Source organism: Bubalus kerabau, chromosome 6 (assembly GCF_029407905.1).
Source record: "Bubalus kerabau isolate K-KA32 ecotype Philippines breed swamp buffalo chromosome 6, PCC_UOA_SB_1v2, whole genome shotgun sequence".
In the NCBI taxonomy this organism is placed as follows: Eukaryota; Metazoa; Chordata; class Mammalia; order Artiodactyla; family Bovidae; genus Bubalus; species Bubalus kerabau.
In genome coordinates, this window is record NC_073629.1 from 3,823,111 (window position 1) to 3,945,650 (window position 122,540).

The 122,540-nt window shown below is 42.7% G+C and overlaps 1 protein-coding gene, 1 long non-coding RNA gene and 2 pseudogenes across 3 annotated transcripts; 2 read left to right on the forward strand and 2 right to left on the reverse strand.

Annotated features, from left to right (window-relative positions):
- The first annotated feature begins 10,232 nt into the window (after window positions 1-10,232).
- On the forward strand, window positions 10,233-80,946 carry LOC129656572 (uncharacterized). Of its 2 annotated transcripts, XR_008716393.1 has the most exons (4): window positions 10,233-11,058; window positions 29,420-29,540; window positions 33,299-33,381; window positions 80,375-80,946. It is a non-coding gene; the product is annotated as an uncharacterized LOC129656572 (long non-coding RNA). The 2 variants fall into 2 exon arrangements; XR_008716394.1 differs by lacking the exon at window positions 33,299-33,381 and having other exon boundaries at window positions 10,234-11,058.
- LOC129656569 (heterogeneous nuclear ribonucleoprotein A1-like) lies at window positions 51,493-54,365 on the forward strand (annotated as a pseudogene).
- Window positions 70,849-92,558, reverse strand: LRRC52 (leucine rich repeat containing 52). The gene is made up of 2 exons (XM_055587208.1): window positions 91,937-92,558; window positions 70,849-71,305 (listed from the first exon to the last, which is right to left on the reverse strand). Exons 1-2 carry the CDS (start codon window positions 92,556-92,558, stop codon window positions 70,965-70,967), a joined length of 963 nt encoding a protein of 320 aa, XP_055443183.1. The 3' UTR covers window positions 70,849-70,964.
- Window positions 92,559-110,047: 17,489 nt separating this feature from the next.
- LOC129655854 (protein BEX2-like) lies at window positions 110,048-110,502 on the reverse strand (annotated as a pseudogene).
- Window positions 110,503-122,540: the final 12,038 nt, after the last annotated feature.

The following is a 122,540-nucleotide window of genomic DNA, read 5'->3' on the forward strand; positions in this document are numbered from 1 at the left end:
GATAGATCACATGCTAGGCTACAAATCAAGCTTTGGTAAGTTTAAGAAAATTGCAATCATAGCAAACATCTTTTGTGATCACAATGCCATAAGATTGGAAATAAACTACAATAAAAAGCTGCAAAAAACACAAACATGTGGAGGCTGGACAATATGCTATTAAACAACCAATAGATCACTGAAGAAATCAAAGAATAAATATATGGTAGTAAAATGGACAATCTAGAAGAAATGGACAAATTCCCAGAAAGGTAAAATCTCCCAAGACTGAACTAGGAATAAATAGAAAGCATAAAGAGACTGATCATAAGTACTGAAATTGAATCCATAATTTGAAAACTCTCAACAGACAAGAGTCCAGGACCAGATGACTTCACAGGCAAATCCCACCAAACATTTAAAGAAGAGTTAATACCTCTCCTTCTGAAACTATTCCAAAAATTGCAGAGGAAAGGACACTTCTAAACTCATTCTATGAAGCTACAATTACCATGACACCAAAACCAGACTAAAGATACCAAAATACAGGTCACTATCACTAACAAAATTACAGGTCAATATTACTAATAAATGTAGATGCAAAGATCCTAAAAGAAATACTAGTGAACCAATCCAACAATACATTAAAAGGATTATACATTGTGATCAAGTGGGACTTAATCCCATGGATCTAAGGATTTTTCAGTATATGCAAATCAATCCATGTGATATACCACATTAACAAACTGAAGAATAAAAGAATGCAGAAAAAGCTTTTGATAAAATCCAATATCCATTTATGATAAAAATTCTCCAGAAAGTGGGCATAGAGGAAACACCTCAACATAATAAAGGCCACATATGTCAAACCCACAGCTAACCTCATACTCAATGGTGAAAAGCTGAAAGCATTCCCTCTAAGATCAGCAACAAGACAAGGATGCCCATTCTCACCACTTTTCTTCAACAGTTTTAGAAGTCCTAGCTATAGAAATCAGAGAAAAAGGAAAAATAAAAGGAATCCAAATTGGAAAAGTGACAGTAAAACTGTCACTATTTGCAGATGACATGATACTATACATAAAACATCTTAAAAGACGCTACCAGAAAACTACTAGACCTTATCAATGAATTCAGTAAAGTTGCAGAACACTAATAACAGAAATGCTATTTACATACACTAACATTGCTTTATTTACATACACTAACAATGAGAAATCAGAGAGAGAAATTAAAGAAACAATTCCCTTTATCATCACATCAAAAAAAAAAAAAAAAAAACCTAAGAATAAACCACCCTAATGAGACAAAAGACATACTGCAAAAGCTACAAGATGCTGATGAATGAAGTCGAAGCTCACACAGATGAAAAGATACACCATGTTCTTGTATTGGAAGAATCAATATTGTGAAAATGACCATAATACCCAAAGCAATCTACAGATTCAATGCAATCTCTATCAAAGGACCAATGGCATTTTTGGCAGAACTGGAACAAATAATTTAAAAACTTGTGTGAAAACACAATGTGATGTGATGACCCTAAATAGCCAAAGTATCTTGAGAAAGAAGAACAGGGCCAAAGGAATCAGGTTCCCTGACTTCAGACTGTACTACAGATCTACAGTCATCAAAACTGCATGGTACTTGCACAAAAACAAAGATGTAGATCAGTGGAACTGTATAGAAATCCAAGAAATAAATCCATGTACTTATGGGTAATTAATCTATAACAAGGGAAGCAAGACTATACAGTGGAGAAAAGAGTCTCTTCAATAGGTGGAGTTGGGAAAAGTAGACAATTACATATAACAGAATAAAATTAGAACATTCTATAGCACCGTATACAAAAAACTCCAAGTGAATTACAGATCAAAATGTAAGACTCTTCAACTCCTAGAGAAAATCATAGCCAGAACACCTTTTGACTTAAATCATTGCAATATTTTTTGGAAACATTTCCTAGAGTAATATGAATAAAAGCAAAAATAAACAAATGGCATCTAATTAAACTTAAAAGCCTTTGCGTAGCAAAGGAAACCACAAGCAAAATGAAAAGACAACCTGCATAATGGGAGAAAATATTTGCAGAAGATGTGACCAAAAAGGGATTAATTTCCAAAACATATAAACAGCCCCACAGCTCAATATCAAAAAAAACAAACAACCCAATCAAAAAATAGGCAGAAGATCTAGATAGACATTTCCCTAAAGAAGATGTCCATTTGGCCAATAGCAACATGAAAAAATGTTCAACATTGCTAATTATTAGAAAAATTCAAATCAAAACTACAATGAGGTATTACCTCACACTGGTTAGAATAGCCATTATCAAGAAGCGTACAAATTATAAATGCTGGAGAGGCTATGGAGAAATGGGAACCCTCCTATACTGTTAGTGGAAATGTAAATTTGTGCAACCAGTATGGAGAACAGAATGGAGGTTCCTTCACAAACTGAAAACAGAGTTACCATATGATCCAGCAATCCCACTCTTAGGCATATATCTGGAGAAAAGTATAATTCAAAGAGATACATGCACCTCAATGTTCATTGCAGCACTATTTACAATAGACAAGACATGGAAGTAACCTAAATGTCCATTGAGAGATGAATAGATAAAGAAGATGTGACCATATACATATATATGTGTGTGTATATATATATATATATATATATATATACACACACAAGTATATAGCAACTATATGCTGGGAAAGATTGAAAGCAGGAGGAGAAGGGGACGACAGAGGATGAGATGGTTGGATGTCGTCACTGACTCAATGGACATGAGTTTGAGTAAACTCCAGGAGTTGGTGATGGACAGGGAAGCCTGGTGTGCTGCAATCTATGGGGTCGCAAAGAGTCAGACATGACTGAGTGACTGAACTGAACTGGTGACTATATATAGATGTGACATATATATGTATAGATGTGACATATATGCATATATACATATATATAATGAACTACTACTCAGTTGTAAAAAAGAATGGAAGAATGTCATTTGCAGCAACATGGATGGACCTAGAGATTATTATTCTAAGTGAAGTGACTCAGGTAGAAAGACAAATACCATATGATATTACTTATATGTGGAATCTAAAATATGTTACACACAAGTTTATGTGAAAAATAGAAACAGACTCACAGACTTATGGTTACCACAGGGGAAAGGGGATTGAGGAAGGATAAAGAGGAAGTTTGTGATTAGCAGATACAAAGTTCTATAGATAAACAACAAGATTCTACTATATAATACAAGGAACTATATTCAATACCTTACACAAAACCATCATGGAAAAGAAAGTGTGTGTGTGTGTGTATCTGAAATACATATATCTAAATCACTTTTTGGTATACTTGAAACACATTTTTTAAAAAATTTTATTTTATTTTTAAACTTTACATAACTGTATTAGATTTGCCAAATATCAAAATGAATCCGCCACAGGTATACATGTGTTCCCCATCCTGAACCCTCCTCCCTCCTCCCTCCCCATTCCATCCCTCTGGGTCGTCCCAGTGCACCAGCCCCAAGCATCCAGTATTGTGCATCGAACCTGGACTGGCAACTCGTTTCATACATGATATTTTACATGTTTCAATGCCATTCTCCCAAATCTTCCCACCCTCTCCCTCTCCAACAGAGTCCATAAGACTGTTCTATACATCAGTGTCTCTTTTGCTGTCTCGTACACAGGGTTATTGTTACCATCTTTCTAAATTCCATATATATGCGTTAGTATACTGTATTGGTGTTTTTCTTACTGGCTTACTTCACTCTGTATAATAGGTTCCAGTTTCATCCACCTCATTAGAACTGATTCAAATGTATTATTTTAATGGCTGAGTAATACTCCATTGTGTATATGTACCACAGCTTGCTTATCCATTCATCTGCTGATGGACATCTAGGTTGCTTCCATGTCCTGGCTATTATAAACAGTGCTGCGATGAACATTGGGGTACACGTGTCTCTTTCCCTTCTGGTTTCCTCAGTGTGTATGCCCAGCAGTGGGATTGTGAAACACATTTTTAAAAGAATTTTATGAATTTACAGCTGTGCTGGGTCTCTGTTGCTGCACGTCTTTTCTCTAGTGGTGGGGAGCAGGGGCTCCTCTCCAGCTGCAGTGTGTGGGCTTCTCCTTGTGGCGGCTTCTCTTGTTGCAGAGCACGGGCTCTAGGGCACACTGGCTTTGGCAGTTGCCACTCTCGGGCTCCAGAGTGCAGGCTCAGTAGTTGTGGCTCACGGATTCAGTTTCTCCATGGCACGTGGGATCTTCCTGGATCAGGGATTGAACCTGTGTCTCCTGCATTGGTAGGCAGATTCTTTATCACTGAGCCACCAGGAAAGCCCAATATTGTATTTTAAATCACTTATACTTCAAAAAAATCTAAAGGAAGCTAGAGTTATCTCATTCTTTTCTTTGATGAGGGTATTGTAATCATCTAAGGATATCCCAATAGTAGATTTAGAATTACCTTTGCTCTTATTTTACTGTTGCATATAAAATATATAATGTGTACACATGCATGTACACACACTCATATACAAATACACCATTTAGATATGACTCAGGTCAAGAAATAGAGCACTGCTACCACCTAAAGATGCCCAGTGGACTCCTACTCAATTACAGCATTATTTCTATCTATTAGAACTAGAACTCAAACTATTTTGATTTTTGTGATAATTTGTTTGCATTTAAAAAATTTTTACCTTCAGGGATGCATTTCTTAATAGTACAGTTTATTTTTCTGTTTATAAACTGTATTTAGATGGAACCACATTTTATGAATTTTGCTTCTTGCTTCTTTTTTTCTGCATTGTATTTATGAGAGTCATGGCATGCGCATGCATGTGTCCTAAGTCATTCAGTCGTGTTCAACTCTTTGCAACTCCACGGACTGTGGCCTACCAGGCTCCTCTGTCCATGAATTCTCCAGGAAAGAATACTGGAGTGGATTGCCATGATCTCCTCCAGGCGATCTTCCCAACCCAGGGATGAACCCACATCTCCTGCACTGGCAGGCAGGTTCTTTACCACTAGCGCCACTTAGGAAGCCCTGGTGGCCTGTAGCTGAGTTGATTTATTTTATTACTGAATGATAGTTGTTGTTGTTCAGTTGCTAAGTCCTGTGTGATTCTTTGTGACTCCATGAACTGAAGCATGCCAGGCTTCCCTTGCCTTCACTATCTCCCTGAGTTTGCTCAAACTCATGTCCATTGAGTCAGTGATGCCATCCAACCATCTCAACCTTTGTTGTCCTCTTATCCTCTTGCCCTCAATCTTTCCTAGTATCAGGGTCTTTTCCAGAGTTGGTTCTTTGTATCAGGTGGCCAAAGTATTGGAGCTTCAGCATTAGTCCTTCCAGTGAATATTCAGGGTTGATCTCCTTCAGAATGGACTGGTTTGATCTCCTTGCTATCCAAGGGACTCTCAAGAGTCTTCTTCAGCACCACAGTTTGGAAACATCAATTCTTCAACACTCAGCCTTCCTTATGGTTCAACTCTCACATGACTATTGGAAAAACCATTGCTTTGACTATATGGATCTTCGTTGGCAAAGTGATGTCTCTGCTTTTCAATACACTGTCTAGGTCTGTCATAGTTTTTCTTCCAAGGAGCAAGCATCTTTTAATTTCATGGCTGCAGTAACCGTCTGCAGTTATCTTGGAGCCTGAGAAAATAAAATCTGTCACTGTTTCCATTTTTTCCCCATCTATTTGCCATGATGTGATAGGGCCAGATTCCATGATCTTCATTTTTTGAATGTTGAGTTATTCCATTGTATAACTAAATCTCACTAAAAAAATCAGTTCTAATATTTATGGATATATGGATTGTTTCCAGTTTGTGCTTATTGTAGAAAATGTTTTTATGAACATATAGATGTATTTTGATTCTCATATGCATCAATTTTTAAAGATTATATTTCTAGGACTGGAATTTCTAGGTCACAGTATCTCAGTTTCACCAGGAAATGCCAAACTGTCTCTATGTAGCACCCATCCCTCCCCACATCCCTGAACAGAAGAAACCATTTCTCGGAAAACTTGCTAACACCTGGTGCTGCCAGACTATTAAATTATAATTTTTTTCACTAATTTCCTGCTGATAATTTATTTGTAGCTCTTTCTCTTTCCCTCCTTTAAATTTTTTTTTTTGCTATTACAAATATTCTAAGGAACCTAATCTCATAGACTATCTTCATAAGATATCTGTAGTATCTTTATCTATAGTAGTATAACTATATCTGTAGTATATTTCCTCATTAGTGGAAATGTTAAGTCAAAGTACTGTGAATATTGATTGTTACAGCCAAATTTTCCTCCCTGAGTCCATCAGTTTATAGTCTCACAGCAGTAATCTGAGACTATATATCTATATTTCAACAACAGTGGCTATCACTGAATGTTTGTCAACCCCATAGGTATTTCATTTTTACTTGTAGTTAGTTAACAATTAGTAAGTTTTATTATTTATTCATTTGTATTGAATGGATGAAGCTGTTTTATTTGAAAATTGCCAATTCTCATCTTTTGCCTATTATCATATTAAATTTGTAATTTTCTTATGAACTGTTACACGCTTTTTATAAATTAAGGAAATTAGACCTTTTTTGCCATATATGTTGCTGCAATTGGGCTTCCCAGGTGGCGCTTGTGGTAAAGAACCCACCTTCCAATGCAGGAGAATTAATAGACTCGGGTTTGATGCCTGGGTTGGGAAGATCCCCTGGAGGAGGGCATGGCAACACACTCCAGTATTCTTTCCTGGAGAATCCTATGGACAGAGGAGCTTGAGGGGCACGGTTCCCCTGGGGGGCAAAGAGTCGGACATGACTGAAGCAACTTAGCATGTATGCATGTTGTAACTATATTAGCTTATATTAAAATAAAATATATTATTTTAATTTGACACTGATCTTTGGACTTTGTTTACACTAGTTTAATTCCATACAGAACAATTTATTGGTATTGAAATATACCAATTTAAAAATTTTATGAACTCTAGGTTTTAATTCCTTTTTATTTTTTTTAAATTTATTATTATTATTTTTTACTTTACAATATTGTATTGGTTTTGCCATACATCAACATGCATCCGCCACGGGTGTACACATGTTCCCCATCCTGAACCCCCCTCCCACCTCCCTCATATACAGATGGTTAATTCCTTTTTTAGAAAGGCCTTTCCCATGGTCACTCATGCTTTCTCTTTGAAGTTTTATTGCTTACTTTATGTTCAACTCCTGATGCATAAATTGTTGATAATTAGGTTTGAAACCTTTGAGGCACCAAAATATAGGGACGTGGCTTCCCCCTGCTAATGATTTTTTTGTGGGTCTATGATTTTGTGACTTGTTCGAAATGCCAGTGTTACCAAAAAATAAAGTGCCATATGTGTTTGGGTCTATTTTTGGATTCTCCATTTTGTTTCATTGGTACCGGTTTTTTCTCCAGCATAAAAAACATTTTTAAATTTTGGACCATGCCTAGGTTTCAGTAAGCATAACATTTAGAAAGCAAAACATTTTCTTTTTCTTTAACGAAAAAATCAAAGCCATACATAGATATACAAGCACAAAGAATATGGACACTTCGAGCACACTTGAGCAGGGTTCTGTGGGTGCAGGAAGAAGGATTAATATGCGGCTATCTTGCACAGAGGTTAAGGGCTTAGGTGCCAAGGGTACAAAGGTTTAATGTTTGTGTGGATTTTTGATTGCGGAGAAATGCTCTGTACACACATAAAATTGCAAGCTAGGCAAACAATAGATATTAGGGCCAATATCTGGGGGCAAAGTCTGATTTCATAGCAAATCATAAGGTACCTAGTGACTTGTTGAGTGGCTATTCTTTTTCTTTTAATTAAAGTATAGTTGATTTACAATATTGTGTGAATTTCAGGTACACAGCGTGGTGATTTGGTGTCTTTACTGATTGTATTATAGGTTATTAAAAGATAACGAACATAATTTCCTGTGCTATACAGTACGTCTCTGCTGTCTATCTATTTTTGTATATAGCAGTTCGTATCTGTTAACCCTGTGCCCCTAATCCCTGCCCACGCTGTGGTAACCATAAGGTCATTTTCTGTATCAGTGGGCTCTGCTTCTGTTTTGTATATGCACTAAATTGTATTATTTTTTTGATTCCACATGTAAGTGATATCTAGTTACCCTTTATTTATGTACAGTGCAAGATGCAGGCATCTAGTTTGCAGTGGTTGTAGGGAGGAGGTGGACATGGCCTCCTTCAGATAGAAATGGGAACTGGTGTAGTAAAACTGGCTACCTTACACCCTCAAGAAATGGCTCCGTTTTCTGGAAATACAAAGGCCCCTAAATAACACAATATATTTCATTTTTACTGTTTTGAATGGATAACTCTCTCAAATGTATAACAACTTGCCTCTCTTATTTTTAAAAATTTCACTAATACAGATTATGCACAGTTGCTAAATAAATCAGGTATTATAAAAAAGCAACATTTTCTGGCCCACCCAATCTTGCTATCCTGGAACAACTACTTTTGAACTCTTTTTACATTTGAATTTTTTCTGGGAGTTGCCTCCTTACCTCTATATATTAATATATCCATTGTAAACATTGCTTCTTGACTGTATGCTGTTAAAGTTGACTTTCATCGCCCTGTCCTCACTCTGCACATTATATACCTTCCTCTCTGCTTCCACCGTCACCTGCATACTGTTAAATGACCCACTAAGGTCTATTGCTAGATGTAGTATCTTGTGACCTCTCCCACCTCTGACCTTTGCACTTTCACTTTGCCCTCCCCACTGCTTCCATCTTCTACTTCTCTACATCTTTCAGCTATGCTTTTACTTTTACCTAATCAAGATGGATAGGGCTTCCCAGGTGGCGCTCGTGGTAATGAACCCATCTGCTAATGCAGGAGACATAAGAGATGCGGGTTTGATCCCTAGGTCAGGAAGATCCCCTGGAGGAGGGGATGGCAACCCACTCCAGTATTCTTGCCTGGAGAAACCCATGGACAGAGGAGCCTGGCGGGCTACAGGACATAGGGTGGCAAAGAGTTGGACACGACTGAAGCGACTTAGCATGCACGCAATCAAGATGGATGACATTCACCTACTGTTCTATGGTTAACTCTCCAATGACTTGTTAATTGTTTGAGACTGAAGGTTGAAAGCCAAATAATCAGTGTTAACATTAGGATGGCTCTGTAGATATTGCTCATCACGTAACAAAGTGTTTGTGTTGTTTTTCCTTTCCCTTATTTGGTGTATTAGTAAATGGAGAATATTGTGGATGGTCAATTACAATGGGATTGACCCCTTCTTAAACACAGCATAATGAACATGACATGTTTCCTTAGTGTGAAAGAGACTGTAAGTAAGCTATATGTAACTATACACCAAAACTCATTCTTTACTTCTTTTGTTACCCCACATCTTAGTTCAGGCTGCTAAAGCAAAATACCATAGATTGGATGGAGTAAACAACAGACATTTATTTCTCACAGTTCTGGAGGCTAGAAGTCAGAGGTCAAGGTGTCAGCAGATGTAGCGTTTGCTGAGGGTTCTTTTCCTGGCTGCCTTCTCATTGTCTTCTCAAGGCAGAGGGATGGGGGGAGTTGGGAGGGAGAGGGAGGGAAGAGAGAGCACACACTCTGGTCTCTTTCTCTTCATATAAAGACTTTAAGTCCCTACAGATCCTAATCCCCATCATGGGTGCTCTGCCCTTATGACCTGAAGTACACCTGATTCCAATAGCTCTTCTTCTAAATCCAGTTGCACTGGGGATTATACATTTTGTAGGGGACACAAACATTCAGTCTGTAACTCTCCATTAGCCTACATTTCCCATCTTTCCTTGTAGGTGGTGTGTCTTTGTGACTGAGTTACATCTTTGCTGAAAGAGTCCATGCAAGCTTCCCTGCATGTCTTTGGTGCGTGTGCTGGACTGGTCCATATTGTAGGTCAAGGTGACCAGCTCTTTTCATCCCCATTACTGTGATGATCCCTCACACAGGCTCAGAGAACTCTTCCACCCACTCCAATGTGTTAGGATGATATTAGGACTGAAAACACTTACCCAGATACTCTATTGTCTCACACTCCAAATCTACTGGGATCACACATGGGAATTCTAGGATGTTATGGTTGCTTGTCAAGCCTTCTGCCAGCCTGAGCATCATGGGCACCAACACTGAAGCTTCAGGATATACCAGGTAATACTTCTCCCCCAGGTGCAGGAAGTCTCCCCACCCCCACCCTGCACTGAACATGCAGTTCTCAGCAAGTAGCTCTGTGTCTGCCTCCCACACCCTTGGCTGGGACTTCTTGGACCCTTTGCTGTCATGCCATTTCACGAATCCTAGCTTTCCATGACATTCCTCCCAGGGCTTAGCAGTGCTGGTCCTAGAGCATTCCTGCAAATTCAGCTATGGTGAGCTTGCAGGCCGTCCTGCCTCCTGGACGCTCTGTTGGGTGCTCCACAGCTCTGAAGCCTCCTCTGGCTCCTGCTTCTCCCTCTGCCCTTGCTTCGTCAGCGAGCCTCCTTCCACAGCAGCCACGTGCTCAGGCTTTGGACCACAGCTATTCTTCTAACCTCTGTCGCCAAGGCTCTGCACTCGGCCTGAAGATCCATTTTGGACATGTGCAGTTCCTTGCGGTGCTCAGAGCCTGGGTAGTGATCACATCATGCCCATGAGTGCCAGGTGTGGTCGGGGGCAGAACCCCAGGTGAGCCTGGTGATACTGCACTGGCCGTCAATCTCGAGGGAACACCTGTGGAAAGGAGGGAGGTGGATTGTGAGAAAGCAGCCTAATGGGCAGATAACTGATTGAACCTATGGAGTTGCTGCTCCTCAGAGAGTGAATGTGGTGTGAGATACTAAGTTGAAAGAAGAAGGGGCACTGAGAGGTGGGCACAAGGGAGCTCCCAGGGCACACCTCCTTTCTAGGGACCAGCTGGTCCATGATAAGGCATGGTGATTCATTCCCAGGGGCACGGAAGGATCAGAAGAAGGTGGTGCCGTCATAGAGCCAGAGGTGGGCCAACATCACCTCCAAGGGGCTTGCAGGTACGAGATGCTAGCGGCTCTTTCCTAATCTGTGACTCTCCAACTCTCTCTCCAAACGTTTTCGTGCCTCAGGAGCCCAGGGTTGCAAAACCGGTTTCCAGGAACCTCCTTCCCAGCCCAACTTGAAAATGTGGGAGTGGTTGCTACTCAGGGGGGTGGAGAGAGGGGGAACCTAGTAACATTTACTGCCTCATTATTGTTAACAGATTTTTTGATGTTGGCCATTCTAACTGCTGTGAGGTGATACCTCATTGTAGTTTTGATGTGCATTTCTCTAACGAGTGATGCTGAGCATGTTTTCAGGTATTTATTTCATGTATTCATTTCTTTGGAGAAATGTCTGTTTAGATCCTCTGCTCCTTTTTGGAATGAGTTGTTTATTTTTCAGATATTGAGCTGTATGAGCTGCTTGTATATTTTGGAGATTAATTAACCCTTTGTCAGTTGCTTCATTTGCAATTATTTTCTCTCATTCTGAGAGTTGTCTTTTCATCTTGTTTATAGTTTCCTTTGCTGTGCAAAAGCTTTTAAGTTTTATTAGGTCCCATTTTTATTTATTTTTTATTTCCATTAATCTAGGAGATAGGTCAAAGAGGATCTTGCTGTGATTTATATCAAAGACCTTTATTGCCTATGTTTTCCTCTAAGAGCTTTATGGTTTTTGGCCTTACATTTAAGTCTTTAATCCATTTTGAGTTTATTTTTGTGTATGGTGTTAGGAAGTGTTCTAATTTCATTCTTTTACATGTAGCTGTTCAGTTTTCCTAGCACCATTTATTGAAGAGGCTGTTGTTTTCCATTGTATATTCTTGCCTTCTTTGTCAAAGAAAAGGTGCCTATACTTGCAGGACATGGAGAAAAGGGAACACTTTTGCACTGTTGGTGGGAATGCAAACTGATATAGCCTATGGAAAATGGTATAGAGATTCCTTAAAAATTGGGAATAAATTTACCGTATGACCCAGCAATCCCACTACTGGGCATATACCCTGATAAATTCACAATTCTAAAAGACACGTGTACCCCACTGTTCATTGCAATGGGGTATTTACTATTTACAATAATTCACTATTTTTACACTATTTATGATATATTACACTATTTACAATATATTACACTATTTACAATACATTCACTATTTACAGGACATGAAGGCAACTTAGATGTCCATCAACAGATGAATGGATAAGGAATTTGTGGTATATTTATACAATGGAATATTAGTCATAAAAAGGAATGAATTTGAGTCAGTTGTAGTGAGGTGGATGAATCTAGAGCCTTTTATACAGAGTGAAGTAAATCAGAAAGAGAAAAACAAACATCATATGTTAATGAACATATATGGAATCTAGAAAAATGTTATTGATGAACCTAGTAGAGAATGCACTGTGGGCACAGCAGGGGAAGGTGAGGGTGGGGCGAACTGAGTAAGTAGCATTGACATACACACACTTCATGTGTAAAAAAAGTTGGTGGGAAGTTGCTAAACAACACGGGAAGCCCAGCATAGTGCTTTGGGATGGCCTAGAGGGGTGGGACAGAGAAGGTGATGGCACCCCACTCCAGTACTCTTGCCTGGAAAATCCCATGGGCGGAGGAGCCTGGTAGGCTGCAGTCCATGGGGTCGCTAACAGTCGGACACAACTGAGTGACTTCACTTTCACTTTTCACTTTCACGCATTGGAGAAGGAAATGGCAACCCACTCCAGTGTTCTTGCCTGGAGAATCCCAGGGACGGGGGAGTCTGGTGGGCTGCTGTCTATGGGGTTGCACAGAGTCGGACACGACTGAAGTGACTTAGCAGCAGCAGAGGGGTAGGATGGGGGAGGTGAGGGGGGTTCAAGAGGGAGGGCACACGTACATATAATTATAACTGACTCATGTCCTTGTATGGCAGAAACCAACACAACATTGTAAACCAATTTTCCACCAATTAAAAAATTAAAAAAATTAAAAAACATTTTCTGGGGAGGAAAGTGGTTGGCCAGAGGACAGGAAAAGGAGAGGCTTTACACTCGTGAACTTGAGTTCTACACTTCTATTACTTATCCATAAATAGAAATTTACTTAAAAATATAGCAACAAATTACCAAAAGCATTTTTTCAAATGTCAGTTGGATGGCCTCAAAAGGAGAGGTGGTATTGCATAAGGGAAGAGAGAAAATGAAAGACACAAGAGTCAGAGTTGGGTGCTCTGCATGAATATCAAGAGAAACCGGTTTCTGCAGGCACACACGTGTCCTGGGGTGAAAACCGACCTAATGAGGAAGAAACTCATGCACTTTTCACATGGAAGCTGCGGGTCCATGGGACTCCTCCTCTGAGAGCAGACTTTCAGACTGGAAACCCTTCTCACCCAGTGGCAGCTCCTATAGGAGGCTTCATCACTGAAAACTTTCATACCAATGTAGATGATTATTGGCTATGTTTTAAGATAAATAGCCTGCAGCCATGCAGGTCCACACTGCTCTAAAGGCAATCTGGGGGCTTCCCTGATGGTCCAGTGGTTAGAAATCTGCCCGCCGATGCAGGGGACATGGGTTTGATCCCCGGTTGGGGAAGATTTCACGTGCCATGTGGTAACCAAGTCCCTGCCACACAACTACTGAGCCTATGCACCGCAGCTACTGAGGCCCTAGAGCCCATGCCTGCAACGAAAGGAGCCGCTGTGAGGAGGAGCCCACACACCACAATAGAGAGCAGCCCTGCTCCCTGCAACTGGAGAAAACCTTGTGTGGAGCAATGAAGACCCTGCACAGTTTAAAATACATTAACAAATACGTATATCTTAAAAAATGTAGGCAACAACCCAGGCTCTCTTATCTGCACTTCTGGTCCTGATCTCAATTGAGCAATCACATGAGTCATCAAGACTATTGAAGGCCAAACCATTGAAAACAACCGGGGCTGTCTTTTCCAGTCTTTTCTGACCACTTTCTCACAGTGGGAAACACATTTTTACATTGAAGCCTAGTACAGTGTTCATGCAAATTCACACACACACACACACACACATATGAAACAAATCTTTGTAAAAAAATATTTCAATTAACGTGGGATGGATTCAGTTTTCTATAGTACTCTTTACTGTTTGGTATTTTTGTTTTTTGTTTTTTTTTTTTTGATTAAGCAGTAATAAATCACCCAGTTTAACTTTTAGATACACATTAGTGAATTCAGTTTTTTTCAGGTGAAACTAGCACATGGGGACTATACCACTCAAAGCATGAAAACCTCCTGAGTTTCAATGATTTTGTGAATATCCTCCACGGTGAATATTATTACAACTGTATTTTAACTACATGCAATTTCTTCAGAGTATGTCATCCAGTGAAATAAGTCCTTAAAAAGTCAGATAAAAGTGCATCCCTTTTGAAATTACAAAGTACTAATAAGTGGAATGATTTGGGGATGGCATTTGGCCATGGAAATATGATAGTACTTTTTTTTATTATAAGCTACAGTTTTAAACTAGTAGTGGAAACAATGAGTGGTTTGAAAATGAATATGCTTTAGAAATACATAAAGTAACTTCACAAAATAAATGTTAACAATTAATAAGAATTTTTGTAGCACCCATTACCAGATAATGATGCGAAGAGGATTGTGATAAAAATAAGTCATTGGTTCACTTCATAAAAATGCAATACCACAAATAAGGCAGGATACACTTCAGCTGTTATTTCTAAATGGAAAATGATTTAATCTTTAGTTGGTCACATTTTTTTTTTTTTCTGATATACACCTTTATGATCCAAACCATGTCTATTTATCTTTGCATCCTCACCTTGGCATGCACCTTGATTGCTAAACAAAAAAGCAATAAATTAATATCCATTATATCAAGGTGAAGTGTCTCAGATATTCAAAATATTTTCTAAGATTTAGCTTTAAACCATTCAATTCCTTTTTCTTTTCCCAACATTTTTATTTTAGGATTAGTTCAACCCTTATATACCTCTAAGTTAGCACTTAAAAATTTGGTACCCACAACCCACTCCAGTGTTCTTGCCTGGAGAATCCCAGGGATGGAGGAGCCTGGTGGGCGGCCATCTATGGGGTCGCACAGAGTCGGACACGACTGAAGTGACTTAGCAGCAGCAGCAGCATCTATGATAATACTTCTTAATCCTATAATTTTGTAGGCTAGGTTCTACTTTTAGCTAAATAACTGAAAGGAAATGAGCAAGTATGGATGAAGTCCATAATTTAAACTGATAGAGTAAAAATAAATAAATAATAGAAAAGTCAATCAAACAATCAATAATCAATCTCATGTATTTATTTGGGTGTCTCTCATACATCTACTCTAACTTAGTGCACTGATTCTTTCATTCAACACATAACTGAGTGCCTATGCTGCAGCGTATATTTTGTCATGCAAATTTAGGGGTGTGGAGTGGAGTGTGTTTATACATCTTTGTGAAATGGTCTGTCCCCATCCACACAGATGTGGGGAAGGGAGCCAAGGTAGATCCTGTGGGACGCGATGTTGGGAAAAAGGGAAGACTGTCCAGGTTGCCTCCTCTCAGAGGACATTAGTACTGAAGGCCTTGGAGAGAAGGCCATACCTGTAGGTCAGATTAATAGCATGCATGCCCCATGGTTGATTGATTACTACCCCTCTTCTAAAATAACCAACTTGATTGATGTATAACTTACATACATTAAAATGCCCCCATTCAAAGCATGTATCTCCACGAGTTTTGACAAATTCATACTCTTGTGTAGCCCTCACCCAGTGACGGTATAGAACTTTTCGATCATTCAAAAAATTTCCTTGTGCTCCTTTGCAGAGATGGGCCCACCCCCACCACACTGCTGGCCCTGGGCAACCAGTGATCTGCTTCTGCTTTCCTTTTGTTATCTCTGTGAAATGTGAGACTTCGTCCCCAACAAATCAAGAGAGAGCTGTTGGGTCAGGGTGGAAAAGGAGAGCTGTGTGTTGATGCGGCTGGTGTGTGGGAGGCAGTACTGACTTGTGAGAGATGATCAGGAACAGTGAATCCGGAGGGGTTGCAGTGGACGGGTCTAGCTGGGCCTTCCTAGGTGGAGACATGCCTTCCTTTGGAAGCTTTGGAGAATTGGTTCAAATTGCTGAAATCTTTGGTCTTTTCAGGTTATGGACATTTGGGTGAAGGTAGGAGGACTGACCCTGATGGAGTGGATAGATATTTTGGAGGTACTCCTTTGGGAAAGCCTAGTTTGGGATAGGTAAAGGATTAGTGTTAGAAATTTGACTAGAAATTCTGAATCCTGCTGAGGCCCCAGTGGGCCTTAGGCCTGAGCTTTTTAAAGTTCTTCTTTAAGACTTAAGCTCTTCTTTAAGAATTAAGTTCTTCTTTAAGACTGTATTGGAACTTACACCATGTTAATGAACCAAATCTAGGTCAGGGTCAACAGTTGGAGTTCAAGAAAGGGTATAGAGCTGAAACGAGCAAACAAGCATGCAAGAAGGACTGGGAAGGTACAGACTGCCAGAGTATTTAAGAGAGTGGCTGGTAAAGGCTGGACAGGATCATGGAAGCCAATGGAACATGGAAGAATGGGCACAGTAGTTTTTAATCAAGTCACCTTAACAGGAAAGGGGGGGAGTTAGGAGTCATGCTAATCAGTCAAAACAAATTTGTAGTAGTGTGGGGGGGAGGAAACAATACCCCCTTCTTACAACAAATGTGTGGTCAATATAGCAGATGCTGTAGGTGGCCACTCATATCCTTCTCAGCATTTATTTTCATGAACTAAGAGTTGCAATTACCAGCAGCAATTACTCTCTGCCTGAGTGCAGTCCATGGTTGGTGAAGCGTAGCCTACATGGACATGATATACACTTGATGTTAGCCACAAGATGGAGAAGCAGTGAGTATGCTACAGATACTGGAGAATTACCTGATGTTTCCTTCTGACACTACTCCCCTCGCAGCCTTGTATCTTCCAGTGGATAGATAACTATATTTCCTACCCAACATGCTCTTCTTACAGTGTGAAGTTGACATTCCTCCCATTGAGGAGTGAGGTCTAAGTCCTCTTCCCTTGAAATTGGGCAGGCTTTTGGGATTATTTCAACCAATAGAGCATGGCAGAAGTGATGCTGTATAACATCTGAGGCTAGGTCATAAAAGGCAGAGAAGTTTATACCTTGCTTACTGGACTACTGTCTTTTGCCCTCTTCCAGCTACCAGGTAAGCAGTCTGACTGCTTCAAGGACACCATATTCTGAGGAAGCCCAAACTAGCCCATGGCAAATGATCAGTGGAGAGCCATGAGACTATGGAGAAACAGAGATGCTGGCCCATCCCCTAGCTGACTTGGTTCCCCTTGCTGTTCCATTTCTAGCCACCATTTGACAATAACTACAGGAGAGATCCTGAGCTAGAATAGCCCAACCATGTCTTTCTTAAGTTCCTAACCAGTGGAAACTGTGAGAGATGATTATTGCTGTTCAGAGCCCCTAAGTGCGGGGTGATTTGTTCTATAGCAACAGATAACCAGGGGCTTCCCTGGTGGCTCAGATGGCAAAGAATCTGCCTGCAATGCAGGAGACCTAGGTTTGATCCCTGGGTCAAGAAAATCCCCTGGACAAGGGAATGGCTACCTACTCCAGTGTTTCTTGCCTGGAGAATTCCATGGACAGAGGAGCCTGGAGGGCTACAGTCCACGGGGTTACAAAGAGTTGGACACAATGGAGAGACTAACATTTTCACATTCTAACAGATGTTAGAACATTGTTCTGGTTAGAACATTCCCATCCCCTTAACCAATGGCCATCAGGACTTGGTGTCTGAATTTTCCATCCCCTTCCCCACTGAGTGGGGTAACATTGAAGAATGTGTTTTTCTCTGTAGTTACCACAGTGATAACTTTTTAGTTGCTGTCCCTTTTCTGCTTCATTTTCCCCTTCTCTTCTGGTGTTTCCCAGAATAGTCTCCCCAAGAAGCTGTGCTGCACTGTGCTTATTCGCTCTTTGTAATGTCCAGCTGTTTGTAATCCCATGGACTGTAGCCCGCCGGGCTCCTCTGTCCATGGGATTCTCCAGGCAAGAATACTGGAGTGGGTTGCCATGCCCTTCTGCAGGGGGTCTTCCCAACCCAGGGATCAAACCCAGGTCTCCCGAATTGCAGGTGGATTCTTTACCATCTGAGCCACCAGGGAAGCTCCTCCTCCCCAACCCCAGAAACTAGTGAGGTCTCTCAGTCATGTCCGACCCTTTGTGACCCAATGGACTGTAGTCTGTCCGGTTCCTCCATCCACAGGATTTTCCAGGCAAGAATACTGGAGTGGGTTGCCATTTCCTTCACCAGAAACTACTTGTAGTTAAATCCCTAGTCAGGGTCTGGTTTTAAGGGAACACAAAGTATGATAATTTCCAATGTTAAGCATTTCTCATTTGATTCTGAATACTTCGTGACTTCTTCACCCATCCCCTGAAATGTGTTTAAAACATATACCATCATTCAGGCCCTTTTCTCCCCAGCTCTCCTCTCACACCATCTGGAAGACCTTCCCACTACTTCCCTGAGAAAATGAAGACTGCCTGCAAAGAGTTCCTCCAACTTTTATCCTCTTTTTTCCTGCTCAATTTTTCTCCTTCACAAGAGGAAATAGGGGAAAAAAGGGACTTCTCTGGTGGTCCAGTGGTTAAGACTGCCCTCCCAATATAGGGGGCATGGGATCAATCCCTGGTCTGGGAACTAAGACCCCATATGCTGCAGGGCATGGTCAATTTTTTTCTCCTTCAAGCATCCCAACACTAGGTTCTCTACTTCTGTTATTGGCAGAAGGGATATCCCTCTGCCTGACTAGGTCTGATTGTTCCATGTCCACTCTGGGTTCCCTCCTCTCTTGTCTCCTCAGAGACATAAGCCTCTGACCATAACTGCACACACTCTTGGACCTTACCTTCTTTACTGGCCCATCTTCCACAGCTCTCCTTCACTTTGACCTTACCTTTCCTCTAGCTGGTGGCTCAGATGGTAAAAGCATCTGCCTACAATGTGGGAGACCCAGGTTCGATCCCTGGGTTGGGAAGATCCTCTGGAGAAGGAAATGGCAACCCACTCCAGTACTCTTGCTTGGAAAATCCCATGGACCGAGGAGCGTGGTAGGCTACAGTCCAAGGGGTTGCAAAGAGTCGGACACGACTGAGCGACTTCACTTCACTTCACTTTCCTCCAGCTACTGCCCTCTCCTTCCTTTCTCAGTATAATTTGTAAAAAAAATTGTATTCAAGTTTGTTGAGTCTCTACTTCCTCATCTTTAATTCACCCCACGCTTTCCTGAAGGTGAATGTTCCAGAGACAGTATTCAAGTCCTACCAAAGCTAGTCTGTTCGGATCCCTCAGCTTAGTGCACGAAACCTCAGTGTTTGGGGACTTCCCTGGTGGTCCAGTGGTAAAGAATCTGCCTGCCGATGCAGGGGACACTGGGTCGATTTCTGGTCCAGGAAGACTGCACATGCCACAGGACAGCTGAGCTTGCAGGCCACAACTACTGAGCCTGTGTACCCAGAGCCCAGGCTTTACAACAAGAGAGGCTGCTGCAATGAGAAGCCTGCACAGCACAGCTGGAGAGTAGCCCATACTTGCCACAATGCAGAAAGCCTGCGGACAGCAACAGACCCAGAACAGCCAAAAAAACAGACCCTGGTGTTTGACTTCCTGCCTGTCCCTATGCCACAGGTCACACGGACTCTTCACTTCTGTCATTGAGGATTACTTCTATTCCTTCAACATGTTACTCTTCCACATCTTTGTATATTTGTACAAGCTGTTTTCTCTGCTTGAATTCTCTTATCCCCACCCAACCTTCTCTAACAATTCCCATTCTGACAACTGCTACTGAGTCTTTCAAGTTGTCTAAATTACCATCTTTTCAGGAAAGATTTCTTCTCTAGCCTTAGATGATTTTTCTCTATGTTCCCATGGCCCTGCTTCTGCTAAGTCACTTCAGTCATGTCCGACTCTGTGCGACCCCATAGACGGCAGCCCACCAGGCTCCCCTGTCCCTGGGATTCTCCAGGCAAGAACACTGGAGTGGGTTGCCATTTCCTTCTCCAATGCATGAAAGTGAAAAGTGAAAGTGAAGTCGCTCAGTCATGTCTGACTCTTCGCAACCCCATGGACTGCAGCCTACCAGGCTCCTCTGTCCATGGGAGTCTCCAGGCAAGAGTACTGGAGTGGGGTGCCATTGCCTTCTCCCTAGGACATGATAAATGTTCAGTAAGTATCTTAATTAAGTATTAGGCAGCAGTAAGTAGGGTCTACCCACTCCAGTGTTCTTGCCTGGAGACTCCGAGGGACGGGGAAGCCTGGTGGACCGCTGTCTCTGGGGTCGCACAGAGTCGGACACGACTGAAGTGACTTAGCAGCAGCAGCAGCAGCAGCAAGTAGGGTCTTAAGTACCAACACTCATACAGGTTTGATTCTGAGTGTCCTGACCCCATAAGCAAACCAGGAAAGATCCAGTCTTAATAACTGGCCATTCCAGGCTGCCAAGTAGATGAAGGTAAGCATCTGGTAGGAGGCATTAGGAAAGGGCAGAAATAAGGGACATGTCTTGATAATGCTCCTGGTGTTAGTTTGCTGGGACCCATGCCAAAGCACACAGGCTGGGTGACTAAATGTGAATTTATTTTCTCACATTTCTGGACACTAGAAGTCCCAGGTCAAGATACCAACAGGGTCAGTTTCTTCTAAGAGCTCTCCTTTGGTTTGCAGACGGCCATACTCTTTCATCGTCTTCATGTGACTTCCTTCTGTATGTATTTGTGTCCTAATTTCTGCTTCTTTTAAAGACATTGAAAAAGTGAAAATGTTAGTTACTCAGTCATGTCTGATTCTTTGCAATCTCATGGACTCTAGCCTGTCAGCCTCCTCTGTCCATGGAATTCTCCAGGCAAGAATCCTGGAGTGGGTAGCCATTCCCTTCTTCATGGAATCTTCCTGACGCGGGGATCAAAGCCAGGTCTCCTGCGCTGCTGGCAGATTCTTTACCATCTGAGCCACTAGGGAAATCCCATATAAAGACACTGGTGACATTGAATTGGAGTCCACTCAGATGACTTCTTTTTACTTTAACTACCTTTTTAAAGGTCCTATCTCCAAATACGGTCACATTCTAAGGTAGTGGGGTTTAGGATTTTTTTCTTTTTGCTGTGCTGGGTCTCTGTTGCTGCTCAGGGTTTTCTCTAGTTGTGGCAAGCAGGGTGCATGTGGCTCCTATGGCTTCTCATTGCAGAGCACTAGCCAGGCCTCCTGCACCGCAGGCAGATTCTTTATCACGGAGCCACCAAGGAAGCCTGGTTTAGGACTTTAACATGTGAATTTTGAGAGGACACAGTTCAGCCCATAACACTCCGCCAATCTAGAGAACACATGCTTCTTAATGTTAAATTCTGAAAACACCAGGTCAGATATCAGATTCTTTTCCATTATAGGTTATTACAAAATATTGAATTTGGTTCCCTGTGCTATACAATAGGTCCTACACCGTTGGTGGAAATGTAAATTAGTGCAGCCATTATGGAGAATTGTATGGGGGTTCCTTTAAAAAACTGAACATATAGTTGCCATATGATCTAGCAACGCCACTCCTGGGCATATATCCAAAGAAAAATCTATTTCAAAAAAATGCATGAATCCTAATGTTCATAAAAGCACTATTTATAATAGTCAAGCCATGGAAGCAACCTAAATGTCCATCTACAGATGAGTGGACAAAGACGATATGATCCATCTATCTGTGTATATACAGTGGAATATTACTCAGCCATAGAGAATGAAATAATGCCATTTGCAGCAACATAAATGGACATAGCTACAGGAAGAAAGGCAAAGACAAATATCAGATATCACTTATATGTGAAATCCAAGAAAAAAGATACAGATAAATTTATCTATAAAACAGAAAGAGATTCACAGACATAGAAAACAAACTTATGGTTACCAAAGGGGAAAGGAGAGGGGAGGGATAAATTAGGAAGCTGGTATATAATATACACTATTATATATAAAATAAATAATCAACAAGGACCTATTTCATAGCACAGGGAACCAAATTCAATATTTTGTAATAACCTATAATGGAAAAGAATCTGGAAAAGAATATATGGGAGTCACTGTGCTTGTACACTTGAAACTAACATAACATTGTAAATCAATTTCAATTAGGAAAAAAAAGAAAATATGACTTAGAGATATGCTGGAGGAGCCCACCTTCCAGAAGTGGAGAGTTGCTGAGTACAGGACCTGCCACCAGAGTCTTGGTTTGGTTAATTAGTACCTGAGACACCATGTATGACCTCTGTTAGAGACTCATGGTGGCAAACTGCTGTGGGTTGGAGATTATGGCTTTATAGTAACAGTAGTTAATACCTACTTAGCACTTCCAAAGACCAGGTCCTATTCCAAACAATTCATATAATTAACCCACTAATCTTCACAACAGCCCTGTGAGGCTGGAACCATTCTACCTCCCTTTTACAGGTAAGGAGACTGAGGCTGAGCGACTTGTTTAGGGTCACCCAGATAGTAGATGCCAGAGCTAGGATGTGAACCCAGATGCTTGCACTCACGACCCCCAGCTTGCACCATCTCCCTCATACCTACATTCCACTTAGCATGCTGAATTCAGATCTGCTTATGAACTCTGGTTCTTCCTCTGTGTACTCTACTACTTATAGAAGAGTCTGTCCTCCGGAGCTATTTCTCCTGAGCTCTTGAGAGAAGTCTTTCACTTCAGCATTTTTTCACTCATCTTTTCATCTCCTCCTAACACTTATTTTCCAAACACTCAGATTATGCTGATTCAGGAATAAATGGGTATGTCTCAAATATTTGACATTTAAAAAATAATGGAACAACAGCAGTTGGGGGAGGTGATTCCTACTCAATTCTTTCCTTCCTATGGCTTAGCATGCAGAAGTCCAATTAGGTGGATACAAAGTGAAATCAAAGAACAATATACACCATCTGCCCATATGGGGGTGGGGGAGTGATACTGAGAACCTCAAGCCAACAGATCTAAGATATAGATGTTAACGGTCTTGCTTGTACTCTCAGAGGACTTGAAAGCCTATGATACAATTTTTCTAAATACTAGTGGATAGAATGGCTTAAAACATCATTAAGCTGGATCAGCTGTCTGGAAAGGAAAAGAGTCAGGAAACAGTAGAAAGTAAACAACTGCCACTGAAGTTGTTGGAAAATTACACCCTTCACTCTGCTATAGAATTTCAGAGCTCTGTGAGGAACAAGGCACTCGACTCCAAATAAGTATAGATCCCAGCTCTCAAAACGCAAAGATGAAACAGGAGAAACTCTTGAGGGGCAAATGGAGAACTGACTAGCAGAGCTTCTCAAGAGAGTGAAAAGTAATTACAGTGAAGCTAGTTTCATAATACAGAGGGAAAAGACGGTCAACACACGAGGTAAGAAGCACTGATATATATCCATGATGGAAAAGAGAGACCGTTCCTTGCATTAATAATGTTCCTGGAAAAGGAACTCTTTATGTAGTAAGTTAAGAATTAACAACATCTTCTCCAGAAACAAGTTTGAAAAAGAAATAAAAAGTAGTGTAACGATGAGAGCTGCAGGAAGTCACTACTGTGAGCCACTGTGAGAACAAGGGTGATTGCATCAGGCACATTGTAGGAAGGGGAGGGAAGGGCATAAGACAATGATTTGAAAAGTACAAAGAGGTCGTGCATATAGGACTTTAAAAATCATTATTATTATTCCTCTTGGAGCAGGTACACTTTCAGAAAAAGGACAAGGTCAGCACAGTTTCAAGAGAAGCACAAGTCCATGCTTTATGTGCATTTGATGAAAAAATAAAAGTGAATCTAAAATAATTCTGATAAAGGACTGACCATATTCTGAGACTTCCTGAGGACTACACCCTACCCACTCTGAGTGCTGATAGATGAGAATTCTCCAGACATTTAGACTTTCAGTATCCTCACTCCACTGGGGCAGGCTTATGGGTCTATGTCTTTAATCAACCCCAGGGTGGACAAACATACATCCTGGATTTTCAGGGGCAGGACGAATTCAAATCAGCCTTAATTTCCTCCACAAGTACAGTGGCTTTTGTTCATATATCCTGAAGTTGGGTTGGAAAATACAGTCATTCTACTGCAGAGCAGAAGCTTTTCTTTTTCTTCTATTGTTTTCCATTGGCTCAGCTGTTTCCTTTCTTCTTCCAGACTTTTCAAATATTTCCCTCTTCTTTTTTCCTTGTTATCTTCCATCAACTTTGTCTTTCTTTTCTCCCCAAAACCCTGGTCCCTGCTAGGAGGCCTCACTGGTCTGTAGAATGGGGCTGGCAGAATACCAGTCACCTCATTGCATTCGCTTTGACAGTATTCTCTTTGTTTGAAAAACAAATCAAAACATTCTCTTCTTCAACTTAGAATCTTACTAATACTTCCCTTACATGTTCAGATCTTCCATGAACTTTCAATTACAGATGTCAACTAAAAAATATAATCACAAACGGAAAGTAGAGATTTGGTGGGAATGTTTAGGACTCAGAGCATGGGAAACAGCACTTCAGTAGCTCTGAGAAAATTGCTCCAAGGAGGCAGGAGTCAGGCCGTATACACGTTTGCAACAAAGGGAACAGGATGTCTGAACGTCAAAGATTAGGTTTCAAGTTAAGGAATTTAGCATTCTTTGTATGCGAGCATGCAAGCCTCTGGGCTCACTGAATCCATTCCTTTCTTTTGCACCTCAGCTATCTGAGGCCAAAGCTGTTCTCCTAGCTTCTTGCATTCCCCCAGCTCCTCAGCAACCACAGTGGTGGAGGGGCAGCATCTGCTGGATCACAGTTTTGGGAGCTCTCATTCACATTTGGAGGCCAGAAATCGCTGATGGCTCTGACATTTCTTATTTATTAATATGGCGGGAGATATTTTCATTTCACACAGATTTTCATATGGCCTGCAGCTTACTGTTCCCTCCCAAGGGCAACAATAACAGTTTTGTTTTTCTATATAAAGGAGCAAACCCTCAGGTTGGTGATACAGTCACTTCCCCCGGGGTTAATCAGATGCTGGCAGAAGGAACTGCCAGGACCTAACAGGACCTCAGACAGGAGTGGGCTCCAAGGAGGTCTCTCTCTCCCACATCCCAGTAGGAGTCCAGGGGACTCTCGCTCCCGGGGGCAACCCTGCTTTCCTAGCGCCACAGGAACCCCCACTGAAGATCCCGTCCTCTGCCCTAAATGGAACACCGGGTATCAGTGACTAACAGCCATTTTACAAAGCCCCCGAAAAGCAGCACCTATTCCCGTACAGCTACTGTTTTCCCAACCCCGCCCTCCCTGGGAACTGACCATTCAGCTTCGGGCTTTATCGGCAGCACTTGATTCGTGGATCACAGAGGGCCCGTTAGAGAGGGCCGATCTCATTGGGCAGTCTCTCGGCTGCGTTGTAGTCGCTGGAAACTGGGTGGAAATGAAAGCCCCAGGCCGGGACCGGTGGGTCAGAGGCAGCGGCTCCGAGGCGGCCTGTTGCCTTAGCAACCGTGGACGTTCAAGCTCCCGCCTGCAGTTTGGACGAGCGTGGAGCCTGGTGGAACCCGGTCATGCCAAGGACACTAACCTTAGTTTCTTCAAGCAAGCCTTTCCAGATTGACAGGAGAGATGGAATGGCCTCCATCGCCCCATTTCTCTCATTTTTATTCTTTCAGTTTAGTCGCTCAGTTATGTCTGACTCTGCGACCGCAAAGACCCCAGGCTTCCCTGTCCATCGCCAACTCCTGGAGCTTGGTCAAATTCATGTCCATCCAGTCAGTGATACCATCCAACCATCTCATCCTCTGTCGTCCCCTTCTCCTCCTGCCTTCAATCTTTCCCAGCATCAGGGTCTTTTCTAGTGAGTCAGTTCTTCACATCAGGTGAAGTTTCAGCTTCAACATCAGTTCTTCCAATGAATATTCAGGACTGATTTCCTTTAGGATTGACTGGTTTGATCCCCTTGCAGCCCAAGGGACTCTGAAGTGTCTTCTCCAACACTAGAGTTCAAAAGCATCAGTTCTTCAGTCCTCAGCCTTCTTTATGGTACAGCTCTCACATCAATACATGACTATTGGAAAAAACATAGCTTTGACTCTACAGACCTTTGTCGGTAAAGTAATATCTCTCTGCTTTTTAATATACTGTCTAGGTTTGTCATAGTTTTTCTTCCACAGAACAAGCATCTCCACAGAGATTTTGGAGCCCAAGAAAATAAAGTCTTTCACTGTTTCCATTGTTTCCCCATCCATTTGTCATGAAGTGATGGGACCGGATGCTATGATCTTAGTTTTTTGACTGTTGAGTTTAAGCCAGCTTTTTCACTCTCCCCTTTCACTGTCATCAAAAGACTCTTTAGTTCCTCTTCACTTTCTGCCATAAGGGTGGTGTCATCTGCATATCTGAGGTTATTGATATTTCTCCTGGCAATCTTGATTCCAGCTTGTGCTTCACCCAGCCCAGCATTTCACATCACGTACTCTGCATATAAGTTAAATAAGCAAGGTGACAACATACAGCCTTGATGTACTCCTTTCCCAATTTGGAGCCAGTCCGCTGTTCCATGTCCAGTTCTTTCATTCTTTATTTCCAAAGTATTTTTATTTGTCAACCTCAGAGTAAAAACCCACTTACTTTCGGATGGGCATAAGAAATACTTTTATTTTATGGGTCAATGTAATTTTTAAAATAAGTAAACTGTGAAAACTTTGGCAGTCGGATCTCCCTACATTTTCTATGAGAAAAACACTCCCCTGCTTGTCATTTATCTGCTTGCTCGACATTTGTATTTCTTCTTATGTAGAGAGAGACTACGTGACAAATCCTTGCCATATTCTGAAATCTCTACCACATTCATACACGTCAACAGGTACAAAGAAGAGTAAAGGAACATTCTGAAGTCACTCGGAGTGGGATAGGAGTTGGCCACTGTTCGGGACGTTTTTCCCACCATCTCATTCCTGATTACCTTGGTTTAAAGATAACAGTGGGGAAGGAAATGGCAAATCACTCCAGTATTCTTGCCTGGGAAATCCGTGGACAGAGGAGCCTGGCAGGCTACAGTCCATGGGGTCACAAAGAGTCAGATATGACCTAGCAACTAAACAACAGCAAAGATAGCGGACTGCTTTTTTCTTCTCAGAGGTGGAGGGAACTAATGGAGATGAGGAGGGCTAAGCAGGCAAAAATGGAAATGGGATCATTCTTGGACAACCTCAGTGTAGACAAATTTCCCTCTCCCACATAGTTTTAATTATATATATATTTTTTATTTTCCTTAAAAATTTTTTTGAATTTTTATTTATTGAATTTTGTTTTCCCTGGGTTCTTCTTGCTTGTGTGGGTTTTCCATACTTGCGATGAGCAGGCTTTACTCTACTTTGCTGTGCTTGAGCTGCTCATTGCTGTGGCTTCTGCTGTTGCAGGGCACGGCTCAAGTCGTGCAGGCTTCAGTAGTGCGGCATGCAGGCTCAGTAGCTGTGGCATACGGGATCAGTTGCTCCGATACATGTGGAGTCCTCCCCGACCAGGAATTGAACCCATGACCCCTGCACTGGCAGGCAGATTCTTATCCACTGTGCCACCAGGAAAATCTTTTCCTTTTTTTTAAACTAAGAATTTATTTTTAATGAGCAGTTTCAGGTTTACAGCAAAGTTGAGGAGCAGAGATTTCCCATATACCTCCTCAGCCCTCACATGCATAGCTTCCTCCATTATCAACATCTTTATTACACTTATTATCTACATTGAGGAACCTGCACCGACACATCATCGTCACCCTAAGTCCACGGTTTACCTTAGGGTTCACTCTTTGTGTTGTCCATTCTATGAGTTTGGACAAATTGTACATGTATTTCAGCAAATATTATAACCCCAAAGCATTTGGATCTAAGTTTGTGAAATAGCAGGTTAGTAGCTGGCTGATCCTAGTTTGAATTTTAAAAGCAAGAAGAAGGATAGAAGAAATACGACTATTAAGCATTGTACTGTTTTTCTTATATAGCTTTGAAGGCAGTTCCAAGAGGAATTCCACAGACATTTTGAGCTATGTGGTCATATCACCTGTAGACATATAGCTTCCTATGGTGACTCCTTTGAAAGGCAAACTTTGTTTAGATGTATAAATTCTAATAATCAAAATTAGTTTATCTTTCCCTTTTTTTCTCCCTCTCTTCCATCTTTGTCTCATTTTCACAAAGGATTTGGGGGCATGACTTAATTGATTTATTTCAATTAAAGCTACTTTGAAATGTGAAAAATATAAATATGAAGTTAATACAGTTATTTTAGACATTACCAAATTATTATCAAAATTCTTAGTCATCAATGATTATATCAAGTGGTACTCAAACAGGCTATATTGTGCAACTGAAAGATTTTGTAGATCAAAATTGAAAATGTTAACATACTTTTCTGTTGATTTTGAATTATTATTTGAGAAGCTTTAAAAGAATTTTTGTTACTACCATTTTGGAGTTAGTAGACATTCCTAATTCCCTCTTTAAAATTTTGTAGCCTCTTTGTTGTTAATGAAATGTATATATTGAACCATATGGGATCAACAGGATTTTGTTTTATATTTGGTCAAAATAGTCAAGTATTGATAATTTAATGTGATTCAACCTAATACCTGAATAAGAAAAATTTCACTTAAAATATTTTGAAGTTATACTGTTTTGATATAAATGACCACTTTCTAATGTATTGATTTTTACCAGATTTTATATATTGGGTTTACTTACAGCAGGTCCCATTTAAACCAGACTTTTCTCCTTTGCACATGTGCGGTATGATAGCCTGACTAGAAATTCAGGAATTTAAGGGCAACTAGAAACCTTTCAGCACATGTCTTTCGCAGCATTAACCACAATCCTCCCTGACAAGTTGGAGGTTACTGACTGTGAAATGTAGCCAGTTGCTGAGAACTCAGGGTGTATTCTTTTCTTGACCCCTAAAAACTGGCCTGTTTCCAATTAATGGTTTTTTGTTTTTCTGAGGCATGTTATGATCCAGTTTCCTGGTTAATTTCCAGATCTTCTGCCATTCTTCTTGTACAATTCATTTTCTTTGTGGTGGGTCTTAACGAAAGACACTGAGTACAGAAAAGGGGCTTCTGGAAATTATCATGTTTCAGCAACAAAATTGTTTAAACATCTGTCTATCATTTACAACCAACATCTCTGGTCTCATCCATGGAAAATATCACACATAGCAGAGAAAATTGAGAAGAGCTGGCAGAAGATAGCTGTTGAGTTTGCATCCTGCAATGGGTTCCTAGGAGACCTCAGACCAAGGTTGTTTTTTTTACTTCAGTTTAACTTTTTGGGTGTGTTCCTTTCTGCAGAGAGCTGAAGGTCAGAGTCTGGTTTTGAAGGTGAACCTGAGGAATCAATCAGTGCATCCTCCTCCTGACTGGAAACTCAACATCATTATGGACAGAGAGCCTGTCTCCAAGGCAAAGGGAGGTAGAGGCTCTTTAACATTCTTGGGCAGGCAGGAGGTATTTCTGCTGGCTCTCATCCTTGCTGACATGTTCTAGTCTCAGGTCACTGTTGTCCTGAGGGTCCTGCAGAGGGTAACCGCCACGTAATTTGCACTAATGTTTTGTCACCCTGGGGAGCCATTGACTAAACTTGTTCTTTAGGTCTCTGGTTAGGAACTTTGAATATATGCTATCTTTAGGAGTTCATGGGCTTGTATATTTCTTTAAGGGTGTTTTTCCAGGGTTGTTTTTTTATGAGATAAGAAAAACCTGTCAAGAAAGCTGGTTAGCCTGAAATTGAGCTTTGGAGGTTGAACTGCTTTAATCTTAGGGTGCAATGAGCTTTCCACCAATTTAAAGGCACTGAACTAATTAGGGATGAGAAGATGATACAGCATTAGTAACACACCTCTGAGTAGAACAGCAATGGTTCTATCTTCTTTAATGTAAGAATGTGAAGTTCTTTAAGTCTGATAGGCTACATGCTTCTAGTATATAAATTACACTATTATTAATGTGATCTGTAAGATACAAACTTTGGGACGATTAGTGAACTCTTCAGTCACTTGTAAGATGCAATCTGAGAAAATCAGACTTCATTAGTTTCCTCACAATGTGAAGCTCCTGTCTTATAATTACAACTGTCTTAACTGAACCTCAGGCGACAGTTTTCTGTCTATCAATTAAGGAAGAAATAGATTTCATTTCACATGATCATGTACTAATTAATGTAGGGAATGCCTTAATGAAAGCATGTTTGCATGATTTCACCACAGTGCTCTCCAGTGGAAATATAGTGCTGTCCTCATATGTAATTAATTTTTTCTAGTAGTTCCATTAAAAAGTAAAAAGAAATGGGTGAAATTAATTTTAACAATATACTTTATTTAATCTAATATATTCAAAATAGTATCATGTCACTATGTAATCAAAATAAAATAATTAGTGAAGTATTTTTACGTTTTAATTTATGTATGATGTCTTAGAAATCTGATATTTTACACATACAGTGTATGTCAACTTGGACAAGCCACATTTCAAGTGCTCAGCATCCACCTGTAGTTAGTGGCTGTTGAACTGGGAGCATGGCTTTAAACTGTTACTGTATCTATAGTTAAGCAGAAGATTTCAGAGGGGAGAGAGAAATGGGGCAGGTAAGAGGAGAAAAAAGCCCTTGCTGGATATGGAGCATCACTGGCACCAGATTTCCAAGGGTATGCATTCTTCTGTTCAACATTTCAACTTTAAACTCAAAGCAACTTCCTTTATCTGACACCCCAGTAGGACATTGTGATCAAAACAAGAAAATTGTCTTATAGACTCAACGTCTGCCCTACAAATTTGGGGCTTCCCAGGTGGAGCTAGTGGTAAAGAACCTGCCTGCAAATGCAGGAGACATTAGAGACCTGTGTTCAATCCCTGGGCCAGGAAATCCCCTGGAGGAGGACATGACAACCCACTCTGGTGTTATTGCCTGAAGAATCCCATGGACAGAGGAGCCTGGTAGGCTACAGTCCATAGGGTCGCAAAGAGTCAGACATGACTGAGGTGACTTAGAATGCATGCACACAAATTTGAGAAGTGAGAACAGGTGCTTTGGACAGTAACATGACAATGGACTTTGGGAACAGCACAGATAGACTTGAGTTCAAACTGGCCCTGCTGTTGCTGAGCTGTGAGCTTATGCAATGACACCACCCTTATAGAAGAAAGTTAGGAAGAATTGAAGAGCCTCTTGAAGAAAGTGGAAAAAAAAAGATTGAAAAAGCTGGCTTAAAACTCAACATTCAAAAAATGAAGATCATGGTTTTGGGAACCATTACCTCATGGCAAATAGATGGGTAAACAATGGAAACAGTGACAGACTTTATTTTCTTGGGCTCCATAATCACTGGGATGGTGACTGCAGCCATGAAATTAAAAGATGCTTGCTCTTTGGAAGAAAAGCTATGACAAATCTAACCAGCATATTAAAAAGCAGAGACATTACTTTGCCAACAAAAGTCCATCTAGTCAAAGCTATGGTTTTTCCAGTAGTCATACATGGATGTGAGAGTTGGACCATAAAGAGAGCTGAGCGCCGAGGAATTGATGCTTTGGAATTGTGGTGTTGGAGAAGATTCTTGGGAGTCTGTTGGACTGCAAGAAGATCAAATCAATCAATCCTAAAGAAAATCAGTCCTGAATATTCATTGGAAGGCCTGATGCTGAAGCTGAAGCTCCAATACATTGGTCACCTGTTGTGAAGAACTGACTCATTGAAAGAGACCCTGATGCTGGGAAAGATTGAGGGCAGGAGGAGAAGGAGATGACAGAGGATGAGATGGTTGGATGGTATCACTGACTCAATGGACGTGAGTTTGAACAAGCTCTGGGAGCTGGTGATGGACAGGGAAGCCTGGCTCATTACAGTCCATGGGCTCGCAAAGAGTCAGACGCAACTGAGCAACTGAACTGAATGACTGATTGAGCTTATGCAAATCTGTCACCTCTTTGACTCCTTCCACTGTAGTCAAGGGCATGGAAGTATCCAGTCTGGTGGGGTTTTCAGTTCAGTTCAGTTCAGTTCATTCGCTTAGTCGTGTCTGACTCTTTGCGACCCCATGAATTGCAGCATGCCAGGCTTCCTTGTCCATCACCAACTCCCGGAGTTCACTCAAACTCACGTCCATTGAGTTGGTGATGCCATCCAGCCATCTCATCCTCTGTCGTCCCCTTCTCCTCCTGCCCCCAATCTCTCCCAGCATCAGGGTCTTTTCCAATGAGTCAACTCTTCGCATGAGGTGGCCAAAGTACTGGAGTTTCAGCTTTAGCATCATTCCTTCTAAAGAACACCCGGGCTGATCTCCTTCAGAATGGACTGGTTGGATCTCCTTGCAGTCCAAGGGACTCTCAAGAGTCTTCTCCAACACCACAGTTCAAAAGCATCAATTCTTCGGCACTCAGCTTTCTTCACAGTCCAACTCTCACATCCATACATGACCACTGGAAAAACCATAACCTTGACTAGACGGACCTTTGTTGGCAAAGTAATGTCTCTGCTTTTCAATATGCTATCTAGGTTGGTCATAACTTTCCTTCCAAGAAATAAGCGTCTTTTAATTTCATGGCTGCAGTCACCATCTGCAGTGATTTTGGAGCCCCCAAAAATAAAGTCTGACACTGTTTCCACTGTTTCCCCATCTATTTCCCATGAAGTGATGGGACCAGATGCCAGGATCTTTGTTTTCTGAATGTTGAGCTTTAAGCCAACTTTTTCACTCTCCTCTTTCACTTTCATCAAAAGGCTCTTTAGTTCCTTTTCACTTTCTGCCATAAGGGTGGTGTCATCTGCATATCTGAGGTTATTGATATTTCTCCCGGCAATCTTGATTCCAGCTTGTGCTTCTTCCAGCCCAGCGTTTCTCATGATGTACTCTGCATATAGGTTAAATAAGCAGGGTGACTATATACAGCCTTGACATACTCCTTTTCCTATTTGGAACCAGTCTGTTGTTCCATGTCCAGTGGTAACTGTTGCTTCCTGACCTGCATACAGGTTTCTCAAGAGGCAGATCAGGTGGTCTGATATTTCCATCTCTTTCAGAATTTTCCAGAGTTTATTGTGATCCACACAGTCAAAGGCTTTGGCATAGTCAATAAAGCAGAAATAGATGATTTTCTGGAACTCTCTTGCTTTTTCGATGATCCAGTGGATGTTGTCCGTTTGATCTCTGGATCCTCTGCCTTTTCTTAAACCAGCTTGAACATCTGGAAGTTCACGGTTCACGTATTGCTGAAGCCTGGCTTGGAGAATTTTGAGCATTACTTTACTAACGTGTGAGGTAAGTGCAATTGTGCGGTAGTTTGAGCATTGTTTGGCATTGCCTTTCTTTGGAATTGGAATGAAAACTGACCTTTTCCAGTCCTGTGGCCACTGCTGAGTTTTCCCAATTTGCTGACATATTGAGTGCAGCACTTTCACAGCATCATCTTTCAGGATTTGAAACAGCTCAACTGGAATTCCATCACCTCCACTAGCTTTGTTCATAGTGATGCTATCTAAGGCCCACTTGACTTCACATTCCAGGGTGTCTGGCTCTAGGTGAGTGATCACACCATCATGATTATCTTGGTCGTGAAGATCTTTTTTGTACAGTTCTTCTGTGTATTCTTGCCACCTCTTCTTAATACCTTCTGCATCTGTTAGGTCCATACCATTTCTGTCCTTTATCGAGCCCATCTTTGCATGAAATGTTCCCTTAGTAGTGGGGTTTTAGTGGGGGTTAAATTACATTCCTCATGTGAAGTTACTTAGGCCAGTTGTTTTGTGGTGTATGGGAGGCACTCAGTCTACCAAGACTGCTATTTTCTGGTTTTTCCATCTATTTTTCATCACTGGGGCACTTTGCCCAAACTTTCTTGCCCTTTACTCTCTTTTAGGTTCCAAACTATTTCCTCCTCCAATTCCCAGAACCTCAATTTCTGCCACAGCCCTTGTTCATTGGCCTGCTGTAATTGTGATTATATTATAAAAGGCTTATTGTCAAAGCACCAGTAATAATGGTAATAAAAATTCAGCTATTGCCCATTCCAAATCTATGTGAAATATTCCATTGTGCTAAGTCTATGTGCTAAGTTGCTTCAGTCATGTCCGACTCTTTGAGACCCCATGGACTGTAGCCCACCAGGCTCCTCTGCCCATGGGGATTCTCCAGGCAAGAATACTGGAGTGGGTTGCCATTTCCTTCTCCAGGGGAACTTCCTGACCCAGGGATTGAACCCAGGTCTCCAGCATCAGCAGGTGGATTCTTTACTGTCTGAGCCACCAGGGAAGCCGAAATCTTCCATTAGATCACTCCAAATTTGGTGAGAAGACCAGATATACTTTTATTTTTGACCGACGGGTGGCAGTATTGTCTAAGTCACTGATCTCTGGGCAGGCTGGTCCCTCAGAGTTTCCTTTCTTTATGCCTTTCATTATCTGAGGTTCATTCTCTCAACCTGCAAGAGAGCTTTTTATTGAAAAGTTCAGGACTGGAGAATAGCATTAACCCCCAAAGTGCTAAAGGCAGCCCAGAACCCAGAGCTGCTATCTATTCAGACACTTGGGGAGACGGCTCAGGCTCAGAGTCAAGGTTCCCAGGAAGTGGGTTTGGGCAGGGGCCTGGTAGATTAATGGCAGGAATGGCACCCCACTCCAGTACTTTTGCCTGGAAAATCCCATGGATGGAGGAGCCTGGTGGGCTGCAGTCCATGGGGTCGCTAGAGTCGGACACGACTGAGCGACTTCCCTTTCACTTTTCACTTTCATGCATTGGAGAAGGAAATGGCAACCCACTCTAGTGTTCTTGCCTGGAGAATCCCAGGGATGGGGGAGCCTGGTGGGCTGCCGTCTATGGGCTCGCACAGAGTCAGACACGACTGAAGTGACTTAGCAGCAGCAGCGGCAAGATGCTTTCCAGCATCCTTGATCACCAAGGATCTAGGTATGGGGAAGAAGGGGTAGTGAGGCTGACCCCAAGAAATTGCATGAAAATAGACAGAGCCTCCATGAAAAGAGACGTTTGATAGGTATCAAGCACTGATCTTATAAGCTCACTGGGGATTAATTTTCTTATCCTCATCCCCGATTAGTAGGACCTATTGTCTTTGAATTAGAGGGATGTGTTTAAAAATTATTATTATCTTTTTCTTGTTATGTGGCAGCCTGTATGGGAGGGGAGTTAGAGGGAGAATGCATACATATATACGTATGGCTGAGTCCCTTCACTTTTCACCTGAAACTATCAAAACATTGTTAATCGGCTAGACCCCAATACAAAATAGTGAAAGTCACTCAGTTGTGTCTGACTCTCTGAGACCCCATGGACTATACAGTCCATGAGTTCTCCAGGCAAGAATACTGGTGTGGGTAGCTATTCCCTTCTCCAGGGGATCTTCCCAACTCACAGACTGAACCCAGGTCTTCTGCATTGCAAGCGGATTCTTTATCAGATGAGCCACAAGGGAAGCCCAGAAATACTGGAGTGGGTAGCCAAACCCATGAATACTGGAGTGGGTAGCCTATCCCTTCTCTAGTGGATCTTCCAGATGCAGGAATTTAACCGGGGTCTCCTGAATTGCAGGCAGATTCTTTACCAAGTGAGCTATCAGGGAAGCCCAATTTAAAATAAAAAGCTCAAAAAATTATTCATTTTTAAAAATATCTTGCTACCTGGAATTTATCCTCCACCCTGGTCCTCAACACCCCGTACAATGACAATTTGGCAATTTGAATTATGATCTTTAGACGTCACATTACCCAACCATTTGGATTAAGTCCTCATATTTGAAGACGAATTTCTTTCAGGATTTCCTTTAAATTTTCTTTTTTTTTATCAGGTGACTGATTTGATATGAATCAAGAGGTTTACCAGAGAACATTTAGGAAAGCATGAAGGAGAAAATAAAAACCACCCATTAGCTTGAAAAGATACATATCTTGAAAAATAAGATAGAAAAACTATTGTTTATTGTTCCAGAGGTATGGACTAAATGAGAAAACATTTTGAATTGTTTTATTATGAATTTTATGATTAATCGTGCTGACAAAACAGGGCATGAGCCTTCTAGGATTATCTTTTTTTGTTTGACCATTCAGCTATTCATTTAAATGTGAAAACATTGGCAGAAAACCTGCTATGAACTATATATTGTGTTAGATTGGGGGTTGAGGGAAAGAGTTGGGCCATAAGACATTGTCCTTGCTTATGAGTGCCTTACAATTTACTGGAGAAAAGAGACAAAGCAAATCAGTAATTCCAGTGTGGTAACTGTCACGGTAGGGGAATACACCTTTTTATAGAAGCAGAAGGAAAGGCATTTGACTGCCCATTGGCAGCCAGGAAAGGCTTCATGGGAAGGTGACACAAGCTGAGTCATTAAAGTCAAGCAAGAATTATCCATATTGGGCATAAGAAGATGGACATTCCAGGAAAAGGAATGAAATATACAAAGGTACTTATATCCAGTTGCTTGCTGTTTGTGAGGAAAGGTAGGTACCTGATATGAAGCTGGAGTGGGCCATGTGAGTATATTGGGGAATAGAAGAACTAGTGGGAATTGGGCAGAGAAGCTGGAACAAGATAATTAGGGGCTTTTTATACCAGTTGAGTTGTTGGGAACTTCATCTTATAGGATTTGATGGCAGATGGATGTGGGGAGTAGGATAGTGAGAGAATTATACAGTGCGTCCCTTCATTCTACTTTGGATGATTGGATGAATGTTTGTAACACAGAGGAAGAGCAGGGTTGAAGGAGCTGACAAAGATGACCAGCTTACTTTCAGATTTCAGGGGATCCTGCCCAGGCGACAGCTTTCTGTATGAATTTGGCCATCAGGAGAGAGATCTCAAGTTCTAGGTACAAACTGTGGTTACTAATAATAACCATTTACTGAAGATTTATTGTTGTTGTTGTTCAGTTGCTAAATCGTGTCCAGCTCTTTGTGACCCCATGGACTGCAGCACGCCAGGCTTCCCTGTCCTTCACCATCGCCCAGAGTTTGCTCAAACTCATTTCCATCGAGTCAGTGATGCTGTCCAACCATCTCATCCTTGACCACCTGCTTCTCCTTTTGTCTTCAGTCTTTCCCACCATCAAGGTCTTTTCCAATGAGTTGGCTCTTCTCCTCAGGTGGTCAAAGTATTGGAGCTTCAGTTTTAGCATCAGTCCTTCCAATGAATATTCAGAGTTGATTTCCTTTAGGATTGACTGGTTGGATCTCCTTGCAGTCCAAGGGACCTTCAAGAGTCTTCTCCAGCACCACAATTCAAAAGCATCAATCCCCTTCAAGTGCTCAGTCTTCTTTATGGTCCAACTCTTACATCTGTACATGACTACTGAAAAAACCATTGTTGTTGGTTATTTGCTCAGTCATGTCTGACTCTTTGTGACCCCATGGACTGCAGCACACCAGGCTTCCCTGTCCTTCACCATCACCCAGAGTTTGCTCAAACTCATGTCCATTGAGTTGGTAATGCCATCCAACCATCTAATCCTTGGCCACCTGCTTCTTCTTTTGTCTTCAATCTTTCCTACCATCAAGGTCTTTTCCAATGAGTCGGCTCTTCATGTCAGGTGGCTAAAGTATTGGAACTTCAGCTTCAGCATCAGTCCTTCAAATGAATATTCAGGACTGATTTCCTTCAGGATTGACTGATTTGATCTCCTTGCAGTCCAAGGGACTCCCAAGAGTCTTCTCCAACACCAGAGTTCAAAAACATCAATTCTTCAGTGCTCAGCCTTCTTTATGGTCCAACTTTCATATCTATATATGACTACTGGAGAAACCATAGCTTTGACTATATGGGCCTTTGTTGGCAAGGTAATGTCTCTGCTTTCTAATATGTTGTCTAGGTTTGTCATAGTTTTTCTTCAAAGGGGCAAGCGTCTTTTAATTTCATGGCTGCAGTCACCATCCCAGTGATTATGGAGTCCAAGAAAATAAAGTCTATGTCACTGTTTTCATTGTTTCCTCATCTATATGCCATGAAGTGATGGGACCAGATGCCATGATCTTAGTGTTTTGAATGTTGAGTTTTCAGCCAGCTTTTTCAGACTCCCCTTTCACCTTCATCAAGAGGCTCTCTCTTTAGTTCCTCTTTGCTTTCTGCCATAAGAGTGATGTTATCTGCTTATCTGAGGTTACTGATATTTGTCCCGGCAATCTTGATTCCAGCTTGCGCTTTATTCAGCCCAGCATTTCACATGAGGTACTCTGCATAGAAGTTAAATAAACATGGTAGCAGTGTACAGCCTTGATGTACTCCTTTTCCAATTTTGAACAAGTCCATTGTTGTATGTCAGGTTCGAACTGTTGCTTCTTGACCTGCATACAGATTTCTCGGGAAGCCAGTCAGATGGTATTCCTATTTCTCTAAGAATTTTTCAGTTTGTTATTATCCAAACAGTCAAAGGCTTTAATGTAGCCAATGAAGCAGAAGTAGATGTTTTTCTGGAATTCTCTTGTTTTTTACCTATGATCCAATGGATGTTGGCAATTTGATCTCTGGTTCCTCTGCCTTTTCTAAATCCAGCTTGAATGTCTGAAAGTTCTCAGTTCAGGTACTGTTGAAGCCTAGCTTGGAGGATTTTCAGCATTATTTTACTAGCATGTTAAATGAGTACAATTATGCAGTATTTTGAACATTCTTTGGCATTTCCTTTCTTTGGGATTGGAATGAAAACTGACCTTTTCCATTCCTGTGGCCACTGCTGAGTTTTCCAAGTTTACTGGCACATTGAGTGCAGCACTTTAACAGGATTATTTTTGTGGATCTGAAATAGCTCAGCTGGAATTCCATCACCTCCATTAGCTTTGTTCATAGTGATGCTTCCTAAGGCCCAGTTGACTTCTCACTCTGGGATGTCTGGCTCTACACCATCGTGGTTATCTGGGTCATTAACATCTTTTTTGTATAGTTCTTCTATGTATTCTTGCCACCTCTTCTTAATATCTTCTGCTTCTGTTAGGTCCATACTGTTTCTGTCCTTTATTGTGCCCATCTTTGTATGATATGCTCCCTTGGTATCTCCAGTTTTCTTGAAGAGATCTCTGGTCTTTCCCATTCCATTGTTTTCTTCTATTTCTTTGCATTGTTCACTTAGAAAGGCTTTCTTATATCTCCTTGCTGTTCTTTGGAACTCTGCATTCAAATGGGTATATCTTTTCTTTTCACCTTTGCCTTGCACTTCTATTCTTTTCTGAGCTTCCTTAGACAGCCATTTTGCCTTTTTTCAAAACCATAGTTTTGACTATATGGACCTTTGCTGGCAAAGTGATGTCTCTTTTTTTTTTTTTTTTAATTTAATTTATTATTTAATTGAAGGATGATTGCTTTACAGAATTTTGTTGTTTTCTGTCAAACCTCAGCATGAATCAGACATATGTTTTTAATACATTGTCTAGGTTTGTTACAGCTTTTGTTCCAAAGAACAAGCATCTTTTAATTTCATCGCTGCAGTCACCATCTGCAGTGATTCTGGAGCCCAAGAAAATAAAATTTGCCACTGTTTCTACATTTTTCCAGTCTATTTGCGATGAAGTCATGGATGATGGAACTGGATGCCATGATCCTAGTTTTTTAAATGTTGAGTTTTAAGCCAGCTTTTTAATGTGCCACATTTTGTATTAATCCTCGGGTAAATCCTGTGAAAGCACACCTCTGTAGCTACATTTTACAGGTGAGAAACCACATTTTAGGTGATATGACATGTCCCTTACCACGTGTCCAGAATATGGAGGAGCTGGAATTTGAGCCCAGGCCGATTCCAGAGCCTGTGTTCTCAACTACTGCCTTCTACAGAGCCATATACATGGAGGTGTGGTTAAGTAAGGGGCAAAGATGAAACATTCAGGGATAGGATGTAGAAAGAGAAAAGGACCAGTGAACATAGCCATATGGGACAAGTAGTAGAAGAGGAGCTGGTGGAGCCTAGGACAGAGTTGCCACATGGAAGGAGGAAACAGCAAAGGATGTTATCCAGAAACCCAGTAGGAGAATTTTGAGGAGGGAGGGATCAACAGTGAAAAAAGTCAGGCATGGACTGTGTCTTCCTGGCACCAGCCCCACACTTCCAGCTGATGATTAAATACCATCACTTAAATAACACTTGGGTGTTCCACAGGCTTTGTCACCTTCTGAATTCTGTTTCTATTGATAATATGACTGTCTTCTCAGACATCCAGAATGCATACTTTGGGATGATCTTTAATGTCCCCTTTTCACGCGGCCGCCGATGGCCACATCCTGTTGGACTTAACATTTCTCTTGCCTACCCCTTCCTCTTCATGCCTTCATTGAGAACCCTGTTCTTTGCTTATTGCCTCCATCATTTTATTTCCCTCCTGCTTTGTCTTCTTGCCACAGGTTGCATTCTCCTCTTATCAGCCTTGCCCGTGAATCCTTCTGAAATTTCACCATGCCACTCCCCAGCTCAGGAAACTTCAGGGGCCCTTTAATATTTATAATATATAATAAATTCCAAATTGTTATTGAAGACCATCTATGAACTAGCTCTAGCTTATTTCTTCTAATCTTCCCCCCCTCCCCCTCCACCCGCCCCTGCATTAAATGCCTTGTGGCCTCTCTTCCAGCCAGATTGAAAAATGTCTTGATTTCAGTGTTTGCTTCCTTAGATCCATTGCTCAGGCCAATCCTTCCACCTGGATGCATTTTCCTTGCATCTTTTGGTTCCAAATCTTACCCATCCTTCAAAGGTCATCTGAAATATTATTTTCTCAGTGAAGCTTTTCCTGACCCTTTCTACTGGAAATAATTTCAGCCTTCTCTGAACTCACATGAATATGACACTTTATCTGTACACTTCTTAGGGCGATTAATGTTGTGTGTTGTGTGTGTGTGTGCCCAGTTGTGTCCGACTTTTTGCGACCCCATGGACTGTAGCCTGCCTGGCTCCTCTGTCCATGGAATTCTCCAGGCAAGACTACTAGAGTGGGTAGCCATTTCCCACTCCAGGGGATCTCCCTGATCTAGGGATCAAACCTGTGTCTCCTGCATTGCCAGGCAGGGTCTTTACCACTAGTTCCGCCTGGAAAGTCTCTATCTTAGGTTTTAGAAGTATATAAGTGTAAACAGCTGTTGAAGGCAGAGTCTACTTCTTGACTATTTTTCTATTCTTCATTTTGCTAATCACACGAGCATTTTTATGTAGGTGTTTTCTTTTGCTGAATATATATTTACTGAGTGAATGGATGGAGAGCAGACATTGCTGTCAGGTTCTGTGCAATCTCTGGGTATTTCCTTCTTAATCATCTCTTTAGACTGAGCCTCCTTAGTGCCCTGCCCTCTCAGTTGTATGGTGTAGACTCTAGCTTAGGTTTGAGAAGAGTTAATTTTGAGTATGTCAATGAATGCAGTAGAAAACTTAGGTAACTGTTTGACTTTTGAAATATACTCTAAAGAACTATAATTTCCTATTTGGGGGAAAAAGTCTCCAGTTCTCTAGGGCATATCAAAATCCAGTCTGATTATCCTAAGGTATTTCTTGTGGTCTTCCTCAGCAGTCATGTTTAGAGTGTGCCTTTGAAGATGGGTAGATATTAAGAGAAAATGAAAAGATGCTTATCTTGAGGATGGTATCCTGTATTCCTTGGAAATATCTTCATGGTTGGTGACCACATAATATTTCTGGGTTATCCCTTGACTCATAGATAGAACCAGATTAGAGAATTAGGAGCCATAGCCAGGATATTGGGCCAGGTTTGGTGGTGCCTGTCTGTCCTGCTTGTGAAATTCAATCTGGAGTATGGAGTTTCCACGGCTGAGCCTTCTATCCTGCTTGGGTCTCTTTGGCTTTCTCTGGCTTTTGAGGGTATTTTCCTCATTAGCCGTATGTAGATGAGCTGCTTGTTAAGCTAAATGCAGTGGAACTTAAAGAAGGAATCAATGGAAAATGTCTTCTGGTGTTATGTTTTTTTGGGTTTCAATGTCAAGTTTAAGCCTATAATTTGAGCATACAATCAGTTGGAACTCGTAGTTTCTTACCAGCTTGGGCAGAGCTAAATTTCTCCTTGAAAATGGAATCCAGGTTTTGTTACCTTATCTTTAACTGCTGTTGTTGATGGCAGTAAGCATAGTCTAAGGGAAAGCTCTCACATAAAGGGTTATGCAGGATTTGTGAGCTCTCCTTGACAATCCACCTGTGTATCCTACAGAGGACAGCATATTTTCATTAGAGAAGATCAAGAGAAATTAACTTTGTTGGTGATTATCTGCTTGGCATGGAATCTGGCAAAGAGGGCAATTTAATAGTCTTAAAAAAAAAATCTCTTTCCAGCTGTTTTTCCCTGTCCTTTCTTATCCATCTTACTCCCTTTATCCAGTGATGGGCAGTGAAGCAAGGTAAATGTCACGTCTTCATTAAAAGGTGAGGCTTCTCTAACGTGGGGGAGGTCAGGGTGGGGAAAGACATGCAACACCTACTCGTCTTCTTGAACAATTGCTACAGGAACTGTCTGGTTCTTCCTCCACCTGCCTAGTTCATAGGTACCCACATCTCAGAGGTGAAGCTCAAAGATAAAGAAGATCTGGGTGCCGGCTCTGTTAGCTTGCACATCACTTTGTGTTTTTATCCTCCCCCTTCTCATGTCCCCTTTCACTCAATCTGGCTTATTCAAACTGACACCTTCTCACATGGAACCTAAAGGAATTACTTTGGAATCATTTTCACTGGAAATTAGTGGATCCACATGTGCTCATAATTTTTTCATTTCCTATTTCAGAGGGAATAGATTTCTTATCTTTATGTAAGTACTCTAATGGCTTTTACTTAATTCTTTATTTCTTTGGTCTTGGGTTTCTAAATTCTTTTCCTTTATTAAAAACTTTTTTTTAATTAATTTTTTATTGGAATATAGTTGATTCACAATGTTCTGGTAGTTTCTGCTGTACAGCAAAGTGAATCAGTTGTACACAGATGTATGTCCACTCTTTTTTAGATTCTATTCCTATATAGGCCAGCACAGAGTATGACTAGAGTTCCCTGTGCTATACAGTGGGTTCTAATTAATTTCTATTTAGTAGTGTGTATATATCAGTCCCTGTCACCCAGTTTACACCCCCATGTTCAGTTCTAATTTAGCGCTTTTACAGCCTGTATTTGATGTCTTTGTCTGCTGTTCATTAAAAACTTGGAGTGGGGGGATTTTTGCCTTCTGTAATTAATTAAAAACTATGGGAATCTCTTTCAAAAAGAGGATCAGATCAAATCTTTTGTGCCATGGGGCTTGCTGAGGTTCAGAAATTTCATGTGGAGTCTGGGGCTGAGAATTAAGAATTCAGATTTCAAACTGATAGTCTAAAGATTCTGGATTCCATTTTATGGAGTACACCAAAGCAGGTTGGAAGAATCACGTGACTCACAACACCGGCAAAGATAACTAAAATTTTAAGATTCTAGCTGAGATTGTGAAGAGTGATCAACTTGGAAAACAGACTCCTTTATATCTCTTAAGTATGTAATTAAACCTTCTATAAGGGTTGAGAATGATACATATATAATATCCAAACCCATGTAAGAGATAGTAAAGCCAGTAAGACTGGGAGTCATGATCATAGAGCACTTTCTGGTTTACTTGTCATTTTTATGATAAAATATGTTTTCTCATTGAATCAGCACCACATCCTTGTGAAGAAGCATCACCATTATCTTACTTTATAGATGTAGTGGTGGAGGTCAGAAAGTTAGGTTAATTGCTCCAAAGTCACACACAGTGATTGAGACTATCCATGTTATCTGGTTTGGGATATCAGTTTCCTTCTGTACATTTATTTAAGACTACATTTTGGCAGGCAAATGGGATAGGGACCAAAAAAGTAAACATATCACATTTAGAACCTTTCCTTTCCCCTGCCTTCTGAAAGGAAGGCATCTCAGGTGGGCAGCTACTTTTGTTCTGTGGAATCACGTAAGAAGGGAGCACAATTGGTAAGGGCAGGGAAGCGCTGGAGGGGAAGGGGTATTGTAGGGAGGGAGGTATCAAGGGGGATGAGAGCAAATGCAAGCTGAAATTTGAGAGGTAGTTTTTGGGCATTTGGGGAGTATGGACCCTGAACTTGGTAGAACATCAGTTCTCTTTGAGAGAGTAGGAAGGGAATGAGGAGAGTCTTGAGAAGTTCTATTATTACTATGAACAGACTGCTTCCTTGGTGCCTTTAAAAGACATTTCAGCATAGATGGCAATTGCTTTTCAGATTTCTTTGAAGGGTGGCTTGTTCTTTTGGATTTAATATCTCACTACAGATGATCTCGGAGAAGGCGATGGCACCCCACTCCAGTTCTCTTGCCTGGAAAACCCCATGGATGGAGAAGCCTGGTAGGCTGTAGTCCATGGGGTTGCTAGGAGTCGGACACGACTGAGCGACTTCACTTTCACTTTTCACTTTCATGCATTGGAGAAGGAAATGGCAACCCACTCCAGTGTTCTTGCCTGGAGAATCCCAGGGACGGGGGAGCCTGGTGGGCTGCCGTCTCTGGGGTCGCACAGAGTCGGACACGACTGAAGCGACTTAGCAGCAGCAGCCGTAGCACAGATGATCTAGCATTACGGGTGTTAGGTGAGCTAGAAAGTCGAGATGTTAACCTAGGTTTTCACTCTCACGTTCAGTTAGGTAAGGAAAGAGAGGTCATCAGTGTGTTATGTCCAAGCTCAATGGTGCCTACAGGAACTCAATGATGCCAGAGAGAAAGCAGCAAAGGAAAGGTTTCTCCCTCAGCTTTGTTGGTAGAGGTCACAGCTAGACCTGAGCCAAAGAGTCTCAGATTAGAATTCTGAGTATCTGTGCTTCTGAAGTCTCTCATTTCTCCTTAAGGCCAGGAAATTCTTCTTGGTGCTAATCTGATCTGTCTACAGTTACACAAGGACCATTGATATCCTTTTATTTACAGGAAGAGAAATAGCACTGCTCTAAAGGGAGACTTTTTGGCAACTTCCCCTCATTTCATAGCTTGTGGCGAGCATGGTCTTGTGACTCGATTCCCCTGGTGCAATCGTCTGGGCAGCCATGTCAGTCATGGGTCAGGAACCAGGCACGGAGACTTGCTTCCTTAGCTGAAGGACCGACCTTGTCCCAGGAGAGAATCCAGTGAGCCTCAGCCCAGTCAGGCCTGGGAATAGGAGAATCTGAGGCCAAAGACAGACTCTGGCATACCTGGCGTTGTCTGGCTGTTTCAGGTCTGATTTTGCTGAGAATCGGTATTTGATCTGCTGGTTTCAAGGCTGTCAGTTCAGGGTGGGAAGCTGATTACTCCCTAGTGCACAGTGGGCTTCCCTGGAGCTCTGACAGTGCAGCAGTGTGTTTGATGGTCTGACTAGGAGTAGAAGCAAATACTTTCCTTTCCTGTCCCTTGGGGTACTTCCTTCTACAACATGGAACAACTATGCTTGCAAAATGATGTACATTGTTCATTCCAAAATATTAGTCTGCTCTTGATTAATACTGTAATTTGGGAGATATTGTTTCATAGCCCCCTACTCCCACCCTTTGGTTGCAACTTTATTTCATTTAAGATGACTATTTTAAAAGTAACTGCCCTCATTTGATGAATCAATTTTACCTGTAAGTTCATAAAAATTACTCACCATACTTCATGGTCTCACCTTGTGGGGTTCATTTTTGTATCAGATAAGACTCTCTCGGTTGCAAACAACAGTTAAAAAGCCAAGTCAATCTAATTAAAGTTGGAATTTAATGCCTTATGTGACAAGAAAGAGCATAGATTTGTTAGCAAGGCTTGGTTGTGTCTCCCAGGCCCACCTCTTTACACCTGTCAGCTCCATCTTCCTCCTGGTTGGCTGCAATTTTGTCTATGCTGGTAAGACAGCTGCCAGTATAGACCTAAAGAGACACGAGTAACTGGAGTGGCTTAAGTAATTTGCAATCAGTCTGAGAAGTCTTATATCTGAGCCTTGGTTTCTTCATCTGTAAAATGGGAATAATAATACTTCATCTACAGAGAATTAAGTAAATGAGCTTATGAAGGTGTGTGCCTCTATGTCTAAGAACATGGACTTTAGAGTCACATCTGGCCTCTTCACTTATTAAGTTATTAATACTTGGGTGCAATAAGAAGACTTATAGTACCTGCATTATAGGGTTGTTAAAATTTAAAATGATAGACAGTATATAAAATCTCTAAGAGGGTGCCTGGCACATGGAGCCACTCAATACATGGTAGCTATTATTTGAGCAGAATTTTGAAGTGACCATCAGTGGCTTGAAATGAAAAAACAAACACAGGCATGGGAAATGGCAGGGAAAGGGCATGGATAGTGATTCATAAAGGAGGCATTTGGGGTGGGGACCCTAGGGTAAGGTTGGACAGAATGTGGCTCTTGCACTTTGTATTAGAACCATGATAGAAAGACAGACACGAAGGGATGGTCTTGGCTTCCCAGGTGGCGCTAGTGGTAAAGAGTCTGCTTGCCAATGCAGGAGACATAAGAGCCGCAGGTTCGATCCCTGGGTCGGGAAGATCCCCTGGAGGAGGGCATGGCAACCCACTCCAGTATCCTTGCCTGGAGAACCCCCCTGGACAGAGGAGCCTGGTGGGCTACAGTCCATGGGGTCACACAGAGTTGGACATGACTAAAGTGCCTTAGCATGCAGCATGCAAGGGATGGTCTAGGGAAGAGCCTGTCAGCCAGCCAGGAGGGCAGTGCTCTGGCCATTTCTATCAGGGATGCTGTGGAGCTAGAGTGCTCTTCTGTAGAGTTACCACTGCCTGGCTTGGTGCCAGTGTTTGTTTCACTGACTGGAATTGCCTTCAGAGTTAGACACAGTTTCCTTAAACCCTCAATGGTGGCAAATCTTCCTTCTAGGGGAGTAGATTTTAAATTTAGAGCCAAATCTAATGACTAGGGTTAAGGATCAAGCTGAGTAATTCTGATTCAGATTTAAAAATACCAAGTTAAACTAGTGTGATTCCCCCTGCTACCCCCTGGTTTTTATTTATTTTATTTTTATTTTTTTTTAAATTTTATTTTATTTTTAAACTTTACATAATTGTATTAGTTTTGCCAAATATCAAAATGAATCCGCCACAGGTATACATGTGTTCCCCATCCTGAACCCTCCTCCCTCCTCCCTCCCCATACCATCCCTCTGGGTCGTCCCAGTGCACCAGCCCCAAGCATCCAGTATCGTGCATTGAACCTGGACTGGCAACTCGTTTCATACATGCTATTTTACATGTTTCAATGCCATTCTCCCAAATCTTCCCACCCTCTCCCTCTCCAACAGAGTCCATAAGACTGTTCTATACATCAGTGTCTCTTTTGCTGTCTCATACACAGGGTTATTGTTACCATCTTTCTAAATTCCATATATATGCGTTAGTATACTGTATTGGTGTTTTTCTTTCTGGCTTACTTCACTCTGTATAATAGGCTCCAGTTTCATCCACCTCATTAGAACTGATTCAAATGTATTCTTTTTAATGGCTGAGTAATGCTCCGTTGTGTATATGTACCACAGCTTGCTTATCCATTCATCTGCTGATGGACATCTAGGTTGCTTCCATGTCCTGGCTATTATAAACAGTGCTGCGATGAACAGGATGAGTAAGTGTAGCATTCTAAAAAATCAATTTCATAATTTCATATTTTACATATAGAATATAATAACTCAAATTACGGAGTACTTGCCACATACTAGGCATGATACTGGGGCTTCCCAGGTGGATCAATGGGTAAAGAATCTGCCTGCAATGCAGGAGACCCAGGTTCAATCCCTGGGTCAGGAAGATCCCCTGGAGGAGGACATGGCAACCCACTCCAGTATTCTTGCCTGGAGAATCCCATGGACAGAGGAGCCTGGCAGGCTACAGTCCACAGGGTTGCAAAGAGTTGGACCCGATTGAAGTGAGTGAGCATGCACTCAGGCCTGATATTAAATGTTGGAGTTTTAAAGATTAATAGTATTTCTTCTTTGAGAACCCAAAGAAGAAAGAGAACAAAAGATTAGTCATCATAATGGGGTGAGATCAGGCTTGTGGAGTTTGTTTGGATTCTGTGAGCAGGCCTAGGGCAGGGGTGTGGGATTTGGGGAGGTTTCAATGGCACCCCACTCGGGTACTCTTGCCTGGAGAATCCCATGGACAGAGGAGCCTGGTAGGCTGCAGTCCATGGGGTCACTAAGAGTCGGACACGACTGAGCGACTTCACTTTCACTTTCACTTTAATGTAGAGGTGATGTTTGAGAAGGATGTTGAAGGAAAAGTATGAATATACAAGAATAGAGTGTGTGTGTGTGTGTGTGTGTGTGTGTGTGTATCTCAGAGAGAAGTTTTATATGTGAAGGTTTTGGTGACCATGCATGTCAGGAGAATGTCCTGAGGAACTAGTAACCTGAAACAGATGAAACAATTAAGAGTAATTTCTCCCCCCCGCCCCACCTTAGTAGTGGCCAGGAAAGGCATTCAATTTTTGATATCTAACTAAGGTTAGCATTGGAAGAATCCTTCTAGGATGTCCTATCTTAAAAGTCAGCAGGTAAAAGGCAGCCAAGAGAAATATGTGAGTTTTGCAATTATCCCTCCCAACAATCTTGTGAGGATTTTACAGATGAGGAACCTGAAGCTCAGTGGGTTTAAGTAATTTGCCTAAAATCTGGAAGGCTAGGAAAAAGTGGAACTGGGATTTGAAATGGAATATGCCTCCGGAGCCCATGCTCTACTCTGAATATACTTTCATCTCAATCTGATGACTCAGGACTTTGTCTCACCTCTGGACCACCATTCTGAAACAAGAGATTGTTCTGTGTACTTTGGTAGCTGGAGCTATAGCAGCGGGTGCAGGGGGCTGAGTGTGTGGACCAATCAGAGGCGAGGCCCAGACCAGTGGCTCTCAGATTTCAGTGTGTAAGGTTCCTCTGGGAGACCTGTGATAGTTCTGATTCCCAGATACCACTTGTGAGGATCTGCTTGTGAAGCACGTTGGGTGATTCTGACACAGATGGTATGCGATCCACACTTTGATGAACATCACCCCAAATGAATTTCCCGTGCGAATGTCTTTGCTCTTCTTCCTTCCCTCCCTTCTTTCTTTCCTCCCTCTTTCTCCTCTGCCTTTTTCTCCTCCACTTCCTTTCTTTTTCCTATCCTCTTGTCTTCAGTTTCCTTCTGCTTCTCTCCTCTCTCCCTTTCTCCCTCTCTCCTTCTTTCTTTTTTTTCTTTTCAGGTTTCTGTTGATTGGGTTCAGATGATTTGATGAGATTATATATAAGTACTATTCCTGGACTCTCCAACAAGACTGTGCATTCCTTGCAGGCAGGGATTGGGGACTTTGTGTCCCTTTCACTGACGCTTACATAGGTATCTTCCCCTAATTAAAACGTACTGGGTACCTATTACCTTTTGATTACAATTAGGCATTTTGAAAACTTTAATTCAGTCAAGGCAGGCATGTTCAGCCATTTGCTTTAACTTTTCATGTGTGTCCTTTTCCTCCTAGTCTATGCCTCTCTGCTCATCTGCCTTTCACATGATCCTGCAGGGTCCTAGATGGGTAGAACGTAGACTAATGCTTAGCGATTTCGTTCCAATTTCCATTCTCCGCATTTCTCCCAGCCTCTGGTGAAACATCACCCCTTAGAAATCTCCAGACCTGTGCTTCCCTAGTCATGCTCACCTATTCAGATGCTTTTCTCATCTTGGGCTCCTAAAGAAAGGAAATCCCATATTTTAAAAATTTACTTTTTAATTGAAGGATAATTTCTTTACAGAATTTTGTTGTTTTCTGTCAAACATTAACATGAATCAGCCATAGGTATACATATGTCCCTTCCCTCTTGAACCTCCTGTTTTTGTTTGCTTTTTGTTCAACTCTCCTCATTGTAGCTGGCTTAGTATGTGGGTTTCCCTCTTTTTGTTCATTGGATGCGAGGGCTGTGTGGGTGACCTGGACTCCTTGTGGTTAAGTTGTTTTCTCTTCTCAGCTTAGTGGATTCCTTTCTGTCTCCCTGCCTTGGCCCAGGCACCTGGATTCTGAAGTTAAGTTGCATGGGTTCAAATCCTGCTTGCTGACTGAGCTTGGGAAAATGTTTTAACCTCTAAGCCCCCATTTCCTCACCTGTAAAATGAGGACCATTAGGCAGTTGTGAGGTTTATATAAAATGATGCATGAATGAGAGTGCTGATTTATGATAAATGCTGTTGCAATTATTGTTATTGGTAATTATTTTTACTTTTTTTTCACTTCCCCAATTCAAATTCTGTCCATCTCCCAAGGCCAGCTGGAGCTCTTCTTCATCCACAAAGCTTTTTTTTTTTTCTGTCTGCTCAAACCAGCAGGGAACTCTGTCCTAAATTCTCATGATCACTCATGTCTGAGGTGAATGCTTGATTGCCTTTAATATTTAATACTGTGTTAGTATTGCACTAGGTCCTCATTGGCTTTCTTCTTGGTCCCTGGTGTCAAGATAAGTCCTTGAATACTGATAATAAAGACTGTCTTTTTCTTTTAGCCTCTCTCCACCAGTTACATTAGTAGCATTAGCCCTTTTTTCAAGTGTCATGGTTAAGGATGTATAGATCAATACACTCAACATGAACTCATTTGGGATAAACAGAGATGAACGGGCAGCATCTGTACCACAAGTGACAACATCCTGGGGTCCATTATTTAGCTGGCTCAATCCAGTTGCTGCTTTTACTAGATATGAAGAAGGTGCTTATTCAGAGAGAAATGCATTTTAAGGTTTGCAAGAGTAACTCATGGAAAACCTTGTTTTGCCACCCATCTCCTTCTGACTCTCAGCCCTGGATGCACAGCAGAATCGCTGGAGAGCTTTAAAAATACTGATGTTCAGGTCATATTCTTGGCCAGTTAAATACAAATCTCTTTGAGGGGCACACAGGTACAGTATTTTTAAAAAGCTTACCAGGTGGGGTTCTTTCTTTTGAGATTTTATGAGTTTATTCTGTTACCAATTCATATTACTTCGATAAAACAAAATATATTTTAATTGGCAGTTACAATACATTTAGGAACTTTCTTCTCCACTAATACATTTGAAAAGCTTACCAGGTGTTTTATGGTTTTATTATGCAGCCCAGGTTGAGAAGGTTACATGGCTCTAAAACCAGGTCCACAACCCCATGTGTGTGTGCTAACTTGTTTTAGTCGTGTTCGACTTTTTGGGACTCTGTGGACTGTACCCTGCCAGACTCCTCCGTCCATGGGATTCTCCAGGCAGGAATACTGGCGTGGGTTGTCATGCTGTCCTCCAGGGGATCTTCTGGGTCCAGGGATTGAACCCACCTCTCTCAAGTCTCCTGCACTGGCAAGTAGATACTTTACCACTAGCCCCACCTGGAAGCCCTCCACAGACCCTCATTTGGTAAATGGGCTTTCATTTAAATTTCATGCATTCTTCCTGTCTTTCTGGAGTGGGCTGCAATTGGCTTGGGGGAATCAGCTTTTAAGAGAGCATGTGTCTTAAGGGTCCAAACCATGCCCTGAAAGAGACAGTTTATTATCTTGAGGCTGCCCACAGACAGTATGCCTAGAAATAGAATTTTCCTTGCCCTCGGTCACTGATGCCATAGTGGAGAACTGACAGGGCTCCCTGAGGACCTAAAGTATTTATAACTCTTACAGTATTTCTGCAAGGTGAGCTTTGCTGCCAGAGGCCTGAATTGGGGCAGTTAAGAGTTACTGAGGTAGAGGAGTTGGGCACAGCTGCTCTGGGCTTCTGGGGAAACAACTCTTAGCACTGAGGCAGAGGGGCTCAGGTGTATTTCCTAGAGAAGAGACAGGAGCAAGGCCAGGGAGCAGACTCCCCAAGGGTTCCTCCTTCACCTTGTCAGAGATATTTTGCAGACGAAGCAATTAAGACTTTAAAAAACCCCAGATTTGCTTTCTGCCTGTGGATGCTGCCAAGAAAGCATCGTTGAAGTCTTCCCCACCTCCACTGCCGTCATGTCTAAATCAGAGTCTCTCAAAGAGCCCGAACAGCTGCGGAAGCTCTTCATCGGAGGATTGAGCTTTGAAACAACCGATGAGAGTCTGAGGAGCCATTTTGAGCAACGGGGAACGCTCACAGACTGTGTGGTAATGAGGGATCCAAACACCAAGCGCTCCAGAGGCTTCGGGTTTGTCACATACGCCACGGTGGAGGAGGTGGATGCGGCTGTGAATGCAAGGCCACACAAGGTGGACGGAAGAGTTGTAGAACCAAAGAGGGCCGTCTCAAGAGAAGATTCTCAAAGACCTGGTGCCCACTTAACTGTGAGAAAGATTTTTGTTGGTGGCATTAAAGAAGACACTGAAGAACATCACCTGAGAGATTATTTTGAACAGTACGGGAAAATTGAAGTAATTGAAATCATGACTGACCGGGGCAGTGGCAAAAGAGAGGCTTTGCTTTTGTAACCTTTGATGACCATGACTCCATAGACAAGATTGTCATTCAGAAATACCACACTGTGAATGGCCACAACTGTGAAGTGAGAAAAGCCCTGTCTAAGCAAGAGATGGCTAGTGCTTCATCCAGCCAGAGAGGTCGAAGTGGTTCTGGAAACTTTGGTGGCGGTCGTGGAGGTGGTTTTGGTGGGAATGACAACTTTGGTCGTGGAGGAAACTTCAGTGGTCGAGGTGGCTTTGGTGGCAGCCGTGGTGGTGGCGGATACGGTGGCAGTGGGGATGGATATAATGGATTTGGTAATGACGGAAGCAATTTTGGAGGTGGCGGACACTACAATGATTTTGGCAATTACAACAATCAATCTTCAAATTTTGGACCCATGAAAGGAGGAAACTTTGGAGGCAGAAGTTCTGGCCCCTGTGGTGGTGGAGGCCAATACTTTGCCAAACCACGAAACCAAGGTGGCTATGGTAGCTCCCGCAGCAGCAGGAGCTATGGCAGTGGCGGGAGGTTTTCATCACTGCCAGTTAGTCTACTCGGAAGCCATTTTGGTAAACTACCCCAACAGTGTGAAGTTAGAATTCCTTCAGGGTGATGCCAGGTTCCATTTGAAATTTATTTGCAACCTGCTTGGTGGAGAAGCTGTTGTCTTCAGAACCTTGGTGTAGTTGAACTGACAGTTACTGTGTTGTGACCTGGAGTTCACCATTAAAAGGGTCACCCATGCAAAGTCATGGAGTTTTTTAATTTTTTTTTTGGTTATTAATGATTGTTGGTACATCCTATGCAATATATCTAAATTGAATTATGGTACCAGATAAAGTTATAGATGGGAATGAAGCTTGTGTATCATCCATTATCATGTGTAATCAATAAAAGATTTAATATCCTCTTGAAAAACAAAAAACAAAAAACCCAGATTTGTTGAAGTATAATTTACATAACATAAATGTCATCTGTTCAATGAGTTTTAGTAAGTTTACAGGGCTATGCAATATTACCACAATTCAGCTTTAGAATATTTTTATTGCCTCTAAAAGATCTTTTGTGCCTGTTTACAGTCAGTTTCTACACCCATCCCAGGTGCAGGGAACCACAAATCTGCATCCATCTCTGTAGTTTTGCCTTTTCCGGACATTTCATGTAAATGAAGTCTACAACATGTAGTTCTTTTGTGTCTTGCTTTTTTCACTTAGCAAATATTTCTGAGCTTCATCCACGTAGCAGCATGTATCATTTGTTCCTTTTTTATTGCTAAATAGTATTGCATTGTATGGATGTGCTGCATTTTATTTATCCATTCATCTACTGATGGCCATTAGGATTGTTTCCACTTTCTGTGATGACTAACGCTACTGTGATCATTAGTCCATTTGTGTGGACATGCTGTCATTGCTCTTGGGTAAACAGCTTGGAGTGGACTTCATAGATTACATGGCCAATTTATGTTTAGCTTTTTAAGAAACTGCAAACTGTGTTCCAAAGTGGCTGTACCATTTTATATTTCCACCCCAAATTCATGAAGGTTACAGTTTCTCCTCATCTTTACTAACGCTTGTTGTTATCAGTGTTTTTGATTTTGGTGTGCTGTGGTATCTCATTATCGTTTAGTTTGCATTTACCTAATGATTAAAGATGTTGAGCATCTTTTCAAGTACTTATTTGTCATTCATATATCTTCTTTGGCTACATGTCTCTTCAAATATTTTGCCCATTTTTAAGTTGGTTTGTTTGACTTGGTATTTAGTTGTAAGAGCTCTTTATATATTCTAGATACAAGTTCCTGATTGGAAATATGATTTATAAACATTTTCTCCGATTCTGTAGCTTGTCTTCTTACTTTCTTGATGGTGTGAAGCTCAGAAGTGTTTAATTTTGCTAAAATCCACTTTATCATTTTTTTTGTATTGTGCTTTTGGTGTCTTATCTAAGAAATTTTTGCATACTCAAGATCATGAAGTATTTCTCCTAGATTTTAGGAGATTTCAGGTTTTCTTCTAAAACTTTTATAGTTTTAGCTCTTGTTTGATTAATTTTGATTTAATTTGAGTTAAATCATTTGGCATTTGATTAATTTTGAATTAATTTCTAGGTATGGTGTGAGTAGGAATCTAAGCTAATCTTTTAGCATGAAAGTGTCCAATTACTCCATTACCATTTTAAAGAAGTTATTTTTTCCCTGTTGAATTGCCTTGGTGCCTCTGTTGAAAATCAATTGACCATAAATATAAGGGGTTATTTCTGGACTTTCTGTTTCATTCCATTTGTTTATGTTTATCTTTATGGTCAGTACCACACTGCCTTGATTATGGTAGCTTAAGGATAAAATTTGCGATTAGAAAGTGTAAGCCACCCAACTGTGTTCTTCTTTTTTCCAAGTTGTTTTGGCTATGCTGGGCTCTTTGTATTTCTGTGTAAATACTAGCTGGTCAATTTCTGCAAAAAGCCTGTTGGGATTTCTGTGTGTGTGTTGTGGAACTTATTGATTAATTTGGAAGACAATTGCCAATTGAACAATATTAAGTTTTCTAATCCATGAATACAGAATGTCTCACTGATTTAGATCTTCTTTAACTTCTCTCAGTAATAATTTACAGCTTTTAGTGTGCAAGTCTTACAATCAATACTTTTTGACAGCAGTCCTGCTAGGCAAATTTGTTTGTGTTTTTTCCTCCCCAGAGGTCTTGTAGAGAACAGTGGAGAGAGGTGCATAGCTTAGCAGCCGAGAGCAGGAGGGTGATCTGTGGGAAAGAGACTAGCCTGGGGATCAGGAGGACCAACCCTCCTTTTAACCTCTTGTCTTATTGCTCTCTAAGATGAGTATAATATAATTTATTTTGCTTCAAGGTTGTGAGGATTAGAGACAATGTGTGGAAAGGACTTGGAAAAATGCTGGAGTTAGTGGGTGTTCACTATTTGGTGGTTGACATCGTTGGTGCCTGTGATAATGATGATGGATATACAGCACTGTGTAACCCCTGTGCTTTTAAAGGGTTCTCATCCTGGCCACTGAGTCTGTTTGCAGTTCAAGGCAGAGGCCAGTGAACCACGGTGAAGAAGGGAACATTCCACCTCATTTGACCCTCAAACAACTTAAAAATTTTATTTAAAAAATTCTAAGTTTTTATACAATTTAAAAGGTTATTTTCCATTTACAATTTTTTTTTTAAACTGGCTGTTTTGCCCATTTTGTACAATAGATCCTTGAGCCTATCTTACACCCAATAGTTTGTGCCTCCCATCCTCCCATCCCTATACTGGCCCCCTCCACCCCTCAACTGGCAACCACTAGTTTGTTCTCTGTATCTGTGAGTCTGCTTCTTTTTTGTTATATTCACTAGTTTGTGGTATTTTTTTAGATTCCACATATAAGTGATATCAATTGGTATTTGTCTTTCTCTGTTCAGACAACTTACTGAGTTAGTATTTTCATCCACACTTTGCACCTAGGAGACTGATGTTCAGGGAGATAAAGTCAAGTTCCCAAGGTTACAAGTTAGGAAGAGGTAGAGCAGGATGTAAACCCTGAAACTTAAACCCAGGCTTGTCTAACTTCAAACCCTCTGCCTTCCCTTTACACGTACCACCCCGTCTGCCCCCACCAAGTCTCATCAGGGGATCTACAAGGCAACGATAAATCCTGGGTGAGGCACATACCTCTTCAATGGAAAAATAGATACTGATAAGTGATTACTATATCTTGCTTGTCTTACTTAATATGTTAAAGATTTAATTCTGCCTCAAGATTCAGCAAGGATTAGATGAGAAAACCAAGATGAATTCATAAGGGGTGATCACAGGGAGATATTACGAAACTCACCTGTTTTACATGGCTGTAGAGATGGAGATAAAAGGCAACTTTTATTTCCAATTTTCAGTGCAACCTGACTTGAGCACTAAATTCCACCTTACAGCTTTGATTTTCTCAACTACGATTGAGAAAGGTGAGAACTGATGAGAGAAAGGTGGAGGTTGTGGCAATGTGATATTTCAGATCCAGAGTTGCAAATGTCCTCTTGCTGCTTGCTCTGGGCTTATTCAACAGCAGTACAACTACCCATGTACATGAATGTAGTCTAAAGTTGACTCTAATCTGATGGGTCACCGGTTTTTTTCTTGTTTCCCATGTAGGAGATCTACATTTGATTTCTAGCCAAGCCTTTAATAGGAGAGTGCATAGGTTTTGGAATCAGTTAAATGAATTTTTGTTGCATTTATACCATTTGCTAGTTTTGTGGTCCTGAGAAATATAATTGACTTATCTGAGTCTCAGTTTGCTCGTATAAAATGATGCAAATAATTGTCTCAAGGAGTAAAATGAGAGAATGTCTCTAAATGGCTTATTAGTGCCAGGCGTGTAATATGTTTTAGACAGAGTACCTTTGCTTCCTTCTATGGTAGGAAATAACCAGATTTAGTTTTGAAGAAATCTCACTGTGGGCAGATATATTAGTCAGATTTTGCTGCAGTAACAAATAGCATGCAAAGCTCCGTGGTTAAAAATCACACACATTATTTCTTGCTCATGTCCCCTGAGGGCTGAATTAGCTGTTGCTTTGCTGAGCTACACTGGTTTACCTTGGAGGTTCTGCTCATTGTATCTTTTCATTTCCGGATCCTGTTGAGGAAGCATGCTCTTCTCATGGCAGGGGGCAGGAATTTAAAAAAGCTGGAGCCAAGTGATACAAGTGTATTTAAAGTTTCTGCTTAGACATTTATATCACATCTGCTCACATCCATTGTCATATGGCCAAACCCCAAATCAACTGGTGAGGAAGTATACTTTACCTAAAGGGAAGTATGGTATGGGCTTTGTAAAAGAATAAAAAGCTACCTTAGCAAGTAAGAATTTTTATGGAAGCACTTCTTGGTAATCCAAGGAATAATAACTATATAAATGGAATATTGGAGCTTCTTTGTTTTTATCTTTCCCTTTGGCTGTGGCAATTTGCCTGCTTTTACAGTTTTTCTTTTTAAAAGCAGAGCTGATAAAAGATAATTTGTCAAAAAATATTTTCCAAATTTTCTTCCCACCTCATTCTTTTCAGCCACTATACTTGTTCAAATGTTGGCTTTCTTAGACTCCATTGTCTCCTTCTATGCTCTTTTTTCTGGGTGATCATATACAGCACCAAGGCTTTAGTTGATTACTCTCTGAGGAATCTTTTTTCAACATTTCCAGCTCAGATGCCTTGGGGCCTCAGACCCACATCGCCAGCTGCCCACATGACATCCCTATTATAATGACATATAAATCTTAATGTAACAGAGCCCAACCCTGTGAGTCTATGTTATCCTCTAGGAGCAGACCGTCTAGCCATGTGTATACATGGAACCCTAGAATGCATCCTTGCTACTTCCTTTTCCCTCCCTTGCTTATCCAATCTATTTGCAAGTTCCCTTGCCTTCACCTCTTAAGGGCCTCTCTGATTAGCCACTTCCCTCCATCCCCCCTTACCCCATTCCTGTCCCCACCAAACCATGATCTTCTGTCACCTGGACTCTTGCAATAGACCCAACTGTCTTCCCGTATTGCTTCTTTCCCCTTCTATTAATAATTTGTTTTCAGCACTACAACTACAGCCAGAGTCATTTTAAAAAACTTGAACTTGGCTGTTTCTCTCTTTCACTTAAAACTCTTTAAGGACTTGCTACAGCTTTAAGGATAAAGCTATTCCCTTTCATGGCCCTTGGGGGCCTGTGTGATCTGGCTTTTTCTGTCTCTCCCATTCTATTTAGCCTTACTCTTCTCTTTGTCTGTATTGAACACTACAGTGTTCTCCACTTCCACAACCTTGAACGTGCCATGCCCTCACCTACCTTGAGGACTTTGCACATGCTTCTCTCTGTGTGCAATGTTCTGGCCGTGACCCCTGTCCTTGAAATCCCAGCTGAGATGTCCTGTCGTTGCTGAAGCACTCTGCGGCCTCTCCAGGCTGAGGGTTGTTTTCTCTTTTATGATATAAAAACACTTACTCATATTTTAATGTGCGTAGAATGCATCTTATGATGTTATTGTTTGCTTATGTGACTCTCTGTCTGGGATTCAAGGTCTGAGGGCATAGTTTTGTTTTATTCTCCAAGCAATGGTTTAAAAAGTTCTTCTGAGCTTAAATAAAACTGTTCCAAAGAGAAACCAAAATTCTCTGCTTCTGGAATTCTTTTGGACTAAACCCCATTCATTTTTTTCCCTGGCACAATGTAGGCCTTAGAAAAATGGGAACGTCAGGGACAGAACGTACCACCATAGCACCCATGTATGGGAACTTTCAGATGGGACTTGACGCCATCAAATGGGACTAATATTACTTGATGCCAATAGTACTTCTGAGAGGTAAGGGAGGAACCACCTGGAATATGACCTTAAATTAGTCCTTTCATCTCTTTAGGCTTCAGTTTCTTCATTAATAAAAATAAAGGATGCAGACAAGAGCTCTGATATCTGTTCTACTGCTGTTTTTGTGTTTGTGATTTGGGATTTTAGGTCCTTTATGTAAAGAATCTCTGAGTTCTAGCTCTTTGTTCGGCGAACACGCGGAGAGTAGAAATGCTTCTCCGGCGGTTCCCCAGTAGTCTGCTGCGGAACCTTCGCCAAACCAGGGGGAGGCTGCCGCCTGCGCTGTCTTTGCACAGCTACCGCGTGCAGGCTCCTGATTCTCGAAGGAGGGTCCGAGGCACCACGAGGGAGTTAAAACGTCCACCGGTGTGTTATTTTTAAAAGAAGGCCTGAGAGCTTTGGAAGCCCAGCCAGGGCAGTACCCCTTCACAGAGATTCCAGGCTAACCTGGTGACTGAAGGCCTAAGGTTTAGAATTCTCTTGGAGAAGCACTTTAGGGGTGGCTGGGATGTCCAGGTGGTGGTTCCTGCCACTTCAGCAACAGGCTGTGACAAGAAGTGGAGAGCAGCATGCCTTCTGCCTGGTACTGTGTTTTAGGATTTTGCTGATGCAGAGGATGTCCTACCTGGTGTTGGTCAGATCCTTGGAACTTCACATGTTTCCTGCATGAACCTGTGTGAGCAGCTGTCAAACTCCGGTGCAGAGGGGATGGGCTGATTAGAAGTTTGAGGACCAAAATCAATTAGGTGATCTTTATTAGAAAGATTGCAATAAAATGTTTTAAAGCAAATAAAAATAGGTGGGTCTGAGTAAAAGCAAGAGGGTACAGAAAGGTTTAGGGATGTGAAAGTGAATGAGCATCAGTTGACATCTAGCTGTATGTACCTCTTTCCAGCTACATTACAAAAAACTAAAATTAGGTTTGTCATATATTGACACCAGTGTTGAGGATTTCTAGATGGAGTACCATAATATTTTTAATATTTGAGGTTTTAATTATACTATTAACACAATCATCCAGTTTTCTTTTTGATGAATTGGTGAAAACATAGGTTGTCTGGATATATTCTTAGAAGAAGAATAATCCTGCTGATTGTCAGGAGCTGGGAATGAGGAAGTGAAGAAGTATTTAATGGGTATTGTTTCACTTTTACAAGGTGAAAGAGTTGATGGGGATGGATGGTGGTGATAATTGGTCAGTGTTATGAACATAGTTATTACCACTGAACTGTATGCCTAGAAGTGGGAAAGATTTGGGGAGGGATAAATTGGAAGATTGGAATTGATAACATACACACCACTAAGTATAAAATAGATAACTAATAAAGACCTGTATAGCACAGGAAATTCAGTGCTCTGTAGTAGTCTATAAGAGAAGAGGATCCCAAAGTGTATGTATAACTGATTCAGTTTACTGTATACTTGAAACTAACACATTGTAAATCAACTATACCCCAATAAAATTTTTTTAATGGTAAAAAAAAAAAAAAAAGAATCTCTGAGTTCTAGAGCCACAAATGGAGTTTAATGCCCATTTTAATTTGAGAGAAAATGAGAATGACAGGGATTATAATGGGTTCAAGGTTCATGTAGCTCATGAAGAAATATCCCTCTATGCAGGGATCATTATGGTGAATTTCTTTTTACTTGTTTGCTGGGTGCGGATGAGGGACTGCCAAGATCTGCCTGAATAGATTTTTACTGGAAACTGGTAATGCCCAAGGGGCTTCTTAGGAGGAGACTTGCAGGGTTCCAGTGCTTCAGTGTAAAGTCGTTGCACTGTGAGCTTCAGTGAGACCACGTCTCAGGGGTTTTATGGCACTCCTGCCATGTGCATGTGCCCTGAGTCAGGAAGATCCCCTGCAGGAGGGCACGGCAACCCACTGCAGTACTCTCACCTGGAGAATCCCATGGATGGAGGAACCTGGTGGGCTGTACAGTTCATAGGGTTGCAAAGAGTCAGACAGGACTGAAGCGACTGAGAATGCACACGTGCATACCATGTGTTAAGTTCACTGAAGATAAAGGACTGTAAGCCATGGACTACTTCTGAGGGAGACCAGATCAAAGGATTAAACTGGTTTTTATCCACTTTTTTCTTTGGGAATGAGCTCAGTGTCACTTAAATGAGTCCATGGATACCAAAAAGACCCCAAGTCATGTATCAGACTGTATTGTTCTTAGACATTAATCTCTTGTCCTGAATAATTGGCCTGGTTAAGAAACCAATCAGCCTTCACCCTTTCCTAATCCAACTGCACTTAGCATTGCCTTCAGATTGTCCCATATTCTCAGTGGTTCCTTCCTTACCCCTCAGAAGTATCAGAACTATTATTGCCAGAGCTGATGGCCTGTATACCATATCTACCATCTGGCTGCTTGCAAGGAATGGATAATCCTTTTAAAGTCTTAGTAGTAATAGATGATCCATTTGGCCCTATTTTCTAACATTAGCTTTTAGATGGCCTGTATCCAATCCACAGGTTTTGTAATTTGAATCCTAGAGATGAAGAGTGGTTAGCAACAGGGAGGAGATGACAGTAAAATCATGAAAAATCAAACTGGAAAAATTAATTTTGTTAATTTCCCTGACATAGGAGTCTTCTTTGTACAGAGAAGGAAGCTAAGTTGGTAGAGAAAACACAACGCATGGCATCAGGAAGACAGACTGGCTGAAATCCCAGTGCTGCCAGGTGCTAACCAGGTGAAACAGTACCAGAGGACCATGTTAACATTTTACATCTGATGTAATTAATTACATTTTTGCCATTAACTCTTTTTTTTTTAATTGCAGTATAGTTGATTTACAGTGTCATGTTAGTTTCAGGTATATAGCACAGTGATTTAGTTATGTGTGTATATATAAATAATATGTATATGTATTCTTTTTCAGATTCTTTTCCCTTATAGGTTACAAAGTACTGAGTATAATTCCTTGTGCTATACTATAGGTCTTTGTTGGATATCTGTTTTATATGCATGCATGCTCAGTCGCTTTGGTCATGTCCAACTCTTTGCACCCTTATGGACTGTAGCCCCACCAGGCTCCTCTGTCCATGGGGTTCTCCATGCAAAAATATAGGAGAGAATTGCTGTGCCCTTCCAGGGGATCTTCTCAACCCAGGGATCAAACCTGTGTCTCCTTCACTACAGGCAGATTCTTTACCACTGAGCCACTGGGGAAGCCCCATATAGAGTGGTGAGTGAGTGAGCGAGTGAAGTCGCTCAGTTGTGTCTGACTCTTTGCGACCCCATGGACTGTAGCCTACCAGGCTCCTCCCTCCATGTGTTAATCCTAGACTCCTAATTTATCCCCGGCCCCCACACCTTTCTCCTTTGGTAACCATCAGTTTATTTTCTAAGTTTGTGAGTGTATTTCTATTTTGTATAAAAGTTCATTTGTATCTTTTTTTTCTCAGATTCTTCATATAAGTGATATCATATGATATGTCTTTATCTGGCTTACTTCACTTAGTGTGATAACCTCTGGGTATATCCATGTTGATACAAATGGCATTATTTCATTTTTTTTTTTTTACTGTGACAACATATTAAAAAGCAAAGACATCACTTTGCTGACAAAGATCTGTATAGTCAAAGCTATACAGTAGTCATGCATGGATGTGAGAGTTGGACCATAAAGAAGGTTAAGCACCAAAGAATTGATGTTTTCAAATTGTGGTCCTGGGAGAAGACTCTTGAGAGTCCCTTGGACTGCAAGGAGATCAAACCAGTCAATCTTAAGGAAATCAACCCTGAATATTCATTGGAAGCCCTGATGCTGAAGCTGAAGCTCCAATCCTTTGGCCACCTGATGAGAAGAGCTGACTCATTGGAAAAGACACTGATGCTGGGAAAGACTGAGGCAAAAGGACAAAGGGGAGGCAGATGATAAGAAGGTTAGATAGCATCACTGACTCCATGGACATGAGTCTGAGCAAACTCTGGGAGACAGTGGAGGTCAGAGGAGAGAGTTGAGTCCTGGTGACCTACCGTCCATGGGGTTGCAAAGAGTTGGAGATGACTGAATGACTGAGCAACAACATCAAGTATTCCATTGTATATATGTACTTCATCTTCTTTATCCGTTTCTTTCAATGGACATTTAGGTTGCTTCCATGTTTTGGCTGTTGTAAAACATGGCTGTGAACATTGGGGTGCATGTATCTTTCTGAACTACAGTTTTCTCCGGGCACATGCCCAGGAGTGGCATTGCTGGATCACACGGCTCTATTTTTAATTTTTGAGGAGCCTCCACACTTCTCTCCATAGCGGCTGCACCAATTTACATTCCCACCAACAGCGTAGGAGGGTTCCTTTTTCTCCACACCCTCTTCAGCATTTATAATTTGTAGACTTTTTGTTGACCTTTTGGACCAAGTGCTAACCTTTTTCAATGTTAGTTTTCTTATTCATCCAATGGGGGAATAACTTCCTTCAAAGTTGTGGAAAGGCTTTGTGAGTTGGTTATTAGATGCTGTTCTGCATCCATACCTCTCCTGCTCAGGTGGGCTCTGTGTTTGAGGAAGTGTGAGATGCTGGGTGGAGTCATGTACACTGTTCCCAGAACGTGCCCTCAGCCCTGTTGTGGTCTTGACATCTCAGAGACAGCCGCTCTTGTAGATGAAGCAGAGGGTTCTTCCCACAGCCAGGGTTTGGTCTGCTCATTCTCAAAGACCTGGCAGGAAGAGGAACTCCAACAGGAGTGGGTGGGCACTGGGAGGGTGATGAGACACTGATCCACAGTTTTCCCCCTTTGTAAATCTCAGGCACACAGGTTAAATTACTCATATCTCTCAATAAATTGAACATCACCATCATTTTCCTGTTCTCAGCCCTTCTCCTTTTTTTTTTTTTTTTTATTAAACATACTTTTTACCCTCAGTCTCAGGCTTCCCAGTGGTGCTAGTGCTAAAGAACCTTCCTGCCAATGCAGGAGACATAAGAGACTCAGGTTCAATCCCTGGGTTGGGAAGATTCCTTGGAGGAGAGCATGGCAACCCACTCCAGAATTCTTGCCTGGAAAATTCCATGGACAGAGGAGCCTGGCAGGCTACAGTTGCAAAGAGTTGGACATGAATGAAGTTACTTAGCATGCACACACCCTCATTCCCACTCACCTTTCATTTACTTATTCAAGAAAAGTTTAGAAGTGCCTCTTTTATGATAGGCTTTGTTCTAGGTCTAAAGAGATATCAGGAAAAAAAAAAAGAAAAACAGGCAAGAGTTCCTGCCCTCACAGAACTCATGTTCTAGTGGTAAATGTAGGGGTGGAGCGACAGCATTTACTACCTTTAAGGTGACTATAAAGTTTACTTATCATTACATTTCAATAGAGTTGGGCAAGGGGGACCGTGTATGTGTGTGTGTGTGTGTGTGTGTGTGTGTGTGTGTGTGTGTGTAGAGCATTCTGAAGGCTTGCAATTCCAGGCAAAAGAACAGCCAGTGCAAAGGCTCTGCTGCAGCCTCAGTGCCTGGCATGTATTTACAGCAGGCAGTCAGTGAGGCTGGGGCAGAGTGAGTAGTGGGACAGTGGTAGAAGATGATGTCAGTGAGGAGAACAGAGAGATGGAGACAGGGAGGCAGATCATGTGGGGCTTTGTAGGACAGTGTAAGGACTTTAGAGAAGGCAATGTCACCCCACTCCAGTACTCTTGCCTGGAAAATCCCATGGACGGAGAAGCCTGGTAGGCTGCAGTCCATGGGGTCGCTAAGAGTCGGACACGACTGAGCGACTTCACTTTCACTTTTCACTTTCATGCATTGAAGAAGGAAATGGCAACCCACTCCAGTGTTCTTGCCTGGAGAATTCCAGGGACGGGGGAGCCTGGTGGGCTGCTGTCTGTGGGGTCACAGGGTCGGACACGACTGAAGCGACTTAGCAACAGCAGTAAGGACTTTAGATTTTACTAGGGGGTTTCAGGATTTTTGGGAATCAGAAAAAATTCTCATTATGTTTTCCCCTTTGTTCACTCAGCATTGTGTTTTTGAGATCCACTCATGTTGCCATATGTACACCTAGTTAGTTGCTTACAACCGTTCTATAGCGCTCTGTACATTTTACCTAGTCGATCTTCCAACTCTACGCTGCTACACATAACATTGCAACAGATGTCTTCATGCGTGTTCTATTGTAGGCTGAGTAATCATTTCTGCAGGAGATCTACCCAGGATTGAGGGGGCCTGTTGGGTGGTAGGGTAAGCACACACTCAATTTGATTTAAGTGGTGCCAGATTGCTCTCCTGGCTGACTGTACCCATCTCTACTTCCTTCAGCAGTACACATCCCTGCCAACATGTGACAAGATCCAGCTTTCAATTTTTTTTTTTAACCAATCTAACAAGTGTAAAGTAACATCTATTGTTTTAATTTGCATGTCTTTGAATACTAATGAATGTGAGCACTTCTTTGTATGCTAGTTAGCTTTCTTTTCCTCCTTTTATAAGTTGCCCATTCATATTCTCAGCCAGTATTTTTATTGGGATTCTTGCTATTTTTCTTTTTGATTTGCAGGAGGTCCTTGAATATCCTGGACATTATCTATAGTTGTTTTCAGATGTTTATATTTGAGATGGCCTTTGAGGTAATCTAGTCTAACCACCTCATTTTACATTTGGGGAAACTGAGACCCAAGCGAAGAAGCAGCTTTTTTTTTTTTGTAAGCAACTTCTTAAGATCACTGGAGAAGGCGACAGCACCCCACTCCAGTACTCTTGCCTGGAAAATCCCGTGGACGGAGGAGCCTGGTAGGCTGCAGTCCATGAGGTTGCTAAGAGTCAGACATGACTGAGTGACTTCACTTCACTTTCTTAAGATCACACATGCAATGGAAAAGCTGAGCCTGGAAGTTAGTACTTCTCCCAACATATCACTACAAGGATCCCTTTTAGTGAGGCAGGAATGGCAGTAGGTGGTGGGCAGGAGCTGTTGAGTATTGCCTCCCGCCGCCAGCATCTGCATTTCTTTGTAGCCCAAAGAGCCACTTACTCTGACATGATGACTGAGATCAGTTCGAGATCCAAGAGGCCCTTGCAGTCTATGAGGTCCTGGGTCTAGTGACCATTTTCTCCTTCCCATTCAAATAGTCACTACTTCGGGACTTTATTTCCTTGTGCTTGACTGATGTTTCTCAAATTTTAGGATGTATAGGATTTACCAAGAGAATATATTATAGTGTAGATTACTGCCCCACCCCTCCTGAGTATTTAGAAGCACTGAAGGATCCTTAGTCCCTGTTACAGGTGGTCCATGGGCCTGATTTTGCAAAACAGTGCGCAATTTCATTAGCTACCTGATTGATCCTGACTGATCTTCTGTTTCCATACTAGCACGCTTAGTTACTCAGTCATGTCCAACTCTTTGTGACCCCATGGACTGTAGTCTGCTAGGCTCCTTTGTCCATGGGGTTTCCCAGGCAAGAATACTGGAATGGGTTGCCATTTCCTTCTCCAGGGGATCTTCCCCACCTAGGATTGCAGGCAGATTCTTTACTGTCTAAGCCAGCAGGGAAGCCCATCCTAGAGTTATTTCAATATGGTCCAGGCTGCCAAATAGAATTAAAATCATTCCCTGAACACATCTCTCTTTGTCATACCTCCATGCTTTCACCCATACCATCATCTGAAATGCCCCTTCCTCATAAAATCCCATGACTTTTAAAGATCTAGGCTAAACAGGGCCTCCTGTAGAAAGCCCTCTCTGATTTTTCTGGGACTCAGTCTCAGGGGCACATTGTGAATGGAGAAATCTGGCATGGAGTAGGGACATTCCCTTTGTAGGCACATTGCCCTTTTAAATCACATGGATACCACATGGATAGAAAAGGGGGCTAAGAGCCTCTTGAGACAGCAACACTCTAGATGAGCTAGTATCTAAAGAAAAAACAACCATTTTAATCAAATATAGAAGCACATAGTTTATTTACAGTTGTAGCTCTACAAAATTTATGAAAAACAGCCGTCTTCCGTGATTTCTCCCATGCTCTCCCCCTCCCCAGACATTTGAAACTCTTTTGACTGATTTTTTTGATATCTCTAAAGATTATGCTTAGATGGCTTCTATTTCATTTTTCAGTTTTAAGCACCATTGACTTTCCACTGAAGAGCCTAAGGACTTCACCTTTGATCTCCCTCCCTCCACCCCACCATGCCTTCACACATGCCCTGTCCCATGCCCATGTGTTATTGCTTGGCCAATTTTTACATCCAGGTCACCACCAAGCTTCTTTCTGTCTCACTGACTGGTGCTACCAGCCCCTTAGCTGTCTAGATCAGAAGTTTGGGCACCCTCCTTAACTCCTTCCACCCTCTCGGAATCCTCTGCCCACCCATTCTTTCCCTATATTCCCTGTCCAGTCATTCACAGAATTCTGTCAACTCTGTCTCTAATATAACCGAAATTCATCTACTTCTCTCTGTTTCCACTGTCGAAGCCCTTGCTTCCTCACCCTTGGGTCTCCCCTGGAGTTCTGCAGTATGCTGGACTGTGTGTTCTTGTGCCTCCCTCTGGGCTCTTTCACCTTATAGCCAGAGTGAGCTTTCTAAAACACAGATTAGACTATGTGATTCTCATGCTAAAAACTCTTGAGTGGACCTTGGGGTCTCCAGGGGACAGTTCAAATTCCTTATTGTGGTGAGCTAGACATAAACCTTCGGAGAAGGCAATGGCAACCCACTCCAGTACTCTTGCCTGGAAAATCCCATGGATGGAGGAGCCTGGTGGGCTGCAGTCCATGGGGTCGCGAAGAGTCAGGCACGACTGAGCGACTTCACTTTCACTTTTCCCTTTCATGCATTGGAGAAGGAAATGGCAACCCACTCCAGTGTTCTTGCTTGGAGAATCCCAGGGACAGGGGAGCCTGGTGGGCTGCCGTCTCTGGGGTCGCACAGAGTCGGACACGACTGAAGCGACTTAGCAGCAGCAGCAGCAGACACAAACCTTTGTCTACCATAGGATTTTGCATTCCTGGCACACAGACTGTATTTGCTTGTCATGAGGTTGGGGCCATAAGAAATGTGAGTTGAAAATGATCTGTCGTTTCCAGGTGTGGGCAGTTAAAAGCTACGTTCCTGTTTCATCTCTTCTCTCGAAGAGATGCTGTGGTGTGTACTCCAGGCCTGTGTTCTAGATGCTGGAGCTGAAGGGTGGAGGAGGGCTGCCCTTCCCATAGCAGACCTTCCAGGAGTGAGAAGGGTCTTTGTTGTGCTAAGCTAAGGAAACTTTGGGTTTTATCTGATACTGGAGCTGCTGCTGCTGTTGCTGCTAAGTCGCTTCAGTCGTGTCCGACTCTGTGCGACCCCATAGATGGCAGCCCACCAGGCTCCCCTGTCCCTGGGATTCTCCAGGCAGGAACACTGGAGTGGGTTGCCGTTTCCTTCTCCAATGCGTGAAAGTGTTAAGTGAAAGTGAAGTTGCTCAGTCATGCCCAACTCTTACAGACCCCATGGGCTGCAGCCTACCAGGCTCCTCCATCCATGGGATTTTCCAGGCAAGAGTACTGGAGTGGGTTGCCGTTTCCTTCTCCAGGGGATCTTCCCAACCCAGGGATCAAACCCCGGTTTCCTGCACTGCAGGCAGACTCTTTACTGACTGAGCTACCCCGTGCTTACACTTCACTTACCACTCTGGCTGGAAATCACTAGCTTACTTGTGTTTCTGCCAAACTAGACTATAAGCTCCCTGAGAGTCTTGATTCTGTCTGTTCCCTGTGGAGTCCTCAGGGCCAGTCAGAGTAGATGCTGGGCCCATTTGTGTGTATGTGTGTGTGTCTGTGTAAAGATCCAGGGTCTCTTAGAGGAAGAACTACTGTGCAAATCTGCAATTCAGATTTCTTTTGTCAAGACTTTCTTGGTAGTTTAAATTCTTGAGAGCTAGTGTTGATCAGTGGTTTGGAGAAAGCAGTCTATAGTCACACAGAGCTGGTTTGACTTCTGGTCTTACTTCATAATTTTGAGATAGTTAAGCCCCAATTTCCTTATCTAATGGGGATACAAATAATGATAATATCCACATCACAATGGTTATGTTGACAATTAAATGAGTTGATATATTTAGTGTTTAATTAGAAACATGAAGATGAATTCTTGACATGTAGAAATGCCCAATAAATGTTAGATAAATTTTTGTTTTTAAGAATATCCTAAATGTAAATGTGGTGTCCTTGAGTGGATCCTGGAAAATTAAAAGGACACTGGGGAATCCAAATAAGCTCTGAAGTTTAGTTAATAGCAGTATTCCAATGTCGGTTTCTTGGAAGAGGAGAGTGGAAAAAGTTGGCTTAAAACTCAACATTCAGAAAACTAAGATCATGGCATCTGGTCCCATCACTTCATGGCAAATAGGTGGGAAAACAATGGAAACAGTGAGAGACTTTATTTTCTTGGGCTCCAAAATCACTGCAGATGGTGACTGTAGCCATGAAATTAAAAGACACTTGGTCCTTGGAAGAAAAGCTATGACCAATCTAGATAGCTTATTAAAAAACAGAGACGTTATTTTGCTGACAAAGGTCCGTCTAGTCAAAGCTATGGTTTTTCCAGTAGTCATGTATGGATGTGAGAGTTGGACTATGAAGAAAGCTGAGCACCAAAGAATTGATGGTTTTGAATTGTGGCATTGGAGAAGACTCTTGAAGATTCCCTTGGACTGCAAGGAGATCCAACCAGTCCATCCTAAAGGAAATCAGTCCTGAATATTCATTGGAAGGACTGATGCTGAAGCTGAAGCTGCAATACTTTGGCCACCTGATGCGAAGGGACAACTCATTGGAAAAGACCCTGATGCTGGGAAAGATTGAGGGCAGGAGGAAAAGGAAGTGACAGAGGATGAGATGGTTGGATGGCATCACTGATGCAGTGGACATGAGTTTGAGCAATCTCAGGGAGTTAGTGAAGGACAGGGAAGCCTTGCATGCTTCAGTTCATGGGATCGCAAAGAGTCGGACACAGCTTAGAAACTGAACAGCGGCAACAACGATTTGGGGGGCATGGCACCAAGAAAATTCAAGGGAATCACATGAATTTGCAGAGTAAGTGTAGAGGTAAAGGCGAGTCTTGCTGGGGGCTTAGGAACAGGTAGCTCCATGGGTGGGGCTTTGATCTGAGTCTTAATTCAGTCTGGGAAGGGAGAAAGGGAAAGCATGAGTGTTTGGGTTGAGCCACCCCCGATTTCTGAGCTTTCCTGTCTTCTAAGCAGTGCCTAGAGCAGGGCCAGGTGGGCTCATACTTGGCCGTTTTGTCGCTTCATCAGGGTCAGGAGGCCACAGTGCACAGAGCACGGGCTTTGGGCCAGGCAGTCTGGGCTCAGCAGCTGTGCTATTTCTTGTCATCTATGTGAGCTGGTTACTTAGCCTCTCTGAGCGTCACGAAAATGAGGTACCAATGGCCAACCAACTGAGTTGCTGTGAGGATTACTCCCATTAGATGTGTCATGATGCTCGGCACACGGTAAGGCCTCAGGAGCGGTGGCTGCCTCTGTGCCTCTCTCCTTCACTGTGACCAGGCTGGCACTGTGGACCTTTGGTAATGCTGCTAAACATTTCTTGGAAAGGCAGCTTCTCTTAAAGGAAAAAATGTAGCTTTGGGAGGCTGTGCTGCTGACCATTTGGGTAAACTAGTGTTACTGTAAAGTGTAGGACTGTAGTGATATTACAAGGTGAAGTGTGAGCGTAGCCCATAGACATATCCCATCCCTGTTGGTTCTTGTCATTTTGTCTTGCGTTTCTCTCCATTTGATTCACATTAATGTTGACTACTCCTCTGAACCAGCTTGTCGCTCTTCCAGGACAAATCTTTTAAATATTATATTTCCCAGATGCCTCCCCCCAGCACTTAATTTAGGGGCAGAGTAGGTGCTCATCAAACACAATGTGGCCCCTTTTCAGGATGGGCTTCCTCAACTTTTAGATCCTACAGCAGCTTCCCTAGCCTCGGTTCTACCCCATCCATCTGAGCTTGAGAAATCGTGCTTGGGTTGGTTGAGCAGAAGAAGACCAAGCTGTGAAATGACCACCAAACATTTTATTTATTTTACCTTAATAGTACTTTACCATAATAGTAGGCTTTCATTTCTAAGACAGCTCTGAGGAATGGGAAGCGGAAGGCAAGACGGAAGGCGGGAGTCTGGGAAAGTTGCATCAGACAGCAGCTTCAGCCTCTGCAACTAAATCAGCTGAGGGAACCCATCATGGCCCGAGTCCACCCTGCTATGAAAAATCCGCCTGCTGACTTCCACCCTCTGCTCGTCCTCGTTCTCCGCCTCCTCGTCCTCCACCTCGTCCTCACTCGACTTGCGGCACGCGTTCTGGTAGAGCACAGCACACACGCCGGTCAGCCAGGCGGCCACGGTTCCCGCGCAGAAGATGCAGAAGCTGATGAGCAGCAAGAAGATGTAGTCCTGGAGATCTAGGTTCGTGATGCACATATACCGGAGCGGGTTCCCCACCTTCGTGATGGGCCATCCTGCCAGCTCTGTGGGCTCCACGCAAGTGGCATTTTGTTCATCTAAGAGGAAACATACAGCAGGCAGAGTGCTGAAACAGAACTCCTAGGCTTGTGAGGCCAGCGGGGACCTGGAGTGATGGCCTGGACACCGGCTACTCAAAGCGTGGTCTGGGGGCCAGTGGTACCGGCATGACGGGGACCCCGTGAGAAATGTGGAATCTCAGGCAGCACACCCGGACCTCCTTGAATCAGAATCTGCATCTTAACAAGATCTCCAGGTGATCTCTGGGCATAGTAAGGTTTGAGACTGCACCTGGACTTTTTTCCTCAGGCTTAGCTGCATTCAGGCAACTCACTCCAGTACTCTTGCCTGGAAAATTCCATGGATGGAGGAGCCTGGTAGGCTACAGTCCATGGGATTGCAAAGAGTCGGACATGACTGAGAAACTTCACTTCTAGCTGCATTCACATCACCTCCTGAAAATGATCTTTGCTTTTTAAGGCTCTTCAAGGAATGGGGAGACCACAGAAGGAGCTGGGAGTTTGGAAACTTAAGCAAGATGGTCATGGAGTGTTGACACTCCACAGAGCTTCATCAGTGCTTGGCATCTCTTGCTCCCCTTCCTCATCTTACCCCCACCTTCCCCTCCACCTTGAGCCCAGCCAGGGATCACTAAGGCCACCCTAGGTCATCACACCCCACTTAGGAGGGAAAGGATTCTCTGGAAATGCCTACTGTGTGTTCCCTACATTCTCAACCTGGAGAAATCAGGGACGAGCTCAGGGCAAAGGGACAGCCAATATGGGAAGCAGTTCTGCTTCTGTGATGCTGTTGGCATCTCTCATGATCTACGTGAGTCTCAGTCCTTTTTAGCGGCTGACTCAGCTGCCTGGCTCCTTCTCTGAGCACCTTCCCACACCAAGCATTGTGGACTTCAGTATATAATAGAAAGAAAAGTGGGTCATGGAGTCAGACAGACTAGAATTCAAACCCACTGTCACTAATTTTGGAAACTTCAGCAGGATGTTTTATACTGTCTTTGAATCCCATTGCCTCATCCTATAAAGAATAACTATATCCATGAAATTAAAAGACACTTGCTCCTTGGAAGAAAAGTTATGACCAACCTAGACAGCACATTGAAAAGCAGAAACATTACTTTGCCTACAAACGTCCATCTAGTCAAAGCTATGGTTTTTCCAGTAGTCATGTATGGATGTGAGAGTTGGACTATAAAGAAAGCTGAGCACCGAAGAATTGATGCTTTTGAGCTATGGTGTTGGAGAAGACTCTTGAAGATTCCCTTGGACTGCAAGGAGATCCAACCAGTCAATCCTAAAGGAGATCAGTCCTGAATATTCATTGGAAGGACTGATGCTAAAGCTGAAACTCCAATCCTTTGACCACCTGATATGAAGAACTGACTAATTAGAAAAGACCCTGACGCTGAGAAAGATTGAAGGCCGGAGGAGACTGGGACGACAGAGAATGAGATGGTTGGATGGCATCACCTACACAATGGACATGAGTTTGAGTAAGCTCCAGGAGTTGGTAATGAACAGGGAAGCCTGGCATGCTGCAGTCTATGGGGTCGCAAAGAGTCGGACATGACTGAGCAACTGAACTGAACTGATAAAGAATAACATCTATTCTCAGGGTAATAAAGAGGATTTAACCGGCACAGGTGAGCAGGTGAGCTACTGTACACAGCAGTGCACGTAGTACACTGTACATGAGAGCTGCACAGACTGCTCAGAGCTCTGTTGTCAGCCCTGCATTTTTCTAGCTCCATATACTCTGCCACGCTGATGCTGAGGTGCCTGTGTGCAGTGTCCAGGTGAAAATATCCAGCAAGCATTAGATAAATGAGTTTCCATTCAAGGCTGAGATTAGGGCTTAAGACAATTATGATCAGAATCATAGTAGCAGCTGATATTTACCAAGTTCTAAGTGATATGCAAATGCTATCTCATTTAATTCTTACAAGAATGTTGACACATTTTCATTCTTGTTTTTCACATCAAGAAACTGAGACTCAGAAAAGTTTCCTAACCTGAAGGTTCTGGATAAACTGCAGGATCTCAGCAGAGGACAGGAGGCAGAAAACCTGGACTGAGCCATCTGAGCTTGTTTTGCAGAAGTGGGAGTCACAGAGAGGGACTAATGTGGGGAGAAGCTTCCTCTACAACAGGGTAGGCACTCCAGGCTATGTAGTGGTAGTACTGAAAGTCGCTCAGTTGTGTCCGACTCTTTGGGACCCCATGGACTATACAGTCCATGGAATTCTCCAGGCCAGAATACTGGAGTGGGTAGCCTTTCTCTTCTCCAGGGGATCTTCCCAACTCAGGGATCAAACCCAGGTCTCCTGCATTGCAGGCAGATTCTTTACCAGCTGAGCCACAAGGGAAGCCCAGGCTATGTAAAGGCACTGATTTCCTTGGTGACCAAGGAAATGAGAGAAATCAGTTTGGACTGGAGCTAGAAGCAGGAGAAATAGGGAAAGGAATATAGAGATGAGCTTACTGGGAGGCAGCTGGTTCTGGGTGACTGGAATGAGCTGCCCAGGCTGACCATTAAGTCCTCTTCAAACTGGACACCATTGCCTGCACCCTGGTTCCTGGTCTGTGCACCTACAGAGAACTTGTTGGTTACTTTCAGGAAGATGGCCTGATGTTTGTAATGCTACTGAGGACTCGCTCTTAGTTGAGGTTTTAGTCACAGGAGGAGGAAGCCAGCATGGGGCTGCCACATTGACTGTTTGCAAAGATTACAGAGGAAAGGAGAGGAAGAAACCCCTCTGTAGAATGAGTGTGAGACAGAGGCCCTGTGGGTGACCCAGGCCAACTGGAGAGGAAAGGGCCCTTGGGCTTCCATCTCAGGGTGCTGTAAAGGGTCAGGAACGCAGTTATGTCTCAAGACCTCTCTCTAGTCAGCCTGGTTCAAGGACCTCTGGGGCTTTTCCAGGAGGCCCAAGCGGAAGCTGGTGAGGTGAGGGAAGACTCTGGCAATCTTCAGGAATTCTAGCGAGACAGGGCTTAGATCACCTGCCCAAGCTGCCAGAGACAGCATGTGGGAATATACAAAGAAAGATGTTACAGCCAAGGAATTAATTCTCTATGTTGATTAAAATAAAGACATAATCTTAAAAAAAAAAAAAAAAAGAAAGATGTATATGAGAAAGGAGAACATGGGACTCTGAGGGTCTGGAGTGTGCCCAGCGGTGGGTGCAGAGGGGTTTATCTCATTCTATTTTTGAAAAGATTAGGCTTTCAAATCAGGGCTTGGGCGGCAGATACGAGACTAAACATTAAATGCGTTATTTCCCCATTTTGGAGCATTACCTTGAAAGGAGCAATTAGGCAGCGATTTTAATGCATTGTTAGGCTGCTTTTAAGTGAGGGATGTGGGTGGCTCTGTGGAGAGGGTTTTTCTACCGCTGCATTCTCTCTCCCCTCTTCATTACCTGTCACTGCCAAGGTGTGAGTGCTCCTTACCTCCCAGCACGTCTGTCTCCACCATTGCCAGTTCCCCAGCTCTGGACCACTGCACACACTCCTGCCAGATTTCCCTTCTGTAACTTGGCTCTTGCCAGTCACACTCTGGTTCAAAACCCCTGTCTGACTCCCCTGCAGGGCTCAGGATAACATCCAGACCTCCTGGTGTTCAGAGCCCTCAGCATTGCCCCGTTCTACCATTCCCACCTTACTTCTCAGTTCTCCCCGTAACTCACCCTTTATTCTAGTCAAATTAAACTCTCTTTGCTCCTTGGTTACCTCTCCCCCTTACCTACAGCTAGCTTTGTTACACTGCTCTTTTCCCATCAAATATCTCTTCCTCCAATTTTTGCATCATCAAGTCCTTCCTGTCCTTCAAGGTCTAATGTAAATGCATCTACTTCCAGGAACCCTTCCCCAGCCACTTCATCCTCACAGTTCAGAGGATATGTTGTGATTGTTCCCACCGTGGACTCATCTGTTGCATTTCTTAGTATCATTCTTACTGCACCTATCACGTTCTGTCTTACTTGGTGGTTATTTGCTAGCATATTTTTAAACAGATTTTTTTGATGTGACCACTTTTAAAGTCTTTATTGAACTTGTCACAGTATTGCTTCTGCTTCATGCTTTGGATTTTTGGCCACAGGAATGTGGGATCTTAGCTCCCTGATCAGGGACCAAAACTATAACCCCTGCAAGTGAAGTCTTAACCACTGGACCACTAAGAAAGTCCTGCAAAAATTTTTTCTCTCCTACAAGACAGACTTCTAGCTCTTGAAGGCATAATCCATGTCTGATAATCCATGTCCATTATCATTCTTGTTAATAAGAGCTAATATTCCTTGAATTACTTGATTTTTAATATTTGGGGATTTTCTAGCACTGCTTTCATTATTCAATTCTAGTTCAGTTCTACCGTAGTCAGAGGCATACTTTTTCTGATTTCAGTCCTTTGAAGTTGATTAAGAATTTTCTTTATAATAGAGTCCGTTTTAGTAATTTTTGCATGTGCACTGAAAAAATGTATTGTCTTTGTTGAATACATTGTTCTATGTATGCCAATGAGTGTGCTTTTATACAGATTGTCTATGTCTTTATTGACTTTTCATTATTGACTATTTATTATTGTCTCGGCTACTGTTAGCCTATTTGCTGTCTGATAGATACTGGGATGGAGAAGGCGATGGCACCCCACTCCAGTGCTCTTGCCTGGAAAATCCCATGGATGGAGGAACCTGGTGGGCTGCTGTCCATGGGGTCACTAAGAGTAGAAAACCACTGACTGACTTCACCTTCACTTTTCAGTTTCATGCATTGGAGAAGGAAATGGCAACCCACTCCAGTGTCATTGCCTGGAGAATCCCAGGGACAGAAGAGCCTGGTGGGCTGCCCTCTATGGGGTCACACAGAGTTGGACACGACTGAAGCAACTTAGCAGCAGCAGCAGCAGTTACTGGGAAGTATGTTAAAATCACCAGTTATGGTTGTGCACTTGTCTACTTCTCCGAATAGTTCTCTCAAGTTTTGCTTACATATTTTGAAGCAGTGTTCTTAAATACATATATAACTGTTAGCTCTTTCTGGTAGGTTTACCCTATTCTTTTCGTTAGTGTTTGTATTGCATATCTTTGCCTATCATTTTACTTTTAATCTTTCTGTGTTCCTATATTTAAGGTACATTTAGTAAGCAGGCTGCAGCTGGGCTTAGTTCTTCCTTCAGTCTAGTAAACTGTATTTTAATCAGCCCATTAACATTTAATGTTAGACTGATATATTTGGATTAACTATTGTTTTCCATTTCTCCCACTTTTTAAATGATCCTAGACGGAGGAACCTAGTGGGCTGCAGTCCATGGGGTCGCTAAGAGTCATACACGACTGAGCGACTTCTTTTACTTTTCACTTTCATGCATTGGAGAAGGCAATGGCAACCCACTCCAGTGTTCTTGCCTGGAGAATCCCAGGGACGGGGGAGCCTGGTGGGCTGCCGTCTATGGGGTCGCACAGAGTCAGACACGACTGAAGCGACTTAGCAGCAGCAGCAGCAGCAGCTCTCTATTATTTCATCTTTCTTTTTAAAAAAATTTTTTTCACTTTGTATTGGGGGATAGCCAATTAACAATATTGTGACAATTTCAGGTGAATAGCAAAGGGACTTGCCAGACATACACATGTATCCATTCTGCCCCAAACTCCCGTCCCATTCAGGCTGTTAGGTAACATCAGGGTGAGTTCCATATGGTACACAATAGGTCCTTATTGGTTCATCTCTTCTTTAGCTTGTTAGTCATGCATTCTTCTCCTAGTCTAGTATGATGACTTTAGAGTTTATGGACCTATCTGCTTATCTTGGAGTGTCTTATATGTTCTAGGCGTCATATAAGGGGCTTCACAAAATTAAACTCTACTCTTGAGCACCCCTCTGGGTGTGTGTGTGTTAGTCGCTCAGTCGTGTCTGACTTTTTGCGACTTTATGGATTGTACCCTCCCAGGCTCCTCTGTCCATGAAATTCTCCAGGCAAGAATACTGGAATGCGTTGCCATTCCCTTCTCTAGGGGATCTTCCCAATCCAGGGATCAAGCTTGGGTCTCCCACATTGCAGGCAGATTCTTTACCTTTTGAGACCCAGGAAAGCACTCCACTACATAGTTTTAACTATTCCCAGGCTACAGAATGAGTAAACTGTTCATCAATTACTCCTTCTCTGGCTTTCTTGATCTCCTTGCCTCTGAGAAAAGGCTGCCAGGCACTGTTGTGTATGATGTGCACCACACAATCCCAGGGCTTTCATTCACATTACAAACGCCTCGGCTCCACTTCATAGGTGCAGAGCATTTGCCCAGGTAAAGTGCCTAGGTACAATTACAGGTATCATTAATGTTTAAATTCTCCCTGAAAATAGTTCCCAAGGAAACATAAACCACACGCTTCTTTAGTTCCTCATGTGGCACATTGCTCACAAGTGGAAAACCTGTCTGCCACAATCAACGCATGAAGGGAAAAGTTTCAGGGACCCAGAACCACACCTGGTAGCATAGCAACTGAGGAAGCCTTCCTTCAGAAAACCAGCTTGAACCTGGTGGCTTTATGAGGAACTGCTCTTTTTCTTAATCCACAAAAGTGACCACAGTTCTGCAGTCTGCGTGGCTCTCCAGATGAGCAGGCTGCTTTGAGTTCCCTGGACAGTCTTGCTCAGGAACTGCCTGGGCTAAGGGGAGGAGGCCAGCCTCCAGCTGATGGCCATGTAATGGGAGAGCATACAATTTGCAGACTTCAGTTATACTGCAACTGCCCCTTGGAGAACAAATGCCAGTTTCTATCAGTCTAAGCACTTTGTGGTAAAAATTTCCACCTGGAACCTAGAGAAAGGCCCAGTTCCCCCATTTCTCCTTATTAGGCCCTAGCTTGCTGAATATCATTGGATGTTCAGTACTTTGTCTTTTTTTTTTTTTTGTCCAGCTAAATTATGTTTTTATTGAGGAAGTGGATTTACTATGTATACATCTGTCTGCTTCTGTCTGCTAGATTATGAACTCCATGAAGACATGGATTTGTGTTCACTACTGTGTCCCCAACATCTAGAGTACTGCTTAACAGACACCAGAGCTCAAAGTATGTTTGTTGAGTGGATTAAATATTTTTTGTTATTAATGTCCCTTGGGGGCAATGTTATTGACATAAGGCTTAGTGGGAGGAAAGAGACCTTGGGGTGATAGAAGGCCATAGATGGGCAGCTAACCTCATACCATCTTGGATTATTCTACACTAGGCTAATACCAATCCCTGCTTACCTTGTGAGAATTTAGGGAGAATTCAGTGAGCTAAGGGATGTGAAGTCTTGGAGGAGGCAGGAACAGATGGTCTCCAGGACAAAATGAAGGGTAAGCCTTGAACTGTCTTCTGAGAGTGGAGGAGGAGATGAGGGTAAGTGTAGATGGAGATGGGGTTGAGGATACAAGGGCTGCAAGCATGATATCAAAAGGTAGCTATTGTTCCAGTCACTGCTTGAGAACTGTTTGAGGGCAAAGATGCTGTTTGTTCACCTGTATATCCCTAGTGCTAGCACACAATAGAGCCTTGATAAATATCTGTTGAATGCACACAGGAGAAAACGTGTGGATTATTGGCCTAATCTCATACAGTTCAGTTCAGTTGCTCAGTCGTGTCTGACTCTTTGTGACCCCATGGACTGCAGCATGCCAGGCTGCCTTGTCTATCACCAACTCCTGGAGCTTGCTCAAACTCATGTCCATCAACTCAAGATGCCATCCAACCATCTCATCCTCTGTCGTCCCCTTCTTTTCCTGCCTTCAACTTTTCCCAATATCAGGGTCTTTTCCAATGAATCAGTTTTTCACATCAGGCAGCCAAAGTACTGGAGCTTCAGCTTTAGCATCAGTCCTTCCAGTAAATATTCAGGACTGATTTCCCTTAGGATTGACTGGTTTGATCTCCTTGCAGTCCAAGGGACTCTCAAGAGTCTTCTTCAACACCACAATTCAAAAGCATCAATTCTTCAGCACTCAGCTTTCCTTATGGTCTAACTCTCATATCCATATATCCATCCATACTGGAAAAACCATCTCTTTGACTATACAGACCTTTGCCTGTAAAGTAATGCCTCTGCTTTTTAACACTGTCTAGGTTTGTCATAGCTTTTCTTCCAAGGAGCAAGCATCTTTTAATTTCATAGCTGCAATCACCATCCCAGTGATTTTGGAGCCTAGAAAATAAAGTCTGTCACTGTTTCCATTGTTTACCAATTTATATGCCATGAAGTGATGGGACCAGATGCCATGATCTTTGTTTTTTTCAAAGCTGAGTTTTAAGCTGGCTTTTTCACTCTCCTCTTTCACTTTCATCAGGGTGCTCTCTAGTTCCTCTTTGCTTTCTGCCATAAGGGTGGTGTTATCTAAATCTGAGGTTATTGATATTTCTCCCTGCAATCTTGATTTCAGCTTGTACTTCATTAAGTCCAAAATTCTGCATGATGTACTCTGCATGTAAGTTAAATAAGCAAGGTGACAATATACAGCCTTGATGTACTCCTCTCCCAATTTGGAACCAGTTCATTGTTCCATGCCCAGTTCTAACTGCTGCTTCTTGACCTGCATACAGATTTCTCAGGACACGGGTAAGATGGTCTGGTATTCCCATCTCTTGAAGAATTTTCCACAGTTTGTTGTGATCCACACAGTCAAAGGCTTTAGCATAGTCAATGAAGCACAGGTAGATGTTTTTCTGGAACTTTCTTGCTTTTTCTATGATCCAACAGATGTTGACAACTTGATCTCTGGTTCCTCTGCCTTTTCTAAATCCAGCTTGAACATCTGGAAGTTCTCAGTCCACATACTGTTGAAGCCTAGCTTGGAGAATTTTGAGCATTATGTTGCTAGCATCTGAAATGAATGCAATTGTGCAGTAGTTTGAGCATTCTTTGGCATTGCCTTTCTTTGGGATTGGAATAAAAACTGACCTTTTCTAGTCCTGTGGCCACTGCTGAGTTTTCCAAATTTGCTGGCATATTGAGTGCAACATTTTAACAGCATCATCTTTAAGGATTTGAAATAACTCAGCTGGATTCTCATACAGCAGTTCTTTAAAACTCATGTTTTTGGCTTTGCTGTGCAGGACTTGTTTCTGATGGAATTTGAAGGGAACACTATTATATTCTGCCGTACTATGAGTGGGGCTTCCCTGGTGGCTCAGCAGTAAAGAATCTGCATGCAATGCAGGAGACCTGGGTTTGATCCCTGAGTCTGGAAGATCCCCAGGAAAAGGGCATCACAATCCATTCTAGTACTCTTGCTTGGAGAGTCCATGGACAGAGGAGCCTGGCAGGTGGCAGTCCACAGAGCTGCACAGAGTTGGACATGACTGAAGTGACTAAGCAGCAGCAGCAGCATACTATGAATGGCTCAGAGAAGACTCCCTAGAGGGGAACCTGGATTGCACCATATGCAGCCCAGCACAACCAAAGCCAACTGGCCAACAAGGCCCCTTCTTAGACCCTCATGCATGGTCCTCTGAGTATTTCTAGTCCTGACATTGGCTCCTACTTTTGCCTCCCTAGAGCTCCTTTCTCTCATCACCCAGATTGTCTTCCCTTGATGGAAGCCAGGCTTTAGCAAACTACAATCTGTGGGCCAAATCCATCCTGTGGCATGTTTTTGTATTGATAAATAAAGTTTTATTGGAACACAGCCATGACCATTCATTCATGTATTTTCTATGGCTGCTTTCATGCTACAGAGACAGAGTAGTCACAACAAAGACCCACAAAGCTTAAAATATTTATTTGTCCTTTTTTTTTGATTTGTTTTAATTGAAGGGTAATTGCTTTACAGAATTTTGTTGTTTTCTGTCAATCAACAAGAATCAGCCATAGGTAGAAAGTGTGTGCTGACTCCTGGTCTAAAGCATCCTTGGCTTTGGATGATTTGGGCTTGGGCAGTACAGTTCTTATAACAATTTTTCCCCTTGCATGAAGAGTTCATATTTTGGTAAGGTTTAAGTATGATTCATAGACCATTGGAACACTACAGGAAGAAACCTTGAAGTCTAGCAAGTTCAGCCTGATTATTCCTGTGCTTTAAAGTTGCTTAGACTACAGGACTGGTCTTTTGTATGAGCAGCTGTAGATGAGCAAAGTTTACAGGTAGAAAGACCTCTTTTCTTCATGACATTTCTCAGGTGCTTCTCAGTGCCCAGAATTCTGTCAGCAAGAGCTTCACTTCACTGATAAAATAAAGCTTAAAGTGTAAAGTCCTCTGGAAAAGAAGCCAAAGACTTAAGCCCTCCCATGTGGAGCCCCTGCTACTGACTTTCTGTAGCAGGTTATGATGGGGGGAGAGGAGCCAACTGCATATCAGACCTGGGGGATGGTACCAGGCAGTTCTGGGAAGCTAATTTGTAAACCCTAGTTGGCTCTCAGTTTGGCCTAGAGCTGGACCTTGTGAATAACTACCCATCTTCTTGGAAAAATTCAGATAGTGGACAGTTATTGTCCTCATGGGTAAGAGGCAATTTAGAAAAGCTCAGTGGTGGAAGGGCAACACCATTCACCAGTTGCCCAGGCAGAGACTTGGGAGTCCTTCTTGCTGCCTCTCTCACATCCCATAATTCAAGCCATGAGCCAGCCCTGTTAGTCCGACCTTCACAGTATACCCCGATTCTTACCTTCTCTGGACCATTACCTGGGGCCAAGCCACTGTTCCCTGCTGCCTGAAAACTGAGGCAGCCTCTTAACTCAGGTCCCCGCTTTCCCAGCTCTCCATCTAGCAGTGGGAGGCAGCTGTATATCATAGATCGTGTCTCTTCTCCACTTAAAACCCTTTCATAACTTCCTGTCACATTTGGAATAAAATCGAAAGCTTCTCCAAGACCTCCAGGTCCTATATGATCTGGCCTTTGATTTTTAACCTCATCTCTTACCTTGGCTTCACTCCTCTTCAGCCATACTCACCTTCTACTACATCGAACTTATTCTACCCTAGGGTCTTTGCACTTGCTCTTGCCTTTGTTTAGAAAGCCCACACCACTCTGTGTCATGTTTACTTTGCCGATCCCCTCACTTTATTCAGTTTTCTGCACTTCTTAATTTATCCTTTGATATGTTCAGTTCAGTTCAGTCACTCAGTCATGTCCGACTCTCTGCGACCCCATGAATCGCAGCATGCCAGGCCTCCCAGTCCATCACCAACTCCTGGAGTTCACTCAAACTCACGTCCATCGAGTTGGTGATGCCATCCAGCCATCTCATCCTCTGTCGTCCCCTTCTCCTCCTGCCCCCAAATCCCTCCCAGCATCAGAGTCTTTTCCAATGAGTCAACTCTTCTCATGAGGTGGCCAAAGTACTGGAGTTTCAGCTTCAGCATCATTCCCTCCAAAGAAATCCCAGGGCTGATCTCCTTCAGAATGGACTGGTTGGATTTCCTTGCAGTCCCTGTGATCCTCTCATGCTAAGCATCCTTTGGTTTTCATGATCACCAGTGAGCTGATGATTTCCAAACATATATTTTATCTTCTATTCTGAATTTCAGGTCAAAACATCCAAAAGCCTCCTGTCTCACAAAGAGCTCCTGCTCAACACATTCAAAACGGGACTTGGCTTCTCCCCAAGTCCCTTTACTACTTTCTTCTCTCAGTGGAGCCCCCGCAGTTGTCCAAGCCAAAGCCTTGGGAATTACACTTGATTTTTCCTTTCCTTTATTTTCCACATCTCATTGACTTTTTTATTCACTCAAATATTTTTTGAGAACTTTCTCTGTGTCTGAAGATTCAGACCTGATCTTGGATCTTGTAGACCTTCCTGTCTATCAGAGAATACAAATGTTAAAGAACACAGACCTGTTAATTACTTAGAATTGTGCCCAGAGTCACAAAGGGAGTGCAGGGGACTCTGAGAAGGTCTAGTTCAGTCCAGGTCCTGTTGCGTCTGCCTTCTGAACAGTTTCTTCTGGCCTATCTGTACCTCTTCATTCATGCCTCTGCTGTAGACTGCCAGCCTCTCTTGTCTGAATGCCCACAGAAGCCTCCTAGCTCTGTATTCATCTTGCCTGCCTTCCAAAACTTCTCAGGATACATTGCATGTACCCTAGAAAATCATTCAAAGGCCCTAGATGGCCAACTGCCCGTTTCTCTTTTCTAGCCGCATCCACACTTTGTTGGATTTCTTTCAGGCTGCGGAATTCTTCAACTCTAGAGATGAAGAAACTGAGGTTGGCTGCTTTGGCAGCCTTGCACTGCCTCCTTCCAGGGGCCTGAATGGTATCGGGTGACCAGAGGGGTCATGCATAGAGGTCTGGCATTTCTGAGTTTGAGGAGGCTTTGGACCACCCACTCTCAGGGATTCCAACTGGGCTGAGTTAGAGAATGTATGAGAATCACACAAGGTCCTTCCCAAACTGAACAAGCTTGCCCCCTCCATCCCTTCTCAAGTTTTCTGGATCGTTCAGGGATCACTGCCCCAGTTGCAGCCTCTCAGCTGCTTCATTGCCCTTGGGAGGCTGCTTCTCCGGCTCTCAGCAGAAGGGAGCCACAGGGCCAGGGTGAGGTGGGAGAGACGTGCTAACAGAGCAGTTGACAGCCTTCGCAATGTCTGCTGCCCAGCTGTTCCCGCTTTTGGCATCTGGTCTTTATTGCAATCTCCCTGATGGAGGAGATGGGTTAGTATTAATCGTGGAAGGGTGTGAAGACCTGAATTCATTCTGGAAATCTAAGTTTTGGCACAGTTGTAGATGACTTTGTACTTGGTGGGTTGAAATGGGGCCATTATCCTATTACAGCAGCCTGGAATACAGGATAAAATAGCCTCAGAATGAAACTAAGATGTTCTCTGTTCAAAATGCCCTCTAAATGGCTTAGACCTGAAGCAGTGCATGACCCAGCCCATCTGCTTCCTGCAGATGTCCCCAAGTGGCTTTATCCCCCTGCCTTGGTGCCACTCCTGCCTAGACTCCTCTTTTTGACTTGTGGACTCCACCATTGGACTAAGCAGGATGGTCCAAGGACTGTAATTTAAGGGCTGACACAGACAGACCTTCTGTCCGGAAACTACCCCCATGTCTATGCTAGTAGCCTGTCCCTTTCTGTGTTCTCTCTGGTTCTGTTTGTTCCCTGTCACATTGCAAATGCCCCTTGAGGGAGACATATCAAAACATTATTAGCCACCAACATCTCATCCAGTGTGTTAGTCGCCCAGTTGTGTCTGACTCTTTATGACCCCATGGACTGTAGCCCCCCAGGCTCCTCCGTCCATGGGATTTTCCAGGCACAAGAGCACTGCAATGGGTTGCCATTTCCTTCTCCAGGGGATCTTCCCAATCCAGGGATTGAACCTGGGTCTTCTGCATTGCAGGCAGACTCTTTATTATCTGAGCCATCAGGGAAGCCCCCAACATCTCAGTGTAAATCAATTTATTCACTAGTTGAAGCAGCCACTGTAGAGCTAGAACCCAGGTCTTTGTCATCGGGCTTCTCATAGACCCTGTCCCAAGCTAACTGGGTCATCATCTCTGGACAGGGAGCCTGGGCTTCTTGTGCTCATTGGAGTTTGAGAACTGCTGGTTGAGCAGGCCAGGCCTGGGAGGAAAATTCAAGGCACTGAGTCCCTGGAGGGTGGAGGCAATTGTTCTAGCCAGCAGAGGGTGTTTAAGACAGGAGGTGGGAGAATGCAGAAGTTACAGGTTGCATTTCCTAACTGTGTGACCACAGTACTCATCTAGGAACATCTGCACCTCAACACTAACCCATTGTGTACTTGCCCATTTGGGACCCTGTCTGCTGACCACTGCTTTCCTCTTCCTCCATCTAAGTGCATCTTACCTTTCTATTTAGGTCCAACTAGAAGGAGTCTTATAGTGTCTAGTCCTGTTTCCTTATTTCAGAGACAAGTGAGACTCAGAGAGAAAATGACTTGCCACCCAACTCATACATTGACATGATTGAGATCAGAACTCCTGGCTTTCAACTGCATTTTCCCTCTCTTGTATCCCTAGATTTGTCTTATTAAAGACAGGATTTATGACTTCTTTCTCTGTGATAAAGCACCCCAACATCAAAAAACAATGTTAAACATATAATAAACATACAATAACTGTTTCAGAGTTGAATGGACTGTGATGTACCTGATAGTAAAGAAATATCATGGCATGGGGAAAACACTTAACTTGCATGTTAGAAGATCTCCATCCTGGACTGGACTTTATAGCCACTTACCCGCTGCTGCTGCTAAGTCGCTTCAGTTGTGTCCGACTCTTAGCGACCCCATGGACTGCAGCCTACCAGGCTCCTCCCATGGGATTTTCCAGGAAGAGTACTGGAGTGGGTTGCCATTGCCTTCTCCAGCCACTTACCTGAGAGGGGGCTAAATTCTAAAGTTCCAGCTTAAGCATCTTATATTAAAGGCTTCCCTGACCAGTCATAAATATGGCTATTTAAATGAATTGAAATGACAAAAAATTAAAAATTTTGTCCTCAGTTCCACTAATCTTATTTCAAGAGTTTAATCGCTGCATGTGGCTAGTGGATACTGTGTTGGACGGCACAGATTTAGACCTTTTCTGCTGCTGCAGAAGCTTTTGTTGGACAGTGCTAGACCAGTGTGGAGGCAGGGTGCAGGGATGTAGGAAGCCAGACTTGTTCTGTCCAAGAGCTTAGAGCTGCATGAGTTTTTGAGAGCATCTTCAGAGGCATTCAACTCTGTCCTGCTGGGGAGTGCTATCCTGGGAAGAGCTCAATTTCCATGCTCACCTTCAAATAGCATTAATGACTGGAAAATTACAGTTCTGGCCAGGAATTAGTCTTCCTATTTGCTGACTTGAGCCAAAAAGAAAATGCAATCTGTGAATCTGTTTTAACTCTGTATTGACCAGAGCATCTGGGGAACAAGCACACTTCAACTCACTTCTGTTTCTGCTATGATTTTTGTCTTTGGAAAGTGAATACACGAACTCTTTGAGAACTGGACAGTTTCCAGTGCATCTGGTGAGTCTATCATTGAGGGTTTCCTTTAATGAAGACTTTTGATAACAGCACCAAATCTCTGGTCAGTAAGGGAAAGTTTCGATGCTCCTATTAGCTGTAGCCTTGTGATGAAGCAAGGTGAATAAAACATTCAACCTCCTCTACAGTTCCTCTGAGGGGGCAAGCTGCAGTATGACATAGGGGGAGAACACATTATTACCCTCATGTCTTTTAAGACCACTCCGTGTCTTTTTTGGATCTTGGCTTCCTTCAGGGTTCCCCACTGTTTCAGAGTTAATCTTAGTTAATTGTATTTCCTATGAAATCACTCTTTCCTCTGATATGAAAGTTGATAAAAGCTTGTTGTTGTTCAGTCGTCCAGTTGCGTCTGACTCTTTGTGATCACATGAACTGCAACACGCCAGGCCTCCCTGTCCTTCACCGTCTCCTGGAGTTTGCCCAAGTTCTTGTTCATTGCATCTGTGATGCCATCCAGCCATGTCATCCTCTGATGCCCTCTTTTCCTTCTGCCCTTGATCTTTCCCAGCATCAAGGACTTTTCCAATGAGTAGGGTTAGTGAGTGAGTGAGTGAAGTCGCTCAGTCGTGTCCGACTCTTTGCAACCCCATGGACTGTAGCCCCCCTGGCTCCTCCATCCGTGGGATTCTCCAGGCAAGAATGCTGGAGTGGGTGAGATGACCAAAATACTGGAGTTTCATCTTTAGCATCAGTCCTTCCAGTGAATGTTCAGGGTTGATCTCCCTTAAGATTGACTGGTTTGATCTCCTTGATGTCCAAGGGACTTTCAGGAGTCTTCTCCAGCACCACAGTTCAAAGGCATCAAGGGGGCACTTGTATTATTCTGCCCAGGAATTTATGTATCTTTCACAATCCTCTTCAAGATTGGGGCACTTTGGGGGATCCAGAAGGATACATCTCTAATGGCTAATGGTAGCCTGATGGTAGGCAGTGGGTGGGGAGAGCCTGGGACAAAAGTTCTATTCAGTACTCTTCAAATGACAAAATTACACCATGAAGGTGACTTCTTTCTCCCAAGGCCATGTCTACCCCTTGGAGGTTGGAACTGACCTCCTTGACTTCATCCCTTGAAAGATGCCTACATGTCTATACCTGTTTCTGGAAGTGGGCTTGTCTTTAAGGTAGAACTTCAGTTCTAGACTCAGATGACTCAGGAAGAATCCCCTTTACTGATGTTGGTCCAGCCCTGAGTCTCATGGTCCAGTTGAGACCATGCCTTTATTTGAGATTCTGTTCCCTCCCACCCTCCAAGGGTCTGAATTCCTGTATTCATAATTCATCCACTATCCAACTCCCTCCAGGATTCCCTCCATCCTATTTTCTCAGGGATGAGTGTCCTGAGACCTGCTGCCCACCTTCTCATAGCATATTTATATGCCCACATGCATCTGTACAGGCATGTCTCCTGGACAAGGCACACTGTCCTCCAATACCGCCGAGCCTTGCTGAAGTCCACTGCTTGCCCCATTGGCCACCTGACTGATAACTGGTACTCTCTCCTTGCACCTTTCCTACATCTGCCTACCATTCATTTATTGAATGTTTATGCTGTGCCAGTCTTAATGCTAATGGAAGTTCATAAATGTTCTCATTTCATCCTTGTACCATCCCTGGGCAGTTGGGTCTATTATTAGACCTATCTGAAAGATGAGGAAATTGAAGTGCAGAGAGGTTAAATGAATTATCTGATCTCCTACAGATACTAAGTGGCAGGGCTAGAAATATGATTCAGGTCTGTTTTGCTCCAGAAACTGAGCTCTTAACACTGGGCTTTCCTGCCTGCATGGTGGCCATCCTTCACCACCCACAGCTGAGACTTTCCCAAGTGCTTGTTCTACCCCAAAAGGCACATGCTTGCCTTCTTTGTCCTGCTCTGTCTGGTGAGTTTAGTTCTGGCGCCCATTGAACCATGGGACACATATGTGCAGGTGACTCATAGTCACATAAGTCTCTGTACATAGTCCCGGGCTTCTTGGCTAGTTATCTCCATGAGCACTTGTTTGGGACATAATAAATATTTAAATAAATGAAAGGATGAGCTGAGTGGTAGCATGGAAGCTCCCTGCTTCATTACCACGCACTTCAAATGGTCTACGTACTATAATTCTGCTGTCATTCTGACCTCAATACCGCACTGCAGGCAAAATCTCCAGTAGTACGGTTTGGTATTCTCCCTGGGTCTAAAATGAAACCCATCTTTAAGTTTGATTCTCCTTTATAAACGGCAAGGTTATTCAGCTTATTTCATAGAAATTTTCCTATATCCTGAAACTTGGGCACATGGGGAAGAGATGTGATACCATTCAAGAACATGTCAAAGATTACCATTTCGATAGAAAATGTGGTGTAATAGGTGGGCTGAAGGTTGAGAGTTCAACTAGAGTGTTTGTAAATAGCAAAGATACTTTCACTTAACAGAGGCATGAGTCATCATATGAGAGTCACGTAAAATAAATGTCTCCATTATGTTGAGGTCTCGCTAAAGGACAAGTGGAGCATTCCGTGAATTCTACTGCGTGTGTTTTCAACTTTGTGTGTATGTGTGTTTGTTCATGTGTTGGTGTGTATCTGTCCATTTTTACACATGTATGTGTGTCATGCATATGTGATATGTGGTCGAGAGTGTGAGTATGTATATATATATGTATGTATGTTTGTGTAGATATAGTATGTGCATGTGTGTATGTGTTTGCCCATGTGTTTGTGTGTGTGTGTGTGTGTGTGTGTGTGTATGCATGGGAAGGGAGAACCAGACTGAATAAGGTGCAAAGGAGAGCAACCACTGAAGTTGGGTTTATTCTTTTAGAGTTTGGATAGATTGGGGTGAAACCTTGGATTGGAAGGGAAGTGCAGGCACATTATAATGAATCTATGATGGCTTGGGCTTATTACCCAATGAAAGTGATCTTGTGTGAGTTGCAAATGTAGACAAGACATAAAGGTGAAATTTAGATGCTGTGGCCCTATGCTTATGACATAACTTATATTTATTACTGAAGTGACTTATTGGGTCGTAGTTATATAATTTGAGGACTTAAGAGATAGCAGTCATATAGAAAAAGACTTGAATTTGAAATCAGGAAGTTCAAACCACTTTCCTGCCATTTAGTAGCTGTGTGACTTTGGGTGAACCAATCCATCTTCTCAACCATAGGATAGGGTCAAAAATACCTATTCTAGCCTCTTTCCATAGTCTTAGGGCACAAAATCTAAGAGCTGGTATGAAATTCAAAGTAAATAAAGTGAAACTCATATGTGAAAAACTTCAGTTGCTGCAAAACCCGATACAAAGCTAAATTGTTCTATGCCTGGCTTGGGGCTCACTGATACCTTTAAGAGATAATAATAGTGAACTGGGGCAGTGGGACTATATTTCTGCATGAAGTGATCTAACCAAACAGCAGAGGGAGATGAGCAGATTTTCAGTTTGCGTGAGTGTGTGTGTGTGTGTGTGTGTGTGTATGTGTTGGGTGGGGGACTTCCATTGGACAATGGATGAAAAGATTTGTCTACCTCAAAAGACAGACTCTTCATTCATGAGAAGCTTATGAGCTTGACAAGATAGACACCAGCTTCTGATGTTTTTGAAAACATGTAGTGAAACAGATTCAGTTTATAATCTTGTCCAATCCTGGATTGAATTCAGTCAAAGAGTCCAAAGTAGTTAGTCTGAAAATTCTGAGAAGATACAACTTTAAAAGCTAAAATTTGGATTAAGGGAGATTACCTGGGAGGTGAAGTGAAAGGCTCTGGGACTGGGGAAGAAGCCAAGCTCCTTCACACTTTTCAGCAAGGGGTCTTCCTGGCAAATTGGCAATTTCTGCTCAAGAAAAATGTGTATGAATGGTGGGGAGGGAGCAAGAGAAGATGATGCTGGTCCACAGGCTAGTTACACGAACATTGACAGGGAGAATCCCATCTGGGAACCACATTTAATGTATGAGAATGATTAATATTAACCTTCTTTTAGAGAGCTTTCTAGAAACTACCACAGCACCAGTCTTGAGAAAAGCAGAAGACATCATCTCTGGAGAGGCAAGGCAAGCGACCCAAGAAACTGCTCCTGTATTCTTTTATGATTAGTACTGTTAAGAAAATGGTCTGACAAAGTTTGTTCCTTTTGATTGATTCTAACTTGAGTTGGCTTAGATGGTAAAGGGTCTGCCTGCAATGCAGGAAACCTGGGGTCAGGAGGATCCCCTGGAGAAGGAAATGGAACCCACTCCAGCATTCTTGCCTGGAGAATCCCATGGACGGAGGAGCCTGGCGGGCTACACCCATGGGGTTGCAGAGTTGGACATGACTGAGTGACACACACAATTCGAGTTGAAGTAGCTGGCAGCAGGGCCAGGTGCCTCAGGCACGAAATTTAAGGAGATGCTTTCTCTTGGTGCCACCTTCAATTTTGCATCCTGGGAGCCCCAGTTTTGCATCACTTGCCCCATCATAGTACAGCCCCTGCCTGGAAGACATTTAACGACAGACCCACTTAGAAAGCCAGGAGGCTTTTTTTACTTGCTATCATCACCCAGTTCCTTCTCCCCCAGTGCCCCTTAAAAGCCTGGCATTTTGGTCAGGAATCTTTCTAGAATATTGCCACTTGGACTTAAGGGTGCAAACTTCAGCAGGACGTTTGTGAAGCTGGTATATGAAATTATTTTCACAAACGCACACCCAGGGAAGGCAGAGAAGACATGGTTCTGGCCGAGTTTAATTACATCAGCGGCTCCAAGCTTTCTGTGAGGGGCTCATTATTTCACACTTATCCAAAGCTCTGCCTTCCCTGGGTCAACGTGATATTCGTGGTGTGGGGGAATTGAAGGATGAGAATGGGACAGTAAAGTCACTGAAAAGAAGAAGGGATGAGGCACCAGAGTGCCCCAGGGACCATGGCAGAGCCGTGGGGACAGTGGACAGAGTGGCAGCAACTGGCTTGGAACTCTACCAGGTAAGACTTGAGCGTCTGCCTGTGAGTTCGGAATCTCTCTGCTTGACACACTGGGCATTGGTGGCCCATTCTGCACTCATTCGTGCTGTTCTCACCTTCCTTGCATGTTAGCATCTGAACACAAAGGAGATATCCAAGCCTTCTCTTCTCCTCCCCCTCTCATTCATGTCTCAGTGGCTCAACTGTGCCTCCTCCATCTCTATTGAACTTTCCTTTCTATGCATCATACCATTGGATTTTCTCCTGGTTAGGAGTGACTGAATTTACTTTTAGATCCTGGAAAAGTCAGTCACTGAATTAAACAGATTAAAATAATTTACCAAGGGAATTCGGTGTCCTTGTATTACTTTGTCACTTTGCAGTTATAGTACATTATCATTTCCACTCATTTCACATTGAAAGGACAATCTCTATGTTTGGTAATATTATTGTCCCCACTTTATGGATCAAGAAACTGAGGCTCAGAGAAATAGAGACTTCCCCAACAGCAGCTGAGTAGTAAGGGCTGAGTGTGGGAGCAGAACTCAGCCCTTTGGATAACTATTCTAGAACATTTTCTATTGATCCTTATTGCCTCTCCAGTCAACCCAAGGATGGATCCTGCAGAGCAATAAGAATGCTTTCAATCAGTTTTACCCAGATTTCTCTCCCATACTAACCACCTTTTGACTTTACCTTTTCTGGAACCAGTTCCTCCTATGCCATCATATCCTCATCCCCACACGCAATCAAGCCCTCACCTGGATAGTTCAGATGGGACACTATTAAGTAGATGGTGAAGTCCAGGAAAAAGCAGTTGCATTTCCAGGGGTTTCCACTCAGATACAGGGTCTGGAGTGTTATGAGGTTTTGGAAGGCAGCTTCATCCAAGGTCTGCAAGCCAGTATTTCTGAGGTCCAGGTATCTCAAAGAGCTGGTGTTGGCAAAGGTGTACTTGTTAAGTGATAACAGATGAGGGTTGTTGGAGATATTCAGCTGCAGCAGGTTGCTGAGCATGGAGAAACTGTACGGGGAGATGAAGGTTAGATTGTTGAAGCTGAGGTCAAGGTAGATGAGTCTGAAGACCCCGACAAAGGTATAATCCATCACCTCCTGAATCCTGTTCTTCTGGCAGTCCAAGTAAACAAGGTCACTGAGGAGTCCTAGATTCATCGCTGGCAAGAAACGGATCTTGTTATCATTCAGGTACAGCCTCCGGGTGTTCAGGGGTATGTCAGAGGGGTATTCAGTTAACTGGATCCCTGTGCAGATCACTTCTTGATCTTGACATTGACAATTATTTGGACACTTTGACCCCGATACCAGTACCATTCCGAAGGAAAAGAGTAACCACCCCGGCCCAGGACCTGAAGCAAGGGACATAGTAAGTCGAGGCGACTACCCTCCTTCCACTTTCCAGCGGGCGCTATCCCTCTGATCAGAAGGCTGCGAGGGGCGGGGTGGGGCGGGGGAAGGGCGCTGGAAAGAACTGTAACACTCTAGCTTTGTGCAAAGCAATTTTCCATTACAGGAGAACTGAACAGAAGTTGAAACGCCAGGCCGGGTGCCCCACCACCCGGCTTGGTGGCTCTGCTCGTTGCTCACTCCCAGACTGCTGCTGGAAGCCTGCCTGCTTGCCTGCGTTTGCAAGTGAAGGGGAGCCAGGGGAGAGCCACATGACAATGAGGTTGCCAGTTGACACCTTTGTGATGTCAGCAGCTTCCGGAGACTGCCCGGGAGAGGGAGGGAGAGTCCTGACTCTTCTTCTGGGTTGTGTGGGGGTGTTTTGTGTAACTTGGTAAGCTGGCTGTCCTTGGGGGAGTTGGGGCCTGAAGCATAGGACTAGGAGGGGAGCTCCGTATCAGCTCTCCATGGAGGTGCAGTGGATTAGACTAGATTGGACCCCCTAATCTGCAGGCCATAGTGGGATCACAGAAATCTCCAATGCAACTCCCTTTTTTACTGATGTGAAAAGTGACCTCTTTGAGGTCAGTTCTTACCATGGGTCTCTTCCCTGGGTATTGAGTTTGGCTAGGTGCCATTTTTGGGGGGTGTTGTCAGACAATGGGAAAGGGGCAGGAAGCAGGTGGGCTCCTTTGAAATGAGGCAAGGGAAGTTCCCTGATAAGGTTGTATTCCCAGTTTACATACAACTCTGTCTGCATTTGGAATATATATGTGTACTAGAATTAAAAGCCTTTTGAGCAAGTATAAATAATCCCCCTGAAACAAAACCCAAATGTATAAAAAAAATCTGAATGCAATGATATGAACTTTTCTTACCATTTATATTTATATTCTAAAATAGGGTGTCACTAATGCTCTAGTATGAGTTTATATCCATTAGTTACTTGAGGGGTGATGGTAGGGGCTCTTTAAAAGGGAGGATGGAGAGCCTGAAGCTTAAGAGTTAGGATGTATCATCCACTCTACAGAAGAAGGCACACTGGGCAGAAACAAAGAAAGCATCTCAGGAATTAAAATTTTTATTTTGGAGAAGAAGGAATCTCATTCTTTAAAACATTCATATATAACATGGCTTGAATATTAATAAAGCAATGAAATCTATATTTAGCTTAGAACAGTGCCTGGCACCTGGTATGTAATAAATATTTATTGAATGGATGATGCGTGAATGTCTCTGATGGTCTGCTTCCTTTTCTTGTTTCTCTGCCAAGAGAGAAATTAATAAACTCAAGTGGATCTGTGGCTGGTTAGCTAATGCTTGATTGTGTTTACTTACTCAGCATTTCCGGGGTGACTGGCCATGAATTAAGATGATGACTTTGGTGTGTTTACTGAATTGAAAGTGACCTTATTTAAGCAGAAATTTCAAACACTTAAAATAATGACCCAGATGATAATTGTACTAATTGAGGCAGGAGTTTATTGATAGAAGCATCACCCTCTCCTTATAATTAAAAAAATAAATTCCTGGCTAGATTTTAAGTGATTGCCCAGGAGAGGAATTTGGTACATGAAGTCTACGGAGAAGAACTAATTTCCAAAGTGGTTGTTTCTTTTGGGGGCTGGGGCAAAGGTGTAGCTTGATGGTGGTGTGTGGTGGGGATGCTTTCTTCAGCTGGGGCTGTGTGTTGTGTTTCCTTTTAATGGGAGATGATCGCTGAGTGGCCTACCAAGGCTCATGGAGTGGAGTGTTTTCATTGATGTTCCATCTATTTTTCTTTTTTTAAAAAAATCTTCTCAATGCTTTTTTTTATTTAAAACTTTTTATTGGAGTAAAGTTGATTTACAATTTTGTGTTAGTTTCTGCTGTGCTGCACAGTGAATTAGTTATACGTATATCCACCATTTTTAGATTCTTTCCCCCTATATGTCATTACTGAGTAGAGTTCCCTGTGCCATATAGTAGGTCCTTATTAGTTATCTATTTTACATATAGTAGTGTGTATATGTCAATCTTAGCTTCCCAAGCTACCATCAGATCCAGCAATTCCACTCCTGGGTATATATCCAGAGAAAACCATAATTCGAAAACCATGCAGCCCAGTGCTCACTGAAGCACTATTTACCATAGCCAGTTCACGGAAGCAACTTAAGTGTCCATCGACAAGGGAATGGATAAAGAAGAAGTGGCACACATGTACAGCGGAATATTACTCAGTCAGAACGAAATGCCATTTGCAGCAACATGAATGGATCCAAACACTGACATACTGAGGGAAGTCCACCTCTTCTTCAGTGACTTTCTCTTTCTGAGACTCCTTTTCCTCAGGGAACCAGTGTCTCCAGGTTGCCCTATTGAATTTCAACCCCTCATGTAGATGAACTTTCTCTAGACAGTAGCCTCTGGCCCAGGCTTACCTGTTTGGCCATATGATTCAAGTGCTGTTTCTTAGAAAAGGCTTAGATAAAACAGTTTATTGACCAACACACAACAGCTGTGTCTTTCTTTGGAATATTACCATTTTAATAAAGTTTTATGAGTGGTTAACCTCAAGAAATAGTCTTTTGGCTTGAGCTAGTTGTGTGTTTTTTGGTCCTGAAGTCTAAGTATCCACAGGCTAGTTTCAGCATTGCCAGGTTAGATCAGATCCCTAAAATGTTTTCTTTGTTTTGAGACTGAGTAAATAAGTGTTAAATAGAGGATGCCCGAATGAGACAAAGGAGTTGAGAGTGTAGTCTTTCCAAGACTACCTGATCTCAGAAACTTAAAGATTCTTTTTTCAAGGAACATCTTGTTAAACTACTTTTTCAAGGATCCTGCGAGAGATTCTGGATGAGGCTGTTTGCCCTAGGTAGAACTGTTTAAAGTCTCTGAGGCTTTATTTTTCTCATCTATATATTCAGAAAGGTGGACAAGGTAATTTCCATATTCCCTTAGGACTTCCAAACTCCTTCATAATGGAAAGGTTTCAGGTACCACCCAGTGAACCAGTAGGGAAGAATTTCGGGGCCAAGATAAAAGACTTCCTATGCCTTCTAATCATACCATGTAGTCCGACCTGTCAAGAGGCTGCTAAGACAGAATTTGCTCTTCCCAGTGAGCTACTCGAGCAGCTTCAGCTGCAGCTAAGTTGTCCTTTGTATGAACAGCTGTTTTATGAGACCTCCTCTGCCCCCTAGGTGGCCAGCGTGGCCACCCTTCTGGTAGCACAGGCGGAATATCAGGTGGCCACACTAAGAAGCCCTGGTATCAGTACAGTCTCTCTCACTGCGGCTGGTCTTGGTCAGGCTCCTATTTTTAGCTGTATCTGTTACAGACACTGACTTCCCAGCTTAACGACTGTGTTCAGGTACCCATGTGCCTCCAAACAGCTCTCTCAAGATTCAAAAGGCCCTTGGAATTATAAAAGGAAAGAACAGGGTGACATAGAGAAACGTGGACTCAACCGAGACACTTGGATTTCTCTCACTGTGAAGCAGTATGACTTTGTGACTTCCAGGACCTTGATCTCCTTTCTGTGAAATAAGATAGGATGGTTTCTTAAGGGCCCTTCCAAATGTGAAATTCTATAAAGACCAAGCCTGTGCAGGGAGAGGACAGATGCTTAAAAGTTTTAAGACCCACACACTAGGGACAGAGGTTCAAGCAACCGCCCAGTGCTCGGCATGGTGTGAGAAAGTCTGTCCAGGAAATACTCCACCTGGAGGCGTGGGTACAAGTGCTAAACTTTGACATAAGTTAATTTGCTCAGGAGAAAAAGAGCAGAAAATAATACATATGTCATTAAGGTAAAAATGCTCATGTGTTCAATTACTTGCATGGGGTTAGGATCTAGGGGCACACAAGTTAGTATTTTGCCCTGCTTCCTGGGCAGGAAATTTAGTGAGCTGAGGTCTAAAGGATGTCAAAATTCCAACGACATTTCTGTAGGAGCTGCTATGGTATTCAATTCACTCCAGACTTAGGACATCATCTGAGCCCTTTTCAGCAAGGTCATCTCAGTGGGTATGAGGCTTGGGGCAAGTCCTATGGAAAGAAGATAAAAATTAATGAGTCAGACTGGAAGAAAAAAAAAACAACAACTCCTAAGATAAGCTGGGAAGCCTGGGTCAAATATGTACATTTATCTAACTATCTACCTACCTATCTATAATGAGCCTTGGGTCTGTTTTTAGTATCAGCTGGTATGAACTATTTTTGTCTTTTCCCTTCAGGCTGCCTGAGTTCCCACTCAGGAGATTGGACCCTTACAGAGTCCAGGCCAGAGAAAATCACTCCAATTGCTGTGTTCCCCAGGGATGCCTTTGTTTTTAGGCTTTCTCCACATTACATGCTTCTGCAGCATTCATTATCTAGAGGAATCCAAGGGGAAGCCTCAGAATTACATATTGTTTTGGAGGGATAGGATCACATTTTCAGCTTGTAACAAATCTATACACTGTTGCCCAAGGCTAGTCTTCTGCTATAGTCATTTTGCCTGAAACTCACATTGTGATTTGCCTGAGCCCATTGATATGGGAGGACAATATGGGATCTTTTTGTAGATTTCAGCATGGGAGAGACAACTGTATGTAGTACAGTGTGAGTTCTGAGATGAGAAGACTCTTCATTGAATGACTTTGTACAAATACCTTAATTTCTAGGGGTATTAGTTTCCTTTTTGATAAAATAGGGATGACAGATATTGCTTTTCCAGGGTTTTTAGAAAGATTGCATGTGATTTAATATAACACAGTATCTACCATTCACTATCCCCTTGTGTCAGAAGATATTAAGAAGAGGTGGCAAGAATACACAGAAGAACTGTACAAAAAAGATCTTTACGTCCAAGATAATCAGGATGGTGTGATCACTCATCTAGAGCCAGACATCCTGGAATGTGAAGTCAAGTGGGCCTTAGAAAGCATCACTATGAACAAAGCTAGTGGAGGTGATGGAATTCCAGTTGAGCTATTTCAAATCTTGAAATATGATGCTGTGAAAGTGCTGCACTCAATATGCCAGCACATTTGGAAAACTCAGCAGTGGCCACAGGACTGGAAAAGGTCCGTTTTCATTCCAATCCCAAAGAAAGGCAATGCCAAAGAATGCTCAAACTACCATACAATTGCACTCATCTCACACGCTAGTAAAGTAATGCTCAAAATTCTCCAAGTCAGGCTTCATCAATATGTTAACTGTGAACTTCCAGATGTTCAAGCTGGATTTAGAAAAGGCAGAGGAACCAGAGATCAAATTACCAACATCCGCTGGATCATGGAAAAAGCAAGAGAGTTCCAGAAAAACATCTATTTCTGCTTTATTGACTATGTCAAAGCCTTTGACTGTGTGGGTCACAATAAACTGTGGAAAATTCTGAAAAAGATGGGAATACCAGACCACCTGACCTGCCTCTTGAGAAACCTGTATGCAGGTCAGGAAGCAACAGTTAGAACTGGACATGGAACAACAGACTAGTTCCAAATAGGAAAAGGAGTACGTCAAGGCTGTATATTGTCACACTGCTTATTTACCTTATATGCAGAGTACATCATGAGAAATGCTGGGCTGGAAGAAGCACAAGCTGGAATCAAGATTGCTGGGAGAAATATCAATAACCTCAGATATGCAGATGACACACCCTTATGGCAGAAAGTGAAGAGGAACTAAAGAGCTTTTTGATGAAAGTGAAAGAGGAGAGTGAAAAAGTTGGCTTAAAGCTCAATATTCAGACAACAAAGATCATGGCATCCGGTCCCATCACTTCATGGAAAATAGATGAGGAAACAGTGGAAACAGTGTCAGACTTTGTTTTTTTTGGGCTCCAAAATCACTGCAGATGGTGATTGCAGCCATGAAATTAAAAGACGCTTACTCCTTGGAAGGAAAGTTATGACCAACCTAGATAGCATATTGAAAAGCAGAGACATTACTTTGCCAACAAAGGTCCGTCTAGCCAAGGCTATGGTTTTTTCAGTAGTCGTGTATGGATGTGAGAGTTGGACTGTGAAGAAAGCTGAGCGCCAAAGAATTGATGCTTTTGAACTCTGGTGTTGGAGAAGACTCTTGAGAGTCCCTTGGATTGCAAGGAGATCCAACCAGTCCATTCTGAAGGAGATCAGTCCTGGTGTTCTTTGGAAGGAATGATGCTAAAGCTGAAACTCCAGCACTTTGGCCACCTCATGTGAAGAGTTGACTCAATGGAAAAGATTCTGATGCTGGGGGGGATTGGGCGCAGGAGGAGAAGGGGACGACAGAAGGTGAGATGGCTGGATGGCATCACCGACTCGATGGACATGAGTTTGCGTGAACTCCAGGAGTTGGCGATGGACAGGGAGGCCTCGTGTGTTGCAAATCATGGGGTTGCAAAGAGTTGGCCATGACTGAGCGACTGAACTGAACTGAACTGATCCCCTTGTATCAAGCACGTGATCCTCCCAGCAACCCAGTGAATCACATAGCATGACCTGCATCTTACAGATGAAGACAAAGAAGCTCTCTCTTTCTCTGCTCAGTCGTGCCTGACTCTTTGTGACCCCATGGACAGTAGCCTGCACCAAACTCCTCCTTCCATGGGGTTTTCTAGGCAAGAGTACTGGAGTGGGTTGCCATTTCCTTCTCCAGAAAGAAGATCTAGGAGGTGCCATTTGTCTAAGGTCACAGAGGTGGTGAGTGATGGAGGTGGAATTTGTTTCAGAAAGTTTTACTTCTGAGTGCAAGCCCTTAATTACTAAACTTACAGTTACATCATGAACAAATGCCTCAAAATATTCATGATTGTTTTTACTGACACCATAGAATCAATTGTCACCTCCTAGCACCAAATGGTATCTTGACTTCAGACAATATCAAAACCACTATTGCCGTAGGATTTATATATGCTTTGGGGTTTCTTGTCTTTCAGAAGGCTATGACTTTTCACTTTAAATTCTTTTTTTTTTTTTTTAATTTTATTTTATTTTTAAACTTTACATAACTGTATTAGTTTTGCCAAATATCAAAATGAATCCGCCACAGGTATACATGTGTTATAAGAAAGATTGAGATTGTTTTGTATACATTTTTTTTTCTCAGGCAAATAAGCTAAAAGGGGAAAAAAACTTGCCTAGGCTTACTCAAAAAATGAGTGACAAAGCCTGAAGCAGCTGACTCATTAAATCCTGAGGTGAATTGAATTCCCCATATAGCTATTCTCATAAGAAGGAATTCCTTTGAATATAATGTGGAACATGCTACAAACCACTGGGCAATGAATACTTATCGAAGCCCCTGATAGTATAAAGCCATTCTAGTTGAAATCTATCTCTTCATAATCAAGTGTGGCTAACCCTACCTCCGTACCTGCTCTTTTACTATTTTATACTGAAATTCTAATGGGCTTCCCTGGTGGCTCAGAAGTAAAGAATCCACCTGCCAATGCAGGAGACTTGGGTTTGATCCCTGGGTTGGGAAGATCCCATGGAGAAGGAAATAGCAACTCACTTCAGTTTTCTTGCCTGGGAAATCTCATGGACAGAACCTGGCAGGCTACATTCCATGGGGTTGCAGAAGAGTCAGACACAGCTTAGTGACTCGACAACAACAACTGAAATTCAAATACAGTGAAAGCCTTTGGTGGCTTCTTAATCTGCACTTCCCATAGGCTCATGGGAAGTCAGGAGGAGGACTGAAGGAAATGGAGTCCTAATTCTTTTTCAGCATTCCTTGTGGACAGATTTTCAAGAAAATATGTAATATGGGAGGTAAACACTTTGAGCACAAGTGCTACCGACTTTTCTACCTGATGTTCTGTAGCGTGGTCAAATTGGTATTTGGCCTGGAAATTGAAAAGCATGGCACTCAACCTGAGTGAGGCTGGCGAGAATGTCTCTAAGTCTCAAAGCTTTCCTAGTGTTTTTCAAAGGCTATAAGTTCTTGTCAGAGCTAAGTGGAATGTCATGAGTATCTCATCATGCTGTTTCTGCAAGGGCAGATGATAAAGGGGAGAGGGAGAAGCAGGAAGCTCATGGGAAGAAAGCCGAGGGTACTGTGAGCCTTGCAAGGAGCATTAGTACTTCCTTTTGGAGCTCACAGACCCACTCCCATGGGCAGGGTCCTCCTAGCACTTCACTTCCTGGACATACTGAAAAAATGACCTTTAAGGCCTGGCCATAGTCCCAGTGATACCAATTCATAGGAAGTAAATAGCTGAGCAGCAGGTTAACTTTGTGATAAATGCTTTTGCCTCCATTGCCAGGCCTGAGCTCTTTTCCATGAGAGCCTTTGTTGATGCCAAAAGCTTGGCCTCTGTGCACGGGTGCCAAAGTGAACCTCAAAGAGAGAGTGTTGGGTGAAGTAGCAAAGAAGAGCTTTATTGCTTTGCCAGTCAAAGGGGGACACAGCGGGCTCCTGCCCTAAAAGCTATGTGTCCCAACCCGGGAGGATGTGCTGAGGAGTTTTATAGTAATAGGTCAAGGGCAGGTTTTCTGATAAGATTAGGATGTGTGCAGGGCCTGTCCTCCTTTTAATCTGGCCTCAGGAGGTCTTCTCTGGCATGAAGAATGCTGACGTCTTTCATTTATTGGGGGGTTTTAGTTCTATAAAGAGCTCAGAAGACACTGTTATGTGTGTCCTTTGAGGGGGAACTAGGACCCTGCCCCAAGGCTGTACTGTTTCTTGGCTACTTCTCTCTTGTCTCTGCAGCCCCTCCCTTTCCTTATTGGCAACTGTTTGAATCTGCCCTTTGGAGTCAGGGAAGGTCATGGAGCCTAAAGTCCGTCCCCTACCAACAAGGAATGGGGGACACAGAAAGGCTTCTATGAGCAGGAGCCCCACAGGGTCCTGCTCAGCTTCACCAAAAGAGCAGATGCAGGCAAGGCATCGCCCTCCCTTTTGTGGTGGGGATTAATCTAAGTTTCAGGAGCAGAGTCTCTAGTCTGTCATGGGGCTTAAATAGCCTCTGCTTCATGACCTTGCTATCTTCCTTCCTGGAGAGCTTGCTTCACATGTTTCTTCCCACCTGTAGAGGATGAAAGGTCAGGAAAATGCCTATGAGAAAATCCTAGTCCATACATCCTGCTGTGTCATCAGGCCACTAGCCTTGACCTCTGTTTTCCCAGCTTATAGCTGCCACACTCCTGTGCAGAAACAGTCCACGCTGGGTTCCTTCTGAGATAGATTCTTTTGCTGTTGCCCTAGTAACAGAATTATTAAACCATGTTCTAGCCTCAGGAGTATTTATGCTGGTGAGGTAATGTCTGTCGCATCCAGGCTTTCTTTTCATTTCCACTCCCACCCCCTCGCTTCAGGCCCCATGTACCTCACACATAATGTACTCTTCTCCTCCCTGGCCTCAGTGCCCTGCCCACCCTTTGCACTGGGGCTGCTTCTGGCTCAGCAACACCCTTTCTCAGGCTCAGAGACTCAGCATTGGTCAATGTCTCCATCAGCTGGCATTTAAAGATTCCCATGCCTCCATTCCTAAAACCCACAGCACCACCTGGGCCTCAGCAGAGCACACTGTGGCTATAGGGCAGTGTCAAGAAATAGATCCAAGAGGAACTAAACAAGGAGAATCCATGGGGCTTATCTAGGGACTGGCTAGGTGGGAGGCAATACAGTTCAGTTCAGTCCCTCAGTCCTGTCTGACTCTTTGCAACCCCATGGACGCAGCATGCCAGGCCTCCCTGTCCATCACCAGCTCCCGGAGTTTACCAAATTCATGTGCATTGAGTCAGTGATGCCATCCAGCCATCTCAACATCAGGATCTTTTCAAATGAGTCAGCTCTTCGCATGAGGTGGCCAAAATAGAGTTTCAGCTTCAACATCAGTCCTTCCAATGAACACTCAGGACTGAGCTCCTTTAGGATGGACTGGTTGGATCTCCTTGCAGTCCAAGGGACTAGCAAGAATCTTCTCCAACACCGCAGTTCAAAAGCATCAATTCTTCGGTGCTCAGCTTTCTTTATAGTCCAATTCTCACATCCATACATGACCACTGGAAAAACCATAGCCTTGACTAGACGGACCTTTGCTGGCAAAATAATGTCTCTGCTTTTCAATATGCGATCTAGGTTGGTCATAACTTTCCTTCCAAGGAGTAAGCATCTTTTAATTTCATGGCTGCAATCACAATCTGCAGTGATTTTGGAGCCCAGAAAAATAAAATCAGCCACTGATTCCCATCTATTTTCCATGAAGTGATGGGACCAGATATCATGATCTTCGTTTTCTGAATATTGAACTTTAAGCCAACTTTTTCACTCTACTCTTTTACTTTCATCAAGAGGCTCTTTTGTTCTTCTTTGCTTTCTGCTATAAGGGTGGTGTCATCTGCATATCTGAGGTTATTGATATTTCTCCCAGCAATCTTGATTCCAGCTTGTGCTTCATACAGCCCAGCGTTTCTCATGATGTACTCTGCATATAAGTTAAATAAGCAGTGTGACAATATACAGCCTTGACATACTCCTTTTCCTATTTGGAACCAGTGTGTTGTTCCATGTCCAGTTCTAACTGTTGCTTCCTGACCTGCATACAGGTTTCTCAAGAGGCAGGTCAGGTGGTCTGGTATTTCCATCTCTTTCAGATTTTTCCACACTCTACTGTGATCCACACAGTCAAAGGCTTTGGCATAGTCAATGAAGCAGAAATAGATGTTTTTCTGGAACTCTCTTGCTTTTTCCATGATCCAGTGAATGCTGGCAATTTGATCTCTGGTTCCTCTGGCTTTTCTAAAGCCAGCTTGAACATCTGGAAGTTCACGGTTAACATATTGATGAAGCCTGGCTTGGAGAATTTTGAGCATTACTTTACTAGCATGTGAGATGAGTGCAATTGTGCGGTAGTTTGAGCATTCTTTGGCATTGCCTTTCTTTGGGATTGGAATGAAAACGGACCTTTTCCAGTCCTGTGGCCACTGCTGAGTTTTCCAAATGTGCTGGCATATTGAGTGCAGCACTTACACAGCATCATCTTTCAGGATTTGAAATAGCTCAACTGAAATTCCATCACCTCCACTAGCTTTGTTCGTAGTGATGCTTCCTAAGGCCCTCTTGACTTCACATTCCAGGATGTCTGGCTCTAGGTGAGTGATCACACCATCGTGATTATCTGGGTCATGAAGATTTTTTGTACAGTTCTTCTGTGTATTCTTGCCACCTTTTCTTAATATCTTCTGCTTCTGTTAGGTCCATACAATTTCTGTCCTTTATTGAGCCCATATTTGTATGAAATGTTCCCTTGGCATCTCTAATTTTCTTGAAGAGATCTCAAGTCTTTCCCATTCTACCGTTTTCCTCTATTTCTTTGCACTGATCACTGAGGAAGGCTTTCTTAGCTCTCCTTGCTATTCTTTGGAACTCTGCATTCAAATGGGTATATCCTTCCTTTTTTCCTTTGCTTTTTGCTTCTCTTATTTTTACAGCTATTTGTAAGGCCTCCTCAGACAGGCATTTTGTTTTTTTACATTTCTTTTTCTTGGGGATGGTCTTGATCCCTGTCTCCTGTACAATGTCATGAACCTTTGTCCATAGTTCATCAGGCACTCTGTCTATCAGATCTAGTCCCTTAAATCTATTTCTCACTTCCATTGTGTAGTCATAAAGGATTTGATTTAGGTCATACCTGAATGGTCAAGTTGTTTTCCCTAATTTCTTCAGTTTAAGTCTGAATTTGGCAATAAGGAGTTTGTGATTTGAGCCACAGTCAGCTCCCAATCTTGTTTTTGCTGACTGTATAGAGCTTCTCCAACTTCGATTGCAAAGAATATAAACAATCTGATTTCAATGTTGGCCATCTGGTGATGTTCATGTGTAGAGTCTTCTCTTGTGTTGTTGGAAGAGGGTGTTTGTTATGACCAGTGCATTCTCTTAGCAAAACTCTATTAGCCTTTGCCCTGCTTCATTCTGTACTCCAAGGCCAAATTTGCCTGTTACTCCAGGTTTTCTTGACTTCCTACTTTTGCATTCCAGTCCCCTATAATGAAAAAGACATCTTTTTTGGGTGTTAGTTCTAAAAGGTCTTGTAGGTCTTCATAGAACCGTTCAACTTCAGCTTCTTCAGCGTTACTGGTCGGAGCATAGACTTGGATTACCACGATATTGAATGGTTTGCCTTGGAAATGAACAGAGGTCATTCTGATGTTTTCGAGATTGCATCCAAGTACTGCATTTTGGACTCTTTTGTTGACTATGATGACTACTCCATTTCTTCTAAGGGATCCCTGCCTGTAGTAGTAGATATAATGGTCATCTGAGTTAAATTCACCCATTCCAGTCCATTTTAGTTCGCTGATTCCTAGAATGTCGACGTTCACTCTTGCCATCTCCTGCTTGAACACTTCCAATGCACTAATTCATGGACCTAACATTCCAGGTTCCTATGCAATATTGCTCTTTACAGCGTTGGACCTTGCTTCTATCACCAGTCACATCCACAGCTGGGTATTGTTTTTGCTTTGGCTCCATCCCTTCATTCTTTCTGGAGTTATTTCTCCACTGATCTCCAGTGGCAAACCCAGGGAGTTAGTCTTTTAATGTCCTATCTTTTTGCCTTTTTATATTGTTCATGGGGTTCTCAAGGCAAGAATACTGAGGTGGTTTGCCATTCCCTTCTCCAGTGGACCACATTCTGTCAGACCTCTCCACCATGACCTGTCCGTCTTGGGTGGCCCAACAAGGCATGGCTTAGTTTCATCGAGTTAGACAGGGCTGTGGTCCGTTTGATCAGATAAGTTAGTTTTCTGTGATTGTGGTTTCAGTCTGTCTGCCCTCTGATGCCCTCTCTCAGTGCCTACTGCCTTGCTGGGGTTTCTCTTACCTTGGACGTGGGGTATCTCCTCACGGCCACTACTGACCTTGGACGTGGGGTGCTCACCAGTCTAGCACCATGCAGCCACCACTCGCCGTTCCAGAGATTAAGGGAGGGGAATTTTAGTAGCCTTTTCAGATAGTTGTGGACATTCATTTTGCATACAACAGAAGAAATGGAATGCCCACAACCAGTACAAAGCAGACAGATACAGGTCCTCGAGCTGCCTCGGAGAAGTATGGGTGAATCTTTACTAAGCAAGGTCGTTTTAAGGCTTGCACAGGTCCCCAGGAGCACATGGCCTGAACAGTGAGATGTTTGCCTGAGATGTTTTTCCCAGAACTTGGAATATGCTGTACCTGGTTCCAGCAATACAGTGCAATGTTTAAGAGTATGGGTTTTGAAATTAGTCTAATGGAGCTAGCTATATGACCATGGACAAGTTTCTTAACCTAAGTCTCAATTTCCCCAAATGCAAAATGGACATAATGACAGTACCTTCCTCATAAGGGATTCTCTGCTCAGTTAAAGATTTTCTATGGCACTTAGCATCACAGAAATATGAACATATTCACTGAACATAGAAATTCATTGAACATGTTAGCTGTGTTGATGAAGATGGTGGAGAAAGGGGAAAGTTATGAGAAATGGAACTGAGAATGGCTCCTGATTTTGGTGAATCCAGGTGCAGAAGGAACTAGTTTATGAAATCAACCAATGATTTCATTTTGGGGCTTGTTGAATTTGAAGTGGCCTAACTCACTTTTACTGATTCTCACGGAGTACCAGGAACTATATGAAGCACAGGAAATGCATTATTTCATGTAATTCTCACAAGTCCTTGAGATAAGTACTGTTAATACACGACAAGATTAAGTAAACTACTTGTAGTTATTAGGCAGTTGAGCTGGGATTTGAACCTAGGTCATTGTGTTTCCAGAGACTACATAGTTTACCACTATACCCACTGACTCCTAAACCTCTTTACTGCAGCTAAGAAGTCAGTCCTTTTCAATTTATCTGCCTGTCTATCTGTTTGCCCGTATATCTGTCTGTCTATCACCTATCTCATCTATACGAGCTTTTAATGTAAAGTTGGTCTTTGGGGAACATAATGGTTTGTGTGGCTTCTTGCTTAGACAGTGCTCTTCCCCCTCATCTGGGGTCCCTGTGTGCAAATTTGGCCCCTAGCCTGGAAGCTTCTTTTGTGCCATGTGTTCTCCTGACATTGTGCTCAGACTTAGTGGCTCAGTGTGCAGCTTTCACTTTGGTCTTTTGCCTTGTTCCCACCACCCCTGCCTTCCACTCCCAAGCTGGGATCCTTGGTCTTGAAGTGCATTGGCATCTCTGAGCCTCAGCTTCCCTCCTCTGAATGCTTAAGTCATTACGGAATTGCAGTAGGCATCAAAAGAGATAGACAGCTGTCCCTCTTAGCATTCCTAGTGCCTGGGCCAGAGCTGGGCAGGTGCCACGTGTGCTCTGATTCCTGAATGAATTGATGACAATCCGATTGCGTATCCTGCTATACATGATTCGGTGCTCAGTTGCTCAGTTGTGTCCTACTTTTTGCAATCCCATGGACTACAGCCCACCAGGTTTCTCTGTCCATGGACTTTTCCAGGCAAGACTACTGGAATGGGTTGTCATTTCCTCCTCCAGGGGATCTTTCCCCCATCTCCTGTGTCTCCTGGATTGGCAGGCAGGCTCTTTACCACAGAGCCACCTGGGATGCAGGGTCCACTCCTTTTGCTAGACTCTACTGAGATTTCTTCCTCTTCCACCTGTCTGCTGTCCTGGATGATTACCACGATTTATTTTGCTTTGAGATGACTTCTTTAAACTTTTGGATTCAGCCAAATCACAGTGGTGGATGGGATTATAACACGTGTTGGGTGTATGCCCCTGTATGTGGTGGGGGAGAAGGGGTGAGTGGGAGCAGGTGTGGAGAGACCGGCAGGTAGAGGTTGGATCATATTTCCTTCACAGACTTTCTTTCTAATGGGGAAAGATGCTCTAAGATCCCAAAGGACATGAATTTATCTGTAGCAAATGCAACCCAGGTGCTATGGTTAAAGCCTAAAGACCAATGTGATGATAATAGGAGGCAGGGTCTTTGGAAGGCGATTAGGTAATGTGGGTGGAGCCCTCATGAATGGAATTAATACCTTATAAAAGAGGCCCCTTCCACCATGTGTGGATGTAAGAAGCTTGAAGCCTGGAAGAGGGTCCTTGTTCAAATATTCTAGCATCTTGATCTTGGACTTTCAGCCTTTAGAACATGAGCAATAAATCCCTATTGTAAGACACTTGGTCTGTAGCAATTTTTTTATAGCAACCTGAACAGATTAAGACACCAGGGTACAATGAATTGGTTTTTAAGGAGAGTTTTCTGTTCTTTTAATAATAATGTTTCAATGTGGCAACTTTTAAATATTTTCCCCTCTATCGTTTCCAGGTACTTTCACTTTCAGTAACCTGCATATGAATTTCAATGCTATTTAACTAAATCCTAAACCTATAAAAATGGATATTTAATACTCAGAGTAAACCCTTGGTTTGTTCCCTCTGAAGATAAACAGGTGAGATATCTTCCTGACCTAGGAGTTCTGAGATAATTAAGATTAGTTGCCATAGAGAGAGAGAGAGAGAAAAACACATTAAAATGTATCATACTTTTTGTGTTTAGGAAATTCATTTAATTAAATATTCAGGACCATCAAATCTACTCAGACCCAGATACCTATTAATCTGTTGGCCACAAAGCCTCCAGAGTGATCTTTCTTTGTCAGGACACTGTTCTAATTGCTCTACTCCTCTGCTCAGAAACTTTTAACGGCTCACCCTTGTCCTGTGGACAGATGATGGTCAATCTTCCTAACACGTGTGAGTCCAGACCTTTTAGGATCTGAGCCAACCTCCTTCCCAAACTCATTTGTTACCGCTAGACCCTTAGGTGCTTGCTGGCAATTGCTGACACAGTGTTCCCTGGTCTCTTTACATTATTAACTCTTTGGATTCTTTTTCTTGTATGCTCTTGGCTTTGCAAGTTCCTGTTCACTCTTCAAAACCCAGTTCAAATTTCCTCCTCCTAGCTTACATGCCAGACCTCTTTGGATTCCTCCAGTTGGAATTTCCCTAGAGTTCCTTGAATTTTGCACTTTATGATAATTCTCATCATAATGCACCATAATTATGCATTTCCCCACTAGATTGTGAGCTCCTTGGGACCCAGGGACCTATTCATTATGTAAATGTTTGTATATTCTTGTAATGCCCAACACTTCTTGAAGGAACTTAAGTTCATGACACTGCACAGCCAGTTAATAGCATTATGATGTCATAAAGATTTTTTAAAATCTTTTTTAAATATAAATTTATTTATTTTAATTGGAGGCTAATTACTTTACAATATTGTATTGGTTTTGCCATACATCAACATGAATCCGCCACGGGTGTACACGTGTTCCCACTCCTGAACCCCCCTCCCACCTCCTTCCCCATACCATCCCTCTGGGTCATTCCAGTGCACCAGCCCCAAGCATCCTGTATCATGTATCGAACCTGGATTGGCAATTCATTTCACATATGATAATATACATGTTTCAATGCCATTCTCTCGAATCATCCCACCCTCACCCTCTCCCACAGAGTCCAAAAGACTGTTCTATACATCTGGGTCTCTTTTGCTGTCTCGCTTGTAGGGTTATCGTTACTGTCTTTCTAAATTCCATGTATATGCATTAGTATACTATATTGGTGTTTTTCTTTCTGGCTTACTTCACTTTGTATAGTAGGCTCCAGTTTCATCCACCTGATTAGAACTGATTCAAATGCACTCTTTTTAATGGCTGAGTAATACTCCATTGTATATATGTACCACAGCTTTCTCATCATTCATCTGCTGATGGACATCTAGGTTGCTTCCATGTCCTGGCTATTATAAACAGTGCTGCGATGAACACTGGGGTACATGTGTCTCTTTCAATTCTGGTTTCCTCAGTGTGTATGCCCAGCAGTGGGATTGCTTGGTCGTATGGCAGTTCTATTTCCAGTTTTTTAAGCAATCTCCACACTCTTTTCCATAGTGGCATTCCTAGTTTGCATTCCCACCAACAGGGTAAGAGGGTTCCCTTTTCTCCACACCCTCTCCAGCATTTATTGCTTATAGACTTTTGGATAGCAGCCCCATTTTGACTGGCATGAAATGGTACCTCATTGTGGTTTTTATTTGCATTTCTCTGATAATGAGTGATGTTGAGCATCTTTTCATGTGTTTGTTAGCCATCTGTATTTATTCTTTGGAGAAATCTCTGTTTAGTTCTTTGGCCCACTTTTTGATTGGGTCATTTATTTTTCTGAAATTGAGCTGCACGAGTTGCTTATATATTTTTGAGATTAATTCTTTGTCCGTTGCTTCATTTGCTATTATTTTCTCCCATTCTGAAGGCTGTATTTTCACCTTGCTTATAGTTTCCTTCGTTGCACAGAAGCTTTTAATTTTAATTAGGTCCCATTTGTTTATTTTTGCTTTTATTTCCAACATTCTGGGAGGTGGGTCATAGAGGATCCTGCTGTGAGCATCTTGTCATGAAACAGGTAAAATTATCCTGTTAACAAAATCTTACAGACTGGGTCAAAACATTCAACTAGAAGCTGGTAATCTGAGGCCCACCAGAAATGAGTGGCATCAAAAGGTTTATGACAAAGGTACATCATGAACATGTAAGTTTAGGAAGCAAGTGTGTCTCCCTATTAACATCAGGATTTCAGGCATAAGGCAAAACTCATCATTATGCTCATGGTGAGGGGGGTCAGTGCTAACTGCCCACAAACTGTGACTCAACTGCTTTTCCCTCAGCTTTTGCATGAGTTGTCTCATCTCTTCCCCAATCCTTTCTATATTCTCTTCTCTCATCCTCGCCTGTGGCTTTCCAAGCCTCTGAGTCATGTCCCATCTATAATGTAGAATAGGCTGCCTAACATGGAACCGTCTGCAATTTCCTCTAGGTACACAATATTCACCAGCTCCCAAAGAGAAGGCCAAAGGCTCTCCTTTATTAGCATCTTGCTCTTTTCATCCTTTTTTTCATTTTCTTCGTTGTCATTTTACATGGTGAGATTTTTCAGCACTTGTTCCTCTTTGGGCATCATTGCTCCTGAGCCTATTCTTGCTGTCTCCTCCTCCTCCCGATTCCTGCTGCAAAGTGAATTGCTGCAACACTTGACACGTAGACCCGAAGACCTGCTCCACTTGCCCGATACCAGCCCACTGAGCTCAGGGCAGCGGGGAGCTGATCCATAAAGATTTTTGAAGTGACTGTGACCCTGGTCTTTTCTGCATTGCTGTATATGATCGTTCCACGATGTCCTGTGGAAGGAAAGTGTCTTTTCATACGCACAGCAGTAGCAGGAAGCTAAAACTACGGTTCACTGATACTCCTGTGGTTAATGGGTAGAAAGGTCAAACTTAGAGGTCACAAAGAATCACTTGCTCTATGATGCTAATCGTGTCTTATAAACGCTTAGTAATGGGAGGTCATATAACGTGGTGGTTAAAACATGAAATTTGGAGTCAAGCAGATACAACTTATCTGTGTGATTGGCAGCTCACTGAACTGCTTGCCAGTTTTGTTATCTGTACAATGGGCATAATTATACTTTATCCATTCCTACAGCCCTTTTGAGGTATTCAGCCATGTACTTAATAGGGCACCTGACATATAGGACAGTGTTCAGAAAAGGTAGTAGCTATTATTTTTGCTTGACTTTAGAACTATTATTAGTTATTAATAAATTGTACTATAGCAATACAGAATAATACAATAATGTAAATTCCCCCAAAGAAATAGCTATTGCAGTAATAATTATTAGTTTGCTGGTACATTAGAATTTAGTTTGTTATTAGTAGCTGTTTAGGTTGGAGAAGGCAATGGCACCCCACTCCAGTACTCTTGCCTGGAAAATCCCATGGACAGAGGAGCCTGGTAGGCTGCAGACCATGGGGTCTCGAAGTTGGACATGACTGAGCGACTTCACTTTCACTTTTCCCTTTCATGCATTGGAGAAGGAAATGGCAATCCACTCCAGTGTTCTTGCCTGGAGAATCCCAGGGACGGGGTAGCCTGGTGGGCTGCCGTCTATGGGGTTGCACAGAGTCCGACATGACTGAAGCCACTTAGCAGCAGCAGCAGCAACACTTAGAGGTTAGAGCCAGTCTCAAAAGAATTCCAAAAGAACTGCTCAGCTAAGGCCATCCAACAAAGAGAAGATGCTCAGATAATCTGTGGTTCTGAGTACAGCAAGATTAGCAGACAAGGCTAGGGGACCAAATAAGCAGACCAAGTGTGTGTTAGGAGGCTGGGTGGCTACAGACTTTCAGCACGCCTCACAGAGCAGACAAAATGCAGGTGATCTCTTTGCACACAACCCTGGGTTGTTTGAGATCACCACCCCCCACACTGGATGGGAAACTCCTGACAATTAACTTTCTTGGGAGCATTACATGAAGCCTACACCTGAAGCTGCTTCTTGACTCTTTTCCTAGCAGACCTACAACCCCCAAAGCTTATCGCTTATTTTGACCATGTGAGCATGTGTGAGTATGTAATCTCTGATGGATAAATCCATTACAAATGGAATCCCATGTCTTTGGTGTTTTCTTAAACATTCTTCTTTGATTAGGCATTACCAGGAGAAAGAGTAGTTTTGTTTAACACCCTCTGCTTTTTCAATACTTTATTTTCTTTCTCTCTTTAGAGGTAAGAGGTTTCTGCAGTCAACTTAAAGTATACCTGATTTTGGAGACTGAAAGGGATATTACTTGTGTATTGTGGTCTGTGAGGAGGCTGAAGTCAGAGGAAATTACAATCATGTCCCTAGAAGTCCTAAGTGTGTTCAGGAGCTGATCCCCAGCCCTGGTAAAATCCATGAGAGGCCAGTACTCCTTCAGAGCCTCCTGGAGCTGCTCTGGCTGAGACCGTGCTCTCCTCCCTCCCCATCTTTTAATTCCCCTAAAAGCCAAGTGTGGAGCTGAGGGGTGGTCTAACTGGGATCTTCCCTGATGGCAATCCTGTTGGAAAGAGCCTAGAACTGGGAATATGGGACCTGAATTTAGTCCTGGTGCTTCATTAACTCACCATGCAATCTTAGGCAAGTGCCACACTCTAGGCTTTGGTTTGATCATCTGAGAAATACAGGAGCTATGTATGGCCTTGGCTCTCAGGTTCTGTGGACCTAGGCCGGGGACAAGCATCAGGGCAGGAAACAGCCCCTTCCCTTCCCACTGAAAGACACATCCCAGCTGTCCTTTACAAGTAGTGTTATCCAAGCTGACAACATGTGATTCTGAGATTGGTGCAATCTAGAGTTGGCAGTCTGGAGGTGTGGAACAGCCAGGAGTCACTGGGAGAGCAGGGGATAGGTAACTTGGATACAGTAAAGCTCTGAGTATTCCCTGGGAGGAGAGTGGAACCTATCAGAATAGTGTATGTATGTGAAATCAAATTCTGGTCTCTGGTCTTGTGGCAGGGAACCTCCCCCTGCAAAACAAAACTAAACTAAAACAAAACTTGGAGGATGTGGTGGTCCATTTGGAGAAATCAAGGTGAACTGGAGGTGTTTGAGGACCCTGGTAGGACAACAAGGGAGGCTGCGGTGTCCCATCAAAAAATGTGTCCAATTAGAGCAATAAGTGGCCAGACACAAGGGGATTTTCCTTTTTTCCATTGAGAAGGTAGTTCATGTACATGGAAATAATTCAGACAGTCCAATAGTTATCACTGAAAAATGCATTTCCTTTCTACTCTCGACCTTCGGTCTTCATTCACAGAGACGACCATCTTTTACGATTTGTGTGTCCTTCTAGAAGTGCTCTGGGTGTCATCCTCACTTGGCTTTATGTAACATACATGTTAGAGATTGTCTGTCACAGCATGTGCATGCTTAGTCGCTCAGTCATGTCTGTCTCTTGCAACCCTTTGGACTGTAGCCTGGCACACATACATTCATTAATTATTTAGACATAACTTTGAGTGCCTTCTGAGGTGCAGACTGTTCTAGGCCCTGAATATATAGCAGTAGAAAAGCACGACAAGATCTCCACCCTCCTTGACATTCTATTGACAATATCAGGAGATGCACAAGTAAACAGTAATTACATAATATGAGGTCAGGTAGGGAGAAGTGCTGTGAAGGAAAATAAAAGCAGTATAAGGATAGACGTGCTAGGGTCTCTTAGATAAGAAGGCCAGTCTCGGGAGATGACATAAAAGAGAGGCATAACCATGCCAAGTTTGCCAGGTGGGCAGAAATATATGAAGGAAGAGGATGAACATGTGTCTAGCATGTTAGGGGGACAGGAGGAGGCTGCTGTGGCTGGGAAAGAATGAGATGGGGGTGTGATGGCCAAAGAGGTCACTGAGGCAGTCAGGGGACACAGCCCACGCGGTCCTAAGGGATACATAAATCCACTGGGTGGTTTGGTTGGGGGTGCGGATAATAGCTGGCCTGTTTTAAAAAGATCCTCTGCCTGCTGTGTGGTGAACACACTGTCAAGGGGCAGGAGTGGAGGTGATGAAGACCAGGTGGCTGTTGCTATAATCAGGAAGCAGGTGACAGTGGCTTGGGCCAGGGTGGTAACAGTAGATTTATATGTTGAGAGTAGAGCCTGCAGAATATGGGGTGTGAGAGAAAGCAATCAAAGTGACCTGAGCGACTGGGTGAATGTTCTCCATTTACTAAAATGGGGGAAATGGGGGTGAAGGGGCCAGTAAGGTGGGGACTGCCATTTTCTGGCTTAGGAGGGCTGTACTCGGGGTGGCTGTTTCCTGTCCCAGTAGGATGTATGAGTCTGAGGGGCACAGCTTAGGTTAGGGCTGGAGATAGAGATTTGGGTGTCATTAGATATTTTAAACTTTGGGCCCAGATAGCCATAAGGGATTGAATTCAGAGAATGTAGAGAAAGCTGAAACTGATTCTTGGGTTGCTCTAATATTGAGAGGTTGGGAAGAGGGGAGACCAGCTACACCAGCTACAGAGACTGAAATGGGATAACCAGGGAGGAAGGAGAAAAACATGAGTGTGGCATTTTGGAAGCCCAGCATAGAAAGTGCTAGATAACTCCCCCAATTCTTTTTCATATTTGCATTAATATTTGCATTTCATATTTGCACAGCCCTAACCTAAGCTGTGCCCCCCAGACTCATACATCCTACTGGGACAGGAAACAGCCATCCCGAGTATAACCCTCCTAAGCCAGAAAATGGCAGTTCCCACCTTACTGGCCCCTTCACCCCCATTTCCCCCATTTTAGTAAATGGAGAACATTCACCCAGTCGCTCAGGTCACTTTGATTGCATTCTACTGTATGGCTACAACATCACTTATTTAACTAGTCCTCTGTCCATTGGCTTCTGGATTGTTACTATGCTTTTGCTGGCTTGTGGTGGACTTTATCAGCAGTTTTTGGTGAGGCACTCACAGGGAACTATTTCAAGCCCTCCGTTTTCCCCTGCAGCACAATGAGTAGCCTTAGCTTGCTGATGCACCACTCACACATATATAAATGAATATTAAGGGAGCCAGAGGTGAAGAACAGGAAAGCCTTCTTGAAACTACTATTTCCAACTACTCCTTCTATGGGCAAGAAGATAAATTTGTCCAAAGTCATCTGGCACCTTGGTCATGGTCATTCTTAGAAGGCAATTATCCCTTGACTTTCAGCCTGCTCTCGACAGAATTCCAAATTGCCTGCCAAGGCATTTCCAATGCTCAGCTCCCCCAGATTTGCTGAGCTGCAGGATATAGATATACCTTGATTGAAGGGAGTGAGGTGTAGATGAATGAGCAAAGATTTGGGGCCAGACCTGGAGTGAATCCCATCTTCAGCTCTCGCTAGAAGTGTGGCAATAGACTTGACTCTGAATCTTGTTTTTTGTAGAACGGTGATGATATAACTTACCCCAGATACGCGGTGCTAGTCCTGGAAACCCCTGCCCCAGCCCTGCATACAGCAGACTGTGATTGTGAACTCCTTCACCCCTCAACCCCAAGTTCTTTATCTTTCTCCCAATGCAGTTGTTTCAAGAGAGAAATTGGAACTTCATATAAACCTTGAAGGAAACAAAGACCTCAGTGAACCAAAGACAGTGCTAGGTGTATACGTGTGTAATTTAAAGCTTGGTCTTGTCCTGACATAAACGTCTCCATGCAAACTATGGATATATTAGACTATCACCTTCAAACAATGTGTGGCGATAAGAACAAGAGATTAAGGAAAACAGAAATCCCTAGATAATCCTCATTTTAAAACAAAAAGGCCTATTTCCCTGAATATAACACCTTTTCTTCCCCCTGATTATTGTTTTTTTTTTTTTTTTGCCAAATTATGGAAAATATGGAGAAGATAAAGAAGAAAACAAAAATAATTTATACTTCCATAACTACTGTCAACATTTTAGTGCATTTCCAGTCTTTTTTCTGTGTAGATGTGCTATTCACATCTCCCTTCATGAGAGACCTGGCGTCCAGCTATTAACTCCTTTGAAACTGGCCTCAGCATTTGTGTCAACATTCTTGTGTTCTTTTTTAAAAAAATTAATTAAATTTTTTACTGTGCTGGATCTCCACTGCTCCAGAGTCTTTTTCTAGTTGTGGAGAGCTGGTTGTCGTGTGCAGGCTTCTCATTGTGGACCCTTCTTTTTTGTGGAGCACAGGCTCTAGGGTACACGGATTTCAGTAGTTGCAGCATGTGGGCTCACTAGTTGTGGTTTTGGGCTTAGTTTGGGCTCTTCCTGGACCAGGGATCGAACTCATGTCCCCTGCATTGGCAGGCAGATTCTTAAGCACTGGACCACCAGGAAGTCCCTCTTGGACTTTGAGGTGGCTCCAGCTGAGACTGAGCAAGGCTGTGCTACAATAGCCTGACCATTTCCCCTCAGATTGTTGCTTGTTTTTTCATTTGATTTTTTGACAAGTAAAAGTTTTATGTTTTTATGTAGACTGATCTATTAAATTTTTTTCCTTTTGCCATCTCTTCCAGTGTTTTTATGCCTGAAAACTCTTTATTCATCCAGAGATTAGGCAAATCTTCAACTACATTTTCTCTTTTTGTTAATAGTTTTACTTTTTTATGTTTAATTCTTTAATCCATCTGAGATTTATTTTGCTTTATGGTGTCAGGTGAAGGGCCTAGATGATGTTAGTCCCAAATAGTTTTCCTAGAACCATTTACTACTTGATCAAAGGCAAACAACTTAACCTCTTTTTTTTCTTTTTTTTTAAACCTCTTTTTTCTTCTTAACCTCTTTTCACTTCCATTTCCTTATTAGGAAATGATAAGATACATCCTAACTTGAAGAGTTAGGTTGAAGAAAAAACTAAGGTCATGGATATGAAAGCATTTTATCAATACTATAGAAATGCTATTTTTTCTAGTTGTTATAAGAAAATAATGTGTGAATGGGTGCTTGCTTGTTTGGTGTAGTCTTCTCCCAATGCCCTTCGAAAACAACCCCCCACACGGCTAGCTCCCTACATCCCAACAAACCCAGGACTACTTAGACCCACAGAAAGGTTTCATGATGCCACAGATGAGTTCAAATGTAGGCTGTTTCTAGTAAGGCCAGCTCAAGGGCACATATGTTTAGGGATGAGGTGGGAAGGGCTGGGATTGGAGTGGCGATCAATCAGGGAAAGTGGCCAATGGCTTGGATGAATAGGCAGTTCCTGTTGAGGGGAAGCACTTGGTTATTCTTGAAGTCTTAAGGACCACAGAGAGGGTGGGATTTTAGGAATTCCTTAAACGATAAGAGACACATGGCTTGGCGCCGTGAAAAGGAGGGTTTTCCAGGCATGCTATGCTGCCTTGGAGCTGGCTCAGGGGCTGGTAGAAGTTAAGCTCAGAAGGATGAGTTGGACACTGTTATCTTGGCCTGGCCACAATTTCAATTCTCCATTGAGACAAGAAGAGAGATGTCTTATTTCTCATCAGAGAGAGATGCCAAAAAAGTTTTCTGGCAGATAGAACCAATTCTTAACCACTGAAGAGAGAATAGCTATAGATCTAGTATTATAAAGAAGGCTCTCTGAATGTAACCATTTCATTTCCAAAGCCAAAGCATTTCTTGTTTGCTTCTTTCCTCTCTCTTAAAATCTACCAGTGTAATTACAATGTGTTTAACAGGGAAGGGCTGCAGAAGGTCTGAAATTTGATGAAATGCCTAAAAGAATACTATCCATAAGAAATGGTGGGAGATAGACAAGTATGGAAAAATAAAAATAAGACAAAAATATGTTCTTTGAAATTAGGAATTCTATCTCCTTCATTTTTTAGTGGTTTAGGGAGTTCAGAAAGTAGAACTTAGTGGGTGTGCAATCTCTACTGGTTGGTTGAATTAGGTAGAGCACAGACTAGAAAAATAGCTTTTGGTTAACCAAGAGTTAACATGGTGTTCTTGAAGAGTCATTGGTGGTGGTTGAGTTATGTAATAATGTGCACCCTGCTAAGTACACATTTCCTGTTCAGGACATGGACTTGATGAGGCCTCTTTAAAGTAGGTGACTTGGACAGTCCTTTTAGTGGGGGAGAAATGAAAATAATATGATCTGGCTTTGGAACCTAATTTCGCACTGTTCCTCATCACAAGGCCTTTATACTAGCCAAAAAAGTCTATTTATTATTGTCTAAATCAAAATAGTGCAGATTCCACCTCTGTGCCTGCATTTATGTGTTCCTTCAAGACCCAATTATAGCTTCTTTTGTAAAGCTGCATTGAAAACACTTCCAACTTTCCTCCCTTTCCAGTTGTTTTTGTTTAGTTGCTAAGTTGTATCTGACTCTTGTGACCCCATGGGCTGTAGCCTGCCTGGCTCCTTTGTCCATGGGATTTCCTTGGCAAGAATACTGGAGTGGGTTGCCATTTCCTTCTCCAGGTGATCTTCCCAACCCAGGGATCGAACCTGTGTCTCCTGCTTGGCAGGTGAATTCTTTATCACTGAGCCACCAGGGAAGCCCCCCTTATTCCAGTAATCTCCTTCTATCTGAATTTCTCCCTTAGCTATTGTATCTATGGGACTTATTTGGCACTCATTTACCCTCATGTTAATTAGTGTTTTATATACATATACTTATATCTCCAAGTAGATAATATATTTCTGGTTGTCTGAAACCTAGATTTGTATTTCCTTATTACCTTTCCCCAATCGCCCACCACAGTGCCCAGTACAAATGTGGTACCAAAGTTTATTTGGTAATATGATGATTTCAGAAGATCCCATGAAGCTCATTTCCAGGTAAATCATCACGATCTTATTCTCACTGTGATGCGAATAAGGCAGAAACAAAGGCAATGCTGGGTTTAGGCTTACCGCATTGAGAATACTTTCAATGGGGAACAAAATAGTTGCTGTGAGGGTTGATTAACAACTGGTCAGTGTTGCTACTCTAGAATTCTACTGCCAAAACTAGCTCCATGAATGCAAAGTGTGGGAGACAATGAGGACATTGAAGACTATAAGACAGTGTAGTAAATATTATGATAGTGGCAAGTATAGGGGACATGGGAGTCCAGAGAAAGAGCATTAAAATGAGGCTGGGCTAGGTTATCAAGGAAGACTTCCTGGAGGAGACAATGCTTGACCTGAATTTAGACGCCAAAGAGAAGGAGGAAGAGATTTTTGTTGCTCATCACAGTCTGAGACAGGAAAGGGTGTTTGGGGAAATTTAAAAGAGAACTTTTCTAATATAAAGTTACTTTATAAAGAAGCATTGGGAAATCAAGGGATTTAATTACAACTGCCTCACGAGCAGGATTTGAAAAGGAGTGGGAGGCTCATGGAAACCTTAATTGCTGAGAAAAGTTAAGAGGAGAAATATGACAGAAGTAATGGGTCTGTATGTACGTCATGTCTGATTTGTCACTTTCTAGACAGGCACTCTGCCTCCTGCCTTCTTCTCAGAGGAAAAAAAAGATCCTTCAGCTAGTAAAGTAAAGATACCATTTAGGATGCAGAAATAGACCTGGAAATCTTCCTTATTCCTTTTAGGGAAGAAAAGGTCCATCTCAGATTACCTGCTTGTTAAGAAAAACAATAAAAAATAATAACAAATGTTCAGCGATAATAATGTGTGAGGTGCCTGAAAGAGGCCTGAGTCAGGCTGAGTAATTTCTTCCTTCCTCTAGAAAATAAAAAACAGCTTGCTTGGTTTCTCTTCCAATTTATTCTTGTGGTTTTTCATTCCTTTGGAAGCTAGGAGGATGCTTTATTTTATGGGCTTTTGTAGACCAGTCCTCCTATATTCAGAGAGGGTGTTCTTGTGTGAATTAAGCTGTGTATTTAAGATGAATGCAATATGCTGGAAAACATGATAAATGAAACAGCATTAGCAGCTTCTAGTCTGTAAAGTGGCTGCATGTTGAAGGCATCTGAAAAAATTGTAACTCACAGCATAATCAGAGCATAACCAACAGAGGCCAAGGCAGAGAAATGGTGAATTGAGAAGAATGGAACTGGACCCAGCCTCCTGGCTTGTCTAACACAGGGACTTCTAGAGAGAGGGCAAGATTTAAAGGTGAAGTTTTTATAACTGTCAGAGCATAAAAGTGCTAGAAGGAACAAACCTGCGTGTAGTATGTACAAAAGAGAATCAATGTGGCTGAGAAAACAGGAGTCTATGTACACAGGTAGAGGGTAGATTAGACCATTTTCAAGGTTCTGTCTTCCCTGGTGGCTCAGAGGGTTAAGAATCTACCTGCAGTGCAAGAGACCTGGGTTCGATCCCTGGGTCAGGAAGATCCCCTCAAGAAGGAAATGGCAACCCATTCCAATATTCTTGTCTGGAGAATTTCATGGACAGAGGAGCCTGGTGGGCTACAGTCCATGGGGTCACAAGGAGTGGGACACAACTGAGTGATTAACACTTTCACTTTCAAGGTTCTGCCCTACTCAGACTTTGATCTCATGACTCTGAATCAGGACTCAATGAAATTTCTTCACAGGCTCTAATAGCTCATAGACCAAGGGAGTCCTTGGAGATATGTGTGTGTGTGTGTGTGTGTGTGTGTATATATATATATATATATATATATATATGTTGGGGCAGTCCAAACTCGAGTTGGAAAAGAATTTCCAGACACAGCATTTCAGAAGGGAGTGAGTTTATTAAGAACAAAGAATACTATTATCTCTGTTATAGGACGCTGCAAGCAGTGGGTCAACTTTCTCACAGAACAGGAAGAGTTGATGCTTTACGTGGGTTAGTAGCCAATTTTTATAACCCTGAAACAAAGAAAATTCCTGCTGGAAGGGTAGCATTAGGTGATTGGTTGGGGCTCCAGTACTCTTGCCTGGAAAATCCCATGGATGGAGGAACCTGGTAGGCTATAGTCCATGGGGTCACAAAGAGTTGGACACGACTGAGTGACTTCACTTTCTAGGGTGCTATAGGGTGACTACTGGAGTGGGCATTTTTGCCTAATTTGGGGTCAGAAAGTCTGCTGGTGATGATCAGGGGGCTTTTGGCAACAGTTACAAAGGGGCTCAGTCACCTTTGGAGGTGACCTTGGTTCTGGACTCTGCTTCTGTGGCCTTGGTACAAGGTCTCACACCTGTGGCTTTGGGGCAAGACTCCACTATATATATATATGTACGTATGTATTTATATATGTGCTGTGCATACTTTGGCCACCTCATGCGAAGAGTTGACTCATTGGAAAAGACTCTGATGGAGGAGTCTCCATCTGAGGAGTCTCCTCTGAAGGAGGAGAAGGGGACGACGTAGGATGAGATGGCTGGATGGCATCATTGACTCGATGGACGTGAGTCTGAGTGAACTCCGGGAGTTGGTGATAGACAGGGAGGCCTGGCGTGCTGCGATTCATGGGGTTGCAAAGAGTCGGACACGACTGAGCGACTGAACTGAACTGTGCATACTAAATCACTTCCGTTGTGTCCAACTCTGTGCGACCCTTTGGACTATAGCCTGCCAGGCTCCTCTGTCCATGAGATTCTCCAGGCAAGAATACTGGGGTGGGTTGCTGTGCCCTCCAGGGGATCATCCCAATCCAGGGATCGAACCCGCATCTTCTGCAGCTCCTACATTGCAGGCAGATTCCTTACTGCTGAGCCATTGGGGAAGCCCCATATATATATATGTTTTCGCCCATGAACTTACATAATTTTCATCTGTGCAGTAGTTTACAGTTTGTAGGAGCCTAATTTCATACTCTGTTGGTTACCTGCTGCCACAGTGATGCTGTGTAACAAACAACTGTGACCTCCCAGTGGTGTACAACAATAAGCATTTACGGCTCACATGTCTGGAGGTTTGCTAGGCGGCTCTGCTGATCTTGTCCGGCTATATTGGTCATATAGCCAGAGATCAGCTGGCTGTCAGTTGACCTAGAATGACCTCTGCTGTGAAGACTTGGATAACTCAGATCTGACCCACTTCTCCTGTCTTCCTTCAAGCTAACCCAGGTGTGTTCTCGTGGTGATGGAAGAGCTGACGCAAGAAGCACAAGAGTAGGCAGAAGTGCGCTAGGGTTCCGATACTGGTGAAAGGAAGTCACATGGCTGAATTCAGTGTCAAGTATGGGGAAATGCACTTCACTCCTTTTGTTGGAGGAGTTGTAGTAATAGAGTCATCTGGCAAAAGGTATAGATACAGGGAAGGGAAAAGCATTGGTGAGATTACAGCAATCTACCACACAGATATTGCTTTGCTTAATCCTTACAGTGTAATCCTTTACCCTTGAAGATTGGTACTATTATCCCCCCTTTATAGATTAAAAAAAAAATAAATGGACATCAAAGAGGTAAAACGTTTCCTGAGGCCACATGACTGATCAGTAGCATCTCAGAAGCTGGAATATTGGTCTTCCTATTACAAATACAAGGCACTTTCCATTGTACTATACCATGCTTAATTAAGAGCACATCCCAGGAGTTTTGCCAGGAGCTCCCAAGAGGTAGATATTGGTAAAGTAACATATGTGGCTCTCAATGTTGTATGAGTTAGAGAATACATAAAATTTTACCTATTTATTCTTATAGCCTTTTTTCTGAAATTGCCAGCAGTTGTACAAAATATATTTTCCCATAAAACATATTCCAAGGAATTCACTGATTATCTAAAAATTAGTTTACTTTTGACTAGGTAGATACTTAGTGTATTTGTCAGGGTAGGCTAA

What these genes read in the sequence shown, in the direction of transcription:
- LRRC52 (XM_055587208.1), bottom strand. Translation starts at nt 92,558, where the DNA reads ATGTCCCTTGCTTCAGGTCCTGGGCCGGGGTGGTTACTCTTTTCCTTC. An exon ending in GTCCCATCTGAACTATCCAG is followed by an intron (nt 71,306 to 91,936) that starts GTGAGGGCTTGA and finishes GTTTCCTCTTAG; the next exon opens with ATGAACAAAATGCCACTTGC.